Here is a 132,794-nt window from a genome sequence, read left to right as displayed (position 1 = left end):
TAAATAAATAAATAAATAAATAAATACTTTTATAAAGGTTTGGTCTTTATATAAATGTTGCGTGAGTTTACTTCATAAATCTTTGGTCTTTATATAAATGTTGCAAAAGCTTACTTTTATAAATCTTTGGTCTTTATATAAATGTTGCAAAAGTTTACTTTTATAAATCTTTGGTCTTTATGTAAATGTTGCAAAAGTTTACTTTTATAAATCTTTGGTCTTTATGTAAATGTTGCGAAAGTTTACTTTTATATATATTTGGTCTTAATATAACTTGCGAGAGTTTACTTTCATAAATGCTTAGTCTTTGGATAACTGTTGCGAGACTTTACTTTTATAAATGTTTAGCCATTGGATAAATGTTGCGAGAGCTTACTTAATGTTTGGTCTTTGAATAACTGTTGTGAGAGTTCACTCTTGATATTGACGGAGTTGCAGGGGTTTTTTTAACCAGTCATTCGTGTAATTGCTGCATTTGAAGTCATCACCCATTGAGCAATACCTGGGCTATATATTAGTCCAAGGCAATACCAATTAATTGCCCTGGTTTCTCGATTCCGTGTTTCCAAGATTACAGATTTAAGTTAGCATTATCAAAATTAGCGAAATTGTTTGCTACTTGAAAACACTTCTGGTTGTTGATAGATTGGCGTAGACATGATGAACTTTCTGTACTGTCGGCTAGGCATGACCCGCTACAGCAGCAAACAGCATGATCCTGCCTCACCCACTCATGCAGCTGACATCAGCTGTGCGAATGTCCCAGCTCTTAATGCTGCTGTAGGTCAAGTCGCAATGTGAGCATGCAGCCTGCTAACTCGTCTATTAAAGCCTCCGTAGAGCAAAGCCTTCTTGGAAAAAAAAGCTGTCTTCGGTAATTGGAAAATATTTGTCATCAGAAAGCAGCCTATGAATCGATGATGAGGAAATAGACATTGGAAATTAAGAAAGAGAAATGCCATTGAAACTATGTATATTTATGTATACATATACACGCAATCTCTCCTCAGTGTTTCTAGTTATTTAGGCAGGCAATCAGCATTCGCCAAAAAAAAATGTCGTGAAACCGGAATCAAAAACAGAAAGTGTATGTATAAGCAGGGGCAATAAGATCAGAAGTAATAATCTGGACGCCGCCTTAGTCTTTTGATAATGATACCAGCAATGCCTAGAATCTTATTTTCCTCCGTAAACAGATGTAGTTCGGATTCAATCTTTTTGCATGCGTCCAAATGGAAGATACGGGTACGGGTTCTTATTTTGTGCGTTCACTTGACATATGTGCATGGCACGGATTCTTGTTACACGGTACACGATGCAGTTGAACTGCATGGACAGTTTGCACGGTGCACATGAACAGTTGCACGGTGCACAAGAAAAGTTGCACGGTGCACAAGAAGAGTTGCACGGTCCATAAGAACAGTTTACACGGTGCACTCGACCAGTTGCACAGCACACACGAACAGTTGCACGGTCAGATGAAGAGTTGCCCAGCGCACAAGAACAGTTGCCCGGCGCACACAAAGAATTGCACGGTGCAAAAGAACAGTTTACACGGTGCACACGAACAGTTGCGCGCTGCACAAGAACAGTGTCATGGTGCACACGAACAGTTGCACAGTGCACACGAACAATTACAAGAGATATTTATTTAAATGTGACTTAACGACGTAAGTCAAGAATATTTTACTTACACAACGTCGGACAGGTTTATGGGTGGAAGGAACCGGACCGAGCTTGTCCATAAAAAAGCATTAACTTTCGCCACCTGCCTGCAAGGTAATCTTCCTGATCTATAACATAGCAGCACAAGCAGCAAGTGCTGGATTCGAGCCCACACGGGAGCTCAGTGTGTGCCTAGTCAAGACCCAATTGTTATGTTCCGTAGGACAAGATAAGAAAAATAAAATTATTAATCACGAAGTTCACAGGTTTATCTTTTACAGGTGTATAAACATCTGTCATAAAAGTTCGTGCAGACATGAATAAAAGCTTAATAAATGCTCTAGACCTCCAAGTATCAACTGGAAATATACATTTCCTATCAGGCTTTAATCTGAACAGAACCTGTAAACTCAAAACAGTGATGTGTGTGAAGGCGTGACTAATTTTGTGTGTGCACACCGCCTCACTTTTAGCCGTGAACATACAAACAGTGGGGGGGTACGGCAAGTCCTTACGCAAAGTTCAAAATGATCGTCACTTTTATTTTTACATCTCAATTTTTTCAACCCTGACAATGGTTTTAAAGTAAAGATCTCGTTACTGCTCATCGCACCGACCTTTCATGTGGCCATTAGCTGCTCTGTTGAGGTGTGTATATATACAAAAGGTTAAAGCAAATTATTTGGGAACGGAACTTTTTTACACTGCATGGAATGAGATCGGAAATACCTGTGGTCTCTCATATAGTATCTGATTTCGAGCATGTTGATGTAGAGCCATTGCCAAACTTAAATTGAGAGATGAGTCGTTTTTACGTATATAGTTACGCATATCGTATGCTGACTATATATATGTAATCTGATTGTGAGACAGTGATCAATTTGGCTAACATTTTGATCAAAATATCATACTTTGGATAGAATTTTAAAATATATCAATTTTCTAGAGAAAACAAGGAGTTGATAACAAATTTCTATGCAGATTGCTCATTGGCTTCTATGGAGGAGTATGTAGTGATGTTGGATTTCCAAAAAGATGTAAACTTTCTGGTGTGTTTTCCCTTGCATTATTTTCATGAGATCATGAGAACACACCATTTTGAGTAATTGTAAACTTTTAATGTGCAATAAATCGCAATTCACATCACTCCATTTTTTTTACCTAATTCTGCATCATTAAAGCATATTGTCTAAAAAAAATAAAACCTTAACCGAAATAAATTCACAAGATTCTAGTGGATGTCGGTTTTTAAATTAAATAATGTGTTATTTAAATAATTTATATACATATATACATGTATCACTAAAGAAAAGTATACATTATTGTAAGGGGGGAAGATACGCTAGTCGATTTACAACGTATGTGTTAAAGTTTTCTAACATTTTTAACTATAGTTATGTAAGAGCTGTTTTTTTTTTTTTTTCTTTTTTTTTTCTTTTTTTTCTTAGGGAGAAACTAAAGAAAATGTGGCTCTAAGCGGTTATCACGTCAGAACGGCGCAATGACCCAGGAGCTTCCAACCAATGCGGTCACTGTGAGTTCAAGTTCAGCTCATGCTCGCTTCGTCTCTGGTCGACCGTGGGAAGATCTGTCAGCAATCTGCGGATGGTCGTCGATTTCCCCTGACACCATAATTCTGGCCACCGTTTTATAAGTGAAATATTCTTAAATACGAGGCGTAAAACACCAGCAAATACATGTAAATAAATAAAATCAAGAAAGTATTGCAAGAGCTAAAAAAGCTAACTGTCGTGCATGGGCCGCTGTTGGAAAACGCAGGGTATATGTGTATAAGTTTTCTAACTTTGGGTGAGGATATTTTTACCTATAGTCAGGTAAGAACTGTTATTTTTTTTATTTTTATTATTTCAGGGGGAAACTGAAGGAAATGTTGCAAAAGTTGAAAAATCTCAGTTTCTTACATGGGCCAATGCTGGAAAACGCAGGATATATGTGAAGTACAACGTAAGACAAAAATGTATGAATTAAGTAAATAAAATAAAGGTTAAATAAACCATTGTTCATATATAACAGTGAAACATAAAAACCCAATACAAAAGCAAACAAAATTTTGGTCTCATGACAAACGTTGTTTTAATTATATGACATGCCAATTTCAACGTAAAAACAGGCAGGTGGATTTAAAGTTTCTTGACATAGTTTTGTTTCTCTACAATTAACGTTAGCCATTATAGCAAGCACGTAGCTTTTAATTAGCTTTATGTGTATAAACCTATGCATGGTTTACCAAATATGGTCATATACTGGAGCTTACTCATGACTTTTGTATTCATGTAATTCACCTTATCTAGAATTCGGCAACTTGATAAAATAACAAGACTGAGGGATGCTGTTAATCGTGCTTGTTTTGTTTTTTTCTTTTGTTAGTTGTCAAGGTATACTATAAACACAGAGAAGTTATAGACTTTTATGTTTATACAAAGCTGGCCAAACTGATTTGAATGACTCACCTGTAGGGCTATCAGTGGGGCGGTGCGGCACGAGAAGCAAAGATTAATGTTTGTTCACCGGTCTGCTTGTCTGATTAAGAAAATACATCAATACCATTAATCCGTGGATGAATCAAGAGCGCCACACGATTTGAAGACGCACAAAAATCGGTCTAATTGAAACTATCCAGCGCACGATGGCTCAAAAAGCAAAGTAGATCCATGTCTGCATAGTATCGTGGGGTATCATACTACTATGTTACCATTTAGCTCCCACTGAAAAATAGACGGCCTCTGAGAAGAACATGTATATATCTGGCAAAGAAATGTACATATACACCTATAGCCTACCTGTATAACATTGTAACCATCTGAATGTAACGATGGGAAGTTATACCGACAACTTACGGGTGGTCGTGGGTTTCCCCGGGCTCACAATGCTGGTTACCGTTGTGTATCAGTGAAATATTTTTTCTATACATTCTATCTTTACTACATGTAAATTATGATATGTAAATATACCATTGCACCATTTATATACGCCTCCATATATATGTACACAGGGCATAGATCTATATCTCTCATATTCCTTTATATTATATATTATCTGTTTGTTTTCTTGAATTTAGACAGACTTGACAGAGAGCCCTCGTATATAACAGATATTTAAGATGTCACCAAATTGGGACTGCACTGCAATACGGGTTTCTTTTTAATGCATCTTAAAAGTTATGGAGACTATGCACAGATATATGAAATAACATCGCTGTGGAAACTGTGTAGGCCTACATGTAAAAAATATTTTTGGTTAATATGCAATATGTCTGCAACACATATCCACATGTGCAGTCCACGTGTTCAAATCCTAGCGAATCTAGGCACCACTTTGCAATCAAGCAAATAATACAAGTTCAGTGTATACAGTTCTCTATCTTGAAGAGATTGATGATTATAGATACACACAGTGTATGAAATTAATACAAATAAATGTCGCCGAGGGGAGTCCAAGGTGTAGACAATTTGGCATAGTAAAGACGTCGTGTGCATGCACACTGGCGTTTCATATATACGATATGTATGTTGCCTGAGGAGTATATCTACTTGCCTATTTAGTATGACTTGTACGACAGTACCTACTGAAGAAAATCCGGGATAGCCCTGGATAGATATCAAGTGTAACTCAAGCAATTTTCTTGAACAAAACTGCACTATTCTGATTTATTAATAAAATACTCTTCTTAATCTTACGGACTTCCAAATTTTATGGCGCTTCATATTTATGTGACGATGCTGAATTTGTATGCAACCGAAGAAATAAAATGGAGGAAAGGTGTCGCTGTGACACGACAGAGAATTGGTTTTGACCGGATTTTCCGCCTGTCATGCACAATTGACGTATGCTTGGGCCGTGCATCACATGGTTTCGTGTAAAAGGTGAAATACTAGCCTCTGTAATTTAAGTTATTCCCTAATTAAGGTGTTTCTGACGAGATTGTTTTTGCATGTTGTTGTTGTTGTTGTTGTTAATGTCATGACACACACCTACTGACAGTACTTCAAGAAACGTATGTCTTTGAATCATAATCAGGAATAGTCATTGTTATTCACACAATCTTAACAAACATTTCATTCTGCTGAGCACCCGTGGTTGCATTTGCAAAACCTGCCTTGTTTTGAGATCTTGTGTGTTCAGACTGTGTAGAAAGTTTTAACAATAATACCAGTAGCGACTAAAACAGAAGAAAAGTACGCGGAGTGTTCTAATTTTACTCGCGCCAACATTCTTACTCACCTACTGACGTAGGTTAAAACGTTGTCCAAACAACATGTGAGTTGATACAAAACTGCTTCAGGGCCTCGTAAGTCCATAAGTTCAGGTTTTGTTGACGTTCACAATTTACCTATGCTGTGCATATTGTTCTGTTGCATTACATACTACAATTTCTGGCTGTCATCTGAGAAGGATCTCAATGACAGCTTGAAGAAAGAAAAATGATATGTGCAGTTGTGCCAGGTTATTTTCTTTAACAACTTTGCGATATGTGAGATGATATTAAGTACAGAGATAAATATCAATTAAAGATATAAAATTTTATAAGTAACATTGCATGTTTGTTTATTACATTGCAGATTTCTCAAATGCAGTGAACAATTAGCATTGAATTCTGAAGTGGACTCAATGAAGAATGAACTTCCGTCAGAGATTGGCCTGGCTAGCTGTGATTAGCTATCTCTCTGCAACCTTTGGTGTTTTTTATTACTTATTTGAGATTAGTGAACGATATAATGCCTTTGCACTGGAACATGTTGAGAATTACCACGGGAAACAACATGTGGGCCCCTCAGGTATTGGACGACTGTTTGCAGTTTTCCATCACATAACAGACATACCTTTAACAGTGTGGATTATGATCTTACTCTTGCCTTATCTTCAGGTTTTCTGGGTATTATTAGCATGTACAAAATCTGAACCTAGATTAAGCCTGGCCCTTATCTGGCCAGGAATGGTGATAATGAAGTGTAGAAGATTATACACAAAGCTCAGTGGCATGGAGAATGTGTCAGTTAAAGCTAGTCCATCAGCTGTTACAGTACTCAATGGCCATGTGATCATTGATGCCTGACAGTCCATCTGCTGTCATAGTACTCAATGTTCATTGATGCCTGACTGTCCATCGGCTGCCAAAGTCCCCATTTGTCATGTTATCTTTGATGACTGACAGTCCTGTAGATGTCAGTACTCAATGGTGATGTGCCCATTAATGCCCGACAGTCCATCAGCTGTCACAGTACTTAATGGTTATGTTGTCATTGATGCTTGACAGCCCATCGGTTGTCACAGCCCCCAATGGTCATGTTATCATTGATGCCTGACAGTCCATCAGCTGTCACAGTACTCTGTAGTCATATTGTCATTGATGCCTGAGAGTACATCAGCGGTCACAGTACTTAATGGTTATGTTGTCATTGATGCCTGACTTGCTTCAATATCATTTTGTTACCACCATCATCATTTCTAGATATGCCAAATGTGAATTATTTCAAATTTGACTGATATGACCATTTATCATGATATACCTTAGAATGATTTATTTATTCATTTCATTATATTTCACTAGAACTACTTCGAATTGTAAAGTGGATGACTTTGTACAAGCTATTGTCCAACAATGTGTCAGTTAATTAAAATCAGGCACTGGTTAATCTACAAGTTGAGATTTTCGAAGTCAGAACTTGAAGAGTCTCTACTGTACTGTACACCACAGTATTGCTGGCTTGGAGGTCAGCTTCACAGGGAGTGTGACACCATGGCAGTTGTGTGCTACATCATTATTTTTGGAGTACAGCTGCTCTGAAAGTGTGACATATTCTTCCATGTGGTGACATCACAGTCAGCGCCTGTACGCTACATCACTGGGTTTGGAGTTCAGCTGCACACAGAGTGAGACACATCCTTCCCTGCTGTGACATCACAGTGCCTGTGTGCTACATCACTGGTTTTGGAGTTCAGCTGCACACAGAGTGAGACACATCCTTCTCTGCTGTGACATCACAGTGCCTGTGTGCTACATCAATGGTTTTGGAGTTCAGCTGCACACAGAGTGAGACACATCCTTCCCTGCTGTGACATTACAGTGCCTGTGTGCTACATCACTGGTTTTGGGGCTCAGCTGCTCGGAGAGAGTGACACATCTTTTCCTACTGTGACACCACAGTGCTTGTGTGGTTCATCATTGTTTTTGGACGTCAGCTGCACAGAGAGTGTGATAGATCCTTCATTTCTGCGACACCACAGCACTCATGTACTACGTCTCTGATTATTGAATAAATTATAATCATTGAACCATAGGAAAGAAAAAGGAAAGAGAACCTTGATACTTTACAAAACATGAGAAAAGCTTCAAAGAAGTACCACATTGTAAAACCAAAAGGGCAGTTAAAGATTCACTCAGGATCGATGTCATAGTTTGTCCAGGCCTGTAAACTTGTACATTCTACTCTAGATAACTGAAATATGAAGAGGGAGTAATGCTGCTTTAACGTTGTCTTCTTTAAACAGAGACAGAATTAACACTGATTGGCTGATGGAGGAGGTGACACATCTTTGGTTAAGGCATCAACTTTAATCAATCTGAGAACACCAAATATACATGTGTCTACAATACATGCACCTAAGACAGCCTATCACAGGCTTAACAACCTTGCACAACAGCCAGTCACTGATCATTCTGTATCCTTTTAAACTACATTTCAAAAATTGTAATTATCATTGTAGTTTTATATTGTTTTACTGTGGCATCTGTAAAATAAAAAGGCAAAAATGGGATGAACCGGACATTAAGGACTATAACATAATACTGTTTGCATGACGTCTGGCTGACAGTCTAGTGTAACTTTAGTATGACTAGGGTGATTCAGTGTCTAGTGTATATATCATAATTTTCAGCCTTGGTTGGGAGTTCCCTAGTCTTTCTGAAATGTCTTGATGATTAGCACATAGATTACAAGCATGTAGAACAGGCCAGTATGTATTCCTCCTCTGACAGACTACAGTAGCCTTGTTTAAAGCTATGCCTAGAAAAAGCATGGAAGTATATTTCCCGGGTCTAATGTGCACATCATTTGTATAGATTAGTTAAGGACATTCGACTTCAAATTATGGTTGTGAAATTTGTTTGCCATTAAGAGAGTTTTGTAATATGCATAAAATTATATACACACATATGGTGTAAAATGACAACAAATTATTTTTGCACAACCTGAAGTTTAAGCTGGTGTGCTTATTTTGAGCGTAAATACCACTACTAATTTCAAACTTGTGATAACTGATTTGAAGAGTATTCTGAGAAAAAGTTACACAGAAACTGTGCAGAAAATTATTTTGTTATCAGATAATTTTTCTAAATGTAACTTCCTTAACAACTTCGCAACCCCCAGAAAAGCCTCTGACAAGCTAAACTAAGTGAAGGCTATCAGTTCTTCTACCCGCTCCCTTCACATTGATTTTTATCATCTGAAAGCTATTGTGAGATCTAGACTGGTAATGCCATTATGGCAGATTGAGATTTCATGGGGTATTGACAGTTGGATAGCAGGTGAAGCCCTGATTCTCGTCACCAAGCTAACTCTGTGGGAGCTCTTTATAATGTTTAGCTCTCAGCTACCCATGGCTTTTTGCCTTTGTTGTCATCTTACAGTTATTTCTCCATATTTCCCCCAGCAATTCCACTAGCTTTGTTGGATATGGAGATTTGACCCAGAATAGACATTCCAGTAATTTTCAGCTGTGGTTGTCTCCCCCTGGATGTTGTACCCCATGCTGTCAATAACTAATGTTTCTGGGCCTTAGGTGTTTTATTTCCTCCTTCCCCAGGTCAATTCTTTCCACCTGCTGCTCTCCCCTGGCTAGTTTCATTGTTTCAGGAAATGTAAAGTGAATATTAATCCATGTTGTCTTCAGAGAATCACATTTGACCGAGTTTTTGGCATACATCTCCCCACTGAGAAAAGTTGTATCCAGACGTGAAAATATTCCCTTTGCTTTGTCAAAACATTTTCTTTCCCAAATAGTCCCCCGTGAAAAGCCAAATAGGTGTAAATAGGTGACCAAATGGACTTCTGTGTCAACCTAGAAAAATGTGTTAATTGTTTTAAACATGCGATTACATGACTTTCGGCATGTAAGCTGTCAGATTTGTGTAAGAGCCCCAGTGGAAAAAGCCAGGACTCATGTACTCTTTGTTATAAGACACAAAGAGTATCATAGAAATAAAGGGCCACTTAATCTGGGTCAACTATTTTGAACATTTAAACCAACCCCTGGATGAAGCAATACTATTAATATGTACATATTTACTTGTACAGATATATACATGTACATATAGGTCAATCATTTTTTTCTATTGTTTGACAGGAAAACAATAGAACATAAAGGCAAGGGAATGTGTAAACAACAGAAATACTCAAACTTCCTTATGTAAACATTCCCTTTTTTATTGGCTAACTAACTAACCACATGTACACCTTCCATCAAACAGAATAAATACAGCACGGCTTTTCTTTGTATATTGCATTTTTTTATTTATTTATTTATTTTTGTCATTAACAATTGAAAAATTTAACAACCAGTACTTGCATGTCAGTCTGGTCATTGTACCATTGTACTTATGAAAGTTTACACATTGTAAGATGGGTTTAATGAATCATGCTTTGGTATAATTGTGTGAAGGTATATTTTAGCTTCAAATTGAATTCCTGTTAAATTTATTCTTGTAGAACTCCATGTGACTAAATCTGTAAGACAGCTGATTGATATGCAGATTACAGTGAAAATGATGCTATAAATGAAATAATTATTATAACAAAATATGGCCCATAAACTTACAGTGTGATTATTTAAGAGCAATTTTTTTCAGTGGTTAAAAATAAGTACTGGTAGACATAATTTTTCATGCAGTTTTGTGGCCTTTCTGAAGATGCTTACTTTGTATGTGTTCTCCTACTCAACTGTCAAAGTTTTCTAAATGCTATTTCTTGTGCACAAGACAAATTTCATTGCTTAATTTTAAATGTGATAATTTGGAGAGAGAATTTTGTGGACTGCTGTGATTATGCCTGTATTTGCATATATGTGAAACATTGTACTCTCAATCTTTGTGATTAGCATTATACAGCACTAAAGGGAATGGTGATTTTTTTATGATGTATCTCATTAATTTTATATTTTGAACAAAATAGAAAACTAAAATTGTAGCTAAAGTACAATAATTGTGTAAACTGTATTGTTGTCAGGTACTTTTTATCCACTATGTGAACATTCCGCCTTTTTCTTTATGTACCCATCCATGGGATCACAGTGCTTAAACTGTCAGGTTCAAATAAAGTGTAAAGCGTCAGTGACTAGTAGACCCAGTGTCTTTTAAGATCTGCTGGACTACATTGGTATTAGCTGGTCACTTAGGAAGATTAAACTACAATTCTAGGATTTATGTTTATCTAAATTTGTTACACCCTGTAGAAACCATATATGTAGATGGCTACATATTTATAAATGTAGATACATGCCTGGTAACTGGATTAAATGTTGATGGATTATATGCCAACAGACCAGCGTGTCTCTGTGACCTGGAGCAGAAATGATAATCACAAACAAACCTCTATTACAAAGTTTATATTTTTGTCATGCTCTTGTTTGGTTTAAGTAGTGTAAGTCAATCGGAAAATGAGCGTTAAAATGTATGATAATATAATGTGATATGAAGTGTACCACGAAAATGTATGATAACGTAATTTGGAAAAAACTGTACCTTTAAAATGTAGGATAATATAATATGAAATGAAGTGTGCCATGGAAAAGTACAATAATGTAATGTGGAATGAAGTTTACCTTTAAAATGTATGATAATATAATATGAAATGAAGTGTACTTTGAAAATGTACCTTCTACAATTTATAATTTACATTCACACTTTCTGAACTTTCTGAATTCCTTTATATCTGAATAATTCAAGAAAGTTGGACATTATTTGACTTGAATTAATGTAATATTTTCATTTAGTATTATGACATTTTATTTATTAAATTGATGATAGGGTTCCTATATGTCCAATTCTTAGTATACATTGTACAGTTTATATGTTGACATTTTGTTACGAACACACAAGTAAACTTCGGCACCTGTGTCAGTAATGTAGGAGAAAACCACTTTGTATAATCATCACATTGGATCGACTATCAAAATTTTGTCCATTTATTTGCAGCAAAATATGTATGTTGCAAGCTTATCCTAGGCAATAATTGCTGTGTTAGTTTGTGGTGGCTTCTAAATTGTTTAGAAATGTGTATTTTTTGTCTTTGACCTACACAACTGGCAAGTAATGCAGATGGTTCAGTGAGCAGAGCCTTTGCTGTAATTTTTTTTTTGAAGTAGAAGTATAGTTTGGCTATATCTTCTGTACTTCAAATTGTTACCCAGTGTATCCTGTATGGTTTTCAGGACACTGCCAGAGTCCAGGTGGACTGAAAGAGTTATCTCCCATTGCTTACCAGCTTGATGGTTGTTTGTTCATGAAGATAATGTTACCAAGATAGCATTCTGACTGACTGATACAGTATTTGGATACAGAGCAATTCCATATCCATTTTGCCCATTGCCATAATCATATATTCATTAGATACAGATCAAAGGCAAATATGGTGGTGTGGTGGCTTTGCTCTATGAGAGTTATTTCGGACCAAGAAATCCTTTGTTAAAGTGTTCACAGACGTTGTAAATGGTGATATTTCCATGGAGCTGTTAACCTGCTCGATACACTAAACATTTAAATTGACAGCATCTCAGAGATTGGCCTGGTCAGCTAATGAGTCCTTTGCTTTATTGTCACAAATTACAAATTATGCCATACTCTGTTACGACATCCATATATCCTCCAAATGTTGAGATGAGCTCACAAGATCATGCCACAGTTGATTATCACGGTCACTTGTGCTTCGAAAAGGATACTAAGAGAATATAAAGAGTAATAGAGAGATCTGGAGAAGGTTAACTATTCCTGCTGTAATAATTGTGAATCTCCCTTAGTCACTACGCATCAGCCAATCATAACCCAGGAGGGCGAATTGTTAAGGAAAGCTATGATGTCTGTCAGATCAAGGAACAAACAGGAATGATTGCCATGGTGGATGTGTAACATGGCTAAACACTTTTTGTGATCCTTAAACAATTTCTTTCAGGTGAAAGCATAATAGTATACTAGTGACATGTATTTGACTTTCGTGCTGAACCAATCCTTGGTGTATTCTATTATAGGTATGTGTGCATGGAATTGTGCATTAGAATGTATGTATGTATGTACATGTTTGTGTATATGAGGCTAAACTATTTTTTGGGGAAGTAAATTGTACTTGTGATTGTTATAAAAAAAAGAAGGGAAAATTTATCTGATTTATTTGAAATAAAATACATATTTTTTACAACTTTATTCTTGTTTTTTATGACTAACAAAATTCCCTTGGTGATTCCACCTGAGCTTGTCTTGTGTTGTTCTGTGTACAGAGTGAAGGAGAGGTTGAGGTTTTCTTACGCTCTCATGTGTTGGAACTAGCACCAACATTTTGCAACATTTTGTCATCCAAAGCTTTTTAGGTGGGAATGCATTACTGGGTGTACCACTAAGGGCAAACTCTTACAAAAGGTTGAATTGCAGTGATAGTTGAACCATTTTGAGTATGAGCCCTTACAACACGTGTCATTGCACATATCCTCGCTCCAATAAAAAATTCAGAAGCGTACATGGTAACATCGTTAAATGAAATGAAAAATAAGGAAGATGATTTTTTGTTGATCTTTGAATGAAAATCCTTCGTTCCACTGCAGCTGACCGATCGACAGACCGACCGACAGTTCAACCCTCTGACGGCCGATCGACCGACGGACCAACTGTATAACTTATTGACGGACCGATCGACTGAGGAACGTCCCAACAGAACAACCGACAAACCGACCCGTCACCTATAACGCCGCACGGACCAAACGCGCCCGATCAACCTGTTGCAAACAACCGGAAAACCTAACGTATCGACAGTCCGATCGACAGACGAACCGATCGACCAACCTATTGTCGGCCGATTAACGGACGGACAAATTGCCGATCAACCGTTTGACGGACTGATTCACCGACACAACAACCGATCGGCTAGCTAACTAACGAATTAACCTATGGACGGGTCAATGGACGCACGGACTAACTGACCATCCTATTGGCGGCCGATCGATGGACGGACAGACACAACAACCTCCAAACCGACAGGCCCACCAACCGACCGATTATATGCCCATTCCGCCTACCGACTGTCCAACCGATGGAGTAAGCAACCGATCGTTCCATCGACTGACTGTCCATTCGTCTGTTCGTCCGTCCGACCGACCGACCTCATGACCAACGGACGCATGAACGGACAAAACGACTGACCCAACGACCAACATACACTGGGAAAACTTGACACGTGATTCTTGCAAGTTTGCAGTCTGCACAACATAGTGAGGCCATCGGCCAAACCTGTCTCTTCTTTCTTTGTGACATGCATGTAAGCCAGAAATATCACTGGTTTCTTTGACATGTATGTAAGCCAGACATGTCTCTGCTTTCTTTGTGACATGCATGTAAACCAGACATGTCTCTGCTTTCTTTGTGACATGCATGTAAGCCAGAAATGTCTGCTTTCTTTGTGACGTGTCAGCCAGAAAAGTGACAGTGTTGTATGAGGCGCAATAAGAAAAGACTTAATTGATGGTGTGTTGTCTTGCTACCCTAGTCTATACCTACATTCTATGTGTTCTGAGGGGTTCTTTTTTGGTTCGTTGCTTACTCGGTGTAAATTAGGGACCAACATTTTTCTGCCAGATGTCACATATACATACTGTTAAAAGAAGCCGGCAATAGCTTGTTGATTGTACATACACTCAGGCAATGAACTTCACCCTGCATGATGTTGATGACTTCTCGCAAATGACACGATTCGGTCGAGCTGGTGGAATACTCAAAGATTACGAACACACAAGTAAACGAAATATAGAAAATGGGTTAAGGTCTTTAATTAGCCGTCTCTTCCAGCACATGCTTCATACGTCCGAGTACAGTGCATTCTATACACGCTATAATTTAGTGATATATTTAGATTTAAATTTGCCAGCAGCCTCCAGGATTCCTTCCATCTGTTCCGATCAGTTGTCATCGATCGACATTAAGCTCCATGTCTTCCGTATGAAACTCGATATTTTAAGGCCTTGTAGGCTAATTTTGCAGTTTTATGTCAACCCATCTGATAATTCCAACCTTGTAACTCCTCAGGCCATTTCCCGAGTACAGTGTAAGCGGCTATACAACAGACTCGTATGGTCTTTATAGTCAGTGAAATTCCCAGTTCTGATTTAACTCCTCTTGGAGTCGAGAAGCAACATTATGCCGCGTGTTTTTGAATAATTATAATGTCACCCGAAGCAATGAGGTCTCAGTGGTGAAAACAGCCTTGTAGATCTTAACATTAGGAATCAAAAAAATGTATTCTAACTGTATTTTCTTTGCCATAATATGAGCGTCAGATATATCGATAAGAAGAGCTTGTAGTCTTACGTATCACTGACTCAAGGCAGTTGTGGTAGTGGATAAGCATATCAGTGACTTTTACGGAAAGCTGACTTTAGGCGACAAGCTCAAAGAAACAGATTATATATAGCAGAGATTTGTCACATGAGTTATACCCGCGTGTGCACCTGTGGTTTTCTGTACTCTAAGGTCCTTCTTTCAACAGGTTCAGAAATGTTTTCCTTTTTCATAGATTTTTATATCTTTTACAGCAGTTCAAAGTTTATGTTTTTTGACAAGCTTCGTTGAATTCGTTTTACATATATATAAGGGAACGATGAAGAAATCCCTGTGGGATGTAATAATGGGAACGAAGTGGTCTTTACAGGTATGAACAACCCAACACAAATAATGTAATACAAACAGTGCAATTTAAACAACGGATGCAATATAAACAATGACACAAATATGTGTAGCCAGACATCTCTGGACATACAAGCTGTCCGAATGCATGCACATTCGTCCGGTGTTGGGCCTGATTGGAATTGAGAATGTGTCATATTTATAGCTTTAATATATTTCCACTTAGGAAATTCGTCTAAGAGCCATTCAAGTCTTTAGGTTTAGCCTAATTGTTAATATTGATCTAACTGTCGCCCAGATAGTCTTGTATTGAGCGCTCTCTAATCCGTCAAGCTTCCTCCCACATGGACTACAGGTTATTACTTTTGTTGGCCTGCCCGTGAGTCTTCCGACGGTCATAACCGGGTTGCCGTATTAAGATTTGGGGAGAACAGCCCCAAAGCCATCATGCTCCCATGAGGAAAATGCCTAGTCGACACCAGTATTAAATGAAGTGTTGTAATGGATATAGCATGTACGTCGTCATTTATCCATACAAGTACAAAATAAGTGTTCACCTAATGGTTTTACCCTGTATGTGCACCCCATGGCAATCAATAATCAGGCTCCAAATATAGTAACCTATATTTATAGGGACCTTTAATGCACACGCTGCTTAGCACGCACACCGTCTGCCGATGGAAACTTGCTTGATTGTCCACCGATTGACGGCCCGGTGTTTCTTATAGTTCCGAAATTGCGCCCAGCTTTGTGTGACACTGGCTTGATTGTAAAGACTCCCTATTTCAGAGATCTTGTGTATATGGTGAAACTAAAAATAGTCTTTGTGAATTATGTCGGCTGGCGAAAATGCATCCAGATAATTCTAGGCGAAGTCTACGTTGGCGAGGTGACGGGAAAGTCGTCTTTGACGCATTTTATCTCTTGCAACAGTGTCAACAGAGACATTTCTTGTTAATAGTTCTAATATCGGCTGAGATGTAACCGCCAAGAAATCTTATGTGAAGGACCAGTGTGATTTTGGGCTCTCAAAATAATAATATATATTTAACCCGTATACCTGATTTGGACACATTTACTGCTCAATACTGCTCCATCGCCCGCTTGCTATGGTTACAGTACGCTTTAGAAACGATCGTTCCAGATTTGCGATCTATCATCAGGCCACATCCGATGGTTGTTATAATTGAACAGAAACATGGAGTCGGATTCAGGAAGCACCGGTAGTTTTACCTGCACGTAACTACCATGGTAACCAGCACTGTACTTATTAAGTCACCATGGTAGTTACGTACACGAAGCGTAACTTATAAATCCGCCCTCTTCGATTATCCACAAATCCACAACAGTTAACAGTCAAATCAGAGTAACAATCAACCTTAGGTTCCGTTACTTGGAATATTAAGTATTTCGTAATCGTTTGAGATAAATTATTGAATGCTCTTGTAATGTGTGCAAGTTATGGCTTTGAACTTTTGGTGATTAGTGGTCATTTTCTTATTTTATTTATTTATTGATTGGTGTTTTACGCTGTTCTAAAGAATATTTCACTTATACGACTGTGGCTAGCATTATGGTGGGAGGAAACCCACGACTATTCCTATTTTAGGCCAGTAAATGTCATGCCTTGAAGATATGAAATGCTGGCATCCCTCGAAAGAATCGTATAAAAGTAGACATTTTATAGCATGTTTCATGTAGCAAATCTCCACAGATCTTAATACCATTCCTTATCAAGGCCCTGATTAGTACATTTTATTCATCTGGTGTCAAGAATGCATGTCGATCCTCCATTTAATTTCGTACCATTAGGTACTGATAAATACCGAATTTAATCTTCTGAACTAATTTAAATATTCCTTGGATTCCCCGATGGCCTACATGAACTGATTAAGGGCTCGCGGACTACCTGGGGGGATTTAAATCATACAGGGAAATGGATCGGTTGTCGATATCAAAGCCAAATTACAACCATTTGAATGTTCAACAACTCTATATAGACGAATGAGTTTGGAAGGATATCGTGAGAAAAGGGATTAAGATTGGAATAGGAAATTTTTGTCTGCAGACATGCCGCAGACAGCTCATACCTGTCCGATGTATGTCCGTGTATATATATTACGATATATATATATATTCATCAAAACCCTACTGTGAAGTAAATAATCTAACAGTGGGAAGATACACACATTGTAAGTTATTGAAATCTCACACGTGACAAGGAACATTCCCACATTTCCTCGATACGAAATTGTCTTGTTATAGGAACCTGTTCAGTGCTATTTTACACAGAACAGTAACAAATGCCGTTGGCTACCAGTCCGTACATTCATTTCCATGCCAAGGCTGAACTGGTGATAGATTCAAAATGGCGGAGAATAAAATGATTTCTACTGCACTGGAGTTCAGACGCGAAGTTGTTATGGAGAAGAAGTTGATAGAGTAATGATAAGGCACGTCTTCTAGATACAAGGAGCATCTGCTGCCAGCAATTGTCGTCTTATGTCCCGAGAAACACGCCCAGATAGCACCGTGCACAGAGAGTTTAGGCCTACACTTTCTGCTGAACATTTTGGAGATTTGTTTCAAACTCTGCGAATCAGTGAGTCACAGGGCTGAATCTATGTCCACACGGCTAAATTTAGGTCTAAGGAGCTGCGTATATAGCCGCAGGGAAGAACTGTATCTATGTCCACATGGCTATATGCATGTCCATAGGGCTGTATATATGTCCGCAAGCCTCTATCTATTTCTGCAGGGCTAGATCTATGTCCCATAGAGCTGAATATGTACGTCGGACTGGATCCGCAGGCTTGCCTTCTGGATAACGTTTTTCAGTGCGCATGACCAACGTTACCACGCGTTAGATAATTGAAGTCTTTCAATTCATTTACACGAGACAGAGTTCTTTTATAATGAGAGCCGAATTTCCTGTATGGCTTCCTAGAGCAATATTAAAGAATTCCCGTTCTCATCAAAGTCTGCTCTTAGAACTCGGAAATCTCATTTCGATCATAAGTCCCCTATTCTTAAGAAGCTGATGAACCGTCCACTGGATTTGCAGGCTTTTTCCATCATAAAATCGAACTTTGCGGAATTTCTGCCGTGATGATTATACAGAGCCCAGTTTTCACACAAAGTGGGGATATTTTTAACATTGCATTTAAATCCTTTTTGTGACTTTTATGGCAAAATACCCTCATCACGATCGCCCGTTTGCTGCTGGCAAAATACAAATAAAGGTTTACTTCAAATTCATGTAAAGATCTGTGGCATACACAATAACAGTTAAGATATACCAACATGGACATGGCTATTTGTGTTGTCTTCTTTTTTTTTTTTTTGCAGGGTTCATCTGTATGGTACCTGGTATAAAATCTCTAGTGGACAGTTCACAAGTATGATACCTGGTATAACATCTCCAGTGGACAGTTCATCCGTATGACACTTGGTATAACATCTCCTGTAGGCCAGTTCATTCGTATTGGGTACTTGGTATAACATCCGCAGTTGACAGTTCATCTGTATGTCATTTGGTATAACATCTCCAGTGGACAGTTTAACCGTGTGGTACCTGGTATCACATCTCCAGTGGACAGTTCATCCGTATGACATTTGGTATAACATCTTCAGTGGACACTTCACCCATATAGTACTTGGTATAACATCTCTAGTGAGAGTTTATCCGCATGACATTTGGTATAACATCTTCAGTGGACAGTTAATCCGTATGACATTCGGTATAACATCTTCAGTGGACAGTTAATCCGTATGGTACTTGGGTATAACATCACCAGTAGGCAGTTCATTCGTATGTTACTTGGTATAACATCTCCAGTGGACAGTTCATCCGTATGACATTTGGTATAACATCTCCAGTGGACAGTTCATTCGTATGGTACTTGGTATAACAATCTTCAGTGGACAGTTTATTCCTTATGGTATTTGGTTAACATCTCCAGTGGACAGTTTCATCCGTATGATATTTGGGTATAACATCTCCAGTGGATAGTTTATCCGTATGGTACCTGGTATAACATCTCCAGTGAACAGTTCACCCGTATGGTACTTGGTATAACATCTCAGTGGACAGTTCATCCTTATGGTATTTGGTATAACATCTCCAGTGGACAGTTCATCCGTATGGACATTTGGTATAACATCTCACTGGACAGTTTATCCGTGTGGTACCTGGTATCACATCTCCAGTGAACAGTTTACCCGTATGGTACCTGGTATAACATCTCCAGTGGACAGTTCACCCGTATGGTACCTGGTATAACATCTCCAGTGAACAGTTCACCCGTATGGTACCTGGTATAACATCTCCAGTGGACAGTTTATCCGTCCGTGTGGTACCTGGTATAACATCTCCAGTGGATAGTTTTATCCGTATGGACTTGGTATAACATCACCAGTAGGCAGTTCATCCGTATGACATTTGGTATACCATCTCCAGTGGACAGTTCATCCGTATGACATTTTGGTATACCATCTCCAGTGGACAGTTTACCCGTATGGTACTTGGGTATAACATCTCCAGTGGACAGTTTACCCGTATGGTACTTGGTATAACATCTCCAGTGGATAGTTTATCCGTAATGGTACTTGGTATAAATCTCCATGTGGACAGTTTATCCGTGTGGTACCTGGTATCACATCTCCAGTGGACAGTTCATCCGTATGACATTTGGTATAACATCTTCAGTGGACACTTCACCCGTATGGTAGTTGGTAGAACATCTCCAGTGGACAGTTTATCCGTATGATACCTGGTATCACATCTCCAGTGGACAGTTTACCCGTATGGTGCCTGGTATAACATCTCCAGTGGATAGTTTATCCGTATGGTACCTGGTATAACATCTCCAGTGAACAGTTTGTTTGTATGGTATCCGGTATTAACATCTCCAGTCAAAAGCTTTATATTAATGATGTTTTAATCCATTACATGGACACGGCACCTTCGGGCTTGATCTGAACAAGCAGCCATGATGCTAGGATTCCGAAGACTATCATTGTTATGGCCAACGTCACGTAAACGCAGGGTAAAATACGCTCTATGCGCTGACGTTGATGCCTTCTCTTAGAAATTTCTTTCTTCTTTTTCATTAGAGCGGAGCAGTCCTCAAGCATCAGTTTTAACAGCTTCAATCTCTCCTTCAAGGCCTCTATTGTGCCTCTTGCATCTTTTTCAGAAACCACACGTTCCATGATCTGGTTGTATTCACTCGTACGTTGTCCATATGTCGGCTTCGTTGTCTCTATTGCTCGAGGAATGCGTCTCTGCAAAAAAGGAAGACTATGTTAGCCAAATGCATCACTCCAAATACCGTCATTCTTAATGGAACCCAAAAAATATGTACGGGAAACTAGACCCGCCACACAACAGATCAATAACCAATAACACGTGTTTTTTGGAATATTTCAAAACTTCGTAATTAAAATCGGATAATTTTGGAAGGCGGAGAGTGAGAATCAAAAAACAATCAGGATGCAGGGTTCGGGCGTTTTCAAAAGCTCCACGTACATTCTATTCCTCTTTTCTTATCATATTTAGATGACAATTCGCCAAACCATATAAAATTGTCATTATTATACTTTGCGCTTTTTCATTTTGATTAGAAAGAAATAAGTTCCTTTGCTCAAATTAAAGGAGTATAAGTGAATCTTACCTTAAATCGAAGATCCAAATGTTGCATTTACAGCTCCGAACTGTTTGCATGCAATAACACACGTTAAACAAGACACTCTTCTGTATGCAATATTTACCTTAATCACGTGACGTAAGTCAGCCATCTTTCCAGGTGTTGCACTCAAAACCTCATTCAAGCAAATAGCGTGTCAGTCCTGATTTGGTGTTTTCTTTGTTTTCCGTGATAATTTTTTATCCGTTGAAGAAGTGCCATAATCCAAGAAGTTTCCTAGCAATTACTTTTCTTCTCCGTTCTTGCAGTTGGAAGGTTTTATGATTTCCAGTATTTTTATGCAAGAACACATTCCTCCAGTGAGTTGCTCCACAGTTGTTCTCCTAGGCTGTTGGTAATTCCACAAGGCAAAAAACTGACCCCAGCGCCGACTTCTTCCTCAGTGGAACAAGACTCTCTGTCTAATTCCGACACAAAAGAAAGAAGCCAGTGGTGTACAGTCTTAGCTGCTCTGCGCTGATCAGAATGGTACGTGTAGAAGACATCAGCAAGTCTGCACTAGCCTGTATAGTTATTACGAACTGCGGATACAGAGGGTGTTCGCGTGGGCACGGGTGGTTAGGAAGACTTAGAAACGTTGTATGAGGGGTCTGTTTAGTTACACAGAGCAGTCCAGAGGCTTCTCTTGATGGGTTAGCCAGATCTCTGGAGTGGCCAGTCCATACACCGCTAGAGGCACACCTGTTCCAAGAAGCCCTAGTATTTGCCTGTACGCAACTGTCCAAGGCAGGGCCTTAACTCCATACAGGCCTGAGTCCAGGCTGCCGCTGATTATATTGGCAGTGTAAAGGTATGGAGGAAATGAAATGCATCACTTGGTTAAGCGCGCTGCTCCAAATGAGCACCAGGTATATAAATACACCGTCCTCGTGTATACTGCCCGCCGTATCATCTGTCAGGCCGGTAACAATACGTGTATACCGTTAATGCCCGACCCAGGGAAATTAGCCCTGGTAGAATGAAGGTCAAAGCCATTTCAAACTAACATTTTATTTTTTCATTGACACCTGTCAGGTTCTCACGCAGAGAGTCTGGCTCAAGATCTTTGACCAGCCAATCAACCAGCAGCATTAACGCTTATTGAGCACAATTTTCCGTAATCGACTGAAACTTAAAAAGGTTTTGGCAGAGCTTGATAGTTTCCGTGGATCGAGCGATACAAGAGGTTTAGTCCACTGAGAGGGAGGCTTACTCTATCACTGATCGGCGGGAGGAATCTAAATATGGATTCTACACGATTAGATCATTACCACCTCCCTAGATCCATCATTACCCTCTCTCCCTTCCCATCCCCACCATGCTGATACAGCAGTCGATTACAAGATGACAATATGCAGGGATAAGCTGGCTGGGAGAATTAACCTAGCTGTGACCACAGAACCCTTTTTGTAAACAAAGCTTTTACAATATGCTTCTCTGCGTGGATTTGTTATACCATCAACAGTTGGTCCAAACATTATTCTATTATTGCTTATTATATAAATCACTCAATAAATTACTCAAGCCTGTGTAGGTCTGCACCTTTCCTGTTGAGTAGTATTGGGTATTATAACTGGGAGCGCTAGCACATGGCCTCTGAGGTCGTGAGTTCGAAACCCACTTCCGCATGCTCGTTGATTTACGTAATCGGGTTTGTCAGGTTTGCTAAGCTGGTTTCTTTCAGACTATCAAGTCTCCATCAGACTGCCTGATTTCATCCGTTCAACCAACCAGACCGGCATCGTACTGATGAAAAATCTCTTAAAGAAATATGACAAAACATATCTGTCAGCTTCATCCATTCCAACATCGTCAGTAAGTTATACTATATTAACTGTTAATTCAAATGACCAACCATTAATTCTAATGACGATCGAACTGTTAACTCAGTTGAAAAACCATGAATTCTAATGATAGATTGTATAATAAATTTGGAAGTGAGGGGATAAAGCCGATCATATAAAGAGAGGGAGGCCTGTTTTATCTATGGTGCTATTTTTCGCTAATGGGGTCATCAATCAAACAGTGGACTCAAATCCTCAAATCTTCAGATGGCTTTGAAACGCAAAGATGAATGAGGCGCTCTGTGTAAGCTGTATAGACCTGGTGATTCTTTAACGGTTTACCCATATTCACTTAAAGAATTTAAAGAACAAAAGGAGGCTAAAACCTGTCAAAGCACACTACATCGGTGCGACTCAATCACTGCCCAATCTAAGATCAGCAATAACCACGATCACAGTTAATGACGCTGAGTGTACAGGTCTTGTCCAGGGACGGAAATGTGATCCCCAGGTTCAGATGATCAAACCTGAAGTCACCGGGTTAATAATGAAATAATCATAGCTTAGTTCCTCACGGAGCAACTTGTAGGTGTATCCAGTAAACCCCGGTGTGTTCTGTTACAGATCAGACGAGTGATCGATATGCGGCATCTTCACACTCATAAAGACCTGTCATTCCAAGAGGCCGCTCTGACAAGCCCACGGTGCCCCATTAATGGGTCCTAGCGTTTCCAACGACGTATACGGGAGCCGTTCCATCTCTCACCTCTAACCCAACGCTTTTGTCTTGCATGCATCTACTATAAATCTCTCCCTTTACCGGAAGCTCTCTGACCGGTGTATACTTACAGACCGCTGAACACTTACTTCAAGAGGATCATGTACAAAGGTTGATTCACTTTACGTGACCAAGATCTTGGTTCACATATTGGATTTTTCATTTCAGACTATCAAAAAATAGTACGTTCAAATAAAAAGCATTGGTAACTGGGAATTAGATCATGATTCATAATCGGATTCTTTATTCAGTGTACATATATCAGTGACAACACGAAACAGAGAAAATGTCATATCACAAAACTAGGAAAGCGCGACATGGAAAACCACCATAATATAGATAGCCGCAATAGTGGGAAATCCCACAATGACAAATGTGAAACCACTGGGGTGGAAAATCGCCCCAAACTGGACGCGTTACGATAAGTAGCCTGCGTGAAATCCAGACGATGAAATAGGACAAATAATCAGGCGATTCCGCTGAAAATCACATCCTGCAGGCCAGATAATTAAGTCTTGTGTAGAATCTGCTGTCGCACTTCAACAGTTGTGGATTATAATTGTATGCTCTAAGATAGGAAGAACACGCATACAGGTAACATCATACTATTTATTTATTTAATTGGTGTTTTACGTCTTAATCAAGAATAAGATACCATACTACGTGATGTGTTACAGAAAAGAGCAAATTAGCATACCACTTTGACCGACTTTGTTTTAAAGAGGCAATACTCCCCGACCACGTCATGTGTTTTGTTAGGTTTCAGGTTTCACCTGGAATACAATTATGCCTACTGCATCCCAGACTGAACCCACGAAGATGAGTTTTTTTTCCGAATCATTAGCTTGTGAGAGTATGTCCCCCCCCCCACCCCCACCCCCAATACACTCGTCTGGACGGACAGACTAGCAGCAGCTTGGCATTTACTTTGTATACAGATATGTTTATGTATCATTTGTTAAGTTTGCTAACTAGTATAGGCCTATCTGCTACTGGTCGTTGAGATGTGGCACGCGGAACAAACCTATACGTGTGTTAACATACACACATCAGATGCTGCACACTTTATAAGACCTCAGCCTCGCATAGGCAAGCTTAGCATGAAAGTCGACTAACCTAGAGATTTTCAGTGTGGTCTCGATGAATGAAATATGCACACATTGTTTAAAACACAAATTTGTGATTGGGGCGTTGCTGGCGATGTTGTAGTTAGATATTTCAAAGATATTTCAAGATTATTGTACAAGAAATATATATTTAATGGTCTTTTTCAGGTTATGGTATAATATTCATACATCATGTAATTTTACAATTTCAACTTTTTCTATTTTACTCTTTTTTGTTTTTTATTATTATTTTACCCGGTTTTAAAAACGTCTCTTTCCTGTTTGTTCACATTCTGGGGATTGTCATTCTCACGTCGAAAGATAGATGTTTCCTGGTCCTAATATGTTTGCGCCACGATATAGCTAACATACTGCCAATGTGGCGTTAAACCCCTAAACATTCATTCCTTCATAAACTGTAACATTGGCATTATTTCAGCCATATAAATCGGGCTTAATTTTTTGAAACGCACACATGTTTTAAGGAGGTGCATATCCTAAATAAAGAAAATTATGAAGGAAGTGATAATTTTATATTTTACACGTATAATTACACAAGCCTTTATTTAGCTTCCAAGTCCAACTATGTCAACGTACGGATTTATCAGAGAGTGCTGTGACGAGAGCCTGAGTGAAGACTGTGTCCTGAAGATGACGATGTCCATGACCTATTCTACAGAGCGCTGCCAAAAACTGTGTACATATTCCTGTCGATATTATAATAAGCTGAACAACTTGAAGGTCACAAAAACAAATCAGTTCTAATGAAGACGTGTTCACGCACAGGAGCCAGAGTCCGAAAACTTCGAACTAGGAATGTTTCCCTAACTTTTTTACGCCCACTTAAATTTTCAGTTCCCACCCAGCATAACAGCAAACACTCGCCTTACGTATATATATATATATATATATACTCAGATATATCAGTATATCAGCAATATGAATGGTACTAAGATGACGTCACTGTGATGACGGGTCAGATTTATGAGTGGAGGAATCTTTGACTCAACTATCTCATCGAAATCTTACCTTGATGAGTGAAAAGTGTAATTAAAGCTTTAATTAATTTATTCATACACCTGACTGGATTTTTACTCGAGAATGTTTCGCTTATACGACGGCGGACAGCATTATAGTGGGAGGAGGCTGGGTAGAACCCGAGGGAAGCTCACACCCATCCGCAGGTTGCTGACAAGTGAAAAGTGGAGAGGCATCGTGCAGAATACGACAAAGAGAGGGGAGGTAATTTGGTCACTTAGTACAGTTCGCCAAGGACGAAGCCCATAAGGAAACTGATCCTATCTTTGGCAGAGAGGCTATGAACTTTAACATGACAAAACAGAACATCCGTTCTGGAACCAGCCAGTCATCTTGCCATGGGAGACAGTATCGATCTAAAGGCAGTTTTGCTACATCAGTTAAAGGAAGTGAGTCAGTTGTATTGTCAGACAGGCAGCCAGGGGGAAATCAGACTGTTTCCAACTCTGCTAAGCCAAAAGAAAATAGATTTAGGAACTGCCTGTACTGTGACGAAACATTACACAGGTTGGTCAGTTGCAAATGGTTTTCCATTCAACCTGTGTTAGAGCGAAATAAATCGAAGGGGCTATGCTATGGGCGCTTAAAACCAGGTCACCGGAGTAGGGACTGTCGAAACAAAATAGTTTGTTTCATTTGCAGATCTCACCACCCTACAGTTCTCCATGACGAAGCCAGAGTCCACAAACGAAGTCCTGAAAGGTTGTCCGACACTACAGCTACTGCAGTTTCGAACTTTACTGAGCGGATAAGTTGTTGTACGAGGGGCGGTGAAGGAAGATGTAGTATGTACGAGTCAAGCTTAAGAACAGTATCAAAACTATCGAGACTTATGCCTTCCTCGGCCCAGGCAGGAGCGTAAGTTTCTGCAGTGATACTCTTGCCAGGCAGCTGGGTGCTTCCGGATCACGAATGACGATAACTTTAGATACTATGGGGAAGCCTTTCACACTTAATACAGCGATGGTGGATGGACTTCAAATTTGTGATCTCGACTTCGAAAACAAAATTAGTCTTCCAAAGAGTGACAATGAGTTACCGCAGGTTAACGCTGAAATTGCACTTCTTACAGGCAACAATGTTGCTGATGCCTATTCGGCAATGGACATCAGATCTTGACCTAAGGGAAGTCCCCATGCAGTTAAAACCGTCCTTGGATGGGTGATTTGGATATTAGTGAGAGAGCAAAGCTCACCAGAAGGGAGTCGCCTGTTTTTCACTTAAACAGAGCAGATATATTAGCGTTCCATGAGTTAGAGAAACTTGATCGTCTGGATAAGCTCGTCAGACACGCAATCAATTTGGACTTTCCGGAAAGAATATCTGAAAATGAACGTCAGCCTTTACAAGAGGACAAGAAGTTCTTGGACGTAGTAGGCAGGTCAGTTGTTCAAAAGGATGGTCATTATAGAATCGGTTTACCATTCAAAGGAGATGATATCAAGCTTTCGGATAACAGATCCCAAGTATTGCAGCGACTGAAGCACAGACCTTAAGCACAGACTACAGAAGAATTCAGGCTTTTACAGGGATTACACCGACTTCATGTCTCTTCTGGACCGCGGATATGCAGAACAGGTACCAGAAGAGAGCCTAGGACGATCAGATGGCCGGGTGTGTTTATATTTCGCATCACGGGGTATATCACCCCAGTAAACCTGGCAAGATAAGAGTTGTATTTGACTGTGCTGCTACATACTCAGGGGTCTCATCCTTTTGCAAGGACCGGACCTTACCAATAATCTCATAGGTGTTCCTGTTATGTGAACGACTGCCGTCAGCTTCTAAATTTAGCTTGCCACTGTTTACATATGCTGAGTTCAGGGCCTGCTGTCTACCCCTGCCTTAGAATGTTCCAGAATACACTCAGTTCGGGGCCTGTTTGTTTACAACAAGTGTTCAAGAACTTTCTTATTCTAGAAAATTCCACCAGTCTATATAAGACCTATGAAAGCAGGTCAAAGGAAGAGAAAGGAGAATTACTGAGAGTTTTGGATGCTTTTGCTATGTGTTACTTTAGTAGGCCTTTTGTGCTGAATTTTGGTGTCTTTACAGCCTCTGGCTTTGTTATATCCAATCTCCACCGAGCACTTGTTCAGTCTGAACTTGTATATTTAATTTGTGCTCTTATGTACACAGTGCTCTTTAGTACACGGATCCTGTCTGTGGAATTTTGTGTATATTTCGTCATACACTCAGTTATACTGTGCATTTTCCCTCTTATGAATATTACCTCTGTGTAATTTTTAAGCATTGTGGAGTATATGCGTCCGTTTGGACTTGACACCGTTGTACATGTAAGTACTGTAGTATTTGAATAGATACTGCTATCCTTTCTTGTTAAACTTAAGTACTTAGTATTTGTAAAAGTCTTGTTATCTGTTCTTGTTAAACCTGATAAATTGTTGTAAAATAAAATCTGCTGGTTTTGGTTACTTTTTTTGTGCGGCTAAACTGTCGTGTATTTCGAACAAGCCATCTCTTTATTATACAGACACTTTGGGTCGTAACAGTTCCTCTGTCGTTTCCGACAGGATGAGATAGGGATCATGGGCGATATCGAGGCCATGTTCCACCAGGTTCGCGTAGCGACAGAAAATTGTGGCTGTCTGCGTTTTTACTAGTGGCCTGTAGCATACCGCATGTTAGTCCATTTGTTTGGCGCCAGATCCTCGCCGAATTGTTCCAGCTATGCTCTGCGACAGACAGTAAAGGACCACGGTGAACAGTTTGAAGATTGTTCTATCAAGACAGTTGAAAGGAACTTGTAGACGACAACAAGTTTTAATGTAGACGACTGTCTATCGGATCTAGACTCCGAAGAGTCGAGTTGTCGGATGATCAAAGATGTCTCCGCCCTATATATGAAGGGAGAGTTTCATTTAACAAAGTAAGTTAGCAGCAGTCATGTCGTCTTACAGTCCATCACCACTGAGGAACGAGCTAAGGAGTTCAAGAAACTGAACTTAGAGCGCGAAAGTCTACCCAACGAGAGAGCCCTCGGGGTATATTGGTTTATTGAGAGAGACACACTGGGCTTCACGTTCCAACAACAGGACGCACCAACAACGAAGCGTGGTATTCTTTCTCTAGTGAGTTCAGTCTACGATCCTTTAGGGTTGGCAGATCCCTTCCTACTAAGACCAAAGATTCTCATGCGAGATCTCTGTCGCCGAAATGTTGGCTGGGATGAGACTATTTCCAGCAGCGACTTAGATACGTGGACCAAGTGGCTTGGCGAGCTTTGGAATCATAATCTACGAAAATCAGCAGGAGTTATTTTCCATCCGGATTTGGAAAAGTTACAACGTGTCAGCTTCATGTCTTTGCCGACGTCAGCGAACACGTGTACGGAATTATTGCATACCTGCGGGTGACGAATCTACACGGCACGGTCCCGTGTTACTTAGATTTATGTCTAATTGTATGCTACTGTATGAGCTTATAGCGGCCACAGCAGCTGTTAGGCTTGGCCAGATGCTGAGGAAGGAGCTCGACTTTGCCTGGACAGACAGCATGACTGTTCTGAGGTACTTGGCTAAGGAGAGTTCCAGGCTCCACACCTTCGTGGCTAATCGTGTAGCAATAATCAGAGATGCCACAAGTGTACATTAGTGGAGGTCCGTCAACACCAAAAGGTAATCCGGCTGACTATGCCTCAATGAGACTTTCAATGAACAAGCTCATTCAATGCAAAACGTGGTTTGAAGGCCCCAGCTTTCTGCGTCAACCAGAATTGGAGTGGCCCAGATCCGGGACAGAATAACGTGTAAGCCCTCTACAAGAAGATGATGTCGAAGTAAAACAGACATGTATGATGACTGGTAGCAAGGAATCTACGGGTGTGGACAGACTTCTGGCGTACTACTCGGACTGGACAAAGATGAAGAAAACCGTGGCAGGGTTTCAGTAAGCAGCATTGAATTTGAAGCGGAGAGTAACTGCACGCAAGGAAGCATTATTTGCGTATGACTGAAGAGGAAGCCTACTGGCATCAACTGGACAGGAACTCACAGTTCCTGAGGCCAACCCGTCCAATCTGGATGTAAGAGGTTCCTGATACAACCGACCCTCTGGAAGGGGCGGGGTTTCTGAGGCCAGTATCTACACTACTGTTTCAGGGTCAATGATTGTGATCGTAAAGGAATCACGACAATACTGTCTGCATGTTTACCCAGTTTATTGCACTCCGTTGAGTACCCGTATTAATGGTTTGCATCGCTTAGGGCAGATTAACTGTAACATACAAAGAAAGAGTGTTGTATCAGTCCACATAGTCATACAGGAAATAATAACATGGATTGATTGTGCACATCTCGCTCATATAGCGTCACTATCTGTTTACATTACAAAAGGATGCGGGCCACGTGGTTTTGCTACACGTACCAAAATAACACAAATATCCAAACTAAATGAAACAATAGCCAAAAAAATATGCATACTTTCTGCTTACTGTTACTGTTTATAATGACAATAAACAAATTATACAACCCTCCGAATCGTATTCTTCCCACGATCGCTAACAGAGAGTAGAGGATTGAAGAACACGTTATCGCATGGAGGCCGCCATATTGTGAACAAAGTAGATAACTGTGCGGTAACACTAGAAACTCAGAACGGAGTTACCTCCCATGAGCGTGCATAAAGTACATAACACTACTTGCTTACGTTGGGCTGTTACAATGAGTACCAAGCAAAGTATCTACTCTACTATTTCAGGGTCAGTGATTACCAAAGAAAGTATCTACTCTCCTGTTTCAGGGGCAATAAATACTAATCAAAGTACCTACTCCACTGTTTCAGGGGCAATAATTGACAACTAGTAATCAAAGTATCTACTCTGCTGTTTCAGGGGAAATAGTTACCAGTCAAAATATTTACTGTATCGTTTTGGGACCATGACTACAATTCAAAGTATCTAATCTACTGTTTCAAGGGCAATGGTTACCAATCAAAATGTCCAATTATCCTGACTACCAGGCAAATTATATGCTTTACTGTTTCAGGGGCAATAATAAGAAAAACCAAGAATGTACTCTCCTGTTTCAGACAGATGATCGTCAATAAACTTTGCCTTGTTTGCCGTCCAGTTGAACACGTAAGAACTTAACCACCTTACAATGGAATATAGCAAACATTAAACAGGCATTCAAATCTCTCTTGATTTTTTTTATATTGAAGACAGTTATGCATCCAGTCATCTAAATTCCCTAAGGTATATCAGCTATATCATACTGATTACACAGTTTATATATCGAAACTAATGACAATGATGTCTACTTGTTTACATGGGTGTGATCTGATATAAGGTTGGTATGATAAACAAGACAGAAATGTCCGGAAAGGCATTCCAGCGTGACCCATAACGGAACATGGAACGAAAGGTCATTAACTGTGTACAAATATAAATATAAAAGGTCAAAATATAGGACAGAAGTAAGTCTACGAGGTCACAATATAGGACCTATCCGGTTTAATGTCTATTTAATCTGAGAGTTTCTAGCAGAGATTTCGGTCACTGTACGACAAACATTATAGTGACCTTGAATGTAATACTGTGATCTTTTGTGCCTGATGAGGAGGGTATATAAACCGTAGGATATACACTCTGGCAGCACATCTACAAACATCAGAAGACGTTCCACAGAGTTACTACATGTCTACAGGGCACCAGACAGCCTCGGCTCTATCAGGTAATCATTCTGTACATCATACATATATTCAGCTATCCCATAGAGACGTAGCAAGTCTTACAGTACAAATAGAGATACTTAACAAAGTTTGTACAGTTAATGTTTCACAAGTAACCGTTTCCTGTATAATTATAATTGATCTGGGGTCAAACAACAATCAAATAAGTACCGGTAAATAAATTTTGTTCTGGTGTTGAGAATTACGTCTACACTTCTTTTGTACTGATCCGACAAGTCTTAGATGTCAAAGGTAAAGCCCATACTTGATAAAACAGCCACTTGTATCAGTGACGCTTCATTTGTTAGAAATCCAAACACTGAAAGAAAGTTGGAAATTAAAAGCTCAGGCGTATAAAATGTATATGATTATATAGACGTACATATATCTTACACCTAGACATGTATGTCCAACGGTTTCTTGCTTGTTAAGTCCGTGCTAACATGCTCAGACTCATGTACGGATATGCAGCCGAGTCCTATATATTTGCAATATCAGCACTTATTGAACGAAAAGGAATTAAGGGTTTAGTTTTAAAAATATACACAAAAAAACGTTTGTATGTATCCTTGTGATGTCGTAAATGTCCACAGGCAAAGTGAGTGTTTGCTACATTTGTTATGCACACTGTATGCATCAACACATGATGGCTCGGTATTACCATACAGATAAGCATACCGCGTGGTGGTGGATGGATAGTTGGTTATGTTTCCCAGATAGGAGAGAAAACGGCGCAAGACCGTAAATCAGAGGCTGGTAAGCGGGAACAAATCTGCAGGAATGGGATAAGGCACCCCTCACGGATAAAAAATGCACCTTATTGGGAAAGAGACGTTTCTGTATATCTTTTTTTTTTTTTAATTTTTTAGATATCAATGATACCAGAACTGTCTCAGCATTTCATATTCAGATCTACGTAATTCTTTTTTTCTTGATGTTTGTGTGTGGCTTAGGCATTCAGGACAGCAGTGAACTGATCTGCTCTTCCATGGCATTGTAGGATATATACACAAGTTTTAAGTTCCGTAAAGTCATAAATAGATGACCTAATTACTTTGTTCTTCGTTAGTTAAGTTCAATGTCATAATCATTTTATTTTTCTTTTCATTTGACAGAATTACGCGACAGTGTAGATCTAACAACCCACCACGATGCTCTCCGCACTCTTCAATCTGATTGATCTTCAAACCGTTTTGATCTTCCTTTGTGTCACCTTGGGGATGTTGAAATTCATGAAATTGGCACAGGAAAAACACCGCTACAAACTGCCACCTGGGCCTCTGGCTTTTCCTCTGATCGGCAATCTTATCCAGCTGGCAGGGAAAAGTAATATCTTCAGGACCTTCGACGAATACGGTAAAACATACGGGGACATGTTCACGATCTACATAGGCGGTATGAGGACAGTTGTGGTCACATCTTATGACAAAATCCACGAGGGACTCGTGGACAAAGGGAAAAGTTTAATTGGGCGGCCAAACGATTTGTACATTGTGGATAAAATCTTCCAGAGAAAAGGTGAGAATTTTCCTCTCCATTAAAAAATGTAAGTCAACAAATATGCAAACAGTTGCTTTGATCGTAGGTACCCTAAAATACCCTACAACCCTAGACGCTACAACGGTCTTTTCTATGGATGTTTAGGTACAACCCTTAACAGCGTTAGCACATTCATCTCTTCCACGGATGTTCAAGTACAACCCTTGCCGGCACGGGCACAACCATTTTTTTTTACTGACGTTCAGCTACAACCCCTAACGACCCGAGCACACTTATATCTTTTCCACGGATATACAAATACAAACCGTGACGTCACGAGCACACCCGTCTTTTCCACGGATGTTCTGATACAACCACCGACGTCACGAGCACACCCATCATTTCCACAGATGTTCAGATACAACCACCGACGACACAAACACACCCATCAGTTCCACAGATGTTCAGATACAACCACCGACGGCACGAGCACACCCATCTTTTCCACTGATATTCTGATATAACTCCTGACGACACAAACACACCCATCATTTCCACAGATATTCATATACAACCACTGACGTCACGAGCACCTTTGTTTCTATACGGTGCTCCGACACAACCCCTGACGGGAAGAACAAACCCATCATTTCCACAGATGGTCCTACACAACCCCGGATGACACGAGCACACCCATCATTTCATACGGTGCTCCGATACAACCCTTGACGACACGAGCGAACCCATCTTTTCCGCGGATGCACTCATGAGGTAAACCTAATTATGAGCCACAAAACGCCCATTTAGATTAAAGATCCCAATCACGTGGACGCCAATATACCACGCCAGCAACAGCGAAGAGATTGCTTTTCTGTCCACAGCTCTAGCCTCTCCCGGTTAATTGGGAACATGATTTACGTTCTCATCACATGCCAATAGGCCTACTAGAAGATTCAGTCGACGCGATTTGCCCATGTCTGGAAAATGAAAATCACCCATACATGCCGATGCAGTTTATGACGGTGAGTTTAATGAAGTGTGTGTGAAATATTATATGTACATTGAAAACTGAAAAAAAAACGAAAAAGCGATTATGACCGACGAGAGATTATGATTTTCTCTTTAATATTTTGGTTCTGTTTATTTATTTGTTTATTTATATTGATTTCTTTTTTATCTTTGTTATGTAGGTGTTATCTGGAGCTTAGGTGATGTTTGGCGTGATACCCGGCGGTTTGCTCTCATGTCTCTCCGTGACTTTGGGGTGGGCAAGACGAGTCTGGAGGAGCGGATCCAGGACGAGGCTGACCTGCTTATGACGGAAATCCGGGCCTGCAATGGCCGGCCGTTTGTGCCGAGGAAATTCTTGTCAATGGCGGTGATGAACATTATGTGTGGAATCATCCGGGGTTCTCGGTGCGTCATTCCCCTTGCCTCAACTCAGATACTCCTTTTAAATTTAGAGTCCACTTTCTCTTAACTTGTATAAATTGAAGATTCCTCAAACTCCGATACCGGTAACAGGCCGAGCGTCCGCTTCGGGAGCGGTAGATCCAGGGTCAATCCTGGGTCGGGTCACACCTAAGACTTTAAAGGAGGAAGTTGTAGCATCCTCGCTTGGCGTTCAGCATTAAGGGGATAGTACAACGACTGGCTGACCCGTATCAGTATAATGGCTCGGGCGAGGTGGCTTACTTGCCTTCGGTAAGTCGTCGGAGTGAAGCAGCACTAGATAAAAGAGCGGTGGAAATCCGTCCTGCAACAAGGAGGCACATTACACGTACATGCATCCTAAAGACCCCTTCGTCGTCATATGACTGAAAAATTGTGAAGCACGACGTTAAACCGCAAGCACTCACTCACTCACTCACTCAAACTTAGATTAACCTGGCGTTTTATTACATTAAGAACAGCCTGAAACTTGATGACTATTCATTTTGAATAGACTTTCTCTTATCTCACAGAAACTGAATTTTGTTTTATTTCAACTTTATGTCATTAAGGTATGAGAAGGATGACCCTGTGTTTAAGGAACTATTGAAAATGTTGGAATTCTTGTTCAAGAACGCTGGGCTGCAGGTGCCCGAGAACTTCTTCCCGTTACTGCGCTATCTGCCTATCGGTTCACCGGTAAGATGCTTGTCCACGGCAACACGTTCAGATCGTACTGAAGCAAGAAATTCCACTTGGTTGAGACGCCAAAAAGTTCACTCGAACAGGTTATATGAGCAAAACTATCCGGGATCTATTGTTTGTGCGGTGTGGTATTTAAACGATATACTCTTGTATACGACATTAAACATCTAAATAAATATATGTTAGCAGTGCTATAAGAGGCAACAGAAACTGGCACTACAGTGCAAATTCTCTATCTGGTTTTCTAACCACGATTCTGTTTCGTTTGCAATATATTAATGTGTTTCAAGCAATAAGAAAGTAACTTCTGACAACGTGCGATATTAAAAATGTTTTCCTCAAGTTTAAGGACTCCCATAAGCTTTATAAATGCCTTTAATTTTGTCGTGTCATATAATTGCGTTGTGCAGGTTATGACTGATTTGAGAAACTTTGTTATGTAAAAGTTTGCACAACAAAGTTGAAAATTACTCTATAACCTCTGGCTTTACAATGAATACATAAGAAGTGAATCTCACTGAATTGCAGGCGAAAGAACTGGTGCAAAATGATAATGCCCTAAGGAAGGTAATCCGAGAGGAGATACAGAAACACAGGGAGACGTTTGATGAGGAAAATATCAGAGATTTCATGGACCTGTATCTTAAAATGACGAAAGAAGAACCTTGGAACCCTTCTTTCACAGGTAAAGCTTTTACAGATAAGCTTGATTTTACACGTAGACTGCTCTAGCAGATAGCCGAATCTCCCTTTTTACACGTAGCTTGGCTCTTCTTACACCTAGCCTGAACTCTGTGTTTTTGTACCTGATCTCTCCTTCTACACGTAGCTTGGCTCCTCTTACAGACAGTCTGGTCTCTATTTTTTTTCACAAAGCTTGGTTCCGTTTAAGAAAGCTTGATCTTTCTGTTTTAGAAACAGCTCGACCTATTCCTCACTTTTAGATACAGCTCCACGTTTTGCCCAATTTTAGACACAGGTTGACCTTTTCCTCAATTTTAGATGCAGCTCGGCATTTTCCTTCATTTTAGATACAGCTCGACCTTTTTCTCAATTAAAGACACAGCTCAGCCTTTTCCTCATTTTAAAATACAGCTCAGCCATTTCCTCATTTTTAGATATAGTTCAGCGTCTCCATACCTCTGCGCTCACTGATCCTTCAATCGTTTCCTTTCCTAAGACAACCTCACTGTTAAAGATAGCTTCGTCTAGCTTCACCTATCAAATAACTCAGTTGCAGATATATGGGCCCATATTTTCCACAGCTGCTCACTACGGCCTATTAACAGCTTTTTGACCTTATGCATGTTAAAGTCCTAACATAATTTCGTCTATTTTGCAGAGGACAATGTATTTCGAACAATTGTCGACCTTTTCCTGGCGGGTTCGGAGACAACTGCGGCCTCTTTGAACTGGCTGGTGCTCTATATGGTCAGGTACCCGGATGTACAAAAGCGATGCCAGCAGGAAATCCAAAAGGTATTTTTGTCTGTTGTTTTCTTTAAAAGGGAACATAAAGTCTGGCACTACATGTACATAGATATAGGAAACAGTTCTCACATAACAATATGTAAAAAAAATTCTGTGTAGCTTTGAAAGCCGAAAAGTTCAGAATCGGGGATTTGGCACTGATTAACATTTTACTCAGTGTAGCCATGTTGTAGAAGCCCTTATGAACTTGGCCAATCACTAGCGCTGAAGGCGTCACGTGATAGTTGGCTGTCACGTCAAAAAACCTTTTGGCTCTGGATTGTCAGTGAGTTTTCTTAGTGGATAGACAGATATCGATGCAACAAATTGAATTTTTCGATTAGTTGGAATGTTAAACTGATGCATTCTGGACCACACATTTATGAGCAGGAAACTGGGAACGAATTCGCGTGTCACAATGCGTACCTGTTGGGCAGGATACTGTAGTAACTTGTTAGGGTGAGCTGGCAAGAAAACCGTCCTGGGAGAGTCATTGCTTGCATGAAAAAAATATTGTGACTTTTTGCCATATTTTTCCTTAGCAAAATCAGATTTAGTACGAAAATATCTTTCCAAAATCTGAATGAAAGAGTCTGTTATCAATCACAAGGTCCTGCTATGTTTGTTAATTTCCAAAAAGTCGGTAGAGCAAGCTAAGCCAAATGCTTACACCCATGCAGGACCAGGAGGAGCAGGACGGCTAAAACACGACGCCTGTGTCCACGAACATCGCCCTGACCGAGTGCCAAACTAAAAGAAACATCGGTCCTTTCAACATTGAACAGAGCCGATACTCGCTGGTTGGGTGCCACGCCTTTTTGTTTGTATTTTCTCACTGTCACATTGTTTAACACCGATGGTAGGGGAGAGCTCCTAGGTTTTGTGACGTGACTCTAGATGGCTATAACATGGCAAAATGACGTCACCAAAAGAGTTGCTAGGTACTGACGATTGTTTGTTATTTATTTTGTTGATAAGTGGTGTAGAATTTTTAAAATAGATTTAGAACATCTCTGGAATATTACTTTATTAATTAATTCAGCTTTAGTGGTCGACTTCATGTTCACTTTATCATATATATATTTTCTTGCCTAATTTTCTGGTCAAGATATTCCAAAGATTGGTTCACACTGCACATGCAGTCTTGACCCGAATTGCCATTGTCTTGCGAAAACAAAAGGGGTTAGATCATGATGTTGTATATTGTGATTCGATATTTCGGATTGTCTGTATCATTTAAAAAAAAAATGGGTATGACAAATGTACTTTATTACATATCGGTATGGTTCTCATTTTAAGGATTTGGACTCAGCATATAGCCCTGCTGTCAATTAAGCAAATCATCCGTTGCACTGTTACAATAATGGCCACAGTCAACCTATTTTGCTCATGAACTAGCAATGCTACAATTCTTTATACCCAGGTTATTGCCTCGTCCAGAAAAATTGGCCTGAAGGACAGGCATTCATTACCTTATGTGTCTGCAACCATCCATGAGTTACAGAGAATTGCTAACACTGGTATGTATTTATAGTATAGGTACTGTGTCACAAACTTTGCAGACAACGTCGCTTCATTCACGTTTTTATTTTATTGGTATTTTACGCCCTTCCGCAATGAGTGACACGATAAATCTGGTTAAATCATAACTTTGCCACATGTGTACATTATATACCTTCCAGATCTTCCCCGGAGCACGTCAACTGAGCCTTTGGAGAGCGCACTGTATAGCCAATCAGTAACAGCGTATTGTTCAAGCCACATATACATGTATAAGCAACATCCCCATCAGTTAATCCTACTACATTAGTATGGAGTGTGATAAACGGAGGGAAAATTATATGCGTACATGAAGTATGGTCGAAGGGTCAGGCATGAGTACTGATTTACGTGTTCCTATTTACCTATATAGGTCTACGCGACTGTCATTATGATATACATGTACGTCTACATTTCACGAAAGGAGACAAATATAATGCATGAACACTTGTCAGAACAAGGGTCTCATTGCTTGTTTCTTTCCCCATTTTCCTAGCCCCCATCACAGTTCCCCATAAAGCCATAGAAGATGTAGAGATAGGAGGCTACTTCCTGCCTAAAGACACCATTATCGTATTCAGCATCTATGGCGCCCACCGAGACCCCAAATACTGGGAGAACGCCGATAAGTTTGACCCCGGGCGCTGGCTTTCTCCGGAGGGCGAACTGATAAAGCACAAAGCCTTCGTGCCGTTTGGGGATGGTTAGTATATGTGCTATTGTCATACTCCTATGGTCTTGCCTTCGTTGATTCATACTGTATTACATCTAAATATGAAAGGGTGTGAAATGTGCGTGGTCTTTAGGACTACACGATTCGATTTAAGAATGGATGACTAGTTCCAGAAAAGAGGTAATATAGAGGCCTATATACTTTCCCAGTCATCTATACAAAGACTTTCACGATACAAATCACGATACTTTGTCCTGTTATATCCGATGTTAATGTTGTGATCAGCATATTACGTCTATCTTAATGCCAGGTTACGATCGTGTGTCCTGTTTGCCAAAACTATGTCCTATCTCTAAATATAAAGCACTTTTTTGTTAACAGGTCCAAGAACATGTCTGGGGAAAATTCTATCAGAAATGGAACTTTTCTTGTTTTTCACGAACATAATTAAGAACTTCACATTCAAAACAGTTCCTGGTAAAGCGCTTCCTTCGCTGGAGCCTGTACAACGTGGAATCAGCATGCAGATTCACCCGTACGAAGTTGTGGCTGAGGAGAATGATATATCATAAACTTCCGACAACACATTCACATAAAGAACATTTGTGTTGTATGAACACAAACTTGAGCTCTTCTCACAAAAGTCTTGTCATATTTGAAAAACTTTAATCTTGTGTTGACTTTACACAATGTCTAGTTTGTGTTTTAACATTTTGAAACACAAAAATGTGTACTTCACATTTACTTATCACGTTTGTGTTGGGGTAACACATTTCTGTGTTGAATGAAAGAACACAAGTGTTTTTTTTGTGTGTAGACGTCTAACTGATGTTAGCCCAACTGAGAACTCAGTGGAATTACCTTCCTATTTAACATTAGGTCGTACATATTTTTGTACTTAAAACTGCCTTATCCTGGAATACAAGATATGCTTGTATTTGATGTTATATACTTAGTTCCACAATTAATACAACGTAGAACTGTATATATGCTCTGTATACTGCACGACATGTTATGATTCGAGTTACCTATATATTATCACTGCATGCGGCGAACTGTACCTTGTCCACACTTTTCGGTTACAGTGTGAAGGAAAGAAAATGTCCAGTTTAGTGCAGGAGTTGTGAAATCCTTACGGTAAAAGGTCAGTCATTTATAAAATGACCGCAAATAAACACGTTTCATATTTGGACACAAGATGTCAACGAAACTAGTTCGTCAACAACCTGTTCAAGGTAATAATACAGATTGTTGCTTCTTAATTGTTTAAATGTTATATAGGTAATTGTTGTTGTGTCAACAATGCTTCTGAGCCTAAGTATGTGCGCAAGTGTGAAATAATAAATATCAGAAAATTCAATCTTGAAAAAGTATTACATCACACATATCATGTTTCGATATATTTCATCCATTTGCAGTGCATGGTAGGCCTACTACTAAATTATCGGTAGACAAAGACCTCTATCGTACCTCGCTCAGATGGAATGAATTAATGAATATGGTTTAACGCCGCTTCGACAATAATGCAGCCATATCGTTGAGAGACCCTTTTTAAATCATGCGGGAGAGTGACAACATGCAAATCAAACAATCTATATAGACGAACATGTTTAACACTAGCTATAATAAACGTAAACCTCAGTGAAAATTCAGACTACATTTCTCAGATGAAAGGTGACAAGGCGAGGATAGTCTGCACATGTCGGTAGACACGAGCTTTAATATACATTCATGGACACGCATGTAGGTTCGTAGGTTTGGTATGGCAAATGCCGGAGTAGACCTGACAGAAAACAAAATGTGCAATATCAAGCCCTTGTGAATTGTATACGCCTATAGCACGCGCGATTATACGGTCATCTTCTACACGTTTGCTTGTTGTTACTATTGCTTACACAATGAAATGTTGCAAGCAGTAGTGTGATACATGCCCTTGTCAAATTTCACTTATTTTAAAGAAACAAAGGCCCATCAACAGTGTTAAACAAGATTAGACCTATACTGTGGAACATGCTTTTCGATTATTCTAATTCGACTATAATCACCTGGCCGGTAAATATCACTCGCAGCTAATTTGAATTCTCGAAAAGAAGATTTTCAACTTCCCCCGACCCTTTTCGTTATGGATCAGTGATACCCGTTTAATTCACTTGTTACATGAGTTAGGAAAAATGACGCATGTTCCACAGTTAGCAGGTAACGTAAAAAAAAAAATCGAAAATAAACCGACCAAATCACGAATGATAATTACGAATTTAATATCAGACAAGAACTGATAACAGTCATCAATGCAAGAGACATGCTGGAATATTCCATGTCGGTCGATAATATGCAATGTGGTGGCATAAACATATTTTACTACATTTTTCAACGAGTAATATGGCGGCACAGAACTTTTCGCGGCTCCAGAAATGGCGGCATTTCTGGAGAATGATACAGTGGAATGGATCCCTTATGTTAACCTTATACTTCCGTGGAAGAATGAATATTTAATTACATCAATCCTGTGTGGGTCTGTTTCTGCACACCTCCTGTTTGTTACAGAAAAAACATCACAGAAATTATTTATACTTAGCCCTGTTTTCAAAGCAGATTGCGGGTTCTGGACCCGGTTGTTCAAATCTGTCTTGAAACATGATACCAGATTTAACTTGAAGCCAAGTTTTCAGGTTTGTACTTTGCCCAAAATAATTGCGTAACAGTAGATGACATATGAACTAAGTCTTCTGCATGGATTACTCTGTCTTTGGATAACTAAAATGGTTATCCAAAAGTTCACTAAAATTTTAAACATGTAATATAAGAAAATACCAGTATCAGCCAGTACGCTTTCGAACAACCGGGCCTTAGCTCGTGTCCACTGTATGGGCTAAGAAGCCTTCCTTCAGAGTCGGCTTGATGTGGAGATTTGAAAACAAAGCTTCTGTCACCGGCGTTACCGTGTTACGTTCATCTGTATATGTGTAATATTCTCTTATCAACCCAGACAGATATAGGTGTATCCATCTCCATTTTACCAAATCAAACACTTATAGCATTTACACATAGCAACGCTTATTGTACAGTAAACAGAGCGATATAAAAGCGTGACCAAAATACGTTGTGTTAGATTTCATTTAATGAAGATGAGTATACCACTGATGAGTATACCACCGACTATAGCCAGAAACCCAGTCTGTTACCTGTGCGTTACACCATGTGATGTCAAATTGGACTGTGTAGTAAAGCCTTTGCCGCAAATATTACATGTAAAAGGCCTCTCACCCGTGTGTGTTAGACCATGTGTTTTTAAAGCTGAAGGATCAGCGAACCGTTTCCCACATATAAAACAGAAATAAGGCTTCAACCCTGTGTGTGTTAAACTGTGCTTCTTCAATATGGAAAGCCAAGCAAAGCTTTTGCCACATGTAATACACGCGAAGGGCTTTTCCCCAGTGTGAGTTTGACTGTGTGACGTCAGCTTGCATTCTTCAGCAAAACTTTTACCACACGTATTACAGGTGTAAGGTCTGTCTTCTGAGTGTGTTAGACTATGCGTTTTCAGTGTGGAGAGACGTGTAAAGCTTTTGCCACAGGTGCTACAGGTATACGGCTTAACACCTGTGTGTATTCGTTTATGTCGTCTTAAGTTGGATAGATGGTTAAAACTTTTCTGGCACACATCACAAGTCAAAGGCCGTGCGCCTGTGTGCACGAGATAATGTCCCCTGAGAGTGTCCATGGATGAAAAGTACTTCTGACACAATTTACACCTGTATGGTTTTCTGACACCTGCCGGTAGCGCTGTACTCTGTCCCTGATCATCCCCTGGGGGAGTGCCAGCACCACGGTTCAAGATAACTTCACGTGAACCAGACACAACAACTCCTTGTATCTCATCATTCAATTCCATACCATTTTTTGTGTACCCTTCACATGGGTACTGTGTCGCACGAATATCTACGGCACCACAGCGCCTCAAAACAACTGAGGATTCATACCGGTGACTATGTAGAACTAATGGCACACAAACATCATTGTATCCTGAATCCTGTGGAATTTCCACTGCCTTTTTTCCTGCAGACAGTTTAGAATGTACCTCTGTACTGCCTCCCATTTCTCCTCCAGTAAGCATGTCATTGATGAGATGACCTCTAAGCTTCTCTTCAACACTGGATGCTTGTCTTTTTGAGGTTCTGTTAGACTGCATGGAATATCTACATATGGGGAACTTAGTCGTGGAAATGCTTACATTTGTGTCTAGTCCTACTGTTGTCCTCAACCCAGAACTCCTTGGGTTGTCCTTATTCTGTGTCTTAACCATGTGATTGACTTCATTCTCCTCTGGGATGTGACCAGTTCTTGTGTCAGCACACACCACAGAGGACTGTGACAACAGATTCTCCGTCAGGTCAGCATCAGCATCGCATTCTCCAGTAAGTGGGCTCACTAATTCATTCTGGAGACCTATGCCATTGCTCTCATCTGAACAATCCCCACTATCCTCTTCCTTAACAATATGCCACACCTGAGGCCCACCTGAGGAATCCTCACCATCTATCTTTACGGAATAAATGATGGGTTTATCTGGGAGGGCATCACTTTCTCTTTTAACAGTGGAACAAATAGAAGACCTATCTGGAAGAATATTGTGTTCTGTTTTGACAATGGACCACAGCTGATGGTCATCCGTCTGCTGAACAGCTCTTGCCTTGATGATGGGGCCTACAGGCCATACTTGAGGTTCATCTGAGATATCTGCATTTCTCATCTCAGCACTAGCTTCCATTCTTCTACCACAGCTTTCCTCTTGGAACTGAACAAGAAAGATGAATTCAAATGAAAATACATGTAGTTTCAATGACTTTATAAAATCAGCAAACTTGACTATACAATACTGCACCCCACAATACTGCATTGTTGTGGTAAAACTGTACAATATGTCCCACAATACTGCATCCTATAAGGCTGACATCCCAAAATTTAGCGCTCTCATGTCACACAAAACTGCACCCGTCACATACTACTGCACCTCTGTGTCTCACGATACTGCACCTCTATGTCCCACAACAGTGCGCCCCTGTCACACAATACAGCACCTCATGTTAAATTTTGCACACTTATATCCCACAATAGTGCAACCCAGTCCCACAATACTGCACCCCTAGGTCACACAATACCTGCACCCTTATGTCCCATAATACTGCATTTCTATGTCTTACGGTATAATACTACTTTGTTATGTCTTATTATTCAATGCTGCATCCTATGTTAGACAATACTGCAGGGCTATGTCTTACGGTACAATACTGCATCCATGTACCACAATACTGCATCCACGTACCGCAATACTGCACCATTTTATCCCACAATAGTGAAACCCAGTCACACAATACTGCATCCATGTACCACAATACTGCATTGCTATGTTTTACTTTACAATACTGCACTGTTATGTTTTATTATTCAATACTGCATCATATATTGCATTGATGTATTACTGCATCCAATATAATACTGCATCCATGTACCACAATACTGCACCCTTACATCCAACAATACTGCACTGCTATGCCTTATGGTACAATAGTACTTTGTTATGTCTTATTGTTCAATACTGCATCCTCTGTTCCACAATACTGCGGTGCTATGTCGCACAGTACAATACTGAATCGATGTACCACCATACTGCACCCCCATAATACTGCAGGCCTATACCACGCAATACTGCATCTGTGTCTCACAATACTAGTACTGCATCCCTATGTCTCAAAATAATGAATAATGTATCCCTTTGTCTCAGAATAATGCAACCCTTTGCACTCCTATGTCCAGCAATACTCTACTGCTATGGCTAACGGTACAATACTGCCTCTTATGTCCCACAACACTGCACCCCTAGGTCACACAATAGTGCACCCTCATGTCTTACATTACTGCACACCTATGTCCCACAATGCTGCATCCCTGTGTCCAACAATATTGAACCACTCCATCTACAATACTGTAACCCTATGTCTCACATGACTTTAACCATATGTCCGACAATACTGCATCCCTGACTTACAATACTGTACCCCTATGTCCCACAATACTGCACTCCCATGTCTTACAATACTTCAACCATATGTCTCCCAATGGTGCATCCCTGTCTTACAATACTTCACCCCAATGCCTCACAATACTCAATCCCTGTCTTACCATAGTGCATCTCTATGTCCCACAACAGTGCAACCCCTTGACTTACAATAATGCATCCCTATGTCCCACAATACTGCATCCCTGTCCAAGAATACTGCACCCCTATATCCCACAATAATGCATCCCTGTCTTGATGTCCCGTAAATTGATGACAAACAGCTTTCGGGTCTGAATGCTGGATTTGCCAGGGGAGTTAACTGTGTACTGGACAACATGTCCACTATTTGGTTGTACTTCTACCAAAATTAGTTTAGCTGTAGTATTATCGTTTGTGGACAAAACTGTAACAACCAAACATGCTGAACCAACCAAATGTTGGGTGACGTTGTATGGTGTGGACAGCGCTTTACAGCATATGTGCTGTCTCTAAGCATGCTTTGCTTGACTGCTGCCAAAAGGTAAGTTTGAGGTTTGGGCTCTGTGTGATGCATGTAGGCTTTTTCAGGCTTAGCATTTGACACCAGAGATGTCCTCGAACATCAGCATTCATCAGTAAAATTATTTGAGATGTCACGTGGGAATCATGTGCATACTTTACATAAAATTACGTATCAACAGAAACAAAAACTAAGACAGAGTTTTTGTGCTTCCTGGCATCCAAGATCACTTTCTTTTTCATCATCGAGCCACCAAGGGATATTGGCATTGTTCAAGATTTCCGTTCAAGATTTCCGTTCAAGGTGGCAGATATGTAATGTAAATGTGCTGTGTGGTGCATTTGCTGTAGTGAGAATGGGTACACACATGTTAAAGGACCTTAAAAGAAAAGACAACTAATAATTTAACCTTAGTTAATTTGAAAGAGGGGTGAAATTTTGCCATTGGAGTACCCAGTATCATGAATGGAAGTTGATTTCTGCAAGTGGCAACAAGGTGGCTAGTGCCTTTTTCAGGTGAACGAGATACATCATTTCTAGTGAGTTGCAGCAGCAATGTGGCAAAAATATGACTAGGAAGCAGGCTTCAACAGTGTTTCTGCTTCCCACGGAGCAGAATTGTAGCAACACTTGGCCTAAATGGGGACAAACTTTCAGCTTTGAATGAGGTAGCTCTTGCAATGATGGTACGTACTTTAATTCAGTAATTGACACTGTTTAAAAGCTTGGCTCATCAACAAAAATACCCAACCATGATGAACTGCACGCATGGTCAGTTCACCCAGTAATGACAGCTACTAATACATCAGGCAATGGACGCCTACCTCTTTACGTGGTCGTTTTAGTACATTACCAAGAGTCTCGGTTTGTTGTTGTTGCTGATGCGGTTGTTGTTGTTGTTCTGACAGAGTAACTTCAAGGGGAATGTCTGGTTCAGCTCCAGTTTTCAGCTTACATATAGCATTAGGGTAGCCCAAAATAGCAAGACGCTCTGGGTCTCGATCCACCATACCTTTCGAGAAGTGCTTACTGCACAAATAATGGTGGTACTTCACCTCAAATTTCCTCTTGCAGTAATGGACCCATTTCCGCCGGACGGTTGGGTCTTTCGGAAATTGGAAAAAATAGATGCCGCTGCCTTTCACTAACACACTGTTGCAACCATATGCTGCACAACGCCTCGGCATTTCAAACACCCTCACATATTAAGAAATCTTCATTCACTGCCCATCTTTCCACACCACTGATGCATGTAAAGACTGATTTCGGTTTGCAGGCTGGAATGCCACAGGCTCAGGATTACGTCACTGGTCAACAGCCTGTAGTCTCGTACAAGGTCACACTATCTCGCGTTACCTAGCAGACAATATTCAAATCACCCAGCGAAAGCATGGAGCTCCACAGTTTCACTTTTATAGTTCATAATTCCAGTTTTAAAGTTTGTATTTCTTGAATTTATTCTTCTGGTCGCACTAACAATAAGTCAGCATTTCATCCACCTTTGACCTTATTTTAAGAATTTCCCTTCCCTAATAGTTTTTGTTAATTTGTACCCCTTTCTTGCGATTAACTTACAATAAACAAAAGTACATGTATATCTGCCTACATTCCTCCCAAAAGTTGACTGAGATCACAAAAGCGCCAGTGTTCTCAATATAGTTACAATTTGTTCAATTTTTTCCACTTTCCAAATTAGATATATCGACAAATTTTGAGCACATTATTAACTATTATTATTTTTTTTGTTTTAAAAACATGTATACAATTACTGCATTTTGTCATCAAAAGTTATAGGCCACGTTATTTGTTAAGTTTTACACTTTGCCATATTCAGTACTTACAGGAGTCGAGTATAGTAAATTAAATGTATTGTAATCTGTATTTGTACTACATTTTATTGCAAAATGAAACAAAAATTATACACACCGATATCCCAATCTCATTAAAATCGGATCATATGTCTATTTCTTCGCTACGTTATTAGCTTGAATTAAAAACTTGATTGAATCAACTCTTGCCATGTGTGCTGCATGTGAGAGCAGAATACGGAACTTTTCTAAACTGCGAGGAGTTCGAAAGAACCGGATGTTGATAAATCACACTGCGCATGACGGCTTCCAGGTACGCGTTTTTTGGGGACACATTTTCGTGGATTTCAGACTACATTTTGTTTAAAAGACACGTATCTGTGTATTTTTTAATTCAGTTTATGGTCTGTGTCGGTAAGTTTTTACTCGTATGAAATATTGAAATGTATATATACTGGCTTTATGAATGTAAATTCAGTTTAAAGTGCCAAGCTTAGAAGTTGACGATTTGTATCCTAGGAAATTATGTCAACAAATTTACAACAACAACATAACACAATTCTACCCGATAGCTAAATCATTACGACATTAGGTGGTTTTGCCGTTAGTGGCATTATGATAAAATCGGCTAATGTTATATTACATTAAGCATTTTCATGCTCATCAGCAGATCTTGATAAATCCTATGTTTATAAATCCTAAATAATATGACTGTGTTTTATGTATCTAACTTGACACAGAGTCGTATTGCCATGTCTTCTATTCTTTGTTCGTAATATACCTACCTCTCATCAACAGCATTATATTTAGTCATGGCAAACCACAGCTGTTTCAAGTTGAAAAAGCCAAATCTGCCCCTAGATTCTGATGGCACACCGTGCTGGTTGTCTAAGGTACTGCCTAGATACATGCACACGCAGGTCAGTTTCCTGTTAATCATTCTCAGCTTGACTAGGACCTTCATTAAATAAGAAACTTCTATCCAAACTCAGAATATCAAGTTAAAGCCAAAGCAGGACAATGTCATTAGAGAACTTTTACAAATATTGCTCCATTCTAGATGCAGTTACTGCATATTCGTGTAAAGTATTTTGACTCTATTTGTGTTGTAAGCACATTGGTACTGCTATGTGAAATTCCACAGCTTCCTTGCCCTTAGCAGCAGTCCCTGGACTCTTACTTGATAAGCTGGTATGCTGTCTCACTTCATTTACTTCCTACTCCCCTGTATCACCAACATCTGTTTTGACGTTTCTTTCCAGAAATCCAACAAGGCTGAACTGTTATTAGTGCCATTGTGGAACTCTGGTTAGAAGTGAATAAATGAGAGTGAGCAGCCTCTTCAGGGGAACCTCATTGCTGGTTCAGGTCAAATGGATTCCAACCATCGTAAAGTAGACCCCAAGAGCGAAATGACAATGGAGACAGTGCCTGGGAACCTGGAGAACATTGCCAAGTTTGCCCGTGAGAAAAGTATAGAAGGAAGCCGAGTGTCGTCTGTGAGTACAGCGATGGATCGTCGTCAACTACAACCAGCAGGGTCATTGGAGGCACTCACTCCTGATAACCCTCCACAACATTATCAGGTGACTGTGTAACATACATGTACACCTCTGAACATTTTATGTCGTCTTTCTGTTGCTTGTGTGAAAGGTGTAACAACCAGGGTTTTTTTCTGCGTTTGCTTGAGAAAGTTTGATTAATGAAAGACATAAGAGTCTCGGCTGGAGCTTTACCTGCAATGCTCGTAGCATATGTCTAAAAGGCAGTGGCACTATTTTCCCAGTTATCAGTTCTTCCTTACCTAACATCTGTCTGAAATTAAAATACATTTATGTTTTGTATAAGTTCATGTGATTACAGTAATGACGTAAATTTTTGCCCAAAAATGCACATTTTCAGAGACAAATAAATGTCATAAAATATTACTTACAGTGCTGAAACTTACGCTTTCTAGTTTGATATCATCTTACCTTCCAAGCAAACATCATTACACCTTTCTAAGATCAATAGAACTCTCAGAACCAGTCAAAATGTGAAATTTTTTTATCATTTACCCTTATTTAGAGGCAGAGTGGTGCAAATTCAGCAATACATAACTATATCGATATATGACATGCATGTCACTTTTCTTAGTGAATATTTAACAGTTGTTGTTTTCTTTTTTGGTTGGTTGGTTGGGGGTGACGGGGAAATCTTCAGATAGGCTAAGCCCAGCTTTAAATTAGACGTATGCTTTTGAAAATGAAAATGTATAATGCTGCCATAGTTAATTATCATAGTTTATATCTCAACAGGATTACAGCTTGGATGTTCCTGTTGATGATTACGAGACAGATTCTGATCTGAATTCCGAGGAATGCTGGGATAGTGAAGATGATCGAGATAGCAAAGTGGTAATCAGTAAAAGTGACACCAGGCAAAGAGTTGTAAATGCCAACCGTGAATGTCAAGACCAGGAGAGACAACTAGTGTCCCTGAACACAGGTAGGCAACCAGGCCTGTAAATGCTGAGATTTTGAAAATATTTACCATAGCAAAGATTCAGTGTTACAAAGTTGTCTCCCCTTCCTAAAAAAACCATTGTTGTTTTAAAACTTTGACAAAACGAAACAAAACACCAGCTCCTGTTTAATGTCATGTTTAGTTTGAAACCTTTGGCATTTGTGGCATGTATACCATTCTGTCACCCTCTGTACAGAACATGTATATGTAAGGTCAGACAAAAACTAGGACAGACGAAAACTAGACATGCAGTGTTGAACTACATGTACTTGTATTTGTACAACTGATTTTCTTCTATAACCAAGTAATACTTTATTCAGATCATACTTAATTTTCTAGATGATGGTATTGAAGTGGACAGTGAAGAAGAACGTGACATAATGAAGGAAATTCGTGCAGAGATACAAAACCAGGTTAGACAAGACCTGAAAGAGGAGATTGACGTCTACCAAAAAAAGTTAGAGATGTTAGAAAGGGAAGTAGAAGGGAACAAGGGAGATGATCCAGAAGAGGAGAACATTAGCAGCACTGAGATAGACCCTAAGCTCAAGGCAGCCATACTAAAAATGAGAAAACTGGACAGAATTTTATCTAAGAAGATGAAAAAGGAAAAGGAAGTTAAACGAGAAAGATTTCTTCTTCAGAAAAGGTATGCTGCTTCACCCGTGGTTAAACTCTGGATGTTTATTTTTTGGTCTTTCATTGGTTTTTAATGACAGCCTTCACAAGGTGAATAGGACATGGGCATTTTATTCAAACTATATTTTTAATATGCTAGGGCTTTGAGGGAAAGACAAAGAAGGGCCTGAATTTGTAGAAAAACTTGAATAATAAATGTCCTGCCTTTCAGACTACGAGAAGAACTTGAGCAGATCAAACCAGAGGGAAGGGACGACAGTCGAGAGGTCAAGGCTAATATGGAGAAGTTCCTAATGCTGGCTCTTCCACCCAGTCATAATGAAGGTAACCAGCATGCAGCACTAATGTCTGAATGTAATTAAGGTCATGTAGAACAGTTACAGCATGTACGTGAGTGGCAGATTGTGTTTCGTCATTGATTATACTGTACTTAGCACGTGTAGATTTAGGGAACCTCCCACTGCACTCACCTATTATACCTTGTCTTCTGTACTCAGGTTACCACGTGATTATACTGTACTCAGCACGTGTAGATATAGGGAACCTCCCACTGCACTCACCTGTCACACCTGGTCTTCTGTACTCAGGTGACCACAGGATTATACTGTACTTAGCACGTGTAGATTTAGGGAACCTCCCACTGCACTCACCTATGTAGAGAACATTCCACTCCAGTCACCTGTGACACCTGTCTTCTATACTCAGATTACCTCATGATTTTACTGTTTCCTCCAGGTGTAGATGTAGAGAACATTCCACTCCAGTCACCTGTGACACCTGTCTTCTATACTCAGATTACCTCATGATTTTACTGTTTCTTCCAGGTGTAGATGTAGAGAACATTCCACTCCATTCACCTGTGACACCTGTCTTCTATACTCAGATTACCTCATGATTTTACTGTTTTTTCCAGGTGTAGATGTAGAGAACATTCCACTCCGGCAATCTGTCACACCTGTCTTCTATACTCAGATTACCTCATGATTGTACTGTTTCTTCCAGGTGTAGATGTAGAGAACATTCCACTCTAGTCACCTGTGACACCTGTCTTCTATACTCAAGTTACCTCATGATTTTACTGTTTCTTCCAGGTGTAGATGTAGAGAACATTCCACTCCATTCACCTGTGACACCTGTCTTCTATACTCAAGTTACCTCATGATTATACTGTTTCTTCCAGGTGTAGATGTAGAGAACATTCCACTCCATTCACCTGTGACACCTGTCTTCTATACTCAGATTACCTCATGATTTTACTGTTTTTTCCAGGTGTAGATGTAGAGAACATTCCACTCCATTCATCTGTGAAACCTGTCTTCTATACTCAGATTACCTCATGATTTTACTGTTTCTTCCAGGTGTAGATGTAGAGAACATTCCACTCCGGCAATCTGTCACACCTGTCTTCTATACTCAGATTACCTCATGATTATACTGTTTCTTCCAGGTGTAGATGTAGAGAACATTCCACTCTAGTCACCTGTGACACCTGTCTTCTATACTCAAGTTACCTCATGATTTTACTGTTTCTTCCAGGTGTAGATGTAGAGAACATTCCACTCCATTCACCTGTGACACCTGTCTTCTATACTCAAGTTACCTCATGATTATACTGTTTCTTCCAGGTGTAGATGTAGAGAACATTCCACTCCATTCACCTGTGACACCTGTCTTCTATACTCAGATTACCTCATGATTTTACTGTTTTTTCCAGGTGTAGATGTAGAGAACATTCCACTCCATTCATCTGTGAAACCTGTCTTCTATACTCAGATTACCTCATGATTTTACTGTTTCTTCCAGGTGTAGATGTAGAGAACGTTCCACTCCAGTCACCTGTGACACCTGTCTTCTATACTCAGATTACCTCATGATTTTACTGTTTCCTCCAGGTGTAGATGTAGAGAACATTCCACTCCAGTCACCTGTGACACCTGTCTTCTATACTCAGATTACCTCATGATTTTACTGTTTCTTCCATGTGTAGATGTAGAGAACATTCCACTCCAGTCACCTGTGACACCTGTCTTCTATACTCAGATTACCTCATGATTTTACTGTTTCTTCCAGGTGTAGATGTAGAGAACGTTCCACTCCATTCACCTGTGACACCTGTCTTCTATACTCAGATTACCTCATGATTTTACTGTTTCTTCCAGGTGTAGATGTAGAGAACATTCCACTCCATTCACCTGTGACACCTGTCTTCTATACTCAGATTACCTCATGATTTTACTGTTTCTTCCAGGTGTAGATGTAGAGAACATTCCACTCCATTCACCTGTGACACCTGTCTTCTATACTCAGATTACCTCATGATTATACTGTTTCTTCCAGGTGTAGATGTAGAGAACATTCCACTCCAGTCACCTGTGACACCTGTCTTCTATACTCAAGTTACCTCATGATTTTATTGTTTCTTCCAGGTGTAGATGTAGAGAACATTCCACTCCGGTCACCTGTGACACCTGTCTTCTATACTCAGATTACCTCATGATTTTACTGTTTCTTCAGGTGTAGATGTAGAGAACATTCCACTCCATTCACCTGTGACACCTGTCTTCTATACTCAGATTACCTCATGATTTTACTGTTTCTTCCAGGTGTAGATGTAGAGAACATTCCACTCCATTCACCTGTGACACCTGTCTTCTATACTCAGATTACCTCATGATTTTACTGTCTTTTCCAGGTGTAGATGTAGAGAACATTCCACTCCGGCAATCTGTCACACCTGTCTTCTATACTCAGATTACCTCATGATTGTACTGTTTCTTCCAGGTGTAGATGTAGAGAACATTCCACTCTAGTCACCTGTGACACCTGTCTTCTATACTCAAGTTACCTCATGATTTTACTGTTTCTTCCAGGTGTAGATGTAGAGAACATTCCACTCCATTCACCTGTGACACCTGTCTTCTATACTCAAGTTACCTCATGATTATACTGTTTCTTCCAGGTGTAGATGTAGAGAACATTCCACTCCATTCACCTGTGACACCTGTCTTCTATACTCAGATTACCTCATGATTTTACTGTTTTTTCCAGGTGTAGATGTAGAGAACATTCCACTCCATTCATCTGTGAAACCTGTCTTCTATACTCAGATTACCTCATGATTTTACTGTTTCTTCCAGGTGTAGATGTAGAGAACATTCCACTCCGGCAATCTGTCACACCTGTCTTCTATACTCAGATTACCTCATGATTATACTGTTTCTTCCAGGTGTAGATGTAGAGAACATTCCACTCTAGTCACCTGTGACACCTGTCTTCTATACTCAAGTTACCTCATGATTTTACTGTTTCTTCCAGGTGTAGATGTAGAGAACATTCCACTCCATTCACCTGTGACACCTGTCTTCTATACTCAAGTTACCTCATGATTATACTGTTTCTTCCAGGTGTAGATGTAGAGAACATTCCACTCCATTCACCTGTGACACCTGTCTTCTATACTCAGATTACCTCATGATTTTACTGTTTTTTCCAGGTGTAGATGTAGAGAACATTCCACTCCATTCATCTGTGAAACCTGTCTTCTATACTCAGATTACCTCATGATTTTACTGTTTCTTCCAGGTGTAGATGTAGAGAACGTTCCACTCCAGTCACCTGTGACACCTGTCTTCTATACTCAGATTACCTCATGATTTTACTGTTTCCTCCAGGTGTAGATGTAGAGAACATTCCACTCCAGTCACCTGTGACACCTGTCTTCTATACTCAGATTACCTCATGATTTTACTGTTTCTTCCATGTGTAGATGTAGAGAACATTCCACTCCAGTCACCTGTGACACCTGTCTTCTATACTCAGATTACCTCATGATTTTACTGTTTCTTCCAGGTGTAGATGTAGAGAACGTTCCACTCCATTCACCTGTGACACCTGTCTTCTATACTCAGATTACCTCATGATTTTACTGTTTCTTCCAGGTGTAGATGTAGAGAACATTCCACTCCATTCACCTGTGACACCTGTCTTCTATACTCAGATTACCTCATGATTTTACTGTTTCTTCCAGGTGTAGATGTAGAGAACATTCCACTCCATTCACCTGTGACACCTGTCTTCTATACTCAGATTACCTCATGATTATACTGTTTCTTCCAGGTGTAGATGTAGAGAACATTCCACTCCAGTCACCTGTGACACCTGTCTTCTATACTCAAGTTACCTCATGATTTTACTGTTTCTTCCAGGTGTAGATGTAGAGAACATTCCACTCCGGTCACCTGTGACACCTGTCTTCTATACTCAGATTACCTCATGATTTTACTGTTTCTTCAGGTGTAGATGTAGAGAACATTCCACTCCATTCACCTGTGACACCTGTCTTCTATACTCAGATTACCTCATGATTTTACTGTTTCTTCCAGGTGTAGATGTAGAGAACATTCCACTCCATTCACCTGTGACACCTGTCTTCTATACTCAGATTACCTCATGATTTTATTGTTTCTTCCAGGTGTAGATGTAGAGAACATTCCACTCCAGTCACCTGTGACACCTGTCTTCTATACTCAGATTACCTCATGATTTTACTGTTTCTTCCAGGTGTAGATGTAGAGAACATTCCACTCCATTCACCTGTGACACCTGTCTTCTATACTCACATTACCTCATGATTTTACTGTTTCTTCCAGGTGTAGATGTAGAGAACATTCCACTCCAGTCACCTGTGACACCTGTCTTCTATACTCAGATTACCTCATGATTTTACTGTTTCTTCCAGGTGTAGATGTAGAGAACATTCCACTCTGGTCACCTGTGACACCTGTCTTCTATACTCAGATTACCTCATGATTTTACTGTTTTTTCCAGGTGTAGATGTAGAGAACATTCCACTCCATTCACCTGTGACACCTGTCTTCTATACTCAAGTTACCTCATGATTATACTGTTTCTTCCAGGTGTAGATGTAGAGAACATTCCACTCCGGTCACCTGTGACACCTGTCTTCTATACTCAGATTACCTCATGATTTTATTGTTTTTTCCAGGTGTAGATGTAGAGAACATTCCACCCCAGTCACCTGTCACACCTGTCTTCCACACCCAGCTGAATGAAAAGGAGTTTGAGGATAGGGCTTGTGGTAAAAACAAAGCCCAGGGCAGAAGAGGTAAGTTCAGATAGAATAAAGTATGCTGTATTCAAATGTGTGCATATTTTTTTATCAGTATTAAGTAAAAAAATCACAGTATCTATTTGCACAGAAGTTTTATTTAATAATATGTAATATTTGATGTTTTTGGAAAATTTTTATGCATGAAAGCAGGAAAGCTTACTGACAGATTTCTAAGGCAAGCGTTTATCCACAAATTTCTCTACACATTTTCTAGAGTCTTTTTTATATCTTTGGTGGTGTGTTGATTAAAAATGTCAAATACATGTATAAAATCAAAAGTCTCAGGGACATAAGCAGAAATTTGTGCAGTGCCACTGGTAACTTCTTATCTTAATATGCATTTTATGTATTTATTATGATATGATTTTTTATAGTTGACAGAACTAGTAGAATAATTTCAGAAAATATGGCTACAGATTGGGGCAAAGAATTAAAACATGTGAAAAAGTTGTTGCAAATGGTGAAGAAATTTAAAAATTCTTCTTCGTGATTTCTGTATTTATATATGCTTCATGGACAAAACACTTGTTTATTACGTTTATCTTGTCCTCATAGAGGTTACTGAGGGTTCAACAGTGCAGTCATCAGCTGGCTCATCACGATCGTCACTGTCAGGGAGCTCTCGAGTCAATGAAAACGATGACCAGAAACTCCAAAACAAGAAAAAGAAAAGATCAAAAGACTTTATAAAGAGGAACAAACAGGTAATTTAATTAACAGAGCTAGAAAGTATGATAATGCTAAAGCTAAACATATGTAAGGTGTTCATTCCTACAGTACAGCTCAGGCTAAAAGTCAATTGTTTACCGCTCGTATTGTGCTCAGAGATAACGTTCCACTGGCGCGTGACAAACTCTCTACAGGGCTGTGTTGAAGACCTGCTGGGGCGCGCAGGATTATCATCGGACGGTGTGAATATAGTTCCGTCTACAGACATATGCCTATCCTAGTTTGTAACCATAACCATGAAAATATAGTAGCCGTTAAAAGCAGAAAATTTATCTTGCAATATATAACCTACCTCTACACAACAAAATCAGTTGATCAACTTGATTAAGGGAGTAAATATGCAATCAAAGTCTCAAAAAGGGTGTCAACATTTGGCACACTAATTTTAATATACATGTTTAATATGCCGCATAGAGCCATGCAACAGCAAACTGGTTAAATCTTCTTATAAATTTTACAAACCAATGCGACTTTCTCGTGAATAAAGGATATCACTGAAAGGATCGTGTAAGCCTGTCAAAAGAGCTCAAAAAAAAAAACAAAAAGACAACCCAAATCACCTATGTTCATGTCAGAATGGGGCACCACCAGGCTGCAGACCTTTCACTGTATGCTGCTTCAGGTGGACGGTCATGTAGGCCGAGCCAGTGTTTTCAACGAGTAACCCAAAATGGCTTGGTGCATTTTTTAATCTGACTGGTGTATTTACAAGATTTTCAAGATTGGCCTGCATCATTGATTGTCTATACAGACTTGCTCAATCAGTTTTGAGAGATTAATTTATTCTTACTGTTTACAATTTTCAAAACCATACAGTGTATGTCAGTTGATAAAGTTTGACCCTTGTAAGTATGATTTACTTACTCCAATACAACATGACTCCCACATCAAGGAAAACCTTCTATGGAAGAAACAAAAGATATTTGGCCATCCTTTATCATGTTATGGGAGATGAAGAATGAGCTAGTTTTAGCGCTCGTAGTGCTGCATTACAAATCTGACACGGACTGACTCGTTTATCACTACTTAAAGGGGGATTGCCACTTTGCGATCAAAAACACACACATCAGATATTTTATTTCAGTTTCATGTATTGTGTTATTTTTTCAAAAATTTTTAAAATCATTCTAACAAAGAACTATATTTTCCATCATCAACTTCCCTCAGCCAGCGCGTAGGCCTACCAATGCTTAGCCACGTCTGTCTACAAGCCCTCTACAGACACATGAAACATGACCTCTAGGATTGCGCTAATCTCTTGCCTAGCTCTGACTTTTAGCCTGAGCTGAACTGTACGTGTGTGAGTTCAAGTCCAGCTCATGCTGCCTTTCTCTCCGGCCGTATGTGGGAAGGCCTGCCAGCAACCTGTTGATGGTTTCCCTCGGGCTTTGCCCGGTCTCCTCCCACCATAAAGCTAGCCGCCGTTGTGTAAGTGAAATAATTTTGAGTATGGCGTAAAACACCAATCAGATAAATCAAATCAAATAATTAAGTACTCTACATGTTTCAGCAGTCAGCTGTTCTTGAGAAGAAATCACATTTTCTTGTATTCTTGCATCATATGATGCCAGGACAACATTCATGACTGTGCAGCCATCTGGTGGCCAAGAGCCTAGCTGTTTTGACTAGGGTTTTGGTTAACCAGATAACAAGAGTATACAGATGATTCTGACAGTCCTGCTGAAGTACCTAATAAACTTGTCACACATGGCCATCTGGTGGGCAGGGTTACATTACTCCCATACAGATTATTCTGACATTGCTGTACCTAATGAACATGTCACAGTATGTCACTCATAACCATCTGGTGGGCAGGGGCACATTACTCCTGTACAGATGATTCTGACAGTCCTGCTGAAGTACCTAATAAACTTGTCACAGCATGTCACACATAACCATCTGATGGCCAGGGTTACATTACTCCCGTACAGATGATTCTGACAGTCCTGCTGAAGTACCAAGTAAACTTGTCACAATATGTCACACATGGCCGTCTGATGGCCAGGGTTACATTACTCCCGTACAGATGATTCTGACAGTCCTGCTGAAGTACCTAGTAAACTTGTCACAATATGTCACACATGGCCATCTGATCGCCAGGGTTACATTACTCCCGTACAGATGATTCTGACAGTCCTGCTGAAGTACCTAGTAAACTTATCACAGTATATCACACATGACCATATAGCCACAGTCAGATATAGCCTAGCTGTTTTGACTGGGGTTTTGGTTAACCAGATAAGAAGAGTATATATATGTTCTGATCTTCAGCTGGCAGGCGATGCTGATAATCCAATCCCAATGACGGATGATGAAAAGAAGAGGATCAGTGATCTTTTGGGAGATCTGGATGAGATCCCAGACATACCAGAGCCTGATTTCGACCAGACATTGAATACAGCCTGGGTAAGATACAGATAGACATGGACCAGAACTCAGTACAGGCTGAGTAAACTGACCTATTCAGACAGACATTGACATTTACGTGGACCAGACACTGAATACAACCTGGGTACGCTGACCTATTCAAACAGGCATTGACAGGTACATGGACCAGACACTGAATACAACCTGGGTAAACTGGCCTGTACAGGTAGACATTGACATGTACATGGACATGGACATGTACATGGTCGAGACACTGAATACAGCCTGAGTAAGCTGACCAGTACAGGTAGACATTGACATGTACATGGACCAGACACTGAATACAGCCTGAGCAAGCTGACCTGTTCAGACAGACATTGACATATACATGGACCAGACACTGGATACAAACTTGGAAAGCTAACCTCTACAGTTAGACATTGACATATACATGGTCTAGACATTTAGTGCACAAACAGTTTGCCTGCAGAGTACCTGTAAGATATACCTGAGTGGTTGCTTCAAACATTTTTGGTAAATATATTTATTATCTGTGGAGGTCCAGTCATTCTAGGTGAAACTAAGTATAAATTCCTGGACTTATTCCCCTGTATGTGTGCATGACATGGGCACAGATGTTATTGATGCTGTTGTTTGTACTGCAGGTAAGTGAGAACCCGTTTCAAATCAGCCTACAGACAGGGGAGGGTTACCTGCCTGAACCCGAGGATAAGTCTGTGTTAGAGAGGATAGACAGTCAATTGAGGATGCTACTGCCTGAGGAAGAATTTACAGCCATGTGTTCCTCACAGTACACATTCGACAGACAGGTAAATGTATCAGACAATGCACACCACACAGACAGGTAAATGTACCAGAGATTACACACCACACAGACAGGTAAAATATACCACACAGTAAACAGTTGACAGGCAGGTAAATGCACCACACAGTAAACACCAGACAGACAGGTAAATGTACCATACAGTAAACTGTTGACCGACAGGTAAATGTACCACACAGTGCACACCAAACAGTGCACACCACACAGGCAGGTATTTGTACCACACAGTACACAAAATGCAGACACAGTACACTATATGTGTAAAAATGTAAATATATATGATATGTAAAATGGTTTCTTTTATGCACTCTGTACAATGTATACTTCATATTGCTTCACTATGTTTTCACTTTTGTCACCATTATCACCATTGTGTCACCTGGCTGACTGTTGTGATGTTCACACCTTACACAGAGACTGCTGTCTACACGAGCCACAGTGTTAAGCGGATCTGAGCTAGAGTTTGACCGTCTTGGGGAGAAGGCTTTACAAGAGAAGCGAGACGAGCGAGATCTACAGACCAGGCTGCGGAGGATAGAAGAGGAGTTAAGCCGACTGAAACATCCTAATGAGGATATAGAGGTGCTCCTTCCTAACATACTGTATTAGACATCCTAATGAGGATAGTATTGTCACTGTGAGTTCAAGTCTAGCTCATGCAGACTTGTATTCTTACATGGTACATGGGAAGGTCTGCCAGCAACCTACATATGGTTGTGAGTTTCCTCCCCCCACAATTCTGGCGGCCATCATATAAGGTAAAGCCACTCTGGTCAGAATACAAATTGCGTAGAAATATGACAGTGACATGAAAGAAATCCTATGCAGTAAGCCTAACACTATGTTTCAATAAGATTTTGACGAATAACACTATTTTACCCAAATAACTGAAGACTCCTTGAAAAACAAAATCTTCGGCTGTGTCCATAAAATTTTCCTGATGTGACGTGATAATATTCCCTGTGTGACGTTGAATCAGACAGATGTGACATTGAATAAGGCATTTATGCTGACGTCAAGACACCAAAGTAGCTCTTTAAGTACGGCATAAAATATTAATCAAATAATAAAAATAATTAGGAAACTGAGGTGCTCAATACTTCACTCAGGAGAGTGTGAGAGGGTGATATTCCCCTTTCAGTTTTCAGTTGTAATTCACGTTGTCTGTGGTAAAATTCCTGTGTTGTATCAGAGCCTTACGCCGAGCAAGTCGGCAGAACAAAAATTTGTGCCTAAATTTATGCGTCAAGGGCACTAGTCAGGTGAATTACACCCACTGATGGCTATGCGTGGGCACCAGTGATTGACCTTTCTGACCTATCAGGGCACATCATATCACACATCAAATGTTGATTTCTTGTCACTTATAAAAGCATTTTACCAAAATTATTGATTTACAAAAATGTCAGTCGAGTAGGCCATCCTTAAACCAGATTTTCGGGCTGCTACAGGCCTGTGCCTTATAGCTATTATGCTGGAGCACGTTAGGCCATTAGTGCTGCACTATCCTCATGGGCATTAGCTCATCGGCCTTGGACACATAGATACTAAATATAGAAATTTTGAAGAGATGCTGGAACGGGATGCAAAGAAGATATTAACATGCTTCCACCTAGCATACTGTACTAGACATCCTCACGAGGATATGGAGGTGCTCATTTCTGGTGTACTGTACTAGACATTCTGATGAGGATACGGAGGTGCTCGTTTGTGGCATACTGTACAAGACATCCTCACGAGGATATGGAGGTGCTCATTTCTGGTGTACTGTACTAGACATCCTCATGAGGATACGGAGGTGCTCGTTTGTGGCATACTGTACAAGACGTCCTCACGAGGATATAGAGGTGCTCATTTCTGGTGTACTGTACTAGACATTCTCATGAGGATACGGAGGTGCTCGTTTCTGGCATACTGTACAAGACATCCTCGCGAGGATATGGAGGTGCTCATTTCTGGTGTACTGTACTAGACATCCTCATGACGATACGGAGGTGCTCGTTTGTGGCATACTGTACAAGACGTCCTCACGAGGATATAGAGGTGCTAGTTTCTGGTGTACTGTACTAGACATTCTGATGAGGATATGGAGGTGCTCGTTTGTGGCATACTGTACAAGACGTCCTCACGAGGATATAGAGGTGCTCATTTCTGGTGTACTGTACTAGACATTCTCATGAGGATACGGAGGGGCTCGTTTGTGGCATACTGTACAAGACGTCCTCACAAGGATATAGAGGTGCTCATTTCTGGTGTACTATACTAGACATTCTCATGAGGATACGGAGGTGCTCGTTTGTGGCATACTGTACAAGACGTCCTCACGAGGATATAGAGGTGCTCATTTCTGGTGTACTGTACTAGACATCCTCATGAGGATACGGAGGTGCTCGTTTCTGGCATACTGTACAAGACATCCTCACAAGGATATGGAGGTGCTCATTTCTGGTGTACTGTACTAGACATCCTCATGAGGATACGGAGGTGCTCGTTTGTGGCATACTGTACAAGACGTCCTCACGAGGATATAGAGGTGCTCATTTCTGGTGTACTGTACTAGACATTCTCATGAGGATACGGAGGTGCTCGTTTCTGGCATACTGTACAAGACATCCTCGCGAGGATATGGAGGTGCTCATTTCTGGTGTACTGTACTAGACATTCTCATGAGGATATGGAGGTGCTCGTTTCTGGCATACTGTACAAGACGTTGTCACGAGGATATAGAGGTGCTCATTTCTGGTGTACTGTACTAGACATTCTCATGAGGATACGGAGGTGCTCGTTTCTGGCATACTGTACTAGACGTCCTCACGAGGATATAGAGGTGCTCATTTCTGGTGTACTGTACTAGACATCCTCATGAGGATACAGAGATGCTCGTTTGTGGCATACTGTACTAGACGTCCTCACGAGGATATAGAGGTGCTCATTTCTGGTGTACTGTACTAGACATCCTCACGAGGATATGGAGGTGCTCATTTCTGGTGTACTGTACTAGACATCCTCATGAGGATACGGAGATGCTCGTTTGTGGCATACTGTACTAGACGTCCTCACGAGGATATAGAGGTGCTCATTTCTGGCATACTGTACTAGACATCCTCACGAGGATATGGAGGTGCTCATTTCTGGTGTACTGTACTAGACATTCTCATGAGGATACGGAGGTGCTCGTTTGTGGCATACTGTACTAGACGTCCTCACGAGGATATGGAGGTGCTCATTTCTGGTGTACTATACTAGACATCCTCATGAGGATACGGAGATGCTCGTTTGTGGCATACTGTACTAGACGTCCTCACGAGGATATAGAGGTGCTCATTTCTGGTGTACTGTACTAGACATTCTCATGAGGATACGGAGGGGCTCGTTTCTGGCATACTGTACATCCTCACAATGATATAGAGGTACTCATTTCTGGTGTGCTGTACTAGACATCCTCATAAGGATAAAGATGTGCTCATTTCTGATGTACTGTACTAGACATCCTCATGAGGATACAGAGTTGCTCATTTCTGGCGTACTGTACTAGACAGCCTCACAAGGATATGGAGGTGCTAGTTTCTGGTGTACTGTACTAGACATTCTGATGAGGATATGGAGGTGGTCATTTCTGGTGTACTGTACTAGACATCCTCATGAGGATATAGAGGTTCTCATTTCTGGTGTACTGTACTAGACATCCTCACAGAGGACATAGAGGTTCTCATTTCTGGTGTACTGTACTAGACATTCTGATGAGGATATGGAGGTGGTCATTTCTGGTGTACTGTACTAGACATCCTCACAGAGGATATAGAGGTTCTCATTTCTGGTGTACTGTACTAGACATTCTGATGAGGATATGGAGGTGGTCATTTTCTGGTGTACTGTACTAGACATCCTCACAAGGATATAGAGTTGTTTGGCACTGTACTAAACATCCTCATGAGTTGCTCAATACTGCAGTAGACATGAGGATAAAGAGTTGCTCATTTCTGGTTTACTGTATGAGACATCCTCATGAGGAGTTGCTCAATACTGTATTCTAACACATCTGCCAAATGCGTACTACACAGAGAGTACAGACATCGATTACATATATCGTACCGTAGATGCCTTGAATTTTTTTCACTCGACCCAACCATGTTTCAGAGAGTAATGTCGTAGCGTTCGGCAGGGCGGTTCCAACAGCAGGGAGGCTAGGTTGGTACGGTACACAGTTTAAATGTATGAAAACAAACTATATGATGTCATCAACATGAATCCTTAAAATCTGTATGTAGGTCAGCATGTTAGACTTAAAGGAGAAGAAAATTCTCAATGAAATACCATTGAAAAGGGTATGCATTTCCTTGCAGGTGCATGCCATAAAAAAATTCTAATATGAACCTCAAGTTGATAAATTATAAATAAAGTCAGCACCAATCCGCTGTAAGATTCTCCATTTTGCCTACGAACTAGTCCAGAAGTCTTCTGTGTTAGGAGGAGAATTGGCGTCGGTAACCGCGAAAGTGCAGTTCGTACATTTCCAGTGGAACTCTTCTTCTCAGAAGGTAGTGAACAGTACAGTTCATTTTCTGCTTGACAATGGGGAAACCGGAATGTTGGACGTAGGTTAAAAGTTTACATGAACATGCCGGCAGTTTTAATGACTCTCATTGGCTGAAAGGCAACACACACCCAGTATAAATTACAGGGTGTTAAAGATGGAGGATGCGATGAACTCATCGATTTATGCCATCTTTGGCGTATTCAGGCTTTACGTGTATGGCAAGAAAAAATCGCCAAATTATGCAGCAGGCACCACCAGATAGAAAAAAATGTGCTCTTTTCAGCCTATAGTGTCATGTTTTTAAGTCATCTTCTCCTTTAAGGGCGGATTACTTACTCTACACTCACTGACAGATCTATGTACACTTGGCAACTGTGAAGTATCAACAACGAAAAACAACACCAATTCTCTGTACACATGTTAATTTGTTAATTTTAATTTTCCATCAAAATTTTGATGATCATGTCCAGTCAAAAACGTCCAGTCTTTATCATTTTATGTAAAAAATAAAGTCTTTTCAAGCACCCATATAAAACCCTACCTCTTTTCCGGATGTTTGTATGGCACACTGAGCGGGGGAATATCTGGTGATGGTCAAGTAAGTGTCAGAAATATCCAAACCTGCAGGCCTTTATCTCGGGCTACATGTTGTCAGTGACCACACAAAGCAGTTGAGCTAGCCTAGTTGAATGATGGTAACATCCGCCGTACATGTAAGGAGTTTACAGAGTGCATTAACTGCTGCTGGCTGTAGTAGCCTCATGTGTAGCACTTGTCACCTTGTTAGCTAAATATTCATAATTGCCGTCTGTTGATCTCTTCTCAGTTTTATTTACACATCTCAACATTTCAGACAAATCTTCGCGCGAAGACTGACTTTAGGGAATTTCATGCAACAACCAGCAATCGACATGTCACGTGCGAAACGCGGTATTCTCATTGGTTCTCGATGTGCGGACCTTGTAGTTGTTAAAGTGGACTCGAAAAATCGAAAGGGAGTGAAAAGTGAAAACAGTGTAAAATACATGTGAACGGGTGATGTGTTGGAATAGAAATAATATGAAGCCATTATTTCTTAACTAGATATCCTTATGGGGATGTAGAGGTGGCCCTCAGTGGATATTGTTGATAGTTGTACTGTACCTTTCTTGTCTCTTATAAGGACTGCATTGACATAAGAAATACAAAAATACTGACCCCAAACACTGACTGTTTCAGCTGGACACTCCTAGTCTTACTGATGACACCCTCCATGATCTGATTGACCAGTGTGTTAGATCACTCTCTCGTACAACTCTTTCCACGGTGCGTGAAGGCCAGGACACACCCCAGTAAGTATAACATCCCATTCATAGAGTCACTGTAAAATAATTCCCCATTCGGTTGGTTTGCTTTACTATAGTCTGTATTTACCTGTGTTATAGCCTGTATTTACCTGTACCGTAGTCTGTATTTACCTGTAATGTAAGCTGTGTGTGCCTGTAGTATAAGGTGTGTTTACCTGTATTATAGGCTGTATTTACATGTTGTGTAGGCTGTATTTACCTGTAGTATAGACTGTGTTTACTTGAAGTGTAGGCTGTATTTACCTGTAGTATAGGCTGTGTGTAAATGTAGTGTAGGCTGTATTTACCTGTGCTGCAGGCTGTATCTACCTGTAGTATAAACTGTGTTTACCCTAAGTGTAGGCTGTATTTACCTGTGCTGTAGGCTGTATCTACCTGTAGTATAAACTGTATTTACCCTAAGTGTAGGCTGTATTTACCTGTGCTGTAGGCTGTATCTACCTGTAGTATAAACTGTGTTTACCCTAAGTGTAGGCTGTATCTGCCTGTAGTATAGGCTGTATTTACCTGTAGTGTAGGCTGTATTTACCTGTAGTGTAGGCTGTGTTTTTCTGTAGTATAGGCTATTTTCACCTGTAGTATCATGTATTTACCTGTAGTTAAGGCTTTATTTTCTTTATTTTTATAGTCTGTATTTACCTGTATTGTACATGTAGGCTATATTTGCCTGTAGTATAGGCTACATGTATATTAACCTGTACTGTAAGCTGTATTTGCCTGTATCTATGTTGTGTCAGGTCAGACCTCCTGGAGAACCCACCCAGACTGGAGGAGCATGTGCTACAAAGGCTGTTGTCTGAGGCCAGGGAGTCGCTGCCCAGTAGTAGAGTTGCCACGGATAGAGATGGCATTAATGATGTCCGTAACCATCACTTCACTAAAGGTGAGGCCATCTTGTGTCAGTATGTTAAGGCCAAAACTTACAGTAAGGGTCAGTGGAAAGATCACTAAAAATCGCATGGGATCAAACAATGGCTTGTGACTGAAGTCATGTGTGATGTACATGTGTATAGAGACTGTGCATACATTAGAATAAACAAAAGGAAGAAAGGAAGGATTTCCACTGACAACATTTGCCAGTACTTGTCTCCTGTTTTAAGAAATATTAACTGATGTCACTGAAGTTTTTGTTATTTTGTTTTCATTGAATGAAATTGCCACCATGCAGACTGTATTGTTTTTCTGATAATTATTGTGACAAAGAATTAATAATATAATGCAGTATTAATGTACCAAGGCATCAAAAAGCATTTTCCCATCCTGCAAGAGGGTCATGACATAAGACTGTTCAAATCTGGCATCATACTTTGTATAGTGTTTCAAGTAACCAATCAGAATCTAGTAAATGTAGGTGGGTGTGGTTGGGCTGGGTGATCCGTAACAGCTTCACTGTATATACCTGTAAAATATGTGACTGAGGCAGGAAATGTAACTGAATGGACATACTGCTGATGGCAAAAAAGTTATGCTGTCATTTTAGACATCAACTCACTCAAGTCGCTGTATTTGGAAAGACTGATTCTTTTGAGTAAGTTACCTCTCCTTGTGTCTAGAGGATGGGAGATCTTCAGCGAACTTAAAACAGGTTGTTAGGAATTACAAATATATTATAAAGCATTTTCGATAGAAAGGAAAATCATATTTGGTTTACTAGACTTATAATTTGCTTTCAATTTATTGTATTGTTTACATGTGCGCTCCATGAGCCAACGTTGCATTGTGGTAATCTTTGTGCTGCCCCATTTGCATGTTATCTCGTTGGGCAGACAGTGTAGACCAGACCAATTTCCCCTTATAATTCTGCTATAAACTTAAATTTTTCAGAAAATACAGGCCTAGGAGGCTTAGTTTTGAATCAATTGCAACTCATTTTTGTATTTGGTTGAACCAAGTCAAAACTTCCGAATTTCTTATGACGGTATGTCCCTGTTAAATGTGCCATGTATTTGCTTCCAACAGAAAGCTTTATGATCAACAAATGAGACAATGGATGAATGAAAATTTGGTTGGATTTTGTTCATTTCATAAACTGAATAAAGTGCAGTTAAATGTAAACTCCATGAAGAAGTCCTTGTAGTGTAAAAACACTTTACACTGCCATGAAAGCTCTTCCACTACACTGCAGTGAAAGTTCTCCTGGTACATTAAGTATGGAGGGATTGTTCAGAGCACTACAATAATATACCTGGCCAAGCAAATAAATGTTAATTCAAAATCAAACATTTGCCCAAAACGAATTGGCACTCTTTAGATGATCAACCCAAAAATGTGCCTCCTCATATATGCAGTCAGTCAGCTCTTTCATTATGCAAATTACATCTGCAAATGAACAACATGAAATGAAGCATAAAATGAAAGAAGCCAAAGCCTGAGTGTCAAGTGAGACAGAGTGGAGCTGAATCAAGCTAACACATAAACAAAACAAAGTCAAAACTGCTACTACCAGGCTGACTGCTGAGAGCTTTACCCTTAAAGCCAATTTTACCCTCTGATGATGACAGCTTATTTACACTTGTACATATTAGACCATATCATGAACTAATTATAGGATACAAAAACCATTTTGATCCATGTATCCGTATGTTACTTGTTTAGTTTTGTAAAGTAGATACTATTTATGATTCACATTTTCTATCTTTCAGAACTAGGAATAGAGCCAATATCGCGGGAGACATGGGATGTGATTTTATCTCATGAGATGTGTGATAGCGATGGGGATATGCCGGTGCCTGGAGGGGACCTGGACGACATCTCTGAGAGGTCTGAGGGGTCCACAGTGAGACAGTCCAGAGTACAGAATGATGTTTATCACACAAGAGAGCCAGCAACAGGATCACTGGAAGAAAACCTACACCAGCGGAGAAGTGACACTCCCCTCAGTATTCAGTCTTTCCGTGAAAGCGATGTGTATGACTATAACAGTTCTCGAGCTTCCAGTATTCGTTTGTCGCGGACACCTTTCCTGCCAGAAATTAGTCAGAGTCCCTGTTTAGTGTCACAAGGGGCATCAGCTAATGGTGTCAGGTCATATGACTCATCAGCTCAGTCAGACTGGGGCGTGGCCTCTGTGGACAACTCCTTACCCCGACCCCCCATGTCCGACAAACCCCAGAACTCAAATAACAGCAGATCACGCTCATTCATGTCACCACCAAGTAAATCCTGACAGCAGTCAGTCTGAACTATCCATGTGATGCAGGTATCGGATGTATTGGCCGAGATCGGATGTAGGAGATTTAGGGTTAGAGTCTGGACCCTTCAGAAAATTGAGATTTTATTGGTTCTCGGTTAACTTAAGAATGAAGTGTTTCTGTAACTTGGTAATGGAAGCCCTGGCCAATGTTACCTGGTCATCAGCCAGAGCACTTGTCAGATCTGTAAGGAGTCATATACATATAAACATGTGGCCGAGTGGCTGAAGTACTTGTCTGGGGAGGTGCAGATTGTATACCAGTAGCTTGCCGAAGGTCGGTGTTTTACCCCGGGCACTCTGGTTCCCTTCACCACAATACTGATTGGCTTCATATATACAGTGAAAACTTCAAGATTATCATGCTGTAATGTCACACCTGGCCTGATTGTCATGCTGTAATGTCACAGCTGGCCTGATTGGCATGCTGTAATGTCACAGCTGGGCAAATAGTCATGCTGTTATGTCACACCTGGCCCGATTGTCATGCTGTTATGTCACACCTGGTCTGATTGTCATCCTGTTATGTTACACGTGGCCTGATTGTCATGCTGTAATGTCACTCCTGGCCTGATTGTCATTCTGTAATGTCACACCTAGCCTGATTGTCATGCTATTATGTCACACACCTGGCCTGATTGTCATGTTGTTATGTCACACCTGGTCTGATTGTCATCCTGTTATGTTACACCTGGCCTGATTGTCATGCTGTAATGTCACACCTGGCCTGATTGTCATGCTGTTATGTCACACCCGGCCTGATTGTCATGCTATTATGTCACACACCTGGCCTGATTGTCATGTTGTTATGTCACACCTGGCCTGATTGTCATGCTGTAATGTCACACTTGGAGTGACGGCCATGCTGTAATGTCACGCCTGGCCTGATTGTCATGCTATAATGTCACAGCTGACCTGATTGTCATGCTGTAATGTCACGCCTGGGCTGATTGTCATGCTGTAATGTCACAGCTGGTCTGATTGTCATTCTGTAATGTACCACCTAGCCTGATTGTCATGATGTAATGTCACACCTGGCCTGATTGTCATGCTGTAATGTCACACCTAGTCTGATTGTCATGCTTTTATGTCACACCAGGCCTGATTGTCATGCTGTTATGTCACACCTAGCCTGATTATCATGCTGTAATGTCACACCTGGCCTGATTGTCATGCTGTTATGTCACACCAGGCCTGATTGTCATGCTGTTATGTCACACCTAGCCTGATTACCATGCTGTAATGTCACACCTGGCCTGATTGTCATGCTGTTATGTCACAACTGGCCTGATAGTCATGATGACATACCTTTGGTATGAATTACTCAAGAACTATGGTAGTTTAGTGGACCATTCCTCAGGCATGGTGAATGATTTTGTGGTCACCCGAATCACTGGTGAAACACATACATGTATGACATTCATTTCTGTAAGTAATACAGAAAATATTTTTTTTTTACCAAGTGTGATGTTTAAGAAATGTTTCCTACTCCTAACTTTGTTCCCCCTTTTTTGTCAAAAACGTTTGATTGTCCTCCAGGTCGTGTATGATTTTGGCATGATGTCAAAATATATATACAAGTGAAATATTCCAAACTGCCCAGTTCATATATGTTTAATTTAATGAGCGACATGAACATATAACATTGATACATACACTCTGTGTGATCACTGACTTTGCTCAGTACTAACAGGGTTACTTCTGTCATAAACTTTTTCTCTGTTTTTATTTATGGCAATATCCATGGTGCATTATTTTTTCTAGAAACATCGTATTCATATGGTCGTTCTAATTGAACAAGATTTTGTGTTTCCCAATTGTACATTAAAATTTTTGAGAGGTCCCAGTATGTTTTCTTCTTTGCATTGACATGTCCATAACCAGCTTGTATGGACCAGTTGATTATGTCTACAAAACCCATGTTCATGATCTAACTCACCTAGATATTGGTCTTACTGGCACAGAATGAGCAAAACATCCAGGTAACACTTGTCAGCATCTTTACTAGTGTATATGTATGAAACATGTGCCAGCATGTTTATCAGTGTGTAACTCTGTGATATCTCTGTCGAGACGTCTTGCTAAGGGTTGTACTATGCACTGTATTAATGAGATACATTCCTCAAACACAAAAAGCTGTGTCATTCACTAAATTGTTGAGAAATTTGAATAATAAGAATATTAGACTTGACTGTGATTTTTGTAATATCCTTTATTTATGTTTCTCTATTTTATCACATAAGACTGAAATAAGATTAAATAAAAAGGTACAATAAACAAAATCATCATTGAAATGAAAATGCTTTTATTTTCTCATACATTATTTAATACAACAGTGGATGGAGATGTGCATAATTTGATATCATCAAATTCATAATTTAATCCTCAAAGAACTTGTGCTTAATTGTTTCTGACAACCATGAGGCACTGTCTGCGATTTCTTGGCAAGTCTCCTTGTTGTGATGTGGATTGATCAACAGGGTGCAGACCTGTGACATGATTTCAGCGGGTTGCTGTTTGTCCATAGCATGAGCATGTCTCTGATCATCACAGCAGCACTATCTGCTACATTATGACACATGATGGACTTCTAAGCTCTACAGTAGTATTATCAGTATCACCCATCAAACAGGCTCTTCCTGATTCTGGTTGGTGGTTTGTCAAGATGCTGTGGTGAAGACACGAACTTTCCCATCCAAACAGGCTGTAACCAGCTGCAATAAACAGGAAAGGGCTCAAATCACTCATTGTTCAGTGGGATCCCAGGAGAAAGTATATTACCCTCTATCCATGAACAAACCTAGGGCCACTTTCCAAAACTTTGTAAATCAATTTTTCCTAACTTTTCTCATAAATCATGTCGCAGTCACTGTAACATAGACAACATCATTTATGCCAAAAGTTACAAGAAATGTGACAGTTTTGCTAAAGTGGCCCCAGTGTTACCTGTATGTACACCAGTGATAACTACACACTGTGTGTCAGACACAGCATTAACGCTGTAGCTGATCCCGGTGTGGACGTATGTAACTCTCAATCTCTCAATTCCACTGGCCAACTAATTACACTTATTAAGTCACACATAAAAAGACAAGAATAAAAATGGACATACGGTCACTTTTCCAAATGTCCAGACGATAAGATGGCTGTAGGATTAATGTAGAAATAGAGATGACGTGAGGACTACAACAGCTTTGTTGACCATGGCCGACATGTAATATCTGATGTTTACTCTATTCAGATTTCAAGTTTACCCTGACTCGCGCCTGACAGCAATGAATGTTCTATTTCCAGTCATCAAGTACACAAGATCTGAGGAATCTTATCATAGAATTAATATCTTATTCAATTCATGACTCTTGAAACCTCAAAATTATTTCCAGGTAATATTTTATCACTAATTAGACAACTCACCTGTGGTTTGATAGGGTGAAATGCAACATCAGAGACTACATCTGTGTGGCCAGTCATCTTGTGAAGGTATGCCCCTGCTCTTAAGTCATAGATATATGCCTACAAATAAAAACACAAAAATACCTAAATATGTGGACACAGCACCAATCACAAGCTTTTCTGGGCCATTTTGTTGTAACTGAATGTTACAGAGAAAAATGCTAAAACATGTGCTTGTCTTAAAATTTTGATACACAAATGAAAGCCTGGAAATTAGGCAATGCACTGTATTTAGGAAGCCGACCACAGGGATAATACCTGTCCCCCATACCTCCTCACACACCTGATAACACACCACAAAGGTACTAACAGATTTATCCTCTGCCCCTGCAGCCAGGAAGTGTCCACAACAACAGAGGGCCACACCACAGGGGTAACACCCGTTCTGATGCCTCTCATACCTCCTCACACACCTGACAACACACCACAAAGGTACTCACAGATTTGTCTTCTGCCCCTGTGGCCAGGAAGCGTCCACATGGACTGAGGGCCAAACCACAGGGGTAGCACCTGTTCTGATGTCCCTCATACCTCCTCACACACCTGATAACACATAACAATACTTTTTATTCAGAGAAAACAACAAAATGTTACTTTAGTCATAAGTGCTAACTAAGTGTCTAGAACATAAATGTGCATTCCCTGCCTATAGACACAATATCCATGAACTTGATAAAGATGCCAATTATTTATGAACTTGGTAAAGACACTAAATATTTTTGAGCTAAGTAAGGAAACTAAATATCAGTAAACTAGGTAAATACACTGAATATGTTTAACCTGGGTAAAGACAGTAAATATTCATAAACTTGATACATGGTATATGTTTGAGACTGGAAAAGACACTGGACATGCTTCAGCTTTGTAAGGCAAGTATTAGCCAATGAGATTGTGTAACCTGTTTGTCCTAATGTCCCACAGTTTGATGCTGTCTGTCATAGCAGCTGTTACAAACAGGTCGTAGACACTGGGTGGGTGAGACACAGCTGATGAGCCCTGAAACCACAAATGTACATCATTGTCATTAACAGATCACAGACAGTGGGCAGGTTAGACATTGCTGGTAAGCAATGAAATATACATTATTATCACAAACAGTTCACAGACACTGGGTGGATGAGACACAGGTGACTAGCCAAGAAACCACAAATGACAGTGGGCAGGTGAGACATGGCTGACAAGCCCTGAAAGCACAAATATACATTATTATCACAAACAGATCACAGACACACAGTAGGCGAGACATGGCTGACAAGCCCTGAAAGCACAAATATACATTATTATCACAAACAGATCATAGACACATAGTAGGTGAGACATGGCTGACAAGCCCTGAAAGCACAAATATACATTATTATCACAAACAGATCACAAACACTGGGTGGGTGAGACATGGCTGACAAGCTCTGAAAGCACAAATATACATTATTATCACAAACAGATCATAGACACACAGTAGGCGAGACATGGCTGACAAGCCCTGAAACCACAAATATACATTATTATCACAAACAGATCACAAACACTGGGTGGGTGAGACATGGCTGACAAGCTCTGAAAGCACAAATATACATTATTATCACAAATAGATCATAGACACACAGTAGGCGAGACATGGCTGACAAGCCCTAAAACCACAAATATACATTATTATCACAAACAGATCACAAACACTGGGTGGGTGAGACATGGCTGACAAGCTCTGAAAGCACAAATATACATTATTATCACAAATAGATCATAGACACATAGTAGGTGAGACATAGCTGACAAGCCCTGAAAGTACAAATATACATCATTATCACAAACAGATCACAGACACTGGGTGGGTGAGACATGGCTGACGAGCCCTGAAACCACAAATGTACATCATTATCACAAACAGATCATAGACACACAGTAGGTGAGACATGGCTGACAAGCCCTGAAAGTACAAATATACATTATTATCACAAACAGATCATAGACACATAGTAGGTGAGACATGGCTGACAAGCCCTGAAAGTACAAATATACATTATTATCACAAACAGATCACAGACACACAGTAGGCGAGACATGGCTGACAAGCCCTGAAAGCACAAATATACATTATTATCACAAACAGATCATAGACACATAGTAGGTGAGACATGGCTGACAAGCCCTGAAAGCACAAATATACATTATTATCACAAACAGATCACAAACACTGGGTGGGTGAGACATGGCTGACAAGCTCTGAAAGCACAAATATACATTATTATCACAAACAGATCATAGACACACAGTAGGCGAGACATGGCTGACAAGCCCTGAAACCACAAATATACATTATTATCACAAACAGATCACAAACACTGGGTGGGTGAGACATGGCTGACAAGCTCTGAAAGCACAAATATACATTATTATCACAAATAGATCATAGACACACAGTAGGCGAGACATGGCTGACAAGCCCTAAAACCACAAATATACATTATTATCACAAACAGATCACAAACACTGGGTGGGTGAGACATGGCTGACAAGCTCTGAAAGCACAAATATACGTTATTATCACAAATAGATCATAGACACATAGTAGGTGAGACATAGCTGACAAGCCCTGAAAGTACAAATATACATCATTATCACAAACAGATCACAGACACTGGGTGGGTGAGACATGGCTGACGAGCCCTGAAACCACAAATATACATCATTATCACAAACAGATCATAGACACACAGTAGGTGAGACATGGCTGACAAGCCCTGAAAGTACAAATATACATTATTATCACAAACAGATCATAGACACATAGTAGGTGAGACATGGCTGACAAGCCCTGAAAGTACAAATATACATTATTATCACAAACAGATCATAGACACTGGGTGGGTGAGACATGGCTGACAAGCTCTGAAAGCACAAATATACATTATTATCACAAACAGATCATAGACACATGGTAGGTGAGACATGGCTGACAAGCCCTGAAACCACAAATATACATTATTATCACAAACAGATCACAGACACTGGGTGGGTGAGACATGACTGACAAGCCCTGAAAGTACAAATATACATTATTATCAAAAACAGATCACAGACACTGGGTGGGTGAGACATGGTTGACAAGCCCTGAAACAACAAATATACATCATTATCACAAAAAGATCAGATTTTCAAAGTGAAACAATTTTACACCACTCGACTGATTTATCCACCTTATAGGGCCATTTTTACGAGTTTTTTTGCGAATTTTGATCAATTTCTTATCCAAAAAAATTGTTGGCACTCAAAGTATTATTTTATGGTCTTCATACTCTTCCGAAAGTGCATTTCTACATACCAAATCAGGTGAAATATAGTAATCTTATTGACGTAAAAATAGAGAAAAATTTGAAAGTCCCCTATTTCTGAAATCTAAACGTCACTATAAAAAGCATTTATCTGGGATGGCACTGACCTCATTCAGACAGATAACATGGCAGTGTTTTGTATGGACATCTGTCATCACTCGAGATATTCTGCCTTCATTCAGATCATAGATATTCACAGACCTGTCAGATCCTGCTGCCATGGTAACATCTGGGTGGAGTTTAGGATTGTGACCTTATGCATAGTCATGAAGGATCCGTGTTAGAGGTTACTGGTTGAACTGAGATACACAGTTTGTAACAAGTAAACATTGTAGATTAGCACATACTACAAAATAAGATATGCCACTTTACCTTTGTTTTGTAGGAACTGTTGTGTTCTATATGATATGCTAGGCATGCTGTAATGCTCCAAATTTTGTCAGTATTTTTGAAAATGTTCTACATTTTGTCAGTCATTTTTCTGAAGGTCCAAATTTTCCCAATAGCTTTGTAAGGTTCCTGATTTAGACAATTTGTATAAGGTTCCTCATTTTGTGGCCAGTTTTGTATGCTAGGTTCCTGATTTAGACACCAGTTTTATAAGGTTCCTGATTCAGAGACCAGTTTTGTAAAGTTCCTGATTTTGTGGCCAGTTGTGTAAGGTTCCCGATTTTGTGGCCAGTTTTGTTATGTTCCTTGTTTAGAGACTAGTTTTGTAAGGTTCCTGATTTTGTGACCAGTTCTGTAATGTTCCTGATTTAGAGATCAATTTTGCAAGGTTTCTGCTTTTGCAGCCAGTTTTGTAAGGTTCTTGATTTTGTGACCAGTTATGTAAGGTTCCTGATTTAAAGATCAGTTTTGTAAGGTTCCTGATTTAGAGACCAGTTTTGTAAGGTTCCTTGTTTAGAGACCAGTTTCATAAGGCTCTCGATTTTGCTTACAATAAATCAAAGGATACAAGAATGAAAACTATTGACAGCTGTTAATGTTGTAATAGTCTGAGCTTGAAGCAGCTGGAAAGACTTCACCAATTTGTAGCGACTTTTTGTTAAATACCTATAAAGAAAATTTTATGAAAACAGCAACAAAGAGAATCTAAAACCATATACACTGATGTGACTACATCTACATGTAAGTAATTAAATTTCAGCTTATTTCAGTTATACGCCTGAGATAAAGTTTCAAAAAGGATGATATTATGTTATTGATAAATGACAAAACAAAAAAGAGGCACCAAAATATCCAGGTTACACATCAAAAAATATAAGACAACAAAACTGAGAATACTGGCTCAGAGAATTCATGAGAAGGTTTTCTTAACAACAAGTTAAACTAACCTTTTGATATCTTCTCTTGTCGAATCTAGGTGATATTTGTACAGATAGAAGGAATTCCCCGAGACAAGCAAAACAAACTTGTCCACATAGTAAAACTGAGCACATCTGACATCCTTGCTGAAGGATGGGTTCTCCTGCAAACGCCATTGCACATAAACAACTTCAATGTTGACAAGAAATATATGAGAACAAAGAAATCACAGTCAAATTCTATTTACATGTACATGATTAAAAGAAATAGGTGCAATATAATGTACATGTTGAAATTTTCAATGTGGATGTTTGTAAAATGTGTTCTGTATTGCCAGATTTGGCAATCCTTCAGTTTTCTTCTGGTAGAAACTGGGGTTTGTACAGTCTCTTTATTTTATAAATTTCACTAGCTGCATATAGTATGTAGTTGGACATACAAATGTATACACAATGGTATTGTTGTTAATCAGCCCTGTATAGTTTACTTACTCACTGCTTATTACTCATGCCAGCATAACACTTACTACATTGCATTATAACAGTTACTAGTTGCAATGTAAAGGTTTCCCCTCGTAGCAGCGTAAAGGCTGTTCAATAAAATTATCTCTGCTACTCATCAGACTATAATATAAACTATTACACATCACAAGATTACACCTCACACTATTACACATACTATGTTGTTATATCTGCTACTCATTACACTATAATATAAACTATTACACATCACAAGATTACACCTCACACTATTCCACATACTATGCTGTTATCTCTGCTGTTCATTACACTATTATATAAACTATTACACCTCACACTATTACACCTCACACTATTCCACATACTATGCTGTTATCTCTGCTGTTCATTACACTATAATATAAACTATTACACATCACACTATTACACCTCACACTATTCCACATACTATGCTGTTATCTCTGCTACTCAATGAAACAATACCCTTTATCACTGCAGAGTCATTTTCAGTATCAGTTAAGACCTCTGTCCCACCGAATCCATCACTGCTGTTTCCATTACCTTCTCCCAACTTTTTACCCCCACACTCTCCCTGTGAGCTGAGAAGTTGTTGTTGACTTTATCAATGATCAGGATTGGTTCTGACTGAGATTTGACCCACAGGCATGCTGTGCGATCTTCTGATGAGGACACAAGACGATGGTTGCCATGACTACAATGGACATAAGACACTGGGCCATTATGACCTGTAAAGGGAAAATCATACCATTTATTACATTTCACCTAACTGGCCAGCTCTAGTAATATTATGTAGTAACAGGCAACTGTCCAGTATGAGATCATAATGGACTTGACTTGACCTCACTCGCTGAATGGCTTACTCTCTGTGATGTCATGACTTGACCTCACTGACTGTAATGGTTTACTCTCTGTGATGTCATGACTTGACCTCTCTGACCGTAATGGCTTACTCTCTGTGATGTCATGACTTGACCTCATTGGCCAAATGGCTTACTCTCTGTGATGTCATGACTTGACCTCACTGGCCGAATGGCTTACTCTCTGTGATGTCATGACTTGACCTCACTGGCCGAATGGCTTACTCTCTGTGATGTCATGACTTGACCTCACTGGCCGAATGGCTTACTCTCTGTGATGTCATGACTTGACCTCACTGGCCGAATGGCTTACTCTCTGTGATGTCATGACTTGACCTCACTGGCCGAATGGCTTACTTTCTGTATGCCATGACTTGACCTCACTGGTTGTAATGGCTTACTCTCTGTGACATCATGACTTGACCTCACTGACCGTAATGGCTTACTCTCTGTGATGTCATGACTTGACCTCACTGGCTGAATGGCTTACTCTTTGTATGCCATGACTTGACCTCACTGGTTGTAATGGCTTACTCTCTGTGACGTCATGACTTGACCTCACTGACCGTAATGGCTTACTCTCTGTGATGTCATGACTTGACCTCACTGGCTGAATGGCTTACTCTTTGTATGCCATGACTTGACCTCACTGGTTGTAATGGCTTACTCTCTGTGACGTCATGATGTAATAATGAATTTGACAGAGAATGGAATGAAATGTAACATTTCAAGAGACACGTTGGCCTGATTTCGGCATCTGAGATTTCATGAAAATAAGAATTTACAGCATTATTTAAGGGGAATGTAATTAATAGATTACTGGCTTGTATGATTGTATGTGCTGATCGCAAGACTGAGACTTCCCGGCACTTTAGGACAGAGTGTCATTCAGAGCCATACAAGTCAATCATCTATACATATAAGATTTCACCAAACTGCTTGAATGAGTCTTCTGAATTGCTAATATATTCAGTTTCAATCAGTGGAAACTTTAGACATCTTATTGTGGATCACAATACAAAAGAAAAAACTAGGCTCTGAATATGTACCTGTAAATGCTGTGCCCTTTCCTGTAAGAGGTACAGTAAACTCCTGAACAGCTCTGTTTCCCAAACCACACACTAGGCTGTGTCCATCGTCTGTGAAATAAGATACAAAACCATGAACACCACACAAACCCAAGAACACCACACAATACCATGACCACCACACAATACCATGAACACCATACAATACCATGACCACCACACAATACTATGACCACCACACAATACCATGACCACCACACAATGCCATGAACACCACACAAACCCATGAACACCACACAATACCATGAACACCACACAATACCATGACCACCACACAATACCATGACCACCACGCAATACCATGAACACCACACAAACCCATGAACACCACACAATACATTGAACACCACACAATACCATGACCACCACACAATACCATGACCACCACACAATACCATGAACACCACACAATACCATGACCACCACACAATACCATGACCACCACACAATACCATGAACACTTACCTAAACCCATGAAGACCACACAATACCATGAACACCACAAGATATCAAGTAGACAACACACACCACCAACAACAAACAATACCACAAACACCAAACAAAACCATGAACACCACACAATACCATCAACACCACACACTCCACACAATAGCATGAACACTACACAATACCATCAACACCACACACCCCACACAATACCATGAACACTACACAATAAAATAAACACCACAAAACAGCCAGCAGAAGGCTATCAGAGCTGACACCAGTAACACTGAATCATGTTGGTCTACGCTGCTGATGTGTCACTCCAGCTGTGTGCACGTAGTGTGCTGTAATAAACACTCTCAAATTGGTGTGCTGGTCTTTCACCTTCATAGTATCTGACCTACCAGATGTGAATTGTTGTCAGTCTCAAATGAAACGTCACCCAGCTCTGTAACACTTTCAGAGATTATGTGTTTTCTTCATGGATTATAATGAGATGACCCTTTAGACTTGATTGACCTCTGTAGATCTAATGCTAGTGTACTGTGAAGACTCCACATTGACCAATGCAATCTGCACATTTGGCAACTGAACAGCACTGTGGTTCAAAATGTACTGCTTTGTGTTAACCTGGTGTACAGCTAATCACTCCAACACCACACCAGTACAATGCATAGGAGGCACCAAAATGCCACATCAGCCTGACACCATATTTCCCACACAGAACCTGCATAGCAAGCATTACAAATTTGATTTTTACTTGACTTGACAGAGCCTTCCATTCATATTTTGAATTTTTTTTTCCTTTAGAGCTTCTCTTTTTCTGAGTTTCGGCACATGCTAGTGGCATTTTATGTAATTTATTGAAAGAACATAATGATACATCGTGTTTGTTGAAAAATTACTCCTTGTATTTGTTCGTCTGCATTGGTTACGAACTCTGCATGGTGTGATTCGAATGACAATGTAAAATGTGATTCCCATGACAGCCTTTGAAGCATATTATCATGCAAGCATAATACAGTTGTATGTCATATTTGCTGGGTTTTACAGAGTGCTACCCTAGAAGTTTTACATGAGTTGTCCATGGCTGATTTAGTTCTTGTGTAGTAGGAATGTGCAACCATATTTGTGAATATTAATACAAATTTGTACAGAACAAATGTTAAATTACACAGTGATATGAAACATATTTTGCTTGAAACCTTAGGTAGTGGTATTCATGACAAAAAAAGTTTTACATCACTGGAATAGGTCTGAAAAATGATCACTGATGGAATAGCTGAGAAACTGACCTGAGAATGTGAGGGAGTTGATCGGGGTGGGGCGCTCTGCCACACACACTGAGGTACAGAAGTGGACTGGGGCGCCGTCGTCTATGGGATATTCCTTCATTACTAATCTGACCAATCAAAATCGTAAAAAACACTGATTATTGACTCACTGAAAGGTTTCATTACAACAACCACAAAACTTACACAGAAAGAGATTTCTTGTAATACAGTAAGATTCTGCTGAGCATATGGTTAGTAGATAGATATATCTTTTCTCTCCAAGATAAAATATCTTTTCTCTTCAAGATAAAATATCTTTTCTCTTCAACACTTACCCTAGGGTAAGGCACTGCCTCCAACTAAAGTCCATGTTTAAACTAATTTATTATAAGAATGTATTACACATTCATACCAAAAGAATCCTTACTTACTTCTGTTCAGTAAAAGGCAGAATTTTAAAGAATTTCTAGCTTGTCTTTCTAAAAACTTGACACTTTAGGTGTTATGGATTTAAATCATAACATGGTGATCAAGTCATGAAGAGATTTGGCTGTGAAACAATGATGACTTTGTAAGCTAAGATCTGGACATAGAACAATTCAAGAGAGTTGGAATGTGGTCCAGACTGAGTATAAAAATTGTTTCAGTTTTCTAACAGATGCTTATACTAATGCTGAGTGATTTGCCTTTGTTGATAGTGATGAATTTGTGTTTCTTACCTGTCTGAGAGAGACGGAGAGGGTTTCTTGCCAGGTAGTTTGCCTTTGTTGACATTGGTCTGTGGGTTAAACATTCCTTTTCTGAAAAACCCCAAAACATGTTTTTTTGGCTGAAGGCATTAAAAAACAAGAAGAGACATTTGTACACAATATTCTACTATGCCACATTTTATGTTTATAACGAATCATGCTGAACAGCATGCATTTTTTTTAATGAAACCTGCTGTCATGTACAGCTGCTTTTTATTTCTATGTTTAGATGAAAACATAAACAAAAATCTACCTATATCCTAACCTTGGAGCAGCGGTATAACCTGAAGATTTGACCTTCGATTTAAATGTCAATGGTTGATCTGACACAGAACCTGGGAGTTTCTTGGTTGCTGGGTTAGAGGACTTTCCTGTATAAATGAAACAAAACACACATTAAATCAAAAACTTGATCAAAAGAAAAAATCAAGACTTGGCAAAAATGAAGTTTTCATGTTGTCAAATTTTATGGACACTTTTTATGAAACAATTAATTACATGTGTGTGTAGCTGCATACACGTGTATAATGTGTCTTAGTGACTATCCTTAAACTTGCCTTTCCCAGTGACTGGTTTGGCACCATTCTTCTGTTTGGGTAGGAGCTCTGATTTCAGAATAGAATTTTCCAGCAGAGGAGCACTGAAATCACAAAGCAACATCCTTTCATGAAAAATTCTATTGTCTACATATATAAAGACATGGTTCAAAAACAAGTATTTGTCATTCAGTTTAGGTAGTCTTTGGTTACTAATGATTGAGTCAACTAAAACTCATGTAGCTTGTTGTACGGTAACTATAAACAGATGTGATGGAGAAAATGGGTAACAGAGCAACTATAAAAGCAGCCATTCAATCAAAAACTACCCTACCAGAAACCACCACGAACAACACACGTTCAGTTCTTACCCTAAAATAGTAGGGCTAAAGCCTTCAGACTTAAAAGAGAAATCAAGTTTGTGTTATACCTACATGTATGTTTGCTGGCCAGTTGATGATGTTCACAGTTACCAGGAAACATTCACATAACTCAAACTACTCTGCTGACTTTTCTGCTGATTCCCCCAACTTATTTTTGTCATGGTCTTCTTCCATTTAACCTAAGATCTGTAGTACAGGTAAAAGTACATGCAACAGAGAATAATCTTGAGATGGCGTATGTCCATTTTGGTCGATCAAAACAGACAGGAAGAGTTTACATGTCTCATTCCTTGTTACTTTTCTCCCCTCCATCATAACTGTACTTACTGTGACAGGATTGTTATCACTGTCTCCTCCCCAGGAAAATCCCCCTTATCATCAGACAGAGTCATTAGCTGACACATCCTGTCACTCAGACTTGCATCCACAGGTGGCATCACCATGGAGACTGGTTTCTGAGGAGTCACCAAGTCCCACCGCAAGATGTGAATTTTATTCTGGAAGAGGCTTCCCAGGATGCACCAAACCTATTCAAGAACCAAAGCAAATAGAAAACTAACTTGAACTTTCTGCAGTTTCATGGTTTCTGAGAAGTCTTAAAAATTTGCTTTCATCTTCAGTTTCAGTACAGATCAGTTCTGCGGCAGGAGTGATACGGGTGATACCTGATGGCAATTGATGAAATTTTGTTTCTCCTACCCACTGCCATGAACAAACAGCAAAGGTTACAACAACAACAATAACTATCACCAGAAGTATATTTGTAACAGACTTCTGCTATTACTATCTCAAACTTCTGGTGTCATATTAAAACTCGGGCCCCTTGTGTCAGCTTGACATATACAAGCAATTCCTGCAGAGAGCTGAATTTGTTCTCCATTGCCAATGTACGTTTGTATATGCATTAAACCCAGAAACTGACCAATCTTGAAAACATGGCTCTAAACATCAATATTCAAAATATTCTCAAACAAAATGTCAAGCAAAAGAAATCTACACTGAGAGTACTTTAAAAGGTAGAAACACATGAATCATATCTGTTCAAAAATAAAAAAAAAGATTTTTATCAGTATTAAGAATACAGAGACAGCTCATGCCAAAAACCATGATTGCTTTTCCGCAATATCTGGTGCCTATACATTTCCTCACATTACCTGCTGACTTCTAAACATCTACAGAATTGCATTTTTCAACTACAAGAACAGCTGCCTGTCTGATCTCAGATCAAAAATGTTTGAAATTCTAGATTGGCTTCCAACAGAAAATTAGTTAAACAAGACAAAACTCTTACTGTGTACAGGCCTCTAATAAATGACTTTTACCCAGAATACATGAAACATTTGTTTAACTTAAAAGATATCATGGAAAGACAATTATGCTCATCAAACCAAAACCACCTGGCCAATCCCTTCCCAACTGAAACTCCTCTCTGTACTAAACCAGCCTTTCATTTTCTGACCCAACAATATGGAACTCTCTACCATGCAAAATACAAAATGCAACATCTATTTTAAATTTCAAAAGAAAAGCCAAAAACTATCAGAAAGAAGAAAGAAGAGAGAGTACATGTTCTCCCTCAAAATTTACAAAATAACAGGAACGGGATTTTGGGGATTTGGTTCATATATATAACTAAACATTTCACATGATGTGACTTAGTATAGCACCAGGTGTATCCATTGGGTAAAACTTAATTATTACTTATTTTGTAGATCTAAAACTTGGCAACCCACAATTTCACTGACCTCCCAACCTCCTCATGTATGTCTGGGCAGTGAAGAGGTGGCCATTCACTACTGGTAGACCTTCTGCCATTTGGACACAAATATTTCTGCCACCTAGACACAAGTATTTCTGCCACCTAGACACAACTATAACTACTTATAAACTTTCACGATAAACCACGAGGAGCATTAAACTTCTCATACATAAGATTTATCCCCAAAGTGGAGATAAATGAATCACCTGTTGTTGCTTTCCCTGGGTCAGATACACAGAGCTGGCTGTCATTACTGAGGTGCTTCCTGATCCATTAGCTGATGGGATGGGGTCTGCAAGCAGGAAAATCAGACTATTACTAGCAGTAAATACACACAAAGCTGTCTGTCATTACCGAGGTGCTTCCTGATCCATTAGCTGATGGGATGGGGTCTGCAAGCAGGAAAATCAGACTATTAATAGCACTAAATACACACAGAGCTGGCTGTCATTCCTGAGGTGCTTCCTGATCCATCAGCTGATGGGATGGGGTTCTGTAAACTAGAACACCCAGGCTATTACTGGCACTAAATACACACAGAGCTGTCTGTCATTACCGAGGTGCTTCCTGATCCATTAGCTGATGGGATGGGGTCTGCAAGCAGGAAAATCAGACTATTACTAGCAGTAAATACACACAAAGCTGTCTGTCATTACCGAGGTGCTTCCTGATCCATTAGCTGATGGGATGGGGTCTGCAAGCAGGAAAATCAGACTATTAATAGCACTAAATACACACAGAGCTGGCTGTCATTACTGAGGTGCTTCCTAATCCATCAGCTGATGGGATGGGGTTCTGTAAACTAGAACACCCAGGCTATTACTGGCACTAAATACACACAGAGCTGTCTGTCATTACTGAGGTGCTCCCTGATTTTTCAGCTGATGGGATAGGGTCTGCAAGCAGGAAAATCAGGCTATTACTAGCACTAAATACACACAAAGGTGTCTGTCATTACCGAGGTGCTCCCTGATCCATGAGCTGATGGGATGGGGTCTGTAAACTAGAACACCCAGGATATTACTGGCACTAAATATACACAGAGCTGTCTATCATTACTGAGGTGCTCCCTGATTCATGAGCTGATGAGATGGGGTCTGCAAGCAGGAAAATCAGACTATTACTAGCAGTAAATACACACAGAGCTGGCTGTCATTACTGAGGTGCTCCATGATCCATTAACTGACAGGATGGGGTCTGCAAGCAGGAAAATCAGACTATTACTAGCAGTAAATACACACAAAGCTGTCTGTCATTACCGAGGTGCTCCCTGATTCATGAGCTGATGGGATGGGGTCTGTAAACTAGAACACCCAGGCTATTACTGGCACTAAATATACACAGAGCTGTCTGTCATTACCGAGGTGCTCAGTGATTCATCAGCTGATGGGATGGGGTCTGCCAACTAAACACCCAAGCTATTACTGGCACTAAATACACACAAAGCTGTCTGTCATTACTGAGGTGCTCCCTGATTCATCAGCTGATGGGATGGGGTCTGTAAACTAGAACACCCAGATTATTACTGGCACTAAATACAAACAGAGCTGTCTGTCATTACTGAGGTGCTCCCTGATTCATCAGCTGATGGGATGGGGTCTGTAAACTAGAACACCCAGGTTATTACTGGCACTAAATACACACAGAGCTGTCTGTCATTCTTGAGGTGCTCCCTGATTCATCAGCTGATGGGATGGGGTCTGTAAACTAGAACACCCAGGCCACTACCGGCACTAAATACACACAGAGCTGTCTGTCATTACTGAGGTGCTCCCTGATTCATCAGCTGATGAGATGGGGTCTGCCAACTAAACACCCAGGCTATTACTGGCACTAAATACACACAGGGCTGTCTGTCATTACTGAGGTGCTCCCTGATTCATCAGCTGATGGGATGGGGTCTGCCAACTAGAACACCCAGGCTATTACTGGCACTAAATACAAACAGAGCTGGCCGTCATTACTGAGGTGCTCCCTGATCCATTAGCTGACGGGAAGCAAGAAAAATCAAGCTATTTCTGTCACTAAATACACACAGAGCTGGCCGTCCTTCTTGAGGTGCTTCCTGATCCATCAGCTGATGAGATAGGGTGCAACTATCATGCTATTACTAGCACTACAAATACACAAAGAATACAATAAAAAGTGGAACTGGAAGACCGCTCTCATTTCATGGGTCACGATGTAAAGTTCACATGACTCAAGAACGGGTAAAAAAAAACCCATTCTTCTTTAATCCAAATCTGAATATGGTCAGCAGTAAAAAAAAAAAAAAAAAAATTTAGCAAACAAGCCAAAGACCTTCATTTCATGGTTATAAATATTATGTAAAGTTAACTATGGGGCCAAGAGTACTCCGGCTTACACGTGAAATACAATTAGACAGCTTTTGACAATAGTCAGTATTTCTAGAAATAAGCTCACAGAAAATAATCAGTTAATTCAACTGTTCCACATGTCCATGCCTTACCACGGTACCAACAATTTTATGCATGAAAGTCAGGAACCACATTCCCCACTGATACACAACATGCGCGACACACTGCAACTGTAAGTTTTCCAAAGTTTGACTGTATAAACAGCCTAGTATTATTGTCAGGCAACCTGTTCTATACACAGGTAAAACTCCACTATCAATTCTGAACTCCACTATTGCATTTGATAAAACATCCTTCCACTCAGTAGTTTCGCCACACCACGAATCTTCTGTTCACCTTGGAAGAAAGCCTCTCTCTTTCCAGCCAATATTGTTCAGTGATCTCTGAGAAATAAACCTCTGACCATTTCTGCCACTTCACAGTCTCTGAGAGAAGAACTGCTGCCCTGTTCTCCGTCACCTTGCAGGTTCCTACCATACAATAACTAAAATTTAATCATAAACAAATTAGAAAAAATGTTCACAGAGTGAAGATAAAGATCTGCTTTACCCAACGCATGCCTTATGTGAGGTCACTGAGAGGTCATCCTAAATCTACTGAAAAAATTATCTGATTCTCCCAAATTTTCTGAGGACGTCGAACGGCACTTAAAACAGAGCTCGCACCCTGCCAGCAGGCGGAAAGGGAGGGCATGTTTACAACACAATACTCACTCTGCAGTGACCAGTACTGGTAGACCTCTAGGGTGAATGCATTGACCTGCAGTAAGCCTGTAGAGGTACCCACAACAAGGAGGGGAGCAGATGTCAGTAGTTCTCTACAAAATAGTGCGTACATCTAATTAACCAAACCACTTGTTAGTTAGTAAAGACAAACACAAAGCGCAAAAATACCTTACATGTGGAGTCAAAAACTTTACCAACAATAATTTAGAGCTGCCTGCGAAATCTGTTTAGTGAGGTGGACTTCTTTCCAAATGGGCTTTCCCTGTAAATCATTCGTGTTCCAAAAAATCAAAAACCCACGTGTCAAAAATATATGTGATGAAGATTACAATGGCTGATTTGTGGCACATGTAAATACACATCTTACATGTGAACTCCTACAAGTGCAGCTGTACCTGACGGTTGTATTCTCCCTCTGTATAAAGGCAGGCATGTCCGTTGCTGCAGCTGTTGTCTCCCCTTGGTAGGAGTAACACAACCCCAGTATTGCACATCCCCTTTCTGTGACATCAGTCTCATCAGCACTATTATCATAGCCAGACTGAGTTAGGTCCCTTTGCCAAGATGGGCGACTACTGACAGTGACTGGGCCTGTGATATGAGACAGATACATGAAGTACTACATATTTCAAAAAGAGGACAATTATGGTACATGATCGTCTTCAGAAACGTGAGAAAATGCCAAAACAAAAGGTGTCTCCTAGATTTATCAGCAACTGTATGCTTCAATACACAACTAATAGATATTCAAGATGAACAACTATTCTTTCAGTGTTTATATACATGCATATAACACTGTAAAACAGTACATAGTGCCTGTCCATGAGCTTGATCACACAGTGACACGGACACAGACATTCCTGCTGAGTTAGTGGGTGCATCTGATCTGTGCACAGCCAAGTGCCCGCCAAAACTAGCCAGTTTGAACAAAATCATTTTCCAAATTAGAGATCATTTTTTTAAATCTCTAAAGAAAACACACTCCTGTTCATCGATAACCAGTATGTTTGAAATACTGAGAGGTCTTCCATGTGTTACAACTACACACCTTTTGAACAGTATAACGATGTCACCTGTGTACGCACTCCCTCATGCACTCCTCTGTATGCAACAACAACAGCAGCAGTCTGTTATTCAGAGCGCAAATCACTATTTAACATCTTGCTGCCTAGAACATGTGTTCCACAAAACAAAATCAACTTGTTCTGCGTCTTCTGCACCCAAAGCCCTCTCAGATTTCACCGTCTAAATGTAAAGTTTTTACACAATTCTTGAAACCACCGGCACATGCAAACTTTCTTTCATTATTTCATTCACTGGACATGTGACGTTGCTTAGTAATGATAGAACTTTCACAGTTTGGAATGAATGTAAAACATTAGATAACATTCTTTTATTTCTTAAATTAAATTGTAAGGATTGACTGTAATATTTTAGGTTTATTGGGGTATAAGTAAAAAAAAAAACACTGTGCACACTATTACATGAACGGCTACTACATATATAACAGCAGAGGGGGGCCTCCATGGCTCAGTTGGTTAACACGCTAGCGCAGTGTAATGACCCAGGAGCCCTCTCACCAATGCGGTCACTGTGAGTTCAAGCCCACCTCATGCTGGCTTCCTCTTCGGCTGTATGTGGGAAGGTCCCTCAGCAACCTGTGGATGGTTGTGAGTTTCCCCTGGGCTTTGCTGGGTTTCCACCCAGCTGGCCACTGTCACATAAGTGAAATGTCCTTAAGTACGGCGTAAAACACCAATCAAATAAATAAATTAATATAACAGCAGATGACAAGACTTTTCCCTGAATAAAAACATTTCTGTACATAGAGAGATTACATTTTGTATCCATACCATTTAGTTCACTGGACTTCTCAGCCTCTTCCCTCCCACAGTTGATCCTTGAAGCTATCTTAACCACATCTAGATGATGGAGACAGCGAAAACCATTCCCATCTGTCATGTCGTAGATTCTCAGCTGGATGCAAAACAACGCATACATGTACACAGATTAGGGAAACAAGAAGCTCTAGTACCTAATTATTTGACTGTACAAAAATGTGTTGAGATCCGGTCAAGACTTCTGTGTACATATTCTGATAGAGAGAATCAATGGGAGTAACCATCTTACCTGACCATCTGTGGTTCCTATGGCAACCTGTTCCTTATTTGGATTCATAGCCATGGAAATGAACGGAGAGCCAGAGATAATGCTTGACTGATAGACCAGGGACAGTTCCTTGACATTCCACACCTATGAACAACCAATGTAACTAATTACACAGGTAATACTGTACTCGAAACTATAATGATTTATGTTTGGCAGTTTAAGGTGTATGCAATCAGAAAGTTTATGACCTGTTTGTATCCGTAGACACCATAAATGTTTCCTGTGATAACTTTGAAATTAGTTGAAAAAATACTGTTAACATGTGGAAATTCTGACTGGTCAGTCATCATGAACTGAAGTTCTGCAGGAGGTGTTCGATATGACATCTCAGCTCACCTTAAATGTGCGATCCTCGGAGACAGAGACAACAGTGAATGTGTAGTGTGGACAGAACTGAACAGATGTCACCAGGGCTGTGTGGCCTTCTAGAGTGGCTATCAGCTTTTCTGTCTAACATCATCAAGTGGTTTATTAAGAAATTCTGGTAAATATTTGTCCTATACACCACACTATTATTAAAAACTATTTATTTTCTATGTAATACAACATAGGAACTTGAGATCTGACTGAGGTCGTTTGGTTAAGGTGATTGCCTTTTCAGTGTTAGTTTACATGAGATATTTATTCAATCGCATTCTTAATTAAATTGACTCATTAATACTTTCAAAAACACCCCATAGCCACCAACCCCTACCCTCCAACTCTTCCAAACAATCCACGTAACTGACTTCAACAAAGTGACATATCTCGGGTAAGGAGTTCAATGACCACCAAATAAACTAATACAACAAAAATCTTGAAATGAAACAAAACGGCCTCACAAAAGCAATTTTGATCATCTTCAAATAACTTACCTAAAACCTAGCTAAACTTCAAACGCATGAAGTATAACTATATTTCCACACATGTACCTTTGCTGACAAAATGAGGACTTGGTTTTGAACAGCTGCAGCCAGAAGGGAGTCATCAGGATTGAAGGCCACACATTGCACATTTCCTAAAGAGGTTCCAACTATAGTCCCTTTGATTGTCTCCCCTTGACAGAAAAAATATAAACAGATAACACACAATGACAAAAATTAATAAAAAAAATTAACTCTTCCACTACTCTAACCACAATCAAACAAGCATAAATTGTTCATGTAGTTTGTACAGTTCAACAATAAGCAGATCAACCATTAACCTTTACCAAGCTTTATTTTGTGAGGCAACTACCTTGTTCTTACCATGACACTGGGGAGGGCACTTCCACAAAACTGTTTGGAGAAATATGTCTATGTAAGAGCCCACAGAATTCAACAAGAGCTGTGTGAAAAAGTCACAAAAAATTTATGCACATAGTTGTGACTGTAACCAACATAACCAACCCACCTGCAATACACTAACATCACCAACCAAAGCGCAATACACCATTATCACCAACCCACCCACAATATACCAACAACACCTACCCACTCGCACTACATCAACATCACCCATCCATCCACAAAACACCAACATTGCCATCCCACCCGCAATACACCAACCCACCCACAATATATCACCATCAGCCAGACACAGTATATAAACACAATGCACCAAATCAGGCACAGTAAAATAACACCACTCAGCATATTTTTGACAGACCTCTTTGATGGCACTGTGTAGCATTATGAATGTCCCATACAATAATGTAGTATGATGCTGCAGAACAGACAAGCTTGGGAAGGGAGCTATGGCCCAAACATATGGCAGATATCTCCCTGTGGTGGCCAACCAGAGGTAAAGGCTGAAATTAACACAGAAATAATCACATGGATTATCAGAAATATGATATACAGACCATAAACCTACAGTTTATTTAGGTATGTGATAACTCTGAAAGGTTTGTTGTTGCAATATATGTCTATCCATAATAAAGTGTACCAAGATGACATTTAAACAAATCAGTATTTAAACAAATATATTGCCTTCACCAGAAAGTTTACAAATTGATCAATTGTGCTAGTCTATTTTCTTGATATCTTCCAACACTTTGGTAAAGTATATTTTTATATATCCTGAGAAAAGAAGAGTCTATTATGTTTGCAAGTAACTAGACATCCCAAGAATGCATCCATTTCCACAAAATGTTTTTACTAGCCTGGAGTTCTAGTTTGGCCACTCATGTGCTGAAGTACACCGACATGTAATTAAGGTGATGCATCTAAATTATTCACCCAAAGTTACAAGGCTGAGGAAGAACAGTATACCTACACTGTACATATATAATGATACATAATACTTGATTTGTTTGCATTGAGCCCATAGTAAGTTTTCACCTCTGCTGTAAGATCCTGCATGTTCCACACCCCCACCACAGCTTTAGAGACGGGAAGGACCAGGTGTTGGCCATCACAAGCTGTGGGGACATCTGACCAGTTACAGGCCTTGCTGATCTCAAACTCATGTAATAACACCATTATGGTCAATGATCAGACTCACACATGACGCTTCACTGCAACAAACATTACTCACAGTAACTATCTCCAAAATCAGAGGATGGGTATGGTACATCTGCCCTATGTGGACTATTTACAAGTGTAAGTGCAGGCTAGCTGTAATCAAATCAATTCATGCATGGTAACAATCTGCCCATCAATGTTACAGTGTGACATGGCATTCTCATGTCACAGCTGTCATGGGTGGTATACAAATGTCAGTAAATGTTGACTCACTGAAGCACCTTACAAAAGACATTCCGCTCCACACTGGACAGGACATGTACCATTTACAGTTCTTTGATGCTTCCCCTTGCAGGGTCTCAACTCTCAACCCTTCTTGGTCTTCAGTTAAAATCAGGAACTGTACTGTATTTTAATAGTAAGAATTACCTCAGACACATGGTCAATTAAAATTTTGTGAGTGGTACAGTGTCCAGTTTATGACAAATTTGTTGCCTAATTTGTGTACACTCATTTTTTGACAATCAACACTGCACTTCTTTTAGTCCTCAGCAGTAGGCAAATTCACATTTCATGCTGCACACTACTACATTTGCCAAAACACAGCAGCCATACAAATTAGAGTTTTAATGAAACAAATATTTAATGTAGCAAGAACGCTGCTGCTGGGTTAATTCATCAGCTTTTGAGTGAAAATCAGCACCCAGCTCCCGAAATCTGACCCAGCTCTAAGATCTCATGACATTTCAAGTCTAAAAAATGTTGGTGTTTGAGATATGAATGTATGTGGCAATTAAAGGGAAACAGAATTGTCTCTGGTTGGCTGGTTTGATTGATAGGCAAGCCCAGGCTAGAATCGACGCTGACTAACTGACAATGGAGATAGGGTTTCCTGTGTTAAGCGCTGCAGCCTTGGTCATGCTTAAATAAATGTAACATACCTAAAATTCAGTTTAGACTAGGTATAGCCTGAGCTTGCCTATCTCTCACACCAGCCAATCAGAATCAATTCTGTATCCCTTTAAGCTGAATTTCAGGTATGTGTAAGCTCTAGGATTTAACCCCCAAAACCCAACCCTCACTGTCATCCAATCAATGTTGATTCTGTATCCCTTTAAGTATGAGGTTGATTAGATGAATGAAGATCGATAAAAACTGACAGACTCTTCTAAAGTAATATACATTTAACTTTAAATGTATGCAGGTCCTCTCATCTTACATGTATGTTTGACAAATGGTTAGACATTTTTAGGTATGGTTGCATCTGTCAATAAATACTAGCAGTGATATACTCGTCTGTTTGCAGTTCACTGCTTCAGGGTGTCACCTGCGAATAAAACAGCTTAGCCCTTGTATTATCCATCTCATGGTAAATGAAATTCCACAGACCAGCCACCTTGGTTACTTGTTCCACGGTCAACACGGGTAGCTTTGGGCCTATTTCACAGGTTCTAGTCTAATTTAGTGAGATAAATGTTCATGATTCTACATAAAATGCGAAAATGGAGGCTGTCTCGCGACAATTACTTCTCCACCTACGCCAGGGAGTAGTACTTGTAATAAGAAGTAGGCGCCAGTGAACACATTACCGATACATGTACTGCCTGCAAATGCCAATGCAGTTTTTACTTAACTGTGACATTGAAACAGCCTCCACTGCACAGACATGATCGATGTAAGCAAACTCTTTGGTAAAGTAAATTATGATTCACTTGCCATTGCCTCATAATAAGAACAATACTGTCTACAAGTGCTCTCTCCATGCATCATGGCAGCCATCTTAGCGTCATGCCCGTGTCAATGGCAATGGGGACCAGTAATTATTTTGAGAAGTAAACGAGTTCACTCAGTCTTGTTTCAACATTCAACGCCATTCAGAACATGATTATACGGAGAAAATGATAAACAGTAAACCGACACTGACTACAAACCAGATATTTTCATCGATAAATGTTTTATATGCCATTGAGTGTAAGACTTACTTAGACTTACTAGCCTTGTAAGAGTTCTTTCCCCTAGTTCTTGCTCTTTTACATTTGGAGGTGTGATTAATACATGCTGTCAGATTCTGAGGAAGGAAAGCGAAAAATGTAAGAAAAATATTTTAATAATCGTTTCCATGCTGATTGTAGTCATGTTATCAGTCAGATGTTGTTGCTGCAAGACATTTCAGGTGCATACGATAATGAAGCGGCTTTATAAAATGTTGATGTGCGGTAGGCGTTGTCTCAAAGACTTCAGTTTGCTTTCCGAGTTTATCTGGTTTTTCAACATCAATTTACTTCACAAGTGATTAGCAGGTAGCAGACGGCACGATTATCATTCCCAGTGGACAGTGTAGCATTGCGCGACAAAGCAGTAAGCTGAACTGATTGATCTGGGACATTTGTATTGTATCCACAAATTGTATCCTATCGGGGGGCCTCCGTGGCTCAGTTGGTTAGCGGGCTAGTACAGCGCAATGACCCAGGAGTCTCTCACCAAATGCGGCCGCTGTGAGTTCAAGTTCAGCTCATGCTGGCTTCCTCTCCGGCCGTACGTGGGAAGGTCTGGCAGCAACCTGCAGATGGTCGTGGGTTTCCCCCGGGCTGTGCCCGGTTTCCACCCACCATAATGATGGCCGCCGTTGTATAAGTGAAGTATTCTTGAGTACTGCATAAAACACCAATCAAATAAATAAATAAATCTATCCTATTGTGGACCAAAATTTGATTTAGCAGGTGAAACTCAAACTCTCTCTCTGTATTTGATATTCTGACACTCACAGGGAGATAGACATTGAACAACTCTCAGGCGTTTGCCCATGTCCAGGCTCTTTTATCGCTGATACATAGCACTGATACTGTATACTAAACAAAATCATCTGCTTTCAGCAAACAACTTTATTTCAGATGGCAGTCATATGGACAATTGCCATTTTATTTGCATTTCAAACATTACTTGGGCAGTCACATTTGTGGAAATATTGTTGAAATAACCTGAAAGTTAATACATTACATTAATGTCAAACTCCATGTCAAAGAATATGTCAGACCGTCATGCCAACGACTTTAAAAAGGGTACTTGGTGCTACCTCGCTTGGCTCTCAGCAATGACAATATAGTATAAGTAAGCAGGACTTGCAGTATAATGTGACTGGATGGGGAGTCATGTCTGGTGTCTCCGCATGATACTTCTGTGGCAGCAGCACTTAGGCAGCATGGATTCACCCTATTACAAGGACACTCAGTGTATGTAAACACACCCAATGACTCCTTGTCATGATATGGGTGTTAATTTGTTAATTACGACATGAAACCAAAGCACACATAGTTACCTTCAATGTCAAAGATTGTTAGTTTATTACAAATCACATTTTTGTTATTTTAGGACATAATTTATGTTGCACTTTGCCTGTTGAGGAGTCTGAGAGTTGCTGTGTTTGCAAGATAACATAATGTGAAGTGGAGAAGGGAGCGAGCATTGAATGAAGATGTATTCTGAGTGGGCCTCCCTAGAGCAGGAGATACAGTGTGACACAGCCAATCAGAGTGTTCTTCACAAGTTCCCCGCACAAGTAGGCAGGGATGTGGCCTGTGCTGTGGTCAAGCCCATTGCCCAGAATCTCAGCATTGCAGTCAGCAATTCTGAGCAGAGCAATCTTAATAACACCAAAGATGTCCGATGGGTTATGGAGGTATATGAGAACAAAATTCTGTTATGTGCACAGTATTGTTCAAAAGCCATGATTTTAAAGATCAGTAATTTCTTCTCATGCTGGTTGTGATATAATTTGGTACCTTAATTAGACCACATTATATGATTATATTCTAACTTGCTGACTGTAGAAGTGAATCAGTATGTAATTGAGATATAATTAATTAATTAATTCCAGTACCTGAGGATATATGTATATTCTTAAATAATTCCGTGGTGACATTTGTGACTACTGACAATACTGATTGCTTATTTTATAACCACAATCTAAATTCAACATTCTTTTTTAATAGGTGTTGTGTTTTGGCCTGAGTTTACCACTGGAGGAACATGAGAGTATCAGGGACTGTGTGAATGTGTACTGTGAGTGGTTATCTGCCCTTGCCAGCCCCAAACCTTGTGTCCCCAAGCCAGTACTGGAAGATCCTAACCCATTTGCTCAGGTCATAGTTCAGCACCTCCTCAACTTGTTTGTGCCAAGGCCTAAAGCCAGTATGTATCTCCCATGTCACTAGTACTCTGTTATATTAACACATCACATCTAAAACCTGCATTGTTCACCCAGGGTATTTTTTATAAGAGTAGACAGGTTAATATGTTTAAATAGCTTTAATAATAATAAATATCACTAATTGTATTAATATATCCTTATGAAAATGAAATAATGATTTTTTGGAAACATCTTCATTTTTGAAGACGCACTCTTGAATTTGCTGAAAATTGCAATTTACACCCACCAAATTATATTACCTTGAAACACATCAATATGAACATAGTAGAAAAATGCCAGACCAGATGGTAGTTGTTGATGATGGTTGTTTTTACATGGATATCACTCAACATACTCAAAAGCTGGACCTCTCCCACTAACAATAGAGGACGCTAAGTATTTCAAGGCAGGTACTCTTATGGCTGATTACCAGCAAAATTACTGTGATTGAAATAAAACATGATATTTAATCATAGAAAGCAGTTGGCTCCCCGGAAAATATGTTTGAGGGACATTCTTTCTGCCTGCATGCAGATTCCCAAATACTTGTTCTATTGAAAATGTCCACAAGAGTTAAAGGCACATTTAAATGTGCTTCTTTGTTGTACTGCGCGTGCCAAGAGTCTGAGCTAGGAGATAATGGAGCAAGGGTCTAGGATTATTACTGAATCTTGAGCCAGGGGAAACTAAGTTGTTATTTTATTTTTACATTTTCTCTAATTTATATATGAGGAGTGTTTTTTTTTTTTTTCTATTGTATTATATAAATTAGCTCCTCCTATAGTAAGCAAGAAATGTTCTTGAAGCGAAAGCTTGTCTTAGTTACAGGTACATGTGTAGTTATTATACAAACTCATTTATTGTACAGTATCCCTTATTCAACCTTGCGTAAACTGTGCTAATCTTACACAGCAGTCAGTTGTAATTCACCGCCAGTGTTGTTGTGGACTGTTCATCAGGACAGGTGTAAATTTTGGAATCGCATGTTTCAGGCATTGATCTGGTACGCCGCCAGGCAGTGTTGTGTCATAGAGTTCTACGCACTATTCAGAGTGTGGCCACAGAGTCTTCAATCCTCACCAGAGAGACTTGGGAGACACTGCTCAAGTTCCTCCTAGCCGCCAATGACAGTCTTCTGTCCCCACCCACAGAAAAAGGTACTGGTATTATAACAGTGTTATAATGCTTAATGAATGATAAGACTTAAAATTGCCTGATTCTTTCCTGTTTGATATGCTGCTAAGGGTCTAGTTTAACAACTGCCAATACATGAACTTTAGTGTTCTGCCATGACATCAGAGGATATAAGAGGCACATATTGAAGTCATGCTGCATGAAGCATCTGTGTTAGGCTTGTACCTGTTCCATCTTCCGTATATCAAGGGCATGTAGGCTAGTCCAATCCAATCAAAATTAAATCATACCAAAAACTCTCAGGATGAAAATTTTTTGTTCTACAAGCTATACTCAGTCTTCAGAATTATATCAATACATTTGACTCTGCCACTAAGTTAGTAATTCCCTTTATCCTCAAATATATTTCATAGCAAGAAAAATGTGAAGTAGTTGATAATGAGGCAGTAAAACTACCATAGTTAACATTATAGCTAAACCACTGCAGAGAGGTTACCCTGAGATGCATTCTGATAAAATGGTAGCAGAGAGACTTACATGCTTTGATTTGGTCTAAGTAAATCATATGATAGCACCATGTATTTGACCCGAATTATCTTAGAATTTAGCTTTCTGCACCAGTATGATATACCACAAGAGTAGAGTAGTATGCAGGTAGTATTGAAAACGAATTTCCAAGGCTTTGAAATTACAAACCATGCCATATGTTTTAATGAACTTGGACAAACTTCTGTTCTGCATGTATTGAATGAAAAATAATGAATCATAAATGTAAATAATTGGTTTCATGAAGAAAAAAATGCTTACTCTTACATGTATGCTTAATTACTAATTTACCAGTATAAATTTCTGTCTTGTTATGCTGTATGTGCCTTATTCATAGATTCTTTTCCTCATTACCAGGTTTAGAAACCAAATTCACAATGACCATCTAATATCCGAAGAAGCAATTTGTACTGATGGCATTTATTTAGCTTGCTTTTTAATGACAATATTAGCATAAACTGAAGTAGAGTAACATATGTCTGAGATAGTAAAAATAATTTTGCATCTGAAACACTATCTTTTTCATTAACTTAAAAACCAGACACACACATGATCAAATTCTGGGCTTTTTGTGCATGTTACTTTCAAATAGATAGGGCCTCTATGGTTAGCATGCCAGTGTGGCACACTAACCCAGGTGCCTCTCACAAATGTGTTCGCTGTGAGTTCAAGTCCAGTTCATGCTGGCCTCCTCTGTAGTCGTATTTGGGAAGGTCTTCCAGCAACCTGTGGATGGTCGTGGGTTTCCCGCAGGCTCTGCTTTCCTCCCATCATGGTTCTTGCCTCCGCTGTATAAGTTAGCACCGCATAAAACATCAGTCATACAAATAAATAGATTTTAATAGATAAAGCAAGTGCTGGAGGTTTTGAACAGTTAATATTTCCGTTTGTTACGTTCGAATGTGTTTGTAAGCATGATTCCAATCCTTGACACTTGCCCATAAAGCATGAATGTTTCCCTTGAGGAATCCAAGTATCTCTAGAGTAGTTTACTACCAAGCTTTCTCCTGAAAATTTGTTGCCATGGTTACAGATCATACTAACTGCATGATGTTCTATTCTTATTTGCAATTTCTGAGCAGATGACGTTGGACTTAGCTCATGTAAGTTGATTCTGGGGTAAAACCTTCTGACACATATGGGTCTGGGGTTTGTACTGCACTTACATGTATATGTTGTCTGTGTTATGGTCTCCAGTGTAACTGAGTTGTAGTGCACCAAAGAGCACCTGTCAGAACATAATTGTGTATGTAGAAGCCATGTTTGAAATAAATGCCAGGTATGAAACTAAATCCATTTTTGAATAAGGACCAGTTTTGACAAAAACACATTGTCTGCTTGTGAAACAAAAGGTGCACTTTTTGTTTTGTTATAAGTGGGAGTAATTTCAAAAATGGTAATTTATATTTCAAAAGTGGTGTTTATTTATTTTAAACATGACATTTTATATCAGGGTGGTTCCTACACATGTACACACATGCATGTATAATGATATGTGAACTACCTGTATGATACTCTAGTGTGTAGTGAAGTGCTGTGTGTGTTGTGTGGTGCACTATATTGGTTGGTTATACATGTATCATACTAATTTCTAATGTTTGGGAAAAATTAAACACTGCTCATACATTACATGCAACAAGTACACTGTACATGTAGCCAGGCATAGTAAAACTTGAAATTAGTATAACCTCAGCTCATTATTTAAAACTATCAGCTGTGAGATTAATATGGGGTGTAAGCTAAGGTATTGGAATGAGGTGGATCTAAAATTGTTACTACTGACAGGGGTGTGTAAGTACTAATTATATTACAAGCTTGTACCATGTCTAATCAAAGTTACCTATTTCGTGAGCCTTTATTAGCTTTCACCTCAATAGCACTGGTTCGCTTTAGCTAATGCAGACCTTACAAACCTCATTCCCCCTAACATACCAAACTGTCTAGTGTCCAAACACTTTGTAAATGTTTTTACATATTTCTTGCTTACTTTCACTGCACCCTATGGAAAATACGTTACTTAATCCAAATATAACCTATCATTCCCTCTGCGTGCCATTTTTCAACTCGTCAAATGATAGGTCTTGTTGTCAGAAAGCTTTCCATTTGGGCGAAAATTATGGGCTGTAGAATGCTTCATTTCAGAAGAAGGCACCCACAGTGTCATATTGTATAATGAACAGTACACTCACCATTTTTATGAATTTTTTATGAGGTTATGGAAATATGCAAGATTCAAAAGACTGCTTCACTGATAATTATTCCACTTTTCATGTAATGTTTCCATTTTCATCAGAGCATTCCCTGGACAGCTAATATTGAAAAATATTTCAATATTTAATACATACATACAAGATACAAACACACTGTCACTCTGCTTCTGTTTATACATGCTTCCAGTCTGCCAAACACTACAAAGCCAACATCCAACTGTTTTTTGTTTTCTAGCCATAATATTGTCCTACAATGAGCTCACACAGTGTCTCTCACAGGAGCTGTCAGCGGGGAAGTGATTAAGGGGTGGGTCAAATGCTCACTGTTCTGGAGGCATGTATAGTAACAAATATTAAATATGCATCAGTTTTACTACTACAAAGCCACAAGACGTAGAATTTTTTTGTGATTGGAATAAACATGTTTGTTTAATTTGGGACATGGTGGAGTGTTTTTTTGTTCCCAATTGTACATTTACATATTAGGGACAATTATAGCGGATTGAATTTCATTGACTTAGCTTTGGTGCATGTTAGAAAAGTCTTGTGACTGTATGTTATTGCTTTGTGTGGCGTATCTGTTATATATATAATGTGGTCGAGGGTTTCCCCTGGGCTCTTCCCAGTTTGCTCCCACCATAATGCTGGTCGCCATCATATAAGTGAAATATTCTTGAGTACTGCGTAAAACACCAATCAAATAAGTCATGCACATCTTTGTTAACCTGTATTTTAGGTGGTATTTTTACATTTATACATGTGTATATTCAACCCAGACTGATTAAATCCTTTACACTTTTATTTAAAACATATACAAGTTGTTTTACATCTGTTAGGCACATGCTACATGTATTGTACATGTCATTTACAACTATATTTTCCTCCGTTGCATTCACCTTATTGCAGTATAGATATGATTCACACCTGTATTTATCTTTGGTGTAGATGTGATTCACACTTTTATTTACCTGTAGGGTAAATGTGATTTGCAATTGTATTTACCTGTAATATGTATGTCATTCACACCTGTATTTACCTGTAGTATAGACATGATTCATACCTGTATTTACATGTAGTGTAGATGTGATTCACACCTGTATTGACCTGTAGGGTAGATGTGATTTAAACAACTATATTTACCTATAATATGGATGTCTTTCACACCTGTATTTACCTGTAGTATAGACATGATTCATACCTGTATTTACCTGTAGTGTAGATGTGATTCACACCTGTATTTACCTGTAGTGTAGCTGTGATTCACACCTGTATTTACCTGTACTGTAAATGTGATTGATGCCTGTATTTGTCTGTACTGTAGATGTGATTCACACCTGTATGTACCTGTACTATAGCTCTGATTCTGTGTTTTGTAGATGACATCGGTGACCACCTTTGTGAGCGCGTGCTCAGCGTGCTACTGGAGATGTGGTTATTGTGCTGTGCACGTTGTTTCCCGTCGCCGTCCCTGTGGAAGACTTTCCGTGTGATGTGTATAAACTGGCGTCACCACGAGGCCCTCGTGCTACAATGGCACAGAGTCAACCATGTGCTCACCTGTAGGCTGCTCAGGTTTATGTATGGGCCAGATTACCCAGAACTACAGCTCTGTAAGTACTCCAACACAGTGAAGGCTAAACAGGCCTGCAGAGTGTCCAACAAGTCAGGGAAACACATCACATCTTTGAAAGCAGTTTTATGCAGAAAAAATATACCTTTTAGTTTATAGTTGCGCATGTGTACTCTCTGGTCAATTTACTGGCTGAATTAAACCGAAAACAAATTGTGGTGGGGATAAACAGCGTCATGTGACCAAACGTTTCAGGTGGAAAAATGTTACACAATATTAGTATTTCACATGTAGTGTGTCATACGATCATTAACACACAGGACCTAAACTTGATCCAAATTCCAAACTTCTTGTCTCATTTTTCTCTGGTACAATAATGTCCTAGTGTAACATGCCAAACCTTTGGATTTGTCCTCTGTGCCATGCCTACCCTTCCACTAGTACATGTTTTTGGTGACTGTTCATGTTTATATATAGTAAATCAGGGTTGACCCCAAGTCCACGTCCATCAGTATATATTTTTCAGTACTGCATTGTTGCCAAAAACTAAAATGAAAGTAAATCAGCTTAGCTATTCCTACCTGTAGCTGAAGAAGATGCCCAGCTGCTACCAGGGGAGATCACCAATGACTGTGTTGCCCAGAGTTGGTTTCGCTTCCTGCACATCCTGCAGAACCCTGTGGACCTGTGTCACCCAGAGATCATCAGCCAGACACCAAAGTTCCTTCACATGGCCCTGGCCAGTGAGACCGTGGTGGACCCCAGCCAGCACGAGTGTCTGCGTAAACTACCATATATCTTCTACAAGGCCATGCGGGGCATCTCAGTGATGGTCAATGCATTTCTAGGTAGGATTCCTCAGCAGTACTTCAGTTCTAATTGTTTAATATTTCCCTGCTTTCAGTGCTTGTTGAGACTTGGTGATGATAAACAGTCAGCTCCGCAAGAATGTTTGTCAGAATCTTGGAGAAGGTTGTAGGCTTACAGCGAGCAACATTCCTTCACAAATAGTTAAAAATTCTTGAATAATAATTAAATTAATGATCTTTTCATTGTCTACATATGCTTGTAGGGCACCGTAACTCAAAACTGTCTTTGTCCAATTTGATACTTGTATTTTTATTTTGGTGTCAGGTGTGACATAGCAGAATTTTTTTTTTACAAAATGGAAGCATAAGAACATTTCTTATAACCTGGGCATTGTTTTTAAAGAGAAAATGTTCATTTGAGCAGCACTGCATGCAATAAAATCTGAAACTTGATAGGCCAGTCAGTGCAGTTTTCTGTCAGAAATCAGATAATTTGTAATATACTTCCCCCAATTGTTAATTAGCATGGCCCTTTGAATATGGAAGAAAACAAGACCCTTGTAATATCAGTTTTTTGATGTACATGTACAGGTGTGTATTGATGTTGTTTCAGGGATAGCTCAGTGTGTGAAGGGAGAGAATATGCTGTCTCCAGCAAACAACAGGTCCCTTACTGCACCCTCCTCTCCCCCTGGTCAGAGAAAGTCTAAAGGGGCCTTTGCTGCCGTCACTGCCCCACTGACACAGAGAGGTACAGTCGCTAAATCAGCATGCTGTCATGAAGTGTCTGTGTACTGGAATAACAGTACAGTGTGCACGTAGCTATGAAAATGGCTGTATTTGTATTTCTATGCATGTCTTCTTTTATGGTGTGTCCAAAATTTCCTTAGGGCTGTTTCTGGCCTTGCAGAACAATGGCTTCTGGCATAAACTCAGCTTGAATCCAGCCTCTCAGTGGGTAGGCTACAGCTTTAAGTCAGGAGGTTTCTCTGGTACATGGTGTTAAGGTGCAGTGGTTTCCTTCACTGTTGTATTGGCTACCATCATGAAGGGAAGTATTGTTGAGTATGAAATCAAACACCTCCCTTATATATAAGTACACATCTAAATAGTAACTGCATAAAATAAAAATTTCAAAATTTACCCTAAAGAACCTAAAATTTTGCCACAAAAGTGTATTTTCAGAGGTAATAAAATGCCACAAAATATTTGTTTATCAAATATAATCCCATATTCCAATCAAAACTCCTCCCTAAAATCAATAGAACTCTCAGAATCGGGAAAAATGAGGAGGCTAGTTATGGACTAAATTTATGGTCATAGATCAGTGACTGTTTGTTGGTTATCATGTGGACAAATGGCTTTTTATAGTTACTTACAAGGGATTTTTATTATCCCGTTTGTATCTTAGCCAAAGTTTACGTGCATTATATATATTTTTTGTTGAGCAAATAGGCAATGATAGGCATACAGAAATTTGTAGGCAGAAAGTGATGATTTTAATACATGCGTACTGTATGTGTTCCAGTGTCAAGATCCACCACCTCCGTGAATACAAGCAGCGCCACCTCTAAGCTTCCATCAGTGGCGCCATCTAGCACACCAGGACAGCTGTCTCTTGAAGGGAGAGAACCCTTGGCTACCACTAGACCACACTGTAACAGTATTCTTCATTTGTTTGGAGCCTGGTTGTTTGAAGCTGCCTTGGCTGGGGTGAAACTACATCCTTGTCATGTCAACAAAGGTAACAGTTGTCATTTTGAGGTAAAATAGCTTTGGCTTTAAGTCAGCAGGTTTGTTAGGTACATTGCAAAGGTTGGTGGTTTACACCGTGCACTCTAGTTTCCTCCACCCGTAAACCTGACCCCTGGTGGATAAGTGAAAAATCCTTTGCATTAAACACCAATCAAGTAAAGTAGAAACAGGAAGATAGTGTTAGCTGTGAGATGAAACAGATCATTCAAATGTTGCTGGAATCTGATAAGAAACACTTCAGAAAAGCCAGATGTCTTTGGTTAAAAGTTTCTCAGCTTATTATCCTGTTTTTCTCTTATAAAATATTTCAATGTGATTTGCCAGTCTGTTTCATGATACTGTCATACTAGTGCACAGAACAGTGAGTTTTTTTAACTTTTCAGGTTGACATTACCATGAAGTGCAGCTTCATGTTTGGAATTTAGACATTTTTGTGTATAAATTACAGTGAAACTAATTCATGTAATTTGTGTATTACATTACATTATTCCACTGTTGTAGGTTCACAAGGCAGAAGAGCCAACTCGTTCACAGAGACTCGTCCAAGCTCAATCACCCTGGATGGTCTCCAGGAGAGACTGAAACACGCAGACAACACCTATGAAGCTGGCAGAGCTGAGGCATGTGGGGCCCTCTGCAGGATATTCTGTGCTCATAAAACGGGGGAGGAAATCCTGACAGTTTACTTATCAAGATTCTACATCATTATGTATTATGGACTTCAAACAGATGAAGAGGTAAACTGAGAGTCAAGTCGGTGTGGTGTTTTAAGAAGTTTCAGTTTCTCATCTCTTTGCCTTGGTCAAAAAGAGGTTGCTGTCATCTCCTATATTTTTTCTTTGCCTGTCTGTTACAGAACATCAGTGGTCAGGTGCTGTCTAACATCCTGTTCAACTCGTGTGATCTACTGCGTGTGGACCTGGTGGGGGTTCAAATCTTGGTCCCGTACATCCTCTCGGCACTGGAGCTTGTCCTCAGCGACCTCAACCCTAAGTTCAAGTGAGAAAAAATGCTGGTTATTTAACCCCTGTGTAAACAGTTTGAGTTCGACTTTTGGATTAAGACTTCAAATATGTGATATTTGTTGTGAATTTAAAATTTGAATATGTTAGAACTTTAATATTGGCCATGGAACCTGTCTCCTTCACATAAATTGTATCTTGTGATAGCTGATTAACATTTGACTGAGAACCCTGCCAGGCCCTAGTATAGTATGTGTACTAAACACCAGTGAAATAAAACATATTCTTATAGTGCACGCCCTAATTCTTCAACCTTTCTGCATATGAAAGAGCAGCTTTCAGTGCAATTTATGCCTATTTTTAATTTGATTTTGAACTGTACCATATTAGTGTATTGTTGTAAAGTTTATGATTTAGCGCTCTTATTCCCATCACCCCTTGTATTTGGCTGAAACAGACTCTCTAGCTTTTCACATATGGTATTGTAGTGTTAATGAGGTATATATACTTGTGTAATGTTGCAGGCCACATGATCAAATCCCTGTGATAGAGTTGAGGAAAGCTTGTATTCACCTGTTACTATCCATGCTCTCATTGCCACTCCACTTCAAAGATCTTGAAATCAAAGGTGAGCGTTGCAGTAATTGGCACAATTACCATACCTTCTTGAGTGTCTATGCATTTTCTTGTCTTTATACCCAACAAATGATTGCTACAGGCTGCATTCAGTGTTTGTTGTGATCAGTAGATTTTTCTAATTACATGAGAAAGAGACAATTTTCAGGTTAACAGGTTTATCTAGATTAACCTTCATACTTTTAAAGTATTTAATTGTCAGACATTTTAGTTTTCATACGTGTTTTTGTAATATCCATTTTCACATTTTCCACCATATTATATTTTGTGGATTCTTGTATCGTTATGTTATAATTTGCCTATAAATAATGAGTTTTACTGATGAATAACTGTTAGTATTTCCATGTAAACTCTCTTATTTGTTATTAAACTTATTTGGCCTGGATTCTTGTTTTTTTTTTTTGTTTTTTGTTTTTTTGGTAAAAGAGCACAAATTACAATTCGTATCTCTTGTCTCACTTCAGATATCGTTGGTTTCCCTGATGAACTGCCCATCAGTCAGTCCTTCATATCGTTAAAAGTCCGAATGATTGAACTCTTACTGAAGGCTCTGCTCAAAGAAACCGACTCCTCTAATACTCAACTTCTACTAGGTAAAGATGAAACTGGAGAATGTTTAAGTGTTTGGGGAAAAGTTGCAGCTGATTTCTGTGTTTGAAGTTACAAATGTGGTGAAGAATAGATAGAATGATACTCCTGGTATCCATTTGGCCTTGAAATGGTTGTTTAGTGTAGGTAACATTCCACCTGAATCTAATACCGACTATTTTGGGCGACAGATCAGTGCCATAGGTAGAAAATGTCTTTGCTTAGACTTTGTTTTTAACACATATGGAGAAATGGACTAAATATTACTTGTTTATCCATGTTTCACTTTCTGCTATTTACTATGGAATTATCTGCAGTTAACTGGTATGTTGGTTGTTTGTAATGCCCCTGGCAGGAGGGTTGATGTTGGCCATGCAGGACCTGGCACTGTGTGAAGAGGCTGACCAGACCACTCTCCAGCCTGCCCATGATGTACCTGTCACAGTGGACTCAGACTCACATATGGGTACACACTTCACTCTCACATTGCCTGATTAAATAGTTTTACCTTGAAGACATTCATAAATGATTTATTTGTTTGATTTATTGGATTGGCATTTTACGCAGTACTCAACAGTACTCAGCATTATGGTGGGAGGAAACCGGGCAGAGCCCGGTGGAAACCCACAGTCATCCACAGGTTGCTGGCAGACCTTCCCATATACGGCTTGAGAGACATTCATAAATGAATCCCGTAGTGGAAAATATTTTTTTTTCAAATGTGGTCTTCTTTATTTTATTTTTTGTTTAATTTCTGTTACTGTAAAAAGACATAACCTTGCTTCCAGCCAGTTTAAATGTCATGACAGTCCTGTATGATTTATGTTTATTAGCTCTTACCTTCCTCTGTTTTATAAACATACTCACACCATTTTCTTCTGTTTTTTTACATTAACCATATGCATGTAAAATACTGTAAACACTCACAGTATTAACAGTAATGCTTCAAGGAATGTACAGCATGAGTTTGTTTTAGAATATTTTAGTTTTCTATAGTTTAACACCAAATGCCATAATATGCACTGAATGTTTTGATAGAAGATTTTAAAGTTAAGCACATACGTAAAGTGTCAAATATAGTCTGCATGATATGTGGCATGAACTACACCCAGCATGTGTCTTTTTTTTAGACTCCTTCCATCAGGAGAGCCTCCATTTTAGACATTCTTCCCAAAGTTCTACGACAGCTAAGGAACTTGGTAAGCTGCTGGGGTTGGTGCCACAAAGCGAGCTTAAACTGAAGTCAGAATTTAATGCTTCAGATCTTTGAGAAGTTTATGGCCCCAAGTGTTCTAGAGTGTGTTTAAAGCTCAGTTCAAGTTTTTACTAAAGTCAAAACTGACTTTCTGGAATCAGCCTCTGGAACAAGAGACATGGCTTTGAAAAACCTGTTATGATCTTCCTAAAATTGTGTTGACTTTGGCTTTCTGGTCTTATGTAGATATGGTTTTTGTGTGATGATACATGAATTTACAGCATGGATTTAACTTTGACAGTATTCCAGTTAAATTTGGTATTAACTTATTGATGCAGCGAATGGTAAATGTTCATAGATATTGATAGAGCTTGTATATAAAATTACCACATTAACATCTTTAACAGCAAAGTTTATCCAGAGAAATGTTGAGCAATAATATTTTTCTTCTTAATAATGAAATAATTTATTCATTTTTTTGATTGGTGTTTTACGCTATACTCAAGAATATTTCACTTACAAAACGACAGCCAGCATTATGGTGAGCTGGATTTGAACTCACAGCGATTGCATTGGTAAGAGGATCCTGTGTTATTATGCTGCACAATAATGAAATAATTAAGTGTTAGAAAAACATGATGTGTTTTACTTTCTTGTCTTCAGTGCAGTGCAGTTAGCTTCACATGTCTGTTACAGATACAGCCCATGGCCTGTTTGGCCAGACCAAAACTTTGGTGTGGTTAAGATAGCAGTGGATCTGTCCATGTAACAGATGCAGCCTCCAGCCTGTGTGGCCAGGCTACCTCTCTTGCATGGTTTAGTATAACATTCTGTCTGTCTATGTTACATATACAGCCCTCGGCTGTCCAGTCAGACCACCTTTATGGTGTGTTTAGTGTAACAGTCTGTCTGTCTATGTTACAGATACAGCCCATGGCCTCTTTGGTCAGGCCACCTCTCTGGTGTGTAACAGACTGATGGCGTCATGGAAATCTGACCTGAATACCGCCCTGGCTGCCATGGAGGTCTTGTGCGGACTGGCCAAAGTCCACCTCAACTTCCCCAACACCCTCATGTGTAAGCGAACAGTTAAGTGGATCTGTGACTTCATTGTGTACCAGTGTAGTCGCCCTGCCCCCAACCACTCGCGTGACCTTCACTCCATGATTGTGGCCGCTTTCAAGAGCCTGACCCTCTGGCTGGTAGAACACAATGGGCTGCTGCAAGACAAGGAGTGTCTACACAATGTGCTGGAGGTGGTGGAGCTGGGTATCTCAGGCTCCAAGTCACAGGTAAGTCAGGCATCATTACAGGTGTGCTAATCACAGTAGTAACTTACCCGGAATACATGTAAGAGGTCGATGCATTATGTGTGCACTTTCATCATGTTTTACTTTCTGGACCAGTTTGTATGCTACCAAACTTTACATTTTCTATGAGTATTCTGTAATCTGTGGACACACATTTATATATGTGACATGTACAGTGTACTCTAATTTTTCAACCTTTTCGTATGTTTATGAGGTGTTTATTCAAGCATATTCTTAAAGTATTATTCTGTGTAGATCAACAAAATTGTATTTTTTGTGAAGGCCTCAAATTGGCCAAAACAATCGATGTAGTTTTCTCTTCAAAATTAAATTGAAAAGGCGTATAATATTGCACTGGAAGTTGTTCTTTCATATGCGAAAAGGTTGATGAGTTAGGGTATGTACTTGTGTATATATGTATGTGTAACTCCACCTATGAAACTGACAGCCGAAGTACAAGTAGAAAATTTTTTACTAGGATATTTAAAAAGTTATTTTTCTAGGATATGTAATGATTATATAATCTTGTATAAGCATGCATTTGAACATGTACATTTATGCAGATTGGTTCAGAAAGGAGGATAGTATTACTGTATTACCCTGGTGATTGGGATAGAGAAGGGGATGGAGGGCTGTACCAAGCACCCATACTCACTTGATATCTCATCAGTCATTTACCACTTAATCCACCTGACAAGAAAATATTTGTCCACAGGTGAATGGGATCCTTACTGTATAACAGCAAAGTAGATACATCCGTTCGTTAATAACTTTCTCCTGACAGTCTGAGTGTGTTACTTATTTCTGTGTGAGCAGCAGTGTATTGTGCAAGTACATGTATGTGGTGTTTGTACCCAGACTTAGTGACCTCAAGCTGAACTCTTACATAATGTGAAATTGTTAAATTGGTAAACAAACACGGCGTGGGATGGCTGGGGGCCTTAGCAGATAGATTACCTTGAGGCATTTTAGTTTAAGGTTTCTTTGAGCATCAGTGAAAATTATGATTAGCTTCGTAGCAAAGTCGCTAGTTGGATCTAAAAAGTTTGCAGTTCTTGTGCAAGATATTCCATACTTTAAGCCTATGCATGCGCACGTTAGGCGAAGAGATGTAATAATAGATTCACAAGTTTCTCTTGATTTCTTTGTTATTGTTTTGAAAGGAAGTGTTCGAAGGAGAGTTTTAAGGATTTCTGACGTAATCTATGTTTTGAAAGTGTTAACTATTTCAAGTGGAATGATGTTGTGAACTTATGAAAAGTAACATAAACTGTTTTTCAGTTTTTAAATTATGATCTGTGCTAATGAGATCTTGTCTTTATGAGTATAAGTGTTAAAGACATGGGGTAGAGTTGCTGTGCTGTCATGTGTTTGTATCTTGTGTTTTATGTTTGATTCAGCCAGGAACACCACTGATAGCATGTAAAAACCGTGTTGTCAACTCTGACTCTAAGCTCTATGCTCATTGGCAGGTGAGGTCAGACTTAATCTTGGTACCTGTGACCTTTGACTCATGACACCTGATCTGATGAGGTCAATAGTCATGTGTCAGTCAAGTACACACGACCCCTCCATTATGACCTAGTAACAAGTGGTTTCTAACCTTCAGTAACAATCTCAGCAATTACACAAATATTATTATTAACATAACTCTTTTCTTCTGTTCAGAAGCAGTTTCTATGTCTCGTAATCACAAGCTTGACACTAACTATAACTGAGTATGTAGGAAAAGATCTTCAGAACAATACATATAGACGATGAACTGCACGGCCACGTGTCTTGTGCTTCTCGGTGGTCTGGTAGTATTGTAGAGCAGCTGTGGGGCACATCTTAGAGTGTAGTTTGTGAAAGACTAGGTGTAGACGTTTAGTGAAAAAAACCCATTAAATTTACAAACTCATGTGATCTGATAGTATTTTAGAGCAACCCGTGTATCGCATCTTAAGAGTGTAGTTTGTTGAAGACTGGAAGTAGATATTTGCTAAAAAAAAAAACAACTGAATTTACAAACTCTAGTGATCGGATAGTATTGTAGAAAAGCAGTGTGACACATTTTAGAGTGTAGTTTGTTTTGGACTAGGTGTTGACATTTACTAAAATTATAAAAGACCAATGGCTGAGCCCTGATGTCAGGATACATGATTTATTGACCTGAAGAGGAACAACAGGGAACTTCTGTTGGCTACAGCATGGTGATCAGCAGAGTGATCATCAGTGCGCAATCCCACAATGCTCTGCGCGCATAGTACCGCTGTCCATACCCTTACTACCAGGCTCTGACAAGATAATATCAAGAAAATTCCACCCTAATGATGGCTAAAAGAACAAATAAAATGATTTATGTGGCACATGTACCATTGTATAGGGGCCTCACAAAATCACCATTAAATTTACAAACTCTGGTGATCTGATAGTATTTTATAGGAGCTGTGTGACACATTTTAGAGTGTAGTTTGTGAAAGACTAGGCGTAGATATTTGCTAAAAAAGACTCATTAAATTTTCAAACTCATTTGATCTGATAGTGTTTTAGAGCAACCTGCGTGACACATTTTATAGCGTAGTTTTTGAAAGAGTAGGTGTAGATATCTGCTAAACCACCATTAAATTTGCAAACTCTGGTGATCTGAAAGTATTTTAGAGCAGCTATGTGACACATTTTATAGTGTAGTTTGTGAAAGACTAGGCGTAGATATTTGCTAAAAAAGACTCATTAAACTTTCAAACTCATTTGATCTGATAGTGTTTTAGAGCAACCTGCGTGACACATTTTATAGCGTAGTTTGTGAAAGAGTAGGTGTAGATATTTGCTAAATCACCATTACATTTGCAAGCTCTGGTGATCTGATAGTATTTTAGAGCAGCTATGTGACACATTTTATAGTGTAGTTTGTTCAAGACGAGGCACAGACAATTTCTAAAAAAAAAAAAAGTTAAATTTACAAACAAAATGTTAAGAGCTAGTGTACTTGTACTTGGCTGATTAGTGTATTGTGAAATCCAGGCAGTCCTGATTTTACAGTAAAAGTCAGTGGAGGAGATAAATATATTGTTATTTGTTATTCATCTGTGTTCAAGATAACACAGATCTGACTGCCATCTTTTTGACCAAATGTTGATCAGTACAGCATAACAAATGATGGAGAGAGATCTGTGATAGATTCTGTCATTCTGTGTGTCATGTGTGTCATTGTAGATGTCATTATTTCTGTACGGCCATCAATTCTAACAACTCCTTACTTTTTGTGCAGCAGATTCTATGTGTGATGTGTTGTTATTAATGGCTTTAGTCATGGCAAGATTTATGTATTTGATTAGTTTTACACTGTACTCTTTACAACAAAGAATTCATGTATTGTTTCAATAGCCATACTGCTACATGTATTTACACTGTAACCGTGGAAATCAGCAATATATACACATCTATAAAAATGTACTATCTACTCAGATACAAAAATTTTAATTAGGCATGTGAGAGTGAAAAAGATAAATTCATCTATATTTATGTGCAGATATTTATGTATAAGTTTTGAATGCTTTATGCTTTTTGTATTTTAGGTTTTAGCTGAAGCAGTTATTGCTGATTTACTTCTGGCTTTTTCACAGGCACTCGTCGCCAATCTCTGACACTTTGGCTTCTGTGTACATGTATACATTCCCACTGTTTTGATTTTATTAGCTTCACCCTGTTCTCTCTCAACCTGTCTTTTGGTTTCACCTTTCCAGCGCAAAGTTGGGGAAACTCAAACAGTTAGTCTTAAGCTGGAAAAAGAGTCCAAGTCTGCACATATGAAGGTATTCTCTCTGATTGACCCTGCCCAGCACATGACCTTTTCTCTCCCAGTAACTCACATATGGAGATTCTTCAGTTGTAAGATTTCATAGGTTTAGTGAAAGTACCTGTAAACTATACTGTTTATGTGAACAAGCATGTGGGTAGGATAGCTTTAAGTTTGAAAAGTTTTTTTATGATGTAAATTTTGAAAACATGATGTGGCATAATGGCAAAATATTTGGATATGTTTATCAAGTGTAGGGTGTTCGAATTGTACACAAACCAATATGATGCATTCAGTTTTGTGCAGAAATGATCTTGTCTGTAAAAAAAAAATGGAACCCCTAAAAAAAAACCCCCAAAAAAAACTATTTGTCACAGATATCCTTACAAAACATCAGTGATATACAGTTGGTCATATGGCGTTGTGAACATTTCCTCCTCATGTTAGAGGTTAAAACCATGCTCCCAATCTTCTGTAACTTCCACAGCTGAAGAATGCCCATATTGTGATGACAGGGGAATGTTGTGTGAATTGCATGCTCATTTTCTCACTTCCAGTACTGAAGAGGTTCATCTGTAGACACTAGACTGGAATATGTAGTATAGAGGTCGGTTTTTGCTGTGGTTGCTTGATGCTGTTTGTCCCAGAGCGGCTTATTGGGGTGTAGCATGGATATTGGCTCATTGGGAATGAGTGTTCATGGTATAAGTACAGTAGTGGAGAAGTGCTAGCTGATGGGTAGAGCATGGTTGTAGTGTACTAACGTAGCATGACCATTGTACATATAGATCATTAGTTAAGATGTTTGGGATTAATCAAGCTAGCGTCACAAAACTTTGTAAATCAAGTTTGTGTGGAAGTCATGCTGTCAGGGTTATGACAGCATGATTTTTGTTGATGTTTTTCATGAGCAAATTTGTGATAAACTGATAATTGGAATTTTGGGAAAGTAGCCGATAATTTAAAAGCATGATTAATTGCGGACTGGTTTGCATGAGGTTACAGATGTACATGACAAAGGCTGTATGGGGAGATAACTCCTAACAGGTGTGGTTGTTACATACAGTTGGTTACATTGGTTACATACATCGGGCACAGTGATGTTCACGTAAGCTTTTTTTAAAATATCTGCATGTTCTTGAAGGTTCATATTCATCACAAATAGGAACGATTGAGGATCTTCAGGTGTAAAGGTGTTTTTGTTCCATTGCGCTGGAAGTGATTCTGATGTCCCTGAAGGGGTACAGGACTAAACCCCTGCTAAAAAGTAGAGTGGGAAAGGGCAGCAATCAGAAAATATATATATGATTTTAGATGTTCATGTATTGATCATGTTGAAATTATACATAGACTGGAACTTTGAACATTAAAAAGTGAGCCATATAAAGATTTGAAGGTTGTGTTCGCCCCAAAACTGACACTTTAACCATTGAAGTGTGGCCCAAAAACTGGAACTTTGACCATTGAAGTGTGGGCCCAAAAACTGGAACTTTGATCATTGAAGTGTGGGCCCAAAAACTGGAACTTTGACCATTGAAGTGTGGGCCCAAAAACTGGAACTTTGGCAACAGAAAGTAGAACTTCATTCATGGAAAAGTGGGACCCAAAACTAGCCAAACTCACAAACTTTTGTCATTAATTTGTTCAGTGTTGCATGGATTTTATTCTTGATTTTGACTACATTGACAACAGTGGAATAAGATTGTATTATTTGAATGAGTGGAGCAGAATACAGTTTGTACACAGCTCGTACTTCAGCTAGCATAGGGTGGTATAATTATTACAGTAGGGTAGTTAGATTAAGTTTGTCCAGGTACATGTAACTATATGTTTGAAGCACTTATTATAATTGACACATCTCTTGCTTCTTGTCTGTGTATTTCCTTGCTCAGCACATTGTCGCAGTGTCTCCCAAGCTTTTAGCATATAGTATAACTTTGTTTATCCTCAGTTTTTAACTCTCCTGTATTATTATCATTTAAGAAACAGCTTTTCCCAAACCAAAATAGGTTAGCTTTTTTTTGTCTTTCTTTAATTTATGGTTTAAGGTTTAGAGCAAATTGTATTTATTTGCAGACATTTATTGCATGCACTGTAGACAAACACTGATTCTCATTCCTAGCTTCTCAACAGCTGTAAGAGATAGAAAATGGATAGACATTAAACTATGATTTTTCTGTAAAAGATTAAGTCTGCATTGCTAGATAATTTTAAAGCATGTTACACACAAAACATGTATGTTCTTAAAGTCACGAGCAGAATAGTTACATCTGCTAAGCTGTTCAAGTTTACAACACCTACATGTAGACAAGAATTCCAAGTATTCATTTGCTTTATGTACTGATTTTTTTATGCACAGTCAAAAAAGGTAAGATCTGTTAATATGTATATATACTAAATATAATTCCCTATGATTCCCTATAAAATGCCATTGTTGATGTCATATAGGCACTAAACAGTTCATCTCAATTTAACCCTGATTTTATGTACTAGCCATGTTGGTTGGCACATGCATGGTCTTTACAAGCATGCTAAAGGGATAAAACATTTCTGTGATAACAAAATCAGATATTCATGTACCGGCATTTGTTTTGTAGGAGTACCTGTACATGTGAATGTCTCTGCTACATAAATACCTTAATAGTGACAAAAAAATATTGCTGAAATTAAAAATCTTGAAAAAAAAATTAAGGAATAATTTTCATAGTTTCAGAAGTCTCAATTTAGCTTTCAAAGTAGGTGTTTTTTTATGATGATCTTACTGGTGGCTGTCATTTGAATGGGTAATGAACTCAAAATGGTGTTTCATAGTAGTACACCGTTATGGTTATATTAATTGTAAACATTAGTTTTTGTGTGACAATTTTCTTCAACTTCAGTTGACTATTACACTATCACAATACAGTGGTTTAGCATAGTGCTTTGTGTCAGATTAATGTATTGTGTTTTTACATCTGTTCATGTACAAGTAGCTGTTCAGTTTATGTAGACTACATAAAGGTCTTTGATTATATAGTCTGTTAGTAAGACTTTTACTACATGTATATTGCAAGCCAGAGACCCAGTTTTATCACATATACACTGTATAATGGAACTGGAAAACTTCACGGACGGTTTATTCTAAAATTATGAAGATCTTGATGTAGTTGTTGTTATATGTAAGCAGATTGCTTTCTCTGCTTAGAGTTAATCTTTATATCAGATGGTTAACATTGTGTTTCTCCGAAGCAAAGTTTGTGTTTATTACCAGCAATAAAGAAGTAGTCAGACTTGGCGTCATATGAGACAATGTAAGCCAGCCGTTAATCATAATGCATGTTAAGCTAATTGCCAAATCAGTTTCCCACACAAGTTATTTCTCTTAAGCACTGGATTAACATTTTTCTGTGACTGTTTATGGAGGGAAATAAAGATGAGATAATTCATTTAATCCTTTTTCAAGTTGTAACCTCTGTTTGCAGGTTGTTGTTACTTTTTTCCTCACTATTGTTGTCAACATTTGTAAACACTGTGTTTTGTCTATGTTTGTTCTGTCCTTTCATTGTTTGCAGAGGTTGGACTGACTGCTGTGTTCACATTAACCTTGTTTGACCTTGAAATTAATAATAGGACTGAAGGATGTTTAAGTTCTCTCTGTTAACAATGTTTGAACCATGTGACTACATGTACTTAAATTCTTAAAGCTACAAACTAACTGTTTACAGATTTCATAATTTTGTGCCACTGTTTGGTGTAACGTTTGATGAATAAATGAGTTGGATTTTTGCTATAATTTAAGTAGTATTCTATATTTTATCAGATATAGATATACATCCATGTCTTGTTTTATCTTTGATTTTTGTTTCAAAAACACGTCACTATGATTGATTACTATTAAAATGTAACTGCAGGATTATGGCAATTTTATCTTTTAAATTCCAAACTTGTTATAAGACTTAGGACAAATGAATTATCTGATTAATGGAATGTTTTTGTTGCTAGAACCGAGCCAGTGATCCTCCAAAATTCAAGGGAGATAAGCAGTTGATGCCAGCTTCAATGAGAGTGAAGGATGCAGCTGAAGCCGTGTTAACATGCATCATAGATCAGGTGGTGAGTGTGTGTGTGTTATCAGGTGGTTGAGGTGGGAGTGGGGAGGGTAGGGAGAGGGAGGAAAGATGGGAGGGCTGATCATGGCATGGACTTTTCTCTTCTCCTGTCATGACTCTTTCATCAGAACATTCTGGAAATATTTTATTCATGATTTCTACAGCCATTTAGCTTGTGCAGAGGTACTAAATACTGTTCTGGCTTGTGAATAAAATTTAAATTTAGCCCTTGAGTTAAATATGATTTATTTCTGCAAAAAAAAAAAACCCAAAAACACACACATATATACACACAAAAAGGAGAACAACAGCAGCATTATTTGATTGGACAGCTTTGTTTTGCATTTAAATTATAATCAGGAAAAAATACCATAAAAATGAATATCATTTGACAATGATGAGCTGTATGGAGTGGTATTTTGTGTATTATATGAAGCATTTTAAGTGGTGCATACATGTACGAAAATTTTAGTTTTTCCAGTTGACTAATTACATATAAACTCAACTATATATTTAAACCATTAACCTATTTTAGCACGGACAAAATTATCCAGGCGAAACAATTCATGGTTATGAAGCATAACTGTGTGTAGATATTGTTATGTGTGTAGACATGTATGTGTTGTGTGAGTGTACCTCCTCTCCCCCAGGGCGCGTTCCCTCCGCCATGTGGGCCTGAGTCGCTTTTCTCCCTGCTGGATGAGAAAGCCCTGCTGAAGTGTGCCCGTGGCAGCACATCTGAGGACCAGCCCTCGCAGTTCCGCTACTTTGTCCTTGACAACTCCATCATCATTGGCTTACTGGAACAGCCACTGGGAAATGTGGAAGGTAAGTTCCGCATGGGTTGGTTTGATTTGATTAGGTGGTTGGTGTTTCATCTCATGACTTTACCGAGACCAGGAAAATGAAAAGTTAAGGCAGTTGTGAATTCAGTTTCAAAAACATCTTTCAGAGCGGTCATTGTGATGCAGTAAAGAGGTCCATAATAACTATTGTATTTCAGACCCCCTTCCGACAGTGACAGCTCTTATACGAGGCCCATTTGGGCGTCATGCCTGGACCATGCAGCTGAGGCACTCACCACGACTCAAAAAGGTAGGCATTGGACACTACTACATGGGGTATTATATGCTTCACATGATAGTTTCACATTGCTTGACCATATTGTTTGGGAGGTGGGCATTTGATTATGATGTTAAAATTTGTGAAACTTTGTAAATAGATCCGAGATAAAAATTCTACTACTTTCAGAATGCGTTCTTTTGTATATAGAGGTAAAATAAAGCCTTTTGTGAATCTATAGAAGGTAGCCTTCCCAGACATTTTAAATCTCTCTCCACATGAAAATATTTGCCTGGATGTATTAAGATAGACCAGGTGCTTCCCTATATTTGCAAATAAGGTGAGGAATTAGAGAGTAAAGGCAGATGTTTGTGTCATCCTTTTCAGGTGTCGTCCAAAGCCCACCTATCTGACCCTGGGCGACCCCTGCCCATGAACAATGTAGGGGTGCATCATAACATCAAACAGCGCTACTTCCCAGAGGTTGTGGATAAAGTAGCACTTACAAAGGCGTAAGTACATTAGATAGAACTATGTGTACTAAAGATTTCTTTTGAAAGGTAACTTAACTAAGTTTATAAAACTGAAAAAAAATGTTAAAATATGAAAAGTGAAATAGATAAACAGAGGATAGTGTGGATCAGAATTGTCAGTTTTTTGCTTGCTGTCACGTGCAGAGACCTGAGCATCCCCACGATGAAGTCCCTGGTGACAGAGAAGGATGCCGTAGAGCTGGACAAGCTGACAGGCTTCATCCAGGCTCAGGAGAGGTTTGAGAACAAGATCAAAGACCGGGTACATCAGAAGATGAGAATCACACACTACCCCAACCGACAGACAGAATGTAAACCCCCCAGGTGAGTCCTCACAAGTAAATCATTATATAAAACTTTCGGAAGCTTATTATCATCTTTACAGTAAGGCTGTAAACTTGTGAGGGAGCTGCTGTGGTGTTTGTCAATAACAAACACATTTTGTACTTGTTACAAAAATACATTCTGACCATTGAGTACTAGTACACCTGAGTAGTAAGGGCACATGCACATGTAGCGTGTGCGTGTAGAGTGCTGTATGCTGTGTTCAGTATTCATCGCTGTATGCTGAGGACTGTTGGATGAAAGTGCCATATCCTGTATGCTGAGTACAGTATTCAGCACTGTGCTGAGTACAGCAGTGCTGTGTGCTGGCCACAGTGTTCCTTGTTGTGTGCTGACCTCAGTGTTCAGTGTTGTGTGCTGACCTCAGTGTTCAGTGTTGTGTGCTGACCTCAGTGTTCAGTGTTGTGTGCTGAACACAGTGTTCAGTGCTGTGTGTTGACCACAATGTTCAGTGCTGTATGCTGACCACAATGTTCAGTGGTGTGTGCTGAATACAGTGTTCAGTGGTGTGTGCTGAATACAGTGTTCAGTGGTGTGTGCTGAACACAGTGTTCAGTGGTGTGTGCTGACCACAGTATTCAGCGCTGTGTGCTGACCACAGTATTCAGTGCTGTGTGCTGACCACAGTATTCAGCGCTGTGTGCTGACCACAGTGTTCAGTGCTGTGTGCGGAGTACAGTATTCAGTGCTGTGTACTGAACACAGTATTCAGTGATGTGTGCTGACCACAGTGTTTAGTGCTGTGTGCTGAGTACAGTATTCAGTGCTGTGTGCTGAACACAGTATTCAGTGTTGTGTGTTAAGTACAATACTCAATACTGTATGCTGAGTACTATATTCAATACTGTACGTTGAGTACTGAGCAAAGTATGGGGATTACTGTGTGCTGAGCAGTCAGTACTAGTTTCTGTATGGGGATTACTGTGTGCTGAGCAGTCAGTACTAGTTTCTGTATGGGGATTACTGTGTGCTGAGCAGTCAGTACTAGTTTCTGTATGCGGATTACTGTGTGCTGAGCAGTCAGTACTAGTTTCTGTATGGGGATTACTGTGTGCTGAGCAGTCAGTACTAGTTTCTGTATGGGGATTACTGTGTGCTGAGCAGTCAGTACTAGTTTCTGTATGCGGATTACTGTGTGCTGAGCAGTCAGTACTAGTTTCTGTATGGGGATTACTGTGTGCTGAGCAGTCAGTACTAGTTTCTGTATGGGGATTACTGTGTGCTGAGCAGTCAGTACTAGTTTCTGTATGGGGATTACTGTGTGCTGAGCAGTCAGTACTAGTTTCTGTATGCTGAGTGCTGTATAACCTAACTTTACCACTCATGACATTTCTGTGACAGCATCTGCCACGAGTTCCAGACAGCCCGCCTCTTCCTCTCCCATTATGGATTCTTGTCTCTGGAAGCTCTCAAGGTCAGTCAGTTTCCTTTTTTATTTCTTGCCAAATGTTGCATATTCTGTTTTGCGATGTGTAAAGAGAAAGTCTAAAATATTCAGTTTGAATTTGATTTACATTCATTGATTTTTGATCAAAAATGTCTGGTTAGCCTCTGTATAAACACCAATCAGATAAAATAAATCTAAAATATACATGGAAAATATATGTATGTCAAAATTATAACACTGTGAAAGTTTTCATCTAGATTTTTTTTGTCAGTCATTTCCTCACTGACTAATTCACTGATGTGTAAATGTATTAAGAAGTAAACCTGTCAGTGCCTTGGCTGGCTGAGTAGTCAGCCTTAAGTCATGACCATCAGTCCTTGACCACTCACCATTGCTGTTACAGGAGCCGTCAAACAGCAGTGTTCCCCCAGCCTTGGTGATGCTGGACACAACGAACACTGGGCTGTATGCTGACCTAGAGACGTTGGATGGTGTGCCCACACGGGACATTGACACTGTTCACATCTTCTATGTCAAGACAGGACAGACAACATCAGAGAAAATCCTCAGAAATGTGGTAAACATTCATTGATTATTTGATTGGGTATTCCAGCTATGAGACAGTGCTGCTAAGACCACTGCAAATACAATGATTTCATGAATACTAATTTTAACTCATAAAATTGCATGTCTTTTAACTGAATTCTGAAATTTGAAAATGGACATAATTGATAAATACATATAATGATTGTAGCTGTACTGTGATTTTATTTCAGACTCGGAAGTCCCATGTACAGCCTCAGTTCCTTGAGTTTGTCCACTCTCTAGGCTGGCCTGTGGATGTGAAGAAACATGCAGGCTGGACAGGTCATGTCAGCACCAGCTGGAAAACACTTGAGCTGGAAGATTTAGAAGGTGAGTCTGCCATCCACCTGGCAATATTCACAGAGGTGGAAGTAGTGTAGGAGCTGCCATACACCTGGCAGTACTCGCAGAGGTGAGTATTATACATAAGCAGCCATCCGCCTGGCAATATTCACAGAGGTGGGAGTAGTGTAGGAGCTGCCATCCACCTGGTAATATTCACAGAGGTGGGAGTAAGTTTAGGAGCTGCCATCCACCTGGCAGTACTCACGGAGGTGGAAGTAGTGTAGGAGCTGCCATCCACCTGGTAATATTCACAGAGGTGGAAGTAGTGTAGGAGCTGCCATCCACCTGGTAATATTCACAGAGGTGGGACTAGTGTAGGAGCTGCCATCCACCTGGCAGTACTCGCAGAGGTGAGTATTATACATAAGCAGTCATTCACCTGGCAATATTCACAGAGGTGGGAGTAGTGTAGGAGCTGCCATCCACCTGGCAGTACTCGCAGAAGTGAGTATTATACATAAGCAGTCATTCACCTGGCAATATTCACAGAGGTTGATGTGGTGTATAAACAGCCATCCACCAGGCTGTATTCACAGAGGTTGATCTGGTGTATGAGCAGCCATCCACCTGGCAATTTTCACAGAGATGGGTCTCATGTATAAGTTGACATCCACTTGGCAGTACTCATGGAGGTGGGTCTAGTGTATAAGCAGCCATCCACCTGGCAATATTCACTCATATGATCTGGTGTATAAGCAACCATCCACCTGCAGTACTCACTCATGGGTCTGGTGTATAAGCATCCATCCACCTGCAGTACTCACTCATATGGGTCAGGTGTATAAGCAACCATCCACCTGCAGTACTCAGTCATATGGTCTGGTGTATAAGCATCCATCCACCTGCAGTACTCAGTCATATGGTCTGGTGTATAAGCATCCATCCACCTGCAGTACTCACTCATATGGGTCAGGTGTATAAGCAACCATCCACCTGCAGTACTCAGTCATATGGTCTGGTGTATAAGCAACCATCCACCTGCAGTACTCAGTCATATGGTCTGGTGTATAAGCATCCATCCACCTGCAGTACTCACTCATATGGGTCAGGTGTATAAGCATCCATCCACCTGCAGTACTCAGTCATATGGTCTGGTGTATAAGCATCCATCCACCTGCAGTACTCACTCATATGGGTCTGGTGTATAAGCATCCATCCACCTGCAGTACTCACTCATATGGGTCAGGTGTATAAGCATCCATCCACCTGCAGTACTCACTCATATGGGTCTGGTGTATAAGCAACCATCCACCTGCAGTACTCAGTCATATGGTCAGGTGGATAAGCAACTATCCACCAGGAGTACTCATATGGGTCTCGTTTATAAACAGTCATCCATCTGCAGTACTCGCTCACTCATATGGGTCTATCGTATAAGCTGCGAACTACGTGGCAATGCTCATTTCCCTGTTTACCTGTATACATGGGTCAGTGAGTTCACAAAGTCTAGCTGACAGCTCGTGTCATCAGCTGGTGTGATAGATAGTCTTTGATGAGGTTAATCCATTTCAGGCTTTATCAAGTTCTCTTTTTCTCTCTGAGTAGGACTGCCAGGGTGGACTAATGGCTACTGGTTATATGTAGTGAAATATATAGTGAATCTAGTACACTATATTTAGTCATTATAATTCATGTCCATTTCAAAAATCCCAGGGAAAATGAAACCAAAGATAAAATTTCAGTTCCAGGGAGGAAGATTGGGTATATTGAGTGTTACATCATTACTGATATTCCCACATGTACCTGTCCTATTTCATTTGGCGTTTCAGATGACGAATGCCCGTCTGGAACTGGGGGTAGTGTGTACAATGGACAGAGTAAGGTGCTGTATTGGGCTGATGTCTCTACTGAGGTAGCCTTTGTCATCCCCTCTCCAGAGTCTTACCTTATGAAGAGCTCCAGCTCAGAGTGTAATGCAGGTAAGGTTTGGTGTACACAGAGTTACCTCTCCTTGACTTCCATCTGGTGTGCCATAGTACTGTCACATAGATTCATGTCCATGTAGCTTATAGAGGATGTGATAAGTGGTTTTGTTGTATTTGTAGATGAAATAATCAGGTTATTGTTGTAACAGTAGAATAGTTTGAGTAAACTGATTGGGTGTGACATTGACAAGGATCTGCACTGAATTATGTAGCTCACTGATTCTACTGTTACTGGTGTGTTTGTTGAAATCACTTGAGCTGCAGCATTTAGATATTTCTCTCACATTATTATTGATAGTTTAGAATGTGGAAAGCTGTTCTTGTTATATCAATATTGGCAAATTGTAAGCTCATTTTCCTTACATCTGGAAATATCTTCCAAGTACAAATGGTTTTGTTTATAGCCCAGAAATTTCATTAAGTGCATCTATGTAAATCATGTGTTTGTTGGTGTTGTCAGTGTCCTTGATGCTATATGGTTTGATGTAATTTGCTTATTACTGTGCAAGTATCAAAGACCGTTGCTTGTAGCATATTCAAATTGCAGGCTTACATAAAGTCGTTGTGTTAGTGTGCCATTGTATGCTTTATTTCATGCACCTTGATAAGCCTTGTTTTCTTTCATTTTGTCTGAAATTGGTTTGATACTGTTCAGTCATTGTGCTGAAGTGGCATTAGTATGCAAGTATCAGACGAGTTTCAGATACCTTATGTTGTTTTCTTTGTTTCACTCTAGCTGTTTCCACGTCTGTTTCAAGCTTGTCTGATAAATATGACGTTGACACTGACATTAAGGGCCCCCTCGTGGTGTCCAGTACAGCCATGTTTGGCAGTGTGGACAACCTTGACCACGTGTCAGGTGACCCATTCATTGAACCCGAGGAAGTCTTGCCTCCTCCACGAGCTAGCAAAAACACCTTCATCAGGCCTGCCGGGTCACGTGATCAGGCGGCTCCATTGTCATTGGTCGGTTCTGCTCCACTGTTAGAATCTGCAGGAAAACATCTGTGGTTTGGTCGTCGCGGCAGCGCCCCTCATATTGGCAGGGTCAGCTGGCTTACTGGCGGTAAAAAGGGTCACAAAGGTATCCTGATTTGTCTTTGTACATCTGCATGGGGTGGCCATAAGGACAGACTCACTCCTAACCATAGGCCGGGTCATGGGGACAGTTTATCAGGGCTAGCTTGCTAACATTAGGGCTAAACATAGGCTGTTTTTACAGTGTATTAATACCGGTACACATTCAATAAGAAACAAGCTTAGTGCTTGGATATGGTTTGCCACTCCTAGGTGTTGTAAATGTGAAATCTCACATTAACTTGGGCAGGATGTGCTTTAAATCAGCGGTATGTTTTATGAACACAAATCATTAACACATGCTTGGAATGATTTACCTTCTGTAGTTTAGTGCACCCCCACAAACAAATGTAGGCTCGTTTCTGGTAGAGAATGCCAGCTTATAATTTGACCAGATGAAACTTTTTCATATTGGAATTGATGCTGCTAAATTTGTTGTAAATTTCATGGAAAGTTATTTTGTACAATGAATCAGTATTAGCGTTATATTTTCAACTTTACTTTGTTGTAGTTAAGTCCTCTCTTTGTGTTAGAACAAATGATGTGACAGGTTGTCAGGACAAGTGACGTGGCTGTTCCTTTGGACAAGTGGCGTGGCTGTTCCTTGGGACAAGTGGCGTGGCTGTTTTTTGGTACCAGTGACAAGGCTGGTCATCAGGACAAGTGACATGGCTGTTTTTTTGGGAAAAGTGACATGGCTGGTTGTTGGGACAAGTGACGTGACTGCTTCCTGTGACAAGTGTATTTAATAGATTTCGCCTATTATTGCTCTAAAAAGAAATTGTAGGTTACTGCAAGTCTGTATTTAGTAAGTAATAGATTGACAGTAGCATTTAACAGGTTAAAAGCTAACTATTAATATATGGTTTCTCTGACATAAGTAATTTGTGAAAGACCAAACTGACGCAGTGATTGATTGCAGAAACTGTTGTAATAGTTGGGACTGAAAATTGGAGTTAATCCTAACAAACACTTGTTTCACAATTCTGACCGGATAAATAGTGGTATGAACTCTAGACTCAGATATAATGTGTACAGTCTGCACTATTGATAACATGATAATGGTGATTTGTTGGCCCTAGGTGCCACAATCATACCAGGTAAATGTTTAGCAGATGAAGTAAAGCTTCCCTTTTGTCAGCTGTAGGATTGCCAAGGTGTCAGGTGCTTGTTTACATGTAGCAGCATGTTATATGCATGCGTGTATCTTTGTTAAAGCCTGGCTGTTTGTCTGCTGCATGTGCACATTTTACAGCATGTAATATACAGAGTGAGGCATGTCCATTTCTTTTGAATAATTGGCTATACATGTACTTGTCGTAAATGTTGTATTGATATCTGCTTTTGTACATGTATACAGTGTTTGTTGTCTTTAACAGAACGGGCTATTCATGAAGTGTCCAAAAAAGCCTCTAAATATTTCAGCATTCTCAGAAATTACCCCATCAGATTTCTTGAGGAGTCCTGAGTATGTTTAGGATTCATAGCAAGCAAACCTTGGATAATGACATCATCCAGTAGAATCACTCCTTCCTTCACACACAACTTTTATTACCATATCTCTCTGTCACTCCATCAGTCATTAAATCGGTTAGGAAAGATAACTCCTAAATCCATTTGATTTCTTGATAGCCAAAATATATAGCCCTTGTATATCATTTTACACATGAATCATATAGGTATAAATATTAGTGAAAGTACTGTGAAAGTAACGACTGTCTTTGTATATTTAAAGTGAAAATTTCCCATGTATGGCATTAAACACCAATCACATAAACACATTTAAATGAATTCTCAATAATCATCTCGGAAAAGTGTATTTATTTCAAGGCAAACAATACATTTAAAAGTTTGGTTTTTAGGAGCCCGAAGGTTGAGATAATAGCATAGCCTACTGTTTACCTTACTCATTTTAACAAGCTGAAGTATTTTAATGGATTTCTGTTAGATTAGTGTTATATATTGTGATTGTTTTTACATGTTATCACTGAGGTCAGGTTCAAATCAAGTTCTGGCTTTAAAGTTGACTTTTTTTCTACTTGAATTTTAATTTAAACTTGAAGTTTGTTCTAGGTGCACTTTATGGCAGACTTATGCAAGGAACTACTGACTTAACTTATAAACTGAACTGAAAAAGTTGGGTGAAAATGGGCTCTATATATCACTTAAGTGAAAAGCTTCCAGTACCCTCAAACATTACAGTGAGTCATTCAGTCAGTCATTGACAAAGCTGTCGCCATTAACAGGTTGTGTTAACCTTCCACAAGTTTATCAAATATGCATGAGTACATGTTGCTTCTAATATCCCACCCTACCCTCGCATTGCATCCTTTTTTCAGACAAGTCCCCAGCGACAGCCCGTAAGACACCTGCCCCCGAGGCAACCCTGATGAAGCCGCGCTTCCTCTCTCTAGACATGGACAAGCCTCCGGGACCTGGACCCCTGCTGACCGATAGCGCCTCGGTCAGGCTCAGAAAAACAGGCCGGAACTTCAGCCAACTGACTGGCCCGGACACTAAAGTCTTTGTGGTGTGGCTGGAGAGCTTTGAAGACTACGAGACCTTCCCAGCAGGTACTTGGCTCTTTCTGTGATTGATGGATTTATAAACCTCATTTACAGAGGGTTGATAAATTTAGTCAACAAGCTTTTCAGCAAATTTCACATACTAACTAAGATGTCGCCGTAGTTATTGGATCTGCAGCACACTGTGTAATAGTATTGTAGTTTATATACTATTGTCAGTGGTAGAGCTGATGAAGTAGCCTACTTACAGTTGCTTTGAATTATTAAGGGGCACCAAGAGAGTAGCTTACTTTTGGATACTGATAAGGCATGGAGAAATTGTGTCCACCATTATGTCTGTAGGCTGTCCACTGTAACCTATATACTCCTTTCTTAAACCGTCTTTGAATTGTCACATGTACTTCATGTGAGTAGTGATTTTATTCTTGCTTTGTTAAGACCTGATTACGGCCATAGTAACCGAGTTGTGGTACATACAGGTTTGCACAGGGTCTGAAACAAGAGCCAAAAAGCTCACTACTACTGCCCATTTCTCAGAACAATTGGTGGCCTTTTCCACTGTAAACATGCAAGATTCATTGTGTGGAAAAGTGTTATTTGAAGTGCCACATCAGTCCCAAGAGAGGCCAGGCTGTAACATTAGACTGAGATTAAGGATACCACATGGAATATAGCTGGGACCGCGGTTTAGAAAAATTTACGATGAATAAAAATATTTAACCTCTGTAAGTGAAGAGTCTGCAAAAACAAATCCTTGACAGTTTCCGCAAAATTTTTCCTGATGTGTGATGTGATGATATTCCTTATGTGACGATGAATCTGACAGATATGACATCGAGTTAAAGCAGTTATGCTGGAAAGATGTAAGGCATGTTTGCAAGTACATTGTCATTTGTGGCTATATGTCAGTGATGGGTGATGTCAAGTGTTTTAGCATTAGGTCACATCAGGCATAATTGGAAACAACAGAAAACTTTTGTTTCCGTATTATTCTCCCAAAACTCACCACAACGGCTGTAATACGATGCATTTTATTACAATTTAAGAAAGGAATTCCGACTACCTTGATCCTTGTCATTTAACCTTGCTTCTAGGACATACAAGTCTTGACATTAAAGTAGCTCTTTAAGTATACTGTAGTTACATATACAAACCATTTGTATGTAAACCATACAGTTACTCGTAACGATTAAGAAATCACCGCATATTTCTTCGCTCACAAATGTGGTCACTGTTTAGCTCATGCTGGATTCCTTTCCTCTCATATGATGGAAGTCCTGTCAGCAACAAGCAGATGGTCGTGAGTTTAATCTGGGGGGTTTCATCGGTTTCCTCATACCATATTATGCTGGCCACCATCGTATAAATAAAACACTCTTGAATACCAGTATGGCATAAAGCTCCAATTAAATAAACCAAGAAAGCAAGCCTTTATTTGAATCCTAATTGGTGCCAAAGGCAAGCTACTTGTTTGCTGCTGTTGTTGCTGAGCTGACCTGACCTGACCTGAAGATTCTTGTTGTTGTTGCTGCTGAGCTGATCTGGTCATTGTCATTGTTGTTGTTGTTGCTCAGCTGACCTGGTAGGAGTGACGAGTACAGGACTTGACCAGCAGGGGACCTCAGGTGGTATGGTCACTTACAGAGAAAAGGACCTGTTCATCTTGTTTATACACGCTTTACAGAATGGTCTGTTCAGACTTCAGCTACAAGGCCACACAACAAAGTAAGTGCTGTCATGTGTGAGTGTGTTCCATAAACTGTAGTAAATGTAGCATCTGGGGTGTGACCACGTTATTGTGCTAGACTTTCAGTTGCTAGGTGTTGTTTGCAGAAATTTCTGCAACTTTGGAGCACTGTCCAACATTCATTGAAGACTACTTTGTTACTTGCGTTTCAGAAAACGTTTGTCTCTAACTTCCCAAAGGTCGGTGGTTTACCCTGGCAATCTGATTTCTTGTTTAATGGACAACAATCAAATAAAATATCAGTAGTTACATGTGGCTATTAACAGTATATCATTTGTGATTCTTGATTGCCATTGGCTGATCGGGTGGGTTAAATGTTGACGTACACTTGTCAGAGCTGCAGGCCGCTCCTATAAGAGGCATATAAATCACATCGGGGTTTATGACACTGCACTCCGTGGCACATCAATATGATTTCACGCCACCATACCAGCACTGTCTACATTTGACATATTCTTGCAGAGTCGTTGATCTTATGTATATTGATAAACATGTATATAAAACATAGGTTTATTGTGAATATACAGTGTATACTTTTTAAAAATGTACATTTGATTTATATAGTTCAGTATGTGATATTTTATAGTATACAGTAGCTGAAAAAAGGGAGATTTAAAAATAATGGACTTAATTACTGTGGTACAGAGCAAACAATAATTAGTTCACAGGAAAATGTAAGCGAGACAATGACGTACATGTTTAAATGTCTTGATCATGTTGTCCAGGATGTCTATGGCCATCCCGCTGGTCAGTGGTATGGTGGTCAGTAGGAGGAGCTTAGGGACACTGGTCCGGCAGACAGCCATCAATATCTGCCGGAGAAAAACACTTGAGAGTGAACTGTAAGTAGTTTCCCCTTCATCTTCCGTGGACATAATCCAGACCTTTCCTTCATCTATAGATATTTGTTGTTTCTTTGAATTATGAGAACCTTCATAGATTACAAAATATAGCACACGTGGAGTTATTTGTCCATTTCTTCTCCTGCCCATTGTTAGAGTTTAGGAGCCCCCATGTTAACTTATTTTTTTTGAAGGGGGGGGGGTATTTTTTTTTATTTTCGGAAAATAAATTTATTTGAATTGTTATGTACTATATTGTATTTACTGTAGTTACACAAACAAGTATGCAAGCATCAGTGAAACAAACATGCCGTGATAGGCTAAATCAGGATCAAAACATTGATATTGAGAAGAAAAGATTTCTGTGATCTTTAAGGCTCTAAGTAACCCTGGTAACCAGTGATATTTCGTTAACATCTTATTTTTTTCCAGATATCAACCACCACATGTGAGGCGGAAATTGAAGATCCAAGAAATTGTGAAGAAGTACCGGAGTAACGTGACAGAGCCAGAGTTTTACACAGCTTTGTTTCAAGATGTATCTGTATAATTCGGCCTACATGTGCACTGTGTTTACACTGTACATATTACCAGTCCCCACTTCCACCCTCCCACACCACTCTCATCTCTCATCAGTAACTTCACATCTCGCCCAAGCATGAGCTTTTCACGTGCAGGTTTACTGTTACCATTTACGAGGTTTCAAATTGCCGACTTCTTGTATAAGAGGTAACTATTGTTTAGATTGTGAACATTGTGCAATATTACTTACAAATCTATAAATAAACATCTGGTTTAATAGTGATAGATTCATTTAACTGTAAACCTACTCACGTGAATGGAAGCTTTATATAAAAATAGTGTTGCTTATTACGATCATATTTGTCTGCATGTGGTCCATATGCAGGTGCTACACTCTGTACATGTCCTTGATAGATGTACTTGATGACATATAATAACTGTGACTGATGTACTGAAGTACTTATTTTAGTATTTAATAGCTCACCTGATTTAACTGATTAGCTATATTCATATGTACTGAGGAACGAAAAAAAGAGGGTGCAAATTAATCCATGTTCAGGCCGGGTGTTGAACCTACATGAAGGCCAATGATGCAACTCTTCAGTGGTATTTATCACTTCACTCAGTTCTCATCTGTTCAAACATACCGACGTGTCAATCCCAAACTGTGAACGAAACAACTTTCTAAACAAACATCCACCAATGAGAATAGTAATGTAAGAGTATCATAGGCTGTTTGTTAACTACCTCCAATTTTATGGGCGGTCTGTTGGTTGAAGGGTCTTCACAGTTGACCGCAGCAGTTAGTTGCTGGATTCAAAAGAGGCTGGTTCTAAACTCGGAGTGGACTCAGCCAGTTTTTATCACTAAGTTTTGTGCTATACCCAGAAAGTGTAAATCACTAGTCATAGCAGTAAATACTGTTTCATTTACACGTTCGAGCTAATTGTGGCCCATTCAGGTGTAGAACTTAACAGATATTAGTGGCGCATATGCTTAGTGCTTTGTCACAAACTGACTCTTAGGGCAGTGCTTGGTCCAGCTACTTTTAAAAGCTTGTTACTGCTGAAAATGGTTTTGTTAAAACTATCTGTATGTACATAAATAAATCTTGTGAGCCGAATTATATTATCAAAGATATAGCCCCTAATGTGAAGTTATGGGTTGCTATGTAATAGAAAACCAAGCAAGTCTGGATGTAACCTGTATTTATGTCAACACTCATCAGATTCAGAACAAGGATTTAAAATAAAAGCAGTTTTTGTTGGCATAGGTACATCTTATAGCTTTGTGAAGGATGTTGTTCAGCATTGTGCAGATGTTGTTACTTTGTTCATGTATGAATCTACCACAATTGCCTTGCTATTTATTACAAATATACAAAAGCTGTTATAAAAAAATTTCCATTTTTGTTGTCTGTATGAGTGATAGTTTTCTTGACCCTCTACTACATGATCAAGGTCAAACATCCTGAAAACTACAAGTGCTGATCTTAGATCTGTCTGGTATGGCGTAAGGGTAGGTCGATCAGGCCTACTGTCAGCCATGTGTCAGAATGCTGTCAATAAGTGGAGTGGTGTGTATGTGGAATGCTCAGTGAAATAGATCTGTTACATGGAGACACCATCGTGATAGGACAGAATATTGTTAAATCCAAGTCAAGAATCAATAGGACCTCCAGTAATGGCCAGTGTTGTAATGAACAAGTTAAGTAACTATGTATTTAGAATGTCGTTTCATCCTCTTATTGTGAACTGTGAGTCCCTTGGTCTCTCAACATCTAAGTACATGTAAAAGATGTTCTCAGTCTGACAGACTAAAGCAGGTATCAGTGGACTAATATAAACATTGTACATCAAGTCCTCTTTGGGTGGGTTCCAAGTTTGTAGAACCAGTGGTTGAAGGGAGTGCTTGATACAAAAATATATTCACAAAAAAATAACATTTTCATCTGTGATGCTGTAAGATACTTGTTTTGTTCTTCCTCTGCAATGAGACCCCCCTCCCCCCTCCTTTTATTCATCAAAAAATCTCGTTTCGCCTATTTCCAATTCTGATGTCATGGGGAGGCCACCCAGTGTGCGCTCAGGTAGATAACCAAGAAGGGTGGGGTGCATCTGGTGAGCAGTGATCTTTCATCATTTATTACGTGACTTTTCAGCAGTGTCATCGAAATGAAGCGTTTCCAACATCGGATGAGCAATGTTTGGTATGCAACTATACCGTGATGCACTGGACATTAAAGCTGTTGTTCACCGAGCAGTCGCCTTAGCTCTAGTACCACCTGAATGTGTTGAGGATGTTCAGACTAAGGCCGTGTCTGAAGCACCACACAACAAGTGACGGGCATCATGGACTACGCGACATTAACCTGGACTGAAGGAGTCTGGCATAAAGAAGTGTGGAACCACTACAACACAACCGGGCCAAAAACAACAAATAATGTAGAGGGATGGCATCAAATGAAAAATTTAGTGGGTAAAACGCACCTGAACCTGTATGAATTCATCAGATTGTTACAATGGGAACAGGCCGTAAGCAAAGTAAAGATGGCTCAGGTATCAAATGGAGCAAGGCAGCGACCCAAGAGAAGAAAGTACAGAAACTTGGATGAGTTCTTAGGACAACTGAAGAGGAGGTATGGCGACAGAGAAAAGTGATGCTGTGGAGCTTGCCAACCGTGCTTCCCCCCTCCAGAGTCATGCACCTTGGCTAGTATGCGTATATTATGTTACTTGTAATGTTACTTAAAAATTTTATAGCTAAAAAGTTTACCAGTGTACGTTGTATTCGTGTGTTAATCTTACAACAGCTTTAAATTTATTTTAACATGGAGACTCGCCATGTACTTTGAGGGGAGTTCCCTGCTGGGTAATCCATAATGCCCCTATTGTTCACGGATTAAGAAATGCAGACCAAATCTCCTTGCGCCTACCCACATTTTCTAATTAAATTCTAGAAGTAGGCAAAACGAGGCTTAACCGCTGTTAGAGGTGTGACTGATCTACTGTATAAATTATAACACTTAGCAGTCAAATATTTATTTTATTGGATTGGTGTTTTACGCCCTGACTGATTATTCATGCATTAAGGTCGGAGAAAACCGGGGAATGTTTGACCAGAGAGAAAGCCAGCATGAGCTGGATTAGTAGTGCAAT

General features: G+C 39.6%; 5 protein-coding genes across 11 annotated transcripts; 3 read left to right on the top strand and 2 right to left on the bottom strand.

The window, feature by feature from the left end:
* Positions 1–31,487: 31,487 nt before the first annotated feature.
* LOC135468420 (cytochrome P450 2H1-like) lies at positions 31,488–40,302 on the top strand. The gene is made up of 9 exons (XM_064746676.1): positions 31,488–31,648; positions 32,762–33,164; positions 34,316–34,541; positions 35,129–35,255; positions 35,790–35,946; positions 36,604–36,740; positions 38,155–38,251; positions 38,767–38,973; positions 39,325–40,302. Exons 2-9 carry the CDS (start codon positions 32,798–32,800, stop codon positions 39,513–39,515), a joined length of 1,509 nt encoding a protein of 502 aa, XP_064602746.1. The 5' UTR covers positions 31,488–31,648; positions 32,762–32,797; the 3' UTR covers positions 39,516–40,302.
* A 284-nt stretch (positions 40,303–40,586) lies between these two features.
* On the bottom strand, positions 40,587–46,769 carry LOC135468190 (zinc finger protein 233-like). 2 transcript variants are annotated; one of them, XM_064746298.1, is made up of 2 exons: positions 46,325–46,769; positions 40,587–43,738 (listed from the first exon to the last, which is right to left on the bottom strand). In XM_064746298.1, the coding sequence occupies exons 1-2, from the start codon at positions 46,685–46,687 to the stop codon at positions 42,122–42,124; spliced, it is 1,980 nt and encodes a 659-aa protein (XP_064602368.1). In that variant the 5' UTR covers positions 46,688–46,769; the 3' UTR covers positions 40,587–42,121. The 2 variants fall into 2 exon arrangements, with proteins under 2 accessions (XP_064602368.1, XP_064602369.1); XM_064746299.1 differs by having other exon boundaries at positions 46,556–46,769.
* Positions 46,770–47,627: 858 nt separating this feature from the next.
* On the top strand, positions 47,628–68,993 carry LOC135468128 (fibrous sheath-interacting protein 1-like). Its single transcript, XM_064746203.1, has 13 exons — positions 47,628–47,722; positions 48,571–48,894; positions 49,606–49,795; positions 50,153–50,462; positions 50,664–50,776; positions 55,458–55,577; positions 56,139–56,287; positions 58,584–58,718; positions 59,345–59,509; positions 59,938–60,105; positions 65,279–65,391; positions 66,144–66,289; positions 68,049–68,993. Exons 2-13 carry the CDS (start codon positions 48,682–48,684, stop codon positions 68,570–68,572), a joined length of 2,346 nt encoding a protein of 781 aa, XP_064602273.1. The 5' UTR covers positions 47,628–47,722; positions 48,571–48,681; the 3' UTR covers positions 68,573–68,993.
* A 7-nt stretch (positions 68,994–69,000) lies between these two features.
* LOC135468127 (WD repeat-containing protein 27-like) lies at positions 69,001–92,080 on the bottom strand. 2 transcript variants are annotated; one of them, XM_064746201.1, is made up of 24 exons: positions 91,852–92,080; positions 91,178–91,319; positions 90,463–90,587; positions 89,888–90,001; positions 89,513–89,635; positions 89,236–89,359; positions 87,778–87,973; positions 87,371–87,474; positions 84,486–84,571; positions 82,848–83,047; positions 82,159–82,241; positions 81,855–81,972; positions 81,572–81,652; positions 80,874–80,980; positions 79,093–79,182; positions 77,727–77,911; positions 76,716–76,849; positions 76,337–76,434; positions 75,486–75,607; positions 72,948–73,045; positions 72,490–72,592; positions 72,011–72,109; positions 69,288–71,310; positions 69,001–69,161 (listed from the first exon to the last, which is right to left on the bottom strand). In XM_064746201.1, the coding sequence occupies exons 1-23, from the start codon at positions 91,990–91,992 to the stop codon at positions 71,257–71,259; spliced, it is 2,727 nt and encodes a 908-aa protein (XP_064602271.1). In that variant the 5' UTR covers positions 91,993–92,080; the 3' UTR covers positions 69,001–69,161; positions 69,288–71,256. The 2 variants fall into 2 exon arrangements, with proteins under 2 accessions (XP_064602271.1, XP_064602272.1); XM_064746202.1 differs by having other exon boundaries at positions 69,014–69,161; positions 81,867–81,972.
* A 1,941-nt stretch (positions 92,081–94,021) lies between these two features.
* LOC135468962 (ral GTPase-activating protein subunit beta-like) lies at positions 94,022–131,030 on the top strand. 5 transcript variants are annotated; one of them, XM_064747454.1, is made up of 31 exons: positions 94,022–94,064; positions 95,344–95,650; positions 95,964–96,162; positions 97,153–97,317; positions 98,923–98,943; positions 101,427–101,660; positions 102,208–102,468; positions 103,043–103,180; positions 103,958–104,173; positions 104,686–104,921; positions 105,041–105,183; positions 105,671–105,774; positions 106,247–106,375; positions 106,726–106,836; positions 107,501–107,569; positions 108,490–108,857; positions 110,276–110,347; positions 112,601–112,669; positions 116,635–116,745; positions 117,392–117,569; positions 117,745–117,836; positions 118,191–118,315; positions 118,481–118,660; positions 120,023–120,095; positions 120,472–120,645; positions 120,845–120,983; positions 122,768–122,917; positions 126,340–126,573; positions 128,100–128,250; positions 128,998–129,114; positions 129,547–131,030. In XM_064747454.1, the coding sequence occupies exons 2-31, from the start codon at positions 95,441–95,443 to the stop codon at positions 129,662–129,664; spliced, it is 4,587 nt and encodes a 1,528-aa protein (XP_064603524.1). In that variant the 5' UTR covers positions 94,022–94,064; positions 95,344–95,440; the 3' UTR covers positions 129,665–131,030. The 5 variants fall into 5 exon arrangements, with proteins under 5 accessions (XP_064603524.1, XP_064603525.1, XP_064603528.1 ...); XM_064747455.1 differs by lacking the exon at positions 98,923–98,943; XM_064747458.1 differs by lacking the exon at positions 110,276–110,347.
* Positions 131,031–132,794: the final 1,764 nt, after the last annotated feature.

The sequence above is a fragment of the Liolophura sinensis genome, chromosome 6 (assembly GCF_032854445.1).
Source record: "Liolophura sinensis isolate JHLJ2023 chromosome 6, CUHK_Ljap_v2, whole genome shotgun sequence".
NCBI lineage: Eukaryota > Metazoa > Mollusca > Polyplacophora > Chitonida > Chitonidae > Liolophura > Liolophura sinensis.
The sequence above is the reverse complement of the archived record's forward strand: the minus strand, read 5'-3'. Positions and strand labels throughout refer to the sequence as shown.

Excerpts from the sequence above, each read along its gene's own strand:
- LOC135468190 (XM_064746298.1), bottom strand. The coding sequence starts at position 46,687 with ATGCCGAGGCGTTGTGCAGCATATGGTTGCAACAGTGTGTTAGTGAAA. Across the intron at positions 43,739-46,324 it reads TAAAACGACCACGTAAAGAG|TTCCAAGAGGAAAGCTGTGG; the intron begins GTAGGCGTCCAT and ends TTTCTTGTTCAG.
- LOC135468962 (XM_064747454.1), top strand. The coding sequence starts at position 95,441 with ATGAAGATGTATTCTGAGTGGGCCTCCCTAGAGCAGGAGATACAGTGT. Across the intron at positions 96,163-97,152 it reads TGTGCCAAGGCCTAAAGCCA|GCATTGATCTGGTACGCCGC; the intron begins GTATGTATCTCC and ends CGCATGTTTCAG. Across the intron at positions 107,570-108,489 it reads TACGACAGCTAAGGAACTTG|ATACAGCCCATGGCCTCTTT; the intron begins GTAAGCTGCTGG and ends TCTATGTTACAG.
- LOC135468127 (XM_064746201.1), bottom strand. The coding sequence starts at position 91,992 with ATGGTGTTATTACATGAGTTTGAGATCAGCAAGGCCTGTAACTGGTCA. Across the intron at positions 80,981-81,571 it reads TCTCCGTCTCTCTCAGACAG|ATTAGTAATGAAGGAATATC; the intron begins GTAAGAAACACA and ends TTGATTGGTCAG. Across the intron at positions 72,593-72,947 it reads TGGGACATTAGGACAAACAG|GTGTGTGAGGAGGTATGAGG; the intron begins GTTACACAATCT and ends ATGTGTTATCAG.
- LOC135468128 (XM_064746203.1), top strand. The coding sequence starts at position 48,682 with ATGGATTCCAACCATCGTAAAGTAGACCCCAAGAGCGAAATGACAATG. Across the intron at positions 50,777-55,457 it reads TCCACCCAGTCATAATGAAG|GTGTAGATGTAGAGAACATT; the intron begins GTAACCAGCATG and ends TGTTTTTTCCAG. Across the intron at positions 58,719-59,344 it reads AGACATTGAATACAGCCTGG|GTAAGTGAGAACCCGTTTCA; the intron begins GTAAGATACAGA and ends TTTGTACTGCAG.
- LOC135468420 (XM_064746676.1), top strand. The coding sequence starts at position 32,798 with ATGCTCTCCGCACTCTTCAATCTGATTGATCTTCAAACCGTTTTGATC. Across the intron at positions 35,256-35,789 it reads ATCTGCCTATCGGTTCACCG|GCGAAAGAACTGGTGCAAAA; the intron begins GTAAGATGCTTG and ends ACTGAATTGCAG. Across the intron at positions 38,974-39,324 it reads CTTCGTGCCGTTTGGGGATG|GTCCAAGAACATGTCTGGGG; the intron begins GTTAGTATATGT and ends TTTTGTTAACAG.